Source organism: Budorcas taxicolor, chromosome 23 (assembly GCF_023091745.1).
Source record: "Budorcas taxicolor isolate Tak-1 chromosome 23, Takin1.1, whole genome shotgun sequence".
NCBI classification, from domain to species: domain Eukaryota; kingdom Metazoa; phylum Chordata; class Mammalia; order Artiodactyla; family Bovidae; genus Budorcas; species Budorcas taxicolor.
Genome location: NC_068932.1, coordinates 36144704 through 36268184, shown reverse-complemented (window position 1 = coordinate 36268184; position 123481 = coordinate 36144704). Strand labels below are relative to the sequence as shown.

General features: G+C 39.4%; 1 protein-coding gene across 1 annotated transcript; it reads right to left on the bottom strand.

Annotated features, from left to right (window-relative positions):
* Positions 1-26071: 26071 nt before the first annotated feature.
* PNLIPRP3 (pancreatic lipase related protein 3) lies at positions 26072-66556 on the bottom strand. Its single transcript, XM_052661129.1, has 12 exons — positions 66484-66556; positions 54209-54369; positions 49077-49196; positions 48297-48428; positions 46365-46473; positions 41121-41240; positions 40915-41037; positions 37466-37584; positions 34333-34465; positions 30261-30372; positions 26423-26590; positions 26072-26135 (listed from the first exon to the last, which is right to left on the bottom strand). Exons 1-12 carry the CDS (start codon positions 66554-66556, stop codon positions 26072-26074), a joined length of 1434 nt encoding a protein of 477 aa, XP_052517089.1.
* Positions 66557-123481: the final 56925 nt, after the last annotated feature.

Below are 123481 nucleotides of genomic sequence, written 5' to 3'. Positions count from 1 at the left end.
TCATGTTGTTGAATATATCAGTAGTCCTTTCTTTCTAAAAATTGTGTGTTATTTCATTGCATGAATATACCACAATTTATTTAGCTACCTTGTTATTGGCAGACAATGAGACGTCTCTGGTTTTTGGCTACTGCAGTATACTATGAGTTTTTGGGAACACATCTCTTTGGCAAGAATAAACTCTAACTACAGGTGAACATATATCAAAAGTAGAATTAGAGCATCATAAGTAAAAAAGGTTTATAAGTTTAACTTCATTTTGATTAGATAAAATACATAGGCATTAAAAGAAAAAAAAGTAGTCCTAAAGTTTGCTTTTGTTATCCTTAGAGGAGCAGATATTCATATCTTTCCCTGAGGAGGATTCCAAATGGCTGCTCATGGAAAATTACATGGAAAGCATTCCAAAATGAGCTTCAGGTTTATCTAAAACATTTAAGGACCTTCCTCTGTCAAATGGTACATGATGAGTCAAAATAAAATTTGTTTACACATCTCAGCTATTGTGAATAATTCTGCAGTGGACATGAGGATGCTAATACCTATTTGAGCTCTTGACTTCAATTCTTTCGGATAATTAACTAGAAATGGAATTGCTGGATTGCATGGTAGTCCTATTTTGAATTTTTTGAGGAACCTCCATATAGATTTCCACAGCAGCTGTACCATTTTGTATTCCCACCGACATTGAACAAGGGTTCCAAATTCTCCACATTCTCACTAAAGCTTGTTGTCTTCTGTTCTTTTGGTAATTGCCAATCTGACAGGTGAGGCTATACCTCATTGTCATTTTGATTTGCATTTCCTTGATGATTAGAGACACTGAGCACTTTTTTCATAAATTTTTAGAATTTTTATTTATTTTTCAGTTGAAAGATAATTGCTTTACAGAATTTTGTTGTTTTCTGTCAAACGTCAACATGAATCAGCCATAGGTGTTGGCCATTTTAATGTCTTCTTTGGAGAAAAGGATACTTAAGTCTTTCACTCATTTTAAAATTGGGCTATTAATTTTTATGATATTGAGGTGTGTCTATTGTCAAATGATTGGATAAAGACAAGGCACATGTGTGCAATGGCATGTTATTCAGCCTCTAAAAGGAAGGAAATTTTGTAATATGTGGCAACATGGATAAACCATGAGGACATGAACTAAATGAAATAAGGTTGCCTAAGGAAAAATACTGCATGATTCCAGTTATATGAGGTACTGAAAATAGTTAAGCTCACAGAAACAGAGTGAAATGGTGATTGCCAGTTGCTGGGAAAGGAAATGGGGAGTTACAAATCAAAAGGCATAAAATTTCAGTTAAGGGAAATGAATAAGCTCTAGAGATCTGCTGTACAATGCTGTACGTGCAGTCAATGATATTGTATTGTACACTGAAGAACTTGTTATCAGGGTAGATCTCACACTGTGTTCCTATGCACGTGCGTGTGCACACACACACACACACACACACACATTGTACAGGTATGTCGTTCCCCTCTCTCCTTTGTCCTAGCAACTTACATCCAAACATCCAAACAAATGTGTCAACAATTAACTGCCATATCATCAGCAAAAATGCTCTTTTCTAAGCAGAGAAGTATCTTATCCCTGACATTTCTCAGGTCACTCATACTCACTCAATGCTGGTGGCCAAGAGCATTAAGTCAGAGGGAGGAGAAATACTAGTTTTTTTAAATTTTTCTTGGTTTAGGCTTTAAACTCGAGCATAAGGATCCTATCTTGGTCAGAAGACTTCCCTTTTCATGCATGAACTTTTCTATCCCTGGCTTGAGCTGGAGGTATTCTGGATTCAAATGCACTTACAAATAAAACAATGTATGGCTTTCTTTCAAGATTCTAAGGCTATTTTATGAATATAGACTTTAAATAAAAAAATATGCAGCATAGCCAAACTTTTACCTGTTGAGTAATTTGAAAGTATAGGGTTTAGCCCTTTACAAAGGCTTTCATTGGACAATTCTTGAAACACAGTATTTGTGTTTCTCTGCCATTGCCCCCAACAGCAGCATTTACAAACAAGTGCAAAAAACTGTTGAATCTAGCTTTCAAAGACTGGAAAAATGACTGAAATAATATTTGATTTAAAAATTGTGGTAAAACACTAATAATAAAGTTTACCATCTTAACCATTCTGATGTATATAGTTCAGTGGCATTAAATACATTCACATTGCTGTGCTATCATCACCACCATCCCTCTCTTTCAGTTTTATTTCACCTAAACTGATTTTCTGTGCCATTAAAGAATAACTCTATACTTCCCTCTCCCCATGGTTCCTGGCAACCACCATTCTATTTTCTGTGCTATGAGCTTGAGTACTCTAGGTACCTCATGTAACCGGACTCACACAGTATTGTTCCTTTGGTAACTGATCTATTTCACTTAGAGCAATATCCTCAAGTATCATCCATGATGTTACTTGTGTATTCTTTCTTGCCTTTTTAGCACTGAGTAGTATTTGTATGTACCACATTTTGCTTATCCACTCATCCATGAATGGTCACTTCATTGCTTCTGCCTTTTGACTATTGTGAATATTGCTGCGATGAACATGGGTGTACAAATATCTGTTTGAAGCCTTGCTTTCAATTTCTTTGGGCCTATATTCAGAAATGGAATTCCTGGATCATATGGTGATTTTACTTAATAATTCAGTTTTTAAAAACTCAAACACATGAAATAATACTATATGATTCCTATTATGTGAAGGTCACAAACAGAAAACTATCTTCCGGTGACAAAGTCAGAGAAGTGGCTGCCTCTGAGTGGGGGAGGCTGAGAGCAGGGCCAGAAGGGAGCTCTCTCAGGTGATGGAAATGTTCCACATCTTGATCTGAGTAGAGGTGACACAGAGTACATAAGAGTGCATCAGGCCCTACATTCAAGTCGTATCGTATACTTTGCTTTATGTAAATTATACCTAAAAAACCCTCAAGGATATTTAACAGTGACATTTTTTAAGTGTATATGACTCCGAATACTCAAAGCCACGATATATTTAAATTTAACTTTAAAGTAGATAGGTATGAAGTATGTTTTATGTCTTTTAAGAAAAGCATTTGCAATATCTAATAGGACAAATTTTCCCCATTCACCAGGCAGTTTCAGGATGTTCCATATACTGTGCTAGAATAGAAATGTCCTTTTATGGGTAAATGTTTCCCTTTGCTTGTAATTCCAAAGAAAGAGAACACAAAATGTTTCCAATGTTAACCACTGAAAAACTTTATCATTAAACATTGAGGGAAAGTCATAAGTGCATACATTAAATTTATCTTTACATCTGAGTGTGTGTGTACTTAGTTGCTCAGTCATGTCTGCTCTTTGCGACCCCACGGACTGCAGCCTGCCAGGCTCCTCTGTCCATGGGGATCCTCCAGGCAAGAATACTGGAGTGGGTTGCCATGCCCTTCTCCTTACATCTGAGTAAGCAGATCAGCCCTGGGATATCTTTGGAAGGAATGATGCTAAAGCTGAAACTCCAGTACTTTGGCCACCTCATGCAAAGAGTTGACTCATTGGAAAAGACTCTGATGCTGGGAGGGATTGGGGGAAGGAGGAGAAGGGGACGACAGAGGATGAGATGGCTGGATGGCATCACTGACTCGATGGACATGAGTTTAAGTGAACTCCGGGAGTTGGTGATAGACAGGGAGGCCTGGTGTGCTGCGATTCATGGGGTCGCAGAGAGTCGGACACGACTGAGTGACTGAACTGAACTGAACTGAAGCAATGCTTAAATGAGTCACTATTTCAATGTGGTTCTTTTTAATTCCACAATTCTGGAATATGCTTGTGATTGAAAAGGACTTTGTTACCACGGAGCCTGTTAAGGAAGGCTGCCAAATAAACCCTAAAAATTACCTACCCATGTATTTTTTTCTGTGAACAGCTTGACTGCTGCTGCTGCTGCTGCTAAGTCACTTCAGTCGTGTCCGACTCTGTGTGACCCCATAGACGGCAGCCCAGCAGGCTCCCCTGTCCCTGGGATTCTCTAGGCAAGAACACTGGAGTGGGTTGCCATTTCCTTCTCCAATGCATGAAAGTGAAAAGTGAAAGTGAAGTCACTCAGTCCTGTCCAACTCTTAGCGACCCCATGGACTGCAGCCTACCCGGCTCTTCCGCCCATGGGATTTTCCAGGCAAGAGGACTAGAGTGGGGTGCCATTGCCGTCTCCTGAGCAGCTTGACAAAACCACAGTAAATTCACAAATAGGAGATTGAAGATAATTCTTCACTGCAAACTCAACCAAGTCATTCAGTCATTCTAGAAAAATGAGTGTATTTTAAGTTAGAATAAAGTATGCCCGACCAATTTACCTCTCAACAATAATGCAGAAGAAAAAGTGAGCTAAGTGAAGGAGTTGTGGTTAACGCATAATGGAAGAACAAGTTATAGACCATCGGATGAAACTATGAGGGAGAGAATAAGCTGAGATTCAACTTGGAAAATTCTGTCCAGAAAAAAAAAAAAAAAAACAAACAGAAAAGATATTCTCTTGAGGAGAGTTGGAGGTTTATGTGTACAGCATCTGTCTAATCTACCTGCTCAGATGTGCTCTGTGAGGCCAGGAGCCGAGCCTCATGATAAAGAGCCAGTGCCTTTGAATCCTGAATATGTGTCCCTAAAAATGATGACTCCGTGCCCAGATAAGAGAGCAGGTGCAGAAAAAAAGAAAACAAGAGGAATAAAAGGGCAGAGGCTTTTGTGTATAATGAATGATCAAGAAGTTTTGGTGAGTGACCTGCTTGTAGTGACACACACAGAGAAAAGAACCAGTTCTGATAAAGTCAGATTAGTTATGGATAGAGGAAGAGTGAATTATCTTGTTCAATGGGCATCATCACACCAGCTGTCTGTAAAATCTTGCGTGGGGATTTTAATGAGCTCTCGTTCTCTCAGAACTGGGTTAAAACACCAGAGGACAGAAACTTCTAAGAATCACAGTCCTAATTCTTCAAGGCATTTGGTCATGTGAATATCAAGCTAACCTTTCAGTCACAGCCAGAGACTAAGTCTGGGCTTGTTACAAAAGAGAGTCCTCCATAGCTTCTTCTGGCTGCTATTTAGAAAGTACACCTTCGAGTCCCTGATGACTATTGCTATTTATAGTTGTGTTTTAAGCTTATTTACTAATTAAACGTTTGAGTTGCATGTTCACCTGTCTCCTGCTTCATAAGTCCATGGGAATAAAGCAGAGAGAAGGAGAGGAGGAGAGGGAGAAAGATTTACTTTAGTTCTTAAATATGCTTAAAAATTCATATTGAATTGTCACAGAAGAATACTTGTAAAATATGTGTGCCAGTTAATTTGTTGTCTAAAACCACAATAGCATCATGTTTCCCTCAGAATAAAACCAAAATCTTCCCTGTGATGCACTTCTACCTGGCACCTTCCAATGTGTCTCCTACTCACCCTCCCTGCCCTCCCACACCCCTAACCTTCCCACCCTCCATTCCTCAGCTGGGCTCCAGAGCCACCTGACTTCTCCTTATTCCTGGAGGGCTGATTGCTCCCATAGCAGGCCTCTGACTTTTCTCTGCCTGCAGCTCTCCTCCCCACACAGCCACAGGGCTTGAGTCACGCTACCTTCAGGACTTCATCCAAATGCCACCTTACAGCAAGCCTTCCCTTGTCAGTTCAGTTCAGTCTCTCAGTTGTGTCCAACTCTTTGCAACCCCATGGACTGCAGCACGCCAGGCCTCCCTGTCCATCACCAACTCCCAGAGCTGACCCAAACTCATGTCTATTGAGTCAGTGATGCCATCCAACCAACTCATCCTCTGTTGTCCCCGTCTCCTCCCACCTTCAATCTTTCCCAGCATCAGGATCTTTTCAAATGAGTCAGCTGTTTGCATCAGGTGGCCAAAGTATTGGAGTTTCAGCTTCAACATCAGTCCTTCCAATGAATATTCAGGACTGATTTCCCTTAGGAGTGACTGGTTGGATCTGCTTGCAGTCCAAGGGTCTCTCAAGAGTCTTCTCCAACACCACAGTTCAAAAGGATCAATTCTTCGGTGCTCAGCTTTCTTTATAGTCCAACTCTCACATCCATACCTGACTACTGGAAAAATGCCATCTCCACAGCAAGCCTTCCCTGGCCACCCTACATAAAATTTCAACTCATCCGAGTCAACACTTCCTTCCTCATCTCTTTCTGTGCTTCATTTAAAAAATCTTTAGTTTTTATCACTAAATAACTCATATTATTATTAATCATATTTTTTTGTCTATTTCTAATCACCAGATGTGTGCATGCTCAGTCGTGTCCAACTCTTTGCGATCCCACAGACGATAGCCCGCCAGGCTCCTTTGTCCATGGGATTTTCCAGGCAAGAACACTGGAATGGGTTGCCATTTCCTTCTCCAGGGGATCTTCCTGATTCAGAGACTGAACCCAGGTCTCCTGCATCTCTTGCTTTGGCAGACGGGTTCTTTACCACTTTAGCGCCAGAAGTCAGCTCCAAAAAGCACGTCTGTCTTGTTCATGGTCGTCTCCCCTGATACACTGAGGGCTCTGGGTAAATATTTGGTGAGTGTGTATATGAGGAGACACCCCTGTATATGGCCCCCAACTGAAGGAACAGGACAAATCCTCTCCATGACCCTCCTCCATTCCATCCCTTTCTCCTCGATCAGCGGTGGCTGCGTATCTAACCTTGTTTTATCACCACCCTGCAGTTTTAAAAACTACTTTGTGTGTTTGAAATACAATATGTGTTTGCATGCTTAAAAACATATGGTTTCATTTTTCATGTATTTGACTTTCTATTAATGCAATCATACTGTATGTATGCATTCTTTTGCGATTTAGTTTTTCCAATAACATTACGTTTTTGAAGTTCATCCATGTTGTGAGTAGCTTTGGCTCAGTTTTTGCCAAAAACTGAATAAATAAAATTTTGTGACCACCACTAATTATCCATTTTTTCCTGCTTATTGATATTTGGATTGTATCTGGTTTTGGTGTTACAAAAACTCTCTGTGAACGTTCTTACACACTACCTGTGTGGCTGTGTTTTCAGATTACATATCTAGGACTGGACTTGATAGGCTGTAGGCTCTTTTGTTCTTGCTCTTTAGTGGTTGTGTCAAATTGCTGATATTTCTAAAGAGGTTGTTCCAATCTACATTTCCATCAGCACAGCACATCTATTCTGGTTGCTCCACACCCTTACAATAACTTGATGTTATCAGACTTTTACAGTTTAGCCAATCTGTTGGCAACAAAACCACCTCATGATTTCAGTGTTTCCTTGATTATTAATGACATTCAGCATCTTTTCTTTGGCTATTTAGGTTTCTTCCTCTATAAAGTGCCTCTTCACCATTTTTATTGGGTTATTTTTTTCTTTCATATTTGTAAGGACTCTCTACATAGTCTGGATATAAACAGCTTATCAGTTACATGTGTCACTATATCTTCTGATTGTGGGATCATGGACTTTTTACTTTATGTTTTCTTTTCATGAACAGAAGTTCTTAATTTTAGTGTAATTAAATATGTATTTCCTTTGTCAGTTATCCTTCTTAAAAAGTTTTAAAGATAGTTGATTTATAATATCTAATTGTTTTGCAGCTATTCCTTTAAAATGTAAGTCAATCCACCTGGAATAATTTTTTTTTTTAAACTACACAGTATGAGGTAGAGGTTCCAACTGCATATGTATAACAAATTTTTCAAGCGCTATTTGTTAAAAAATCCAACCTATTCCCACTGTTCTGCAGATTCCAGTTCAAAATTGTACCATTTCCATATTTTTGTGGGTCTTCATCTTTTGTTCCATTGATCTGTCTGCTTTTTACTCAACATTTATTATTTTAATTTAATTTTTATTTTATTGTGATAAGAACACTTTATTTGAGACCTACCCTCTAAACATATTTTAAGTGTACAGTACAGATATATAGGTACAATATCATACAACAGATCTCTCAAACTTATTCATCTTGTATAACTGAAACTTTTTGCCTTTTCACATGTTCATGGGGTTCTCAAGGCAACCATGCTGAAGTGGTTTGCCATTCCTTTCTCCAGTGGACCACATTTTGTCAGAACTCCTCACCATGACTCATCTGTCTTGGGTGGCCCTACATGGTAAGACCCTGATGCTGGGAAAGACTGAGGGCAGAAAGGGGTGACAGTGGATGAGGTGGTTGAATGGCATCACTGATATGAGTTTGAACAAACTGGGAGATAGTGAAGGACAGGGAAGCCTGGCGTGCTGCAGTCTATGGGCTCGCAAAGAGCTGGACACAACTGAGCAACAAAAGTAACTGAAACTTTACACCTGTTGATTAACAACATCGCATTTAAAAAACAATTTAGAGAGTAAGAATAGAAAGCTACTTCCTTAACATAACAATAATACCTCTCAGGAACAAATGCTTAATGATGAAAGACTAGAAAATTTTTCATTTACACCAGATGTTCATTATTTATCATAATTTAAGTTGCTGTGAAGGTGCCAAATAATGCAACATTTCAATAACAAGTAATATACCAGCTGGGAAGGAGGAGGTGATATTCTCTTATTTCCAGAAGCTATCACTATATTTATGAAAAAACTACCAAAAACAATAAGAGAATTCTGTAACATGGTCAGTTGTAAAAGTTATATGCAAAATTCAACAGATTCATTTCTATGGAAATAATTCATATCACAAAAGAAGAGATTCTGCTCACCAAAACAATGACAATAAATACGTAGGAATTCCAAGAGTAACTAATGTGTGCTAAGTCACTTCAGTCATGTGTGACTCTTTGCGACCCTATGGACTGTAGCCTGCCAGGCTCCTCTGTCCGTGGGATTCTCCAGGCAAGAACACTGGAGTGGGTTGCCATGCCCTCTTCCAGGGGATCTTCCCAACCCAGGGATCGAACCTGAGTCTCTTACATCTCCTGCACTGGCAGGCGGGTTTTTTGCCACTAACGCCCTTATGGAGGGTGAGGGATTTTTTACATTATCACTTAATCCTCAAAACAAACTATGATTATGCATTATTACTACTCATTTTGTAACTGAAAAAACTGAGCTGCAGAAGGGTTCAATAACTTGCCAAGGTCATGCATAGAACACAGTAGAGTTAAGATTTCAACCGAAGTTCATGATCACTAAGCAAGTCTTGACCATTTTCACTGGGTTATTTTTTTTTCTTTCATAGGTTTTTTTTTTTCTTTTTTCCCTCTACCTTTTACAAACTAAACCAAAGGACTCTACTAATAGATCATAGAAACACCCAATTCAGGGAAGATATGTTACAAAGAAGAGCTTCCCTCCTGGCTCAGACAGCAAAGAATCAGCCTGCAATGCAGGAGACCTGGGTTCAATCCCTGGGTCAGGAAGACCCCCTGGAGAAGGGAATGGCTATCAACTCCAGTATTCTTGCCTGGAGAATTCTATGGACAGAGGAGCCTGGTGGGCTATAGTCCATGGGGTTCTAGAGTTGCACATGACTGAGCAACCAACACTAACACATGTTGTGAAGAGGATGGCTGAATGTCATGAAAGATGTCAGTTCTTAACAGATTATATTTGAATTAATTTAAACCCAATAAAATCCTGACAGCATTTTTTAATATAAAATTGTATTGATTTACGATTATTCATATCAGGATTTTTTTCTTAATTTGTCAAATGATTCTAAGTTCTGGAAACCTAAATATGGAAATTCTGGGGGAAAAAAAGGTAACTTGCCTTGTGTTCTCAGTCACTCAGTTGTGTCTGACTCTCTGTGACCCCCCCGGACTGTAGTCCACCAAGCTCCTCTGTCCGTGGGATTTTCCAGGCAAGAATACTGGAGTAGGTTGCCATTTCCTACTCCATGGGATATTCCCAACCCAGGGATTGAACCTGTGTCTCCTGCGTCTTCTGCATCGGCAGGCGAATTCTTTACCGCTGCACCACCTGTACTATAAAGCCGCAGTTACTAGAAAAATGAGGTACTGGAGTAGAAACAGACCAGGGTTCTCAGACTGGTGCAGCTTTGCCCCTCGAAGATTGGGCAGTATCTGCAGGCATTTTTGATTGTACAGCTCAGGGATGGGGACTGCATTGGTATATAAAAGTCAGGGATGCTGCTAAAAATCTAACAGAACCCTCACTCCTACCCTTGGTAATAATTTGGTCCCAAATAAAGAATAATCTGGCCCACAAATGGCAATAGTGCAAGGCAGGGAAACTAAAATAGACAAATGAATAGAAGGGAGTAGAGAAAGGAGCATTAGCCCTAACTAACTATCAAAGTATAATCTAATAAAAGGTGTCATTAAACCAGCGGAACAGCATGAATTTTGGATAATTAATGGACCATTTGAAAAAAAATAAAGTCAATCCTAACCTCATTTCTTACACCAAACCTGACAGTTCATAAGAATAAAAAAAAAAAAAATCTCCACAGTATAAAAACAAAATACAGATCACAACCTGGGGGAAATAAGTGCAATATGTAGGTCAGACAAAAAATTAAACCTCTTCTATGCAAAGAGTTTTTAATAAACCAGTAAGGAAAAGACAAACCATTCAGATAAAACAGGCAAAGCACATAAAAAGGATATTCAGAAATTAAAAATGTGTGTAAATATAATAATGAAAAGTGAAAATTATATGTAAAAACAAAATATATAAAATGCAAAAATGAAGTATGCAAGAGAGATGCAAATTAAAATGAGATATCAGTTTGATGAGGTAAAAAACAAAGCCCATCATGACTAAAGACATAGACTTTTGAGTCAAATCACCTGGAACAAATCCTATAGAGTCCTCTCTTACTGGCAGTAATAAGCACTACTAGCAATGTAAGCCTTCTAGCCTCCAATCTCAGGAAAACTACAAAGGGCTCCCACTGAAAGTGTGGTTACATAATGAATAGTTTAAATTTATGTTGCCCCCATGCTGGATAAACAGCAGACTTTTATATAGACTGACCTTATTTGGTTGTATAAATCTGTGGGAATTCAATCTTCCTGGTGCAAATTTACTGGAGGCACTATCAGGAAATTTTATTAGCTGTAATGATTTATTCAGGCCTCTAGAGTGCCATTTATTTCCCAGTAGAAAAGTAGTTTAGAATATTTCAGTATTTCATTTTCCAATGATTTCCCCCTAAAGTCCATTAAAAGTTCAAGTGGGGGGAAAAAAAAAAACCCTCCTACAGGGCTGCAAACATCATTAATGGTTTGGGCCATACTTATCAGTATTTCTGAAGAAATGATATTTGCTTATAACCCTTGTATCTTAAAAGAAGCACATGAGAAAAAAGGTCCCTTTCCATTTGCTGTCGCTAAATTAAATCCATGATTTGTAGGCACTTGTTACAACTGTTGTTACCTATTATTCCTGTTGGAACTGTGATTCCCAGGCAGTCTGAGATCAAGCGACACCCAAATCCCAGGGCAGATTTACCCCATGCTGCCTGGGTCTTCAGACACCATTTCTGTGAGGCTGAATTGCCCAATGGACCAGTAACACAGAGAGCACTAAGATGCCAAAGGTGGGCTGCTTGGATTTGCCACCAAAACTTGTCCTCCAAACATACATCACATCTTGAGATAGCCCAGCCATGAGCAAGCACCCTTGCCCAGCTCAGGTCCACACCCATTATAGCTGCTGGAGGAGGGAACACAGTTCTCATGAATCTGCTCTCCTTTCTGAGCACAGCGAAGTCACTAAGGCTTGTGGGTTGGATGAAAGAATGACTTGGAAACAAAAGCATTTAAAAAAGAAAAGATGTTTACTTGCAGAGAAGTTGCAAGGAAGTCATTCTTCAGAAGAATCAAGTCATTAAATAAAACACCCAATAAGAAGTTAAGAATTAAAAAAAAGCACAAAAGATTATCAAATTTCCCAGACTGATTTAGTCTGTTAATGGGAAACGTCTTCACAAAAATTGGACACATCTTTAGCCAACAGCTCTGCAAAAGTTAATGGCAAAGTTATTTTATTAGGGGGTTAAATTTTAGAAAGCACAAAATCTTCCACTGGTCCCCCAACTTTCTTGGAATGAATTCCGAATTTCTCACCACATCTTGTAAGGCTGGTCACTCTGCTCCCTGATGTCATGCCCTCTCACGTTCTTCCTTGTGCTCTGGGCTCTGACCACCCTGAACCTTGTACTGTTCTTCAAACACAATAAGCAAGTTCTTACTTGAGGCAAACATTTGTTGAATAAGTAAGTGAATGTGAGTTTGAAAGTATAAGAAACAAAGACTTGCAGAAAAGCCAACAATTGTTCTTGTGTCTTCCCACATGGATTCTAGAAAGGGGACAGAGACTGGATTCTGAGAATGAGGCTCAGCAGAGGAGTGGGATTCCCCAAAGGCCCTGGGGATACAGGGCTGACACCTGTATCACCTCTGCCCTCTCTTTTCTCTCCTTCACTCTGCTCAAGCAAAAGCATTGCCTCCTGCCTCCACCGTACCTGGTAACACTGGGGAGCCTCCTCATCAATGTTTCATGCAGCTATGCTGACATTACATGGGTATCTGTAAAGTAATTCTCTCCTAGGCATGAAATCTTGCCCTTTGGTGTTGTGTTCCAGCCCAGCCTCGCTGTGATATTTTTTTTTCTCAACGTCTTTTAAGTATTCTATGTCTATTTAGCATGTTATTAAGGAGACAATAAGGAGATCAAACCAGTCAGTCCTAAAGGAAATCAACTCTGAATATTCATTGAAAGGACTGATGTTGAAACCAAAGCTCCAACACTTTGGCCACCTGATGCAAAGAGCTGACTCTGGAAGACTGACTCATTTCCTGATGCTGGGAAAGATTGAAGGCAGCAGGAGAAGGGAGAGACAGAGGATGAGATGGTTAGATGGCATCATCGACTCAATGGACATGAGTTTGAGCAAACTCTGAGAGATACTAAAGGACAGGGAAGCCTGGTTTGCTGTAGTCCATGGGGTCACAAAGAATCAGAGTCAGACAGACAGTGATGGAACAACAACATAAAAGGAGACTAGGCCTCTGCATATAGGACTTTTGAGGGACAGAGGGTAGGTGGAGGAAAATGGCCTTCTTTCACACTATCTGAAACTTCATCAGCAATTATATAAAGCTAGGTTACATCCTAGAGCCCCCAAAATGGTAATGAGAAGACTTGTCAAATGCCACACTCAGCAAAAGGGATCCCAAAAAGAAAGAGGTAGAACTCCTCAGAACCAGTGAAGATAGTCTGGTCGTTGTGAGCTGTGATTTGCAAAACAAAAAGGAGAAATAAAACCAAGCTAATAACTTGTACAGAAATTTTTCTTTTGTTCCCTACTTAAATTAGCCTTGTGATCAATCTTTGTTTCTGCACATTGAAATTATCTGAAGATCTTTTAAAAAAATGCTGATGCTTGAGACTCACCCCCAGAGATGCTGGTATCAACTGGCCTAGAGACTGATCCAGATGTTGGGATTTTTAAAGCTCCCCATGAGATTCTGGGGTGTACTTTTATAGTTAAAGTGAGGTGATGATTTACAAGGACAATGGCACCAAGTTTAATTAAACTGGGTCCCGATACCAACAAGTTACAATGGGCAAATATCTTTGAGATCATGCATGAGTATAGACACATAACTAAATCACTGTGCTATAGATACCGGTTGGTGTATATTGCAGAGGGAATGAAGAATAGCTGAGAATCCAGCATTCGAAACATCCTAAAGGAGGATGTTTAGGAGGTTTCTTCTTTATTCTCAAAAATATGCCTATTTTGCGGACAGGAATAGGGATTCTGGGGATGGAGGTGAAAATTAACAAGTGTTGGGAAATATTGAAATCTTGGAGATCAAGCAGTTTTCCGCCAGAGTTTGCTCTTTTTAGAAAATCTCAAGTTTTATCATCAACATTAAAACTTGTGTGTTAAGTTATCGAAGAAGTGAGAAGTTTAGGCTATTCAGGAAAATGAACACAATGCCAAGGTACCTCACTTAAAATCCAGGATCAGGTATCACTGGGGTATTGAAAACAGGTGTTGAAAGTGTTTTGGTCTCCTTCATGTGAACACACTTCCCCTTGGTATTAATCACAGTTCTCTGCACTCAGCACGCCAAACATAGCTTCCACGGCCATAATATGATCATATTAAAAATGTCACCACTTTTCTCAACACCAAGTCAGGATTAGAAGGCGTTTTGTCAACTGTTCCTTGTGAATCCAGCCACGCATCAGCTGGCCTTCTGGTGACTCTCAGTTGTGTAGTCACAGTATTTTTGCTGCCAACACAGCTGATGCTATTCATACTGTCCCTAGTATATTTTTTCCAGTTTATCTTACGGCTCACAAACCAGTCGTTTACTGTTCCCCAGCAGCAAGTGGGAGGAGGAGAAGTCATCAGACATCTTCCCTCACACAGCTTTACAGGTCTGGTTTTCTGCAGCTGTATGTGTTCAGTTCACATCAGTTCAGTTCAGTCGCTCAGTCATGTCTGACTCTTTGCGACCCCATGGACTGCAGCACACCAGGCCTCCCTGTCCATCACCAATGCCCAGAATTTACCCAAACTCATGTCCATTGAGTCAGTGATGCCATCCAACCATCTCATCCTCTGTCGTCCCCTTCTCCTCCCACCTTCAATCTTTCCCAGCATCAGGGTCTTTTCCAATGAGGCAGTTCTTCGCATCAGGTGGCCAAAGTATTGGAGTTTCAGCTTCATCATTAGTCCTTCCAATGAATACCCAGGACTGATCTCCTTTAGGATGGACTGGTTGGATCTCCTTGCAGTCCAAGGGACTCTCAAGAGTCTCCTCCAACATAAATGATAGCAATTCCATGGGTCGTGTGCTATGGGTACCAATGGGGTTTAGGACATACTACCCCAAAATATGACCCTTTGGCATATTGAATATTTTAAATTGAAGGAATTTGAGAAAGGGCAAGTACAGGAAGGATTTTCTGCCCTTCCCTCAAAGCAGGTCATAAAACCCTCATGTGAGAGGTCACTTTCTGTATTCAGAAGAAGGGACACAGAGAGGAATGTGAATGAACAAGCCTTGATAATTTCCCCCAGTTTACTACACTTGGCTCCTACTCTTTGCCTTATCACATCTTTCCATGACTTTCCACTCTAATCAAACCTCATCAAACAGCATAAAAGTGCCAAGTGTAACTGTTTTTTCAAGTCTTCATTTCCTTAGGAAGGTTCCTGTGTCACTTTAACCCTATATTCTGTGCTTTTCTCTTATTAATGTTTCTTATTACAGGGGTCCCAGTCAACAATGCAAAGAGAAGAGGAAAAAGGTATCATTTCCTCCCCTACAATGCTATGCAAGTCCAACAATTTCATCTGATAAAGGAATTTCACCAATAGCTCATTCTGTGCTCTCTTAAAAATGCCTGTCTCTGACCTTGACCCTGGATTCATAAGCTTTTCTATAATACTGTGACTTGAGCCTGTTTTTATTACAAGGAAGGTGAGCTCAAAAAATGCCTTTGGGTTCTTGACCTCATCCCCTATTAATAAACCTCATGCTGGAAGGTATGGTGCTTTGCTTGTTTTAAGAAATAATAGCTGAGAATCTTTTAGAACTGATGAAAACCGCAGAGTGGTATGAGATATCACTACACACTCACCAGAATGGCTAAATTAGAAGAACTGGCGGTGAAGATGTGAGGGCAAAAAACCCCCAAAACAAAAACGCTCTGGTGGTGCAGATGTGAGGGCAAAACAAACAAACAAACAAAACCTCTCAACAGTGCTGATAGGAGTATGAATGGCTACACTCACCTGGAGAGCTTCCTGGCAGTTCCTAGCAAAGCTGAGTGTGTGCACACTTCATGAATCTTCAAGTCCATCCCTAGGTTTATACTCAAAATAAGGCACCAAAAATATAAATATTCACAATACAAAAACAGTTACAGCAGCATTATTTGTAATAACTTCAAGTTAGAGACAATCTAAGTGTCCACCAACAGGCCACACTAAGAATGAATAGATGCTTATGACTGCATTTATGTCAAATTAGGAAAATCAAGCAAAACTAGCCTATGGTATTAGAAATCAGAAGAGGGGTTACCTTTGGGTGATTAATGATTGAGATATGCACAGAGGAGATTTCTGTAATGTCATTAGTGTGTGTGTGTGTGTGTGTGTTTAATGTACAAAGGTGTGTTTGTTTACCTTGTAAAAATACACAGAACTGCACATTCATGGTTTGTGTGCTTTCTTGTATGTTTGTTGTACTTCAATAAAAATGAAGTGAAATGAAATGAAGTAATGAAGTGAGGAAAATGGAAACAAATCACGCAAGTCCCTCTCCTGGTGGTGGCCTGGGTTATACTCACTTTACCAACATGTGCCTCACCCACCAAGGCCCCATTTTTCCTCCTTCTAGCACCCCACTGGGCTTCCCTGATAGCTCAATTGGTAAAGAGCTCCTTCAATGCAGGAGACTCCAGTTCAGTTCCTGGATTGGGAAGATTCGCTGGAGGAGGGATAGGCTACCCACTCCAATATTCTTGGGCTTCACTTGTAGCTCAGCTGGTAAAGAATCCACCTGCAATGCAGGAGACCTGGGTTTGATCCCTGGGTTGGGAAGATCCCCTGGAGAAGAGAAAGGCTACCCATTCAGCCCAGTCTATAGTCAACGGGGTGAAAAACAGAAGGATAGGATATAAAGGGTGAGGATTAAAGATGCAGAGAATCCCTGCAAACATAAGTTAATCTAATGACAAAAGCTACAAAGAGATGGCAAGGTTTTGCTCTGTTCAATGCAAAAAAAAAAAAAAAAATCAGAGCCTCAAAGATTCATTAATCATAAAATGTTTCCATAAAATAGAAATGTATCTTACTTTAAAATCAGTTGTCATAGAGCTACTTATTTTCTGTGTTTTTTCTGTGAGGAATAATCTAAATTTAATATGAAGAATTGTTACATAAACTTACGATGTCAAACGTCACCCTATGAAATACTATCCAAGGTGGCTATGTAACCCTGTGATATTCAAGTTACCATATCTCTTTACAGCTTTCTATTTTCTCCATAACACTCTATACATACAACAAATGTTATCTTTTTGGATGAACTAGTGAATTGATATATTATTAACAAAATTAAATCAATAGCTGGTGAAATTCTGTTTAAAAAATTAACTTGCTGCTTGACTAAAATGCTTTTGTTAGTTTTTATAAATAAAACTGACTGGTTAATTGTATTAGATTGGCTTGTGGTCAGAGCTTAAATGTTGTGTTTACACACTGCTGGGTGCTGTTCAACCAAGGAGAAAGTTCAGTCTCTGGAGAGAAGTATCTTTATTGATTACTACACCAACAACAATTACACTGAAACAGAGGCTAGTGACTATGACCTCTAAGTTCTTATATGACCTGAGGATAGATACCTGAACACCCCAAGGTGTGCTGTTTCTCCTCCCGTACGCTAGACATTCTGTGAAGCTGAAAGTGAAAATGAGAGTGTTAGTTGCTCAGTGGTGTCCAACTATTTGCAACCCTGTGGACTGTAACCCACCAGGCTCCTCTGTCCATGGGATTCTCTAGGCAAGAATACTGGAGTGGGTTGCCATGCCCTCCTCCAGGGGATCTTCCCGACCCAGGGATGAACCCAGGTCTCTCGAACCCAAAGAATCTCGCAGATTCTTTACCTTCTGAGCCACCAGGCTGGACCATCACTATTATAGTCAGTTCTCAGCTTCTCAGTTCCATGGGCACACTCCTTGTCTTACCTGATATGTGTGCTGGGAAAACAAACAACAAACCAGCAAAGAGTCTAGGACCACAAGCCTCTCCTTCTTTACTGACATAATTCATGCATTTGGTAAACAAAATGTCCTCCATGTTTTATATAATCCAGCGCACATTGTTCCTCCAAGAGCAACAATTCAATGATCAGGGTGGGGGCTAAAAATTATATTCTACCTTTAATATATGTTGTTATTCTTAAATTTCAGGATTGGTTCAAAATAAAATTTGGAGTGAACTTAACCAGAGTGATATATATATATATATATATATATATATATATTCAATTTTTATTAGAGTATAGTGCTTTACAATGTTGTGTTAGTTTCTGCTATAGCAAAGCGAATCAGCTGTATGTATACATATATCCCCCTTTGGGATTTTCTTCCTATTTAGGTCACCACAGAGCACTGAGTACAGCTCCCTATGCTATACAGCAGGTCTCACTAGTTATCTATAGTATACATAGCACTCTATATATCTCAATCACAATCTCCAATTCATCCGCCCACACTCCGGCCAGTACCCAGATGTCCATTCTCTATGTCTATGTCTCTATTTCTGCTTTGCAAATAAGGTTATCTGCATCATTTTTCTAGATTCCACATATAAGCAATATTATACGATACTTGCTTTTCTCTTTCTGACTACTTTACTCTGTATTCCAGGTCCATTGATGTCTCTGCAAATGGCAGAGCTCCATTCCTTTTTATAGGTGAGTAATATTCCACTGTATATATATATACCACAGCTTCTTTATCCATTCTGCTATTGACGGACATTTAGGTGGCTTCCATGTCCTGGCTATTGTAAATAGTGCTGCAATGAACTGGGGTGAATATATCTTTTTGAATTATGGTTTTCTCTGGGCATATGCCCAGGAGTGGGATTGTTGAGGCATATGCTAATTCTATTTTTAGTTTTAAGGAACCTCCATACCGTTCTCCATAGTGGCTGTACCAATTAACATCCCCACCAACAATGTAAGAATGTTCCCTTTTCTCCATACCCTGTCCAGAATTTATTTTTTGCATATTATTTCTTGATGATGGCCATTCTGACTGGTGTGAAGTGATACTTCATTATAGTTTGGATTTGCATTTCTCTAATAATAAAACACATCTTTTCATATGTTTATTGGCCATCTTATGTCTTCTTTGGAGAAATGTCTATTTAGGCCTTCCACCCATTTTTTGATTGGGTTGCTTCTTTGATATTGAGCTGCATGAACTATTTGTATTATTTTGGAGATCAATCCCTTGTCAGTTGCAAATATTTTCTGCCATTCTGAGGGCTGTCTATTCATCTTATTTATTGTTTCTGCTGTGCAAAAGCTTTTAAATTTAATTAGGTCCCATTCATTTACTTTGGTTTTTATTTTCATTACTCTAGAAGATGGGTCAAAAAAGATCTTGCTGCAATTTATGTAAAAAAGTGTTCTGCCTATGTTTTCCTCTCAGAGTATTATAGTGTCTGGTCTAACATTTAGGTCTTTAATCCATATTGAGATCTTGAGAACTAAAGATTTCACTGCATATAGCACAGAGGTTTGATTCATTAAAAATGCATCGTGTTGTTCAGTGGTTTGTTGACATTAAGCTATCACTGGACGACACCAAACGCTCATTCTTCCACTAGTGGGCAGCTTAATAAATAATATATTAAGTAAGCAAGGCTTTCTGTAATAGAAAGGTAAATCAAACTTTAAGAAAACATGAATCTATTAGGGACAATTAGTGTACATTATGAAAGCATATAGATACATAATGAGAGCATTATATGGTTGGGAAAAATTATGAATACTGAAGAAAATCTAAATTTTATTTTTAAATGATTGATTCACCCACCTGTCCACTCATTCATAAATACATGTGTGTGTTAGTCACTCAGTCATGTCCAACTCTTTGCAACCTGATGGACTATAGCCAACCAGGCTCCTCTATCCATGGAATTCTCCAGGCAAGAATACTGGAGTGAGTTGCCATTCCCTTCTGCAGGGGATCTTCCCAACCCAGGGATTGAACGTGGGTGTCCTGCATGGCAGGCAGATTCTTTACCATCTGAACCACAGGGAAGCCTTTGTGTATGTAAAGCCTCACCTAATTAGCCAAAGGATTTCAGAATGAAAAAGCAATCCCAGAAGTCATAAATATTCTTCATTTTAAAGGTGGACACACATGGGGGCTCAAAATGAAATTGTTTGCCTGAATTCTCTTTTGTTAATTGATTCTGGAATCAGGACCAGACCTCCAATTCACAATTCCATGCTCTGTATTCACTATATTAAATCTTAAGATATTTTGGAAGTTCAAAAAAAATAGCCTTCTGTTTCTGAGATTTCAGAAAACATCATCCACATTGTTGGTACAAACAGTATGTGTCCCGTATTCCATTTGTTTTCTGTAGTTTTCTTTCTCCAAATTGTGTGTTTGGAACTCCTTGGGCCCATCTCTCTTTTTGTAATAACCAACAGAACTACAATTTTTACCCTCGAAAATCCACGAGGCTTTGGAAGTGCTGGTAAAAGAAACCTTTGCAAATAATATAGGAAAAATGTTGTATTGTCTCCTGCAGCTTCAGAGAAAAAGCAAATCGCTTTGTGTATAATGAAAATGTTAGTAAAACACCTGGAATTTAGATGGTGATGTTATATCCTGTGAAAATAACCCTCGCCCTGAAAAAGGTCTAAATCTGACTGGTTGACTTAAAAACATTTGGCTGTGGAGAAAATTTAAATTCTGTTCTGCTTTCCAGAAGCTCTAAGTGTGCATATCTTTTCATTTTAAGCCAGAAGGGAATCACTAACACTTCCTTTTTTCTCACTCCTGCATGTTGTGTTATGATTGGAATAGAATTCTTATTTACACAAAGAGCTTGAGGGTCTTGCCTCATCTTATAAATGAACAAGGTTCAAAGGCATTACCTGCTGCCCACATGCTCTTTGAGGTAAAAGTCCAGAAAACATGGTGTTTCCTTTACTTTAAAGTAGCATTTGCGTCTCTCTGGTGGCTCAGATGGTAAAGAATCTGCCTTCAATGCAGGAGACCTGGGTTCAATCCCTGGATCAGGAAGATCCCCTGAAGAAGGGAATGGCTATCTACTCCAGTATTCTTGCCTGAAGAATTCCATGGACAGGGGAGCCTGGCAGGCTACAGTCTAAGGGGTTGCAAAGAGTTGGACATGACTGAGTGACTAACATAAACACCCATCTCTATACATTCATACATCTCTAGCCTTCAGTTATTTTAAATGTTAGGCTTGCTGTGCATGTGAAGTCGCTTCAGTCATGTCTGTCTCCTGTATCTCTATGGACCTTAGCCCGCCAGGCTCCTCTGTCCATGGAGTCTTCAGGCAAGAATACTGGGGTGGGTTGTCATTTCTTACTCTAGGGGATCTTCCCGACCCAGGGATCGAAACAGCATCTCTCATGTCTCCTGCACTGGCAAGCAGGTTCTTTACCATTAGCGCCATCTGAGAAGCCTAGGTTCGCTGTGGTTATTCCTAAATGATGGATTAAAGTTTGATAACTGTATCTGTGTTCATGTCTCATGGGCATTGTTCTGCAGTTGATTCCACTAAGACCACTGGATGGTGTCTTAGAGGAGCCTGAGATGAGAAGACGAGTCATGCTCTGGTTGGCATCATCCTAAATCTGCTGTGCATGACCTTTGCTCTCTCTTCCTGGGACCTTCAAGGAAATTATTGCTCTTCTGGCCACAGCTGACAGTCAGTGGATCTGTGATGGATAGATTCATGTGTAAGTGTTTGAGTGAAATTTCACTTCTGTTTCTCTAGGACCAAAGGACACTGGAAAAATAAAGTACAGTGAATTCCAAAATAGAATCACTTATAAAAATAGATATGATAACCACAGAATTCAGAAAAGAAAACCTACTGCTCTGTCTTTATCATTATTGCTTTTATAGGAGATCAGTGAGTGAAGGGTGAAGGTGTGAGATTAATCGAATAAGCTGGTTTTTTTCTATGCCACTATCACCTCTGTGTCTGCTTCTGTCACAGTTCTTATCATGATGTATTGTGATCAAAGATTTATTTTCCTATGTCTTCTGCAATGCTCTCTTGTATATTTCAAGTAACCTCATGACTTAGCCACAATGCTTGGCACATAAAAGGTAACTCAGTAAATGTTTTTTAAATGAATGAATTTTAAAAAGCCTATGAAAATAAAAGAAAGATATATGACTATATAAAGGTGAAATGTTTGCGAAACTCAAACTTTGGAAATAGGGATTCCCTTGGTGGTCCAGTGGTTAAGAATCTGCCTGCCAGTGCAAGGGGACAAGGGTTTGATCCCTGGTCTGGAGAGATTCCACATGCCTCTGAGCAACTAAGCCCATGTGCCACAACTCCTGAAGCCCACAGTCCTAGAACCCATGTTCCACAATAAGAGAAGCCACCACGATGAGAAGCCTGCTTAGCACAACTAGAGAATAGCTCCCACTCATCGCAACTAAAGAAAGACCACATGCAGTGATGAAGACCCAGCATAGCCAAAAAGAAATAAAAATAAATTTTAAAAATAGACTGTACAAGTGAGAAAATATTTACCAAAAATCTTTGCCCCAGTCTACATAGGCATTCAGACATTCTCTCATATTGGAGTGAAATCTAGTAGAAATATTCCACTCTCCTGAGTATAAATCACTTAGAGCAGGACTCTAGAGAACCACGTGTAAAATCAAGAAGCCCATCTGGTATTATAATATAAGTTTGTATTTGGGGGAAAAAATCACACAACATAACACAAAACACACCTATTATTTTTATTACACAATCTGAAGAAAGCAAAGATTTACCAAATCTTTTTAGCCAGAGGGTATATGAAAAAAAATTGATTTTCCCAAGTAGAAGAGTAAAGATCCCAGAAGGGACATGAGATTTTTATGTTTATCTAACATGAGCTTAGATTTTAAAAGGCTGGCAAACAGTAACTTGGCATAAATTATCCTTCTGTTCCTGAAATGCTCTGCTTGTTCTGAAGACTTGCAGAGTCAACAAAACTTGAGGGCTCTTTTACACAGGGTGATTTCTATCGTTCACTTTGTTCTGAGGAGCCTGGGGAAACAGACACACAACTTAAGCAGCTATGTGAATTTTCCTTAACTTCTGCAGAAACATTTATGATGCACCTCCTCCAGCCCTAGGCACAGTGCAGAGGTCAACGCCTCTTCCGTAACTGGATCTTTACACAATTTGCCCCTTTCTTCCAGTCCTCCCAGAGCACAAACCCTTGTAAACCTTCAAGTCACCTTTCTCCTCTTACCTTGCCATTTAGCAACTAAAGTCAAAGACATTCAATGTTTTATTTTACCTACAACTCTAACTGGTATAGCCCTTTCAAATCTATGAAGTGCTAGTACAGGCATAATCCTTTGAATGAATAAAAGATAACTAGCAGGGACTTCCCTGGTGGTCCAATAGTTGAGACCTCCCCTTTCAATGCAGGTGGTGCGTGTTTAATCTCTGGTGGGGGAGTTAAGATCCCACATGCCTTGCAGCCAAAAAACTAAAACATAAAACAGAAGAATACTGTAACAAATTCAACAAAGACTTTTTTTAAAAAAGAAACATCACCAGTTAACTTTAAAGCTGTAAGTAAGGTGCAGAAAGTGTCTATCCTGCAGATGAGCATGGAAGGGGTCAATGTCCCCCTGAATCCCAACAAGTATCCAGACCTAAGTAACTAGTTTATAGGAAATACACAGGAGAGAGGAATGTACTAAAAGATATCAAGGGGATCCCATCAGTTGAATGTGAGAAATTTTACAGGACAAGTAATTTGGTTTATTTAAAAACTGGTGTGGAAGAAGGGGGAGGGGAAAACCGCTAGAGACAGGGACATACTAATCATATGCAATTTTTGGATCTTGTATGGATATAAATTTAAACCAATCAATGGCCCAAAAGACCTTTTTCAGACAATCTGGGAAATGTAAAAACAACTGGAATGTAAGATAATATTAAGGAATTATTGTTAATTCTTTTAATTAATCTTAAATCCATTTAAAAATTACTGTCAGTTTTTATAAAATAGATATTATAGTTATGTTCAACAAATTTATTGTTTACAGATTCATACTGATGTGTAGGTGGGAGAGATGGTATTACATGTAAGATCTGAAGTTCACTCCATTGGCCTAAAGAGGAAGCAGATGTGGTCCAAGAAAAGTTAGAGGCGGTGTTTGTGGGTGATGTGACGACAAGTTTGGAGTGTGGCTCGATGGCGATTGGCACTGAAGGAAGTGATGACTAACGGGGTGGGAAGTCACTTTTCAGCACTAAGGGCAGTTCGCTCAAGAAGCAGAAGAATTTCCTAATGGTCTTCACCACAAATACCCTTCTACAGTAACACAGAGCACTCAGAGGGAAAAAGAATTTTTTAAAAAGAGCTTTCCTAGGTGGCAATATACAGAGAAAAGCTACAAAATCTCTTCTACCTCTCACTCTGAAGACCAAGAAACTCTTTGAAAATACTAATGTGCTCTCATTAGTTTTCATTATTAATCATTAGATGGACCAACCCAAAGGGTTACCATCTACTCTACATCATGAGCTATAGACATAATTTGTCTTAGCAAGATTTAACAACATAGCAAATATTCTTCAAACCGTTTTGAACAATGGCTATTCCACCTGGAAATGCTCTAAATGCACTTCAGTGTTGTCACCCTGAACTCTCAGATCTGCCTGGCCAGCTCCTGCGCTATTTTTCATACTCACAACATTTTTATAATGCACAAAAGGGGACAGATATAAGAACAATAGGACAGAAATTCTATAGTTAATTAAAGTAGGGATCCCAGAAATTAATTGACTCCAATTTGTCTTTTCAAGCTAAGAAAGAGCCAGCCCAGAGATCCCTTGAACAAGGAAGCAGGCCAGGACTCACAAAGTTTAATGCAGTATCCTGGCTCATAATTCTTCCTTCCAGCTGGCGAGACCCTCCTGAAAAGAAGAAAGGCTGAGCAGAGAGTAGTGCAGGCTTAGGGAGGCTCTCTCACGGGAAGTTTCTGGCCCCTGGAACCATGCAGCTGACTCCACTGACAGTTTGCTCGGGAGTACTGGGGCTGTGGCACAGTTAGTAGGGGTCAGGCCCTCCTGCTGGGGCTGCTCCTGGCCACCCTGTTCCTGGGCTGGCGTGGGCCTCGGGCTGATATGGCACCTGGGAGGCAGGATGCTCAGCTCGATCGTGCTAAAGACATCCTCATCTTTCCTCCTTCCACTACGCCTTGCTCTCCAGTCAACCTTCTATCTCCTCCTTGTTCAGTGGGAAAGTAAACCCACTCTGTTCTTTGCTTTCTATCACAATTCAAGCTCATGTACAGCCATAGGTCTCTTCTTAAGATTCAGTTGGCAGCCAGGCACCAAGGAGAATCAAGAAATACCCTGCAGAGTATCTGTCATTATTTCTTTCCAATAGTATTTATCGCCCAGTGCTAAACACTGAACCCCGTGACAGAAAACAGAACAAATAAAAATGCTCATCTTTTATTTTCACTGGGTGAGGACAACTGAATCAGATGAAATTGAAACAAAATAAAAGAGAAAACACAACACATTTGGAAATTACAATATTGTTATTATAAATGCAAAGCATTCATCAAGTGCTTTGGAAATGAAATGCTGCCTTAGAATAAACACAAATTTGTAACGGGACCTTCAAGGCCCAGAGGGATAAGTAATTCTGTGATAGGAGGCTTCTAGAAGAAGATGCTGAAGATCCTCAGGACCTATTACTTACTGATGCAAACATCACAGATAAGCTCCAAAATCTCTTCTACCTCTCACTCACTCTGAAGACCAAGGAACAATTTGAAAATACTAATATGCTCTCATTAGTTTTCATTATTAATCACTAGATGTACCAACCCAAGGGGTTACCATCTACTATACATCATGAGCTATAGACATAATTTGTCTTAGCAAAATTTAACAACATAGCAAATATTCTTCAAACCGTTTTGAATAATGGCTATTCCACCTGGAAATGCTCTGAATGTACTTCAAACACTCAATCAGACAGAGGCTCACTTTCACTGACAAGTCTATAGCACCATTCTTGGAGCACCTCTTCTTAATTCAAAGAAATTGCAACACAGCTCTATTTGGTCACTGAAAGCCAGAATCCTATAAGTCACAGTACTGTACTTCGTCCCAGGGCTCAGTCTGGTTTTAAGGTTCAGATAAAAGCTTTTCAATAAGAAAAATATCCTATATAGAAAAAAAGCAACTGTACCTTTCTATCTGATTTACAAGGGCCAAGTTTGGTCTGGATGCCAGCTAGAAGGAGATTAATTTTCCCACTGCTCCCATTAAGTAAATCCATCAAGATTATATCTGATATATCTGAGATTAGCATGGTTTCAGGATCTGGGCAATATTAGGTCCTACGATGTTTTGGCTACAGAAAGCAGATCTGAAAAATTTTAAGGGGAAAAAAGACAATGTTAATATGATTCCAGGGTAGGTGAGGTAGAAAATGTAGGTAGGTCTTCTAATTTAATGAGTAGTTATTATTTTATAGACACTTTCACAAATACAGTATTGATTTCTTCTAAATAATTTTTCTTCTCTTTAACTGCAAACTTTTGAGGGGCACACATTTTTATACTATTTGCAAATTTCAAATTATATATAGATTTTAAATGTCATTTACAAAGTTTAAACTGTGTTTGAAAATGCAAAGGAAAAAGTAAGACTTACTTATATCCATATTTTCCAGATATATCTATCACCATTTCTGCTCCCAGCTTACTCTGAGAACGTTCAAATGAATACTCCTTCCAAATGAACTCAATGCTTGTAATGTTTCCAACATTAATGTCTGCATCAATTAAATCTGTATAAGTCATGCCTGGCTTCAGTGTTCCACTGTCAACAGAAAAATAAAACTCATAAGCTTCCGCTGGGTATTCATAATATTGACGTGGAAGACAACACCTGTGTGTATCATGGAAGAGAAAGTTTCATTTCCCTGCATTTGATTATAGGAGATTTATTCTTGCCCTTCATCTTGGTCAGCATCTCAGAACAGCACAATTCTAAAGTCTGAAAAGAGAGGGAGGTAAATGAGAAGCCTGACTAGTTGATTTTTAGCGGCTAGTTCTCCACAGTGAAAGCTCTGGTCTTGGCTTTGTGATATCAGAAACTAGAGTTTATTGACACCCCCAAAATCATCAGACTATCAATGATAGACTAAATTCACACAAAAATTAAAGAAAAACTAGAAGCCTGTTGATCAGCTCACAGCGGTACAATGCTTCCTTTTCATTAACCAAAATGTACTCCTAGCCTTCCCCTGGTACCTTCTTCATCTGTACAAAAAGAATCGGGTAACCAAACTAATGATAAAGAAAGGTGTTTTGGTGAGTGCGGAAACAGAGAGAATAAATCATAAGAGACTTGAGACATAAGACATGTTTTATGCAAGCCAAAATTATTCTAGATGAGGTTTCTTTAGTCCTGCTATTTCCCTACTGCTTTGTTAATGTATGGTTTGCCTCCTCTAACTGGAGGAAGAGTTCCATGAGAGTAGAACCTGTGTCTGCTTCCCCAGCAGTTATAACAATTCTTGGTATACAATAGGCATTTTTTTTTCCTTTTCAAAAATTTTATTGGCATATAGTTGCCTTACAGTGTTGCATTAGAGCCAGGTGTACAGCAATTTGGTTACTCACACACATTTATTCCTTCTTTCTTAGACTCTTTCCTCATATAGGTTATCACAGGATGCTGAGTACAGTGCCCTATGCTATATACAGGAGTTCTTGTCGGTCATCTATGTTATATATATGTGTTAGTCACGTAGCCATGTTCGACTGTCTGTGACCCCATGGACTGCAGCCCACCAGGCTCCTCTGTCCATGGAATTCTCCAGGCAAGAATACTGGAGTGGGTTGCCATTTCCTTCCCCATACAATAGGCATTTAAATGTTTGCTGAATGCAAGAATGGATGCTGCTATTCCTAGGGCCTGTCTTGTTCCATTACATGTAGAATTAATTGATTTAATTACCAGAGAACAACTTTTTTCAGGTTATATTGGGCTTCCCTGGTGGTTCAGACGGTTAAGTGTCTGCTTGCAATGGGGGAGACCGGGGTTCGATACCTGGGTCAGGAAGACCCCTGGGGAAGGAAATGGCACCCCACTCCAGTACTCTTGCCTGGAAAATCCCATGGATGGAGGAGCCTGGTGGGCTACAGTCCATGGGGTCGCAAAGAGTCAGACACTGAGCGACTTCACTTCTCTTCACTTCAAAGGGTCATTTCCCTGTTGCTCCATGAACTGCCTTCACTCACTGCACACTCAGCACAGCTCCTCATGATGGTGTCACTGGAAACCCAAAGACTAAAATATAATGTACAGTGAGGGCTTCCCTGGTGCCTCCGTGGTAAATAATCTGCCTGTCAATTCAGGAGATGTGGGTTTGATCCCTGGGTTGGGAAGATCCTCTGGAGAAGGAAATGGCAACCCACTCCAGTATGTTTGCCTGGGAAATCCCATGGACAGAGGAGCCTGGCGGGCTGCAGTCCATGGGTTCACAAAAGAGTCAGACACAACTGAGTGCATTAGCATGCAAGCATGCAGTCTACGGTGAAGCCAGACTCTTAAAGCTTGGCTGAAAAGTGGGACTAGACTAGCACACAAATTCATTCAGCAGACTTCATTCCAAGGTGAAACATTTACTGCAAAAGTAGAGAGATGACAAAACATTCTCACAAGTTTTAGGAGGGGTGAGAACCATGCATTTCTCCCTGCCTGACCCAGGTCAGCTGCCTTTGTGCAGGACACAAATTCTACAGTCTCAGGCAATGAGTGCACTGTGAGCCTTAGAGCCACAGACACAAGATCATGTTGAACTATCCTCAGAGGAAGAGCTTAATGGAGATGTGAAGAACAAGTGGACATGAGATCTGCTAAGACAGAGAAGGGTATTTGGAACATGGAACAGCATGGATAAAAGTCAGGAAGGGAGGAAAGGGTGAGATCTATTTTAATGCTGGGTAGTGTAATCAGGGTAATGTGGCTAAGCTGAAGATGAACAAAGCCAAACAGTGGGAGGCACGGCTAGAAATCGTGGGTTGGAGCCTGTGTGTGAACCGGGATCCAGACAATCCCTGACTGAACTCACCTTTACAGGCAGCTGCACCAAGGCAAAATGATGAGCACAAAGGCTGCCAGAGTGATTAATGCGACATATCCCTCGACCGATAACCACAAAACCTCTGCTTTTTGTGCCTCTGCCTCGTATTTGAAGATGATGTAAATCACAGAGCCAAAACATCTAATTAATTCATCAGTTCACAAAATGGTAACATCTAATTAGTGTGTACAATGTTAATTCTGAAATGAGTTGCAGAATTAAGTGATGGAAGTGGAAGACGTAATTCAAAAATGCTAAGGCTGATCAAAGAAAAAATTAAGGAAAACTCAAGATAAAAGGAGACTGTAGCCTTTTATGAGAGTGCATGGTCAATGTTGCTACTGAATTATTCCTAACTTTGACTATCTTAACACATATCCTATACCTGTGAATACTACTTAGGGAGCTTATTAGAAATTCAGCCATTCATATAAATATTTCATATGGAATCTATAAAAATAAAGTGATATGCCCAAATTTGTATAACAATAATGGCATATATTGTTTTTGCAACCCCATAGACAGTACAGTCCATGGAATTCTGCAGGCCAGAATACTGGATTAGGTAGCCTTTCCCTTCTCCAGGGGATCTTGCCAACTGAGGGATAGAACCCAGGTCTCCTGCATTGCAGGTGGATTCTTTACCAGCTGAGCCACCAGGCAAGCCCAAGAATACTGGAGTGGGTAGCCTATCCCTTCTCCAGTGGATCTTCCTGACCCAGGAATCAAACCAGGGTCTCCTGCATTGTAGGTGGATTCTTTACCAACTGAGCTATTACTGTTAAGTCACTTCAGTCGTGTCCGACTCTGTGCAACCCCATAGACGGCAGCCCACCAGGCTCCCCTGTCCCTGGGATTCTCCAGGCAAGAACACTGGAGTGGGTTGCCATTTCCTTCTCCAGTGCATGAAAGTGAAAAGTGAAAGTGAAGTCACTCAGTCATGTCCGACTCTTAGCGACCCCATGGACCGCAGCCTACCAGGCTCCTCCATCCATGGGATTTTCCAGGCAAGAGTACTGGAGTGGGGTGCCATTGCCTTCTCCGAACTGAGCTATTAGGGAATCCCTGAAAATAAAGTGATATGCCCAAAATTTGTATAACAATAACAGACTGAATTAAAAGCATATCTTGTTTCCTGTCAGTTTTTTTTTTTCCACTTGCTTAATCTAGATCTGTATTTTCATCTTAACATTTCCTAAAATTTTCTGTCTGTAGCTGGAACTGTGGCTGAAATAGATACTATGATTTCTATTTTATATTGGGAAAAAAGAAAAGTTACTATCAGATGATAGCTGGTGGTACTGTAGGAAAAGAAAAGCCTGAGCCTTACTGAGCATGATGACTGAGTACAGCACTGTTACCTGCACTGTTACCGGCCAGGTTATCACCCTTGCCTACCTGACAAACTCAAACTCGCCTGTCTTCCCAGTCATTCCACCTACACGGAGAAATACACTTCCTTGAGTGACGCTGTTCCCATCAAGTTTGACAGACAGTTTGTGCCTCCAACCTGGAAACAGAGAAAATAGGAAAGAGAGAGAGAGAGAGAGAAGGATTTTAAACATGTGGAAAGCATGACATCTTTGTTACTGTTGGTCAGTTGCTAAGTTGTGTTGGACCCTTTGAGACTCCATGGACTGTAGCACAGCAGGCTTCCCTGTCCTTCACTATCTCCTGGTTACTTTAATGTAAATGTAGCTTTTAGGATTAAAGTGGAAGAGAGCTTTTCATGTTCATGAGAAAATATTAATACAACTTTATATAGCTTGAGTGAATTTGGTGAGGTTATAGTTTTAAAGACATATAAACTATCACATGTTGATTTTGCAAAGTAAATAGTTAATAATATTTTTAAAGAAAATTCTTTAATTTTCCATATATTTTTTGGACTTTAGAAAAACGTGTGTGTCTTCTTCCATCCATTACATTTGTATTCTGTGGTGTGTGTGCTTTCCGTCAGTTCAGTTCAGTTCAGTTCAGTTCAGTCGCTGAAACTCCAGTTTGGCCAAAGTACTGGAGTTTCAGGATATGTTTTGGAAAGACTTAGAGCAGACAAAGGGTGATTTCACACCCTTTGAAAATAAAAGAGAGTGTTCCTAATCTGCTAGCTAGGAATTTGTTAGGTACTCTTGATCTATCTTCTCCCAGTCTGGATATGTGGATACAGCCTGTAAAAATAAACCAAAGATTTATCTGTTCTGTCTTTCTACATCATTTTATGGCAGAAACTCGAGTATAAAAAGCAAAAGTAATTCTCTTAGTTAATTTTCTTGGTCATTCTCTTGATTTACCTAGAATTAATAGCAAGTAAGGCAACTCACTAGGCTTCCCAGGTGGAGCTAGGGTAAATAACCCATCTACCAATGTAGGAGACACAAGAGACATAGGTTTGATTCCTGGGTCAGGAAGATCCCCTGGAGGAGGGCATGGCAACCCACTCCAGTATTCTTGCATGGAGAATCCCATGGACAAAGGAGCCTGGCAGGCTATAATCCATCAGTTCAGTTCAGTTCAGTCCCTTAGTCGTGTCTGACTCTTTGCAAACCCATGAACCACAGCACGCCAGGCCTCCCTGTCCATCACTAACTCACAGAGTCCACCCAAACCCATGTCCATTGAGTCAGTGATTCAATCCGACCATCTCATCCTCTGTCGTCCCCTTCTCCTCCTGCCCTCAATCTTTCCCAGCATCAGGGTCTTTTCAAATGAGTCAGCTCTTTGCATCAGGTGGCCAAAGTATTATAGTTTCAGCTTCAACATCAGTCCTACCAATGAACATCCAATGTTCATCCAGTCCTACCAATGATCTCCTTTACAATGGACTGGTTGGATCTCCTTGCAGTCCAAGGGACTCCTTGCTTTCCATAGCCAAATTCTAATTTGCTATAGTTTGACAATTAATCCAGAAAAATATCTAGAAAACCTATTGAGCAAGAAAGTCTGTGTTTTTTTAATGACTCAGAGGCAGAATGAATTGTCCCTTCCTCTCCCACCAGGCTTTGTGCTAGGAGTTCCCAGTCAGTACAGGTCTGAGTCAACACAAAGCCTCCTAACAGGATAAATCCCTTGCAAACAGTCAAGTGTAACTTTTAAAGAACTCTAGAACTAAACAGATCTTTCATTCTGAATTCCAAAATTGTTGTATGCTTAATAACACAGAAAACATGCAGTTGTTCATAGAGTCGTTTGAAAAGCCTCTGAAAGGGGAAAAAATTTACCAAAGAGAATTTTCAGTTCACAAATTTATCATCATCAGAAAGCTCCGTTTCCCTCCTTGCCCGTTCCACTGAATTGCTGCCACTGTCACCTCTCCACTGAAAGCTAAACTCACCAGTGATGGGACTTAGCCCACAAACCCCTTTAGGCCCTGTCTCATTGGACCTATCTTTGGGGGCAGTGAATGCATTCTCCCTTTTCCATCATCTTTCTTTTCTTGACTCCCACATGGTTTTACCTTTTCTCTCTTTATTCATTCCTCAGTGTCCTTCACAGGGACCACTTTCTCTGCTCTCTTTCTTCTCATCTGATACATTCTTCTTGGGTAATTACGTCATCCACTTCATAGTTTAGGTTACTGTCTAAATATTCGAATCTTTGACTGTGGACCACAGCGATCTCCAGAGGCTGAGACCCAATCTAACCGCACATGCCCAAATCCTAACAGCATCTCAGACCTAATATGTTACAAAGTGAGCCCATCCACTTACTTCAAACCAGCCTCTCTGCCTGGTTACCAAGTTCAGCATATGGTATGTCATCATCCCAGTTGGAATCATCCTTGACTTCTCCACTTTCTGCATCCCTCAAACCCATTTACTGAGTTAGACAAGGCTGACTCTCACATACATACAAGACTACTGGAAAAACTAGATGAACCGTCTAGTCAAAGGTATGGTTTTTCCAGTAGTCATGTATGGATGTGAGAGTTGGACTATAAAGAAAGCTGAGCACCGAAGAATTGATGATTTTGAAGTGTGGTGTTGGAGAAGACTCTTGAGAGTCCCTTGGACTGCAAGGAGATCCAACCAGTCAATCCTAAAGGAAATCTTTCCTGAATATTCATTGGAAGGACTGATGCTGAAGCTGAAGCTCCAATAGTTTGGCCACCTGATGCGAAGAACTGACTCCATTGGAAAAGACACTGATGCTGGGAAAGATTGAAGGCGGGAAGAGAAGGGGATCACAGAGGATGAGATGGTTGGATGGCATCACTGACTTGATGGACATGAGTTTGAGTAAGCTCCAGGAGTTGGTGATGGACAGGGAAGCCTGGCATGCTACAGTCCATGGGGTCGCAAAGAGTTGGACACAACTGAGTGACTGAACTGACAAACCCATTCACCCAGTTCCTTTTGTTTTTAAATTAAAACTCTTTTTACTTGTTTTTATTTATTTGGCTATGCCAGGTCTTAGTGGAGAAGGAAATGGCAACCCACTCCAGTGTTCTTGCCTGGAGAATCATGGGGACAGGGGGAGCCTAGTGGGCTGCCGTCTATGGGGTCGCACAGAGTCAGACACGACTGAAGTGACTTAGCAGCAGCAGCAGCAGGTCTTAGTGGCAGCACTCAGGATCTTCCATCTTTAGTTACAGCATGTGGGCTCTAGTTCCCTGACCAGGGATTGAACCCACATTCTACGTATTGGGAGCATGGAGTCTTAGCCACTGGCCCATCAGGGAAACCCCTCACCCAGGTTCTTTTTGCTTCTACCTGGCCAAAGATAAAACCCAGACTTCCCAAATGGAGCATAATTTCATTATTTGACCCGATTTGCCTCTCTTATCTTACCCGCTTCATGTTGCCTTCCTCCTGGCCTCTACAATTTCAGTAGGGGGATCTTTTTTAGATTCCAGCTCTCCGTTTTCTCCAGGCATTTTCATATGCAGTTCCTTTTGCTTGCTGCTGCTGTTGCTGCTAAGTCACTTCAGTCGTGTCTGACTCTGTGCGACCCCGTAGACAGCAGCTCATTAGGTTCCTCTGTCCCTGGGATTCTCCAAGCAATAACACTGGAGTGGGTTGCCATTTCCTTCTCCAGTGCATGAAAGTGAAAAGTTAAAGTGAAGTCGCTCAGTCGTGCCCAACTCTTAGCGACCCCATCCATGGGATTTTCCAGGCAAGAGTACTGGAGTGGGGTGCCATTGCCTTCTCCTTTTGCTTGGAACACTCTATTTCCTTCCCTCTGTTATGCACTTTTCAAGAATCAGCATTGAAGGCATCTTTCCTTGGAAGCCTCCCTGATCTGAGCGCAAAAATTCCTTCCTTGCATCTCCCAACAGAAAGTTTATTACTCAGGGTTGAAACTGAGAATTTCCTTTTCCTTCCCCCAGCCTAAACTCACTGTGTTGTTCTTCACTGCATCCTCAGAGTCTGGCCCAATGCCCAGTGATTTAGTAGACACTCAGTAAAAACTGTTGAATATTTAAAGGTAAGTGCCTTAAGATATTACAATAAAAATCAGCTATGATACTTACGGGCAAATGGCGAAAGAGTCCCTGTGTTTAAAAAATAATATAATCTATTAGGCTTCATTTTTTTGAGGTGAAATCTATCAGCAAAATGACCCATTGTTGGGCAACCTCCCTTGGGACAATGAAAGCAATTTCCCTGGTGACAGAAAATAAGAGGTAATTAGAAATGTAATTAGACATGCTGACCTTCAATAAACTCAGAATGTATTATTAAACTATAATAAATCTTTCATATCTAAATAAAGTATATGCATTTAAGAATGACTAAGTTGCCTAATAGACTATCCTGCCTGTTTTCAAAAACAAAGCATAATAAAACAAAAACAACTGAGGGATAAGGAAAAAGGGCTGGCTGTTAGAAAAATGAGTAAATAACATGAATAGACAGACAGTCCATAGAAGAGGAAAGTCAATAGTCAATAGCTATGTAAAAAGATGCTCAATCTTACTAGCTGCCAGGAGTACAAATTAAAACAACATACAATTTCATACTCAGCAGATTTGCAAAAATTAAGGCAATTGGAAACACCAAGTATTGGTAAGATATGGAGTGGGGAATTCTCATTTGCTTCTTATGGGAATATAAATTAACAGGCATTGCAGACAGACATTTGGTAATGTCTAATAAAGATGGAAATGCACATATGCTTTGAAAATTTCACCTCTATTATATGTCATAAAGAAACTTCTACACAAGTACATAAGGAGATACGCAAAGGTGTTTATTGCAGAATTGCTTTTAATAATGAAAACTGCAAACAACCAAAATGCACGTTAGTAGGAGAATGAATCAGAGAAGGCAATGGCACCCCACTCCAGCACTCTTGCCTAGAAAATCCCATGGACAGAAGAGCCTCATGAACTGCAGTCCATGGGGTCATGACTGAGCGACTTCCCTTTCACTTTTCACGCATTGGGGAAGGAAATGGCAACCCACTCCAGTGTTCTTGCCTGGAGAATCCCAGGGACGGGGGAGCCTTGTGGGCTGCCATCTATGGGATCGCACAGAGGCAGACACGACTGAAGTGACTTAGCAGCAGCAGCAGCAGCAGCAGCAGCAGCAGCAGGGGAATGAATAAATAAAATGTGGCTGATTCCTACAGAATTCCTACTAAATACAATAGGTCTATATATGTCAATGTAGATCTTACAAAATTTAATTTAAAAACAAATTCAGAAAGACACGTATAGTAAGATACTACATATATAAATTTCCCTCAAAGTTTGCCTTAGGGAAGGGCATGAATGAAATATAAGGTACTTACATTTTATCTGTGTATTTTAAAATCTAAAGCAAAACTAACAATATTAACTTTAAAACACCTGGATAGCAATGTTGGAGTATTTGCTATTTTAGGTTTTTGAACTTTCGGACTTACAAACTACAGATATTTAGGCTAGGACTATAGAGCATGCATGCATGCTTAGTCGCTACAGTCATGTCTGACTCTTTGGGATCCAATGGACCACAGCCCTCCAGGCTCCTCTGTCCATGGGATTCTCCAACCAAGAATATTGGACTGGGTTGCCATTTCCTCCTCCAGAGAATCTCCCCAACCCAGGAATCAAATCTGCCTCTCCTGCACTGCAGGCAGATTCTTTACTGCTGAGCCACCGGGGAAGCCTAGGATTATAGTAAAACACCCCATTTAAAACACCATTTTTAATGAACAAAAATACTAACAAACTAATAAGGCCTCATATTGACTGAGTGAGTGCTTACCATGTGCAAGGCACTGTTTGATGCACTTTATGTGCATTTAGGTCAATTAATCCTCACAAAATATTATTATTATAATGTTTTTAGTCTCCTTACTTAGCAGATGAGGAAACTAAAGCCCAGAGAAGTAAGCAATTTGTCTGAGTTTGTTTGTCTATTAAGTGAAGGCACAAGAATGTGAATCAGATGGCCTAGCACTAAAATCCCTCTTATTTTTTTATTTTTTAAAATTCCATCTCATTTTTTATGACTGTTGGATAAAAGTACAATAAAATAAGTCAAGGAAATTGACTTAATGTTCTCTAGTTTATTGCCATAATTAGCATCTCTGTGGCATAGGAGCCTAGAGTTCTCCCGTTTTTAGCTGATTAAACCCCGCTAACTCTGAATATACTGTGACTCTGAGAACCTGCTTTCACCTGCCTTTGATGTAGTAAATGTCAGGATCCCTTTAGCTATTAAGAGCAGCATCTGGGGCTTGAGGAAGGATGAGTTCGGGGAGAAGGAGGTTTAGGGGAAATGTCAGTGCTTGTCTGGCAAGGGTTCTGAGAATAGCAGTTCACCAGCCACATTATGAACAAGGAAGACGTGCTCAGGACCTGAGAAGACAGCCCGAGGGCTCACTCACCTTCTTGATCTGTAACAGGAGGGAAATACTTACTCCTGTCCCAACACTGTTCTTATTCACAAAATGCCATTGCTTATAACACACTTTGGTTTGAAACCCCACATTTTCCTACCCTGATAAAACAGGGGATAGGTCTCTAAAGCAGAAGCAGGAAAATCTTTCCACTTTACGCTACAAAATAGATTTTCTTTTTACCTTTTCACAGTGATAAGCAAATGAAAAATATAGTCAGCTCAGATCTGGCACCACGTGCTTCATGACTCAAGTGAAATCAGATTTGGTATTTTGTAATGTATATTGATTTGTATGGAATTCCTGTTAGCTATGTATGCTTCAGTTCTGCTCTGTATGAATAATCAAATTTTAATAAAATAATTTTCATGTTCCAGGTAAATAGTAATATGTTTGATTGTAGCTATTAATTGGTTCAGTCTTCTCAGGGCATCTTAGAGGATAACATTTAAAATATATACACACAAAAATTTTTGTGCTGGACTTATGCCTGGTACACAAAATCTAATAACTGCATAACAAATGACCAAAAAAGCAAAATTGGATATAATTCAAACGAACTGAAACAACCAGAATACAAATAGTTGGTTTAGTTATTTAAGCCCTTCAGCAACCCCAGCTACTGTTCAGCACTCAGCACAGAAAGAATCTATTATTTACCCAAATGGCAGATACATTTCTTTTGCTACATACTTAATGTTCTAATTTTTAGTTGACTGATCATGCTTCAAAAAATGACTTGCTAATTAAATTACATGGCAAAATGCTTTACTTACTGCTTTAAAAGATTCGTAGGATGTACAGGGATAAGCAATAAATGCATCAGGATTGAGAATGCTTTCAGCATAAAAGCGATGACTTCGGGCATGGTTGCAATCAAAGAAGGAAAACACTTCTGTGAAAACAATTTTCAATTAACTGGTAGCAATGAACTGATAACTGATAGTATGAAACATTCCCTAGAAAAAGTAATGTTAAATGATAGTTTCTTGACTTGGATCTGGGTCACCAGACCTTGTGTGTAGTTTAAGATATTGTACATTTATTAATATTACATATCATCTTCTTGTACCAAATAATTCTTTGTGTGAGTCTAACGGGACATTTAATGTAGATGACCGTGTTCTGATACTACCATCCCCAACACTTCCCAGATATCTGACATGAGCACTTAGAGTTTTAAGTATCGCTGTGTACACAGTATCTCTGCCTTAGACCAATTAATTCTCCTGTCTCCCTGTTTCTGCAGGAATGACTGAACTCCCTCCTATTCAATCACAAAACAGCCAGCAAGGTTAACCAGTGCACACCTTCAGCTGAGTTTCAAGATGTGACAGGTGGAATGTATTGGAAAGAATGCTATAGACAAATTGGTTCTGTCATTGTCAGGCACAGCATTACTGCCACTAGTAGTTAGGATTACTGCAATAATTCATAAAAGTTCTAGGCACATTTGTGTATTCTGAAATACATTCCAGTCATTTATGTTCTCTTTTCCTTACATAACAACATTTTTACTACATGGCATGGGCTATTCTTCTCATGACCTACATGACTTGGCTCCCCTTTGAGTCACTAGATGTGGCAAGTCACTTATCTATAAATGTGGACTCCAAAGAGTCACTCCTTCCTAGGTCCTCACCCCTTTGCAATATTTTACTACTCTTTCCATCAAGAGGTGGAACTGATAATGACATGACAGTAAATTTTTGGATGATTCTAAATAAAGGTTTTTAAAAACCTTTCTGGGTTATAGGCTAGTCTTGTGATTTCTTTGACTAAGAGAATATAGAGGAACTGACACTGGGCAAGTATCATGACCTTGGTCTTCAGTGACCTTCCATCATCTGTTCTTGCTCTATTGGAACCCAATCTCCATGTTAAGAAATTCAGGTGAACTGGCTGGGGAGAGAGGCTCTGAAGGATAACAGACTACTTAGAGAGGAGAGCTAGTACCAAAGCACTACACATGGAAGGCTATCCTGGATCTTCCCACCCAGCTTGGCCCAGCCCAGCCCAGCTCCCAGTTGGATGCAATCACGTGCATTCACCCAATGGACTCATAGCAAAGCAGAGCTCTGCCTGAATCTTGAGCCTCATAATCATGGGCAATAAACTATTGTTCTCTTAAGCCACTATGGTTTGTTATACAATAGATAACTGAGATCATTTCAGAAATGCAACATAGCAGTGATAAAGAATTGACACCTTTTTTTGAGGAAGACTTCCCTTATATCAGGTTTCTTTACATACAAATTTGTATTCATAACTAATTGTAGTTTAGACAAGATGGTTCTTTAGAACATAGGGAACTATGAATTTTAAAAGTAAATGATTTCTTAGTAACAAATATAATGTAAAATAAAATATTTTGAAGCTAAAAAGTCATCTGAAGACATGAATGATAAATATGCTTGTAATCTAATAAAGTTATAGGAATTATAGTATCTCAAAATGATACCTTATGATAAATGTAGGCTTATTTTAATTATTTGACATAATTTCAAGTACTCAGTATATAACAATTAATATAGTTATGTAAATTAGTCTTTATCCTAATAGAAATGATTTCAAATCATAATATAACAAATAATGAGAAAGAAGTTTTATAATAGGTCTTTTTTGAAAGAATTTTGCTTACCAACATTAGATAGAACTGGCTTTAATTCTGAGTTTGAGTATTTATAGTTTTACCAGTTTTAAGTAGTCACTGCTCTAATTACATTTACTTTCAAAACAGGTAGTAAAACTTTGTAACTTAGTGCTAGTGAAGAGGAAATTCAAGCTACTCTCAATGCCATGATCTGTGTTTCTTTTCTCTATAACTGCCAGATGGAAGATAGAATAATTACATCATCTAGACATTCTGACCACATGGGATCAGGCAGTGGGATATTTAGAATCATCCAAAAATTTACTATCATGTCATCATACATTATATTACTGTGCTTTATCATATATTATGGATGATACATATCATTATTTACATGATAATGATATAGAGATAGGGAGGAATGGAACTCCCAAATAATAACTTTCTGGTGTCTTATAAAGTGCCTTATTATTACTATTGGAAACTTCTATAAAGGGCTAAATACTATTTGTTTAATTTGTGATTAAATTAACTTATGATCCACGGTGATTCTGTTAAAAAGCAAATCAAACCATGTACTTCTTCTGCTCAAAATCCTCCCATGGCTCCCATCCCCCTCAAGTAAAAGCTGAAGTCATTGCTACAGTCCATAAGACCCTACATTGTCTCCCTCTGCCCTGTTCCTCCTCTAACCTCAGGCCCTACTACTCTCCTCTCTGTTTCACTCTGGCCACAATAGGCTCCTTGCTGCCATGAACCTCACAGGCTCCTGCCCCAGGCCCTTTGCACTTGCCATTCCCACCCCTCAGCCTGGAATGCTTTTTGCCCAGGTACCTGCGTGGCTAACTCCTTCAGGTCATCTTTTCAGTAAGGACTTCCTGTCCACCCTACCAAAAATCTCCTTTCCCTAGGTCACCTGCACTGTCACCAACACATCAGATTCCCATTACATTCTTTGTTTGGTCTCCTTAGCACTTATTCTATTACTGTTTTTCTAGCAAAGTAGGGTATTGCTGCTGCTGCTGCTGCTAAGTCGCTTCCGTCGTGTCCCACTCTGTACGACCTCATAGACGCAGCCCACCAGGCTTCCCCGTCCCTGGGATTCTCCAGGCAAGAACACTGGAGTGGGTTGCCATTTCCTTCTCCAATCCATGAAAGTGAAAAGTGAAAGTGAAGTCGCTCGGTCGTGTCTGACCCTCAGTGACCCCATGGATTGCAGCCTTCCAGGCTCCTCCGTCCATCAGATTTTCCTGGCAAGAGTACTGGAGTGGGGTGCCATTGCCTTCTCCGAAAGTAGGGTATTAGCTCCTACTAATTTTTGTCTTTTGTATGCATTCCTACATCTGCTATTCCTAGAATAATGCCTGGCACATAGTAAGCACTCAATACATATCTATTGGATGACTACATCCTCCTTGCTCATACTAGTGAGACATTCTATTAGACCCTGGGGTTATAGACTTAACTAAAACATGGATCCTGGCCTCACAGACCTCATGGCTGCTGGGAACTTCATACATGCTACTGTGTTTTGGGCTAAAATATATTTTTACGTTATATTATATTCAAAAGCATATTCTATCCAAGAAGGGTGCTCATTGAGTTTATCACTGCAGTTTAGAAAGCATTTACCTTCCTTGTAAATATCGAGATCAAATTTAAATAAAGGTGTAATTAAATCTTCACATCCTGGCATGTGCTTCCCTCCATTTGGGTAAAAGTCAAGGTGACCACAAGCATTAATAGTTCCAGCACCTGAAATTTTAAAAAGCAAGATACATGCTTCTGAAATTCTCCTCCATCTGTCAGTGCACTTTCGATTTGTGTTAAAAACTTACCAAGCTCAAAGAAGAGGCGAACTGCATTTGTATGGATAACGTCAACAAAGCTGGCGTCTGAGGGATCCAACCTGACTTCATTTGGAGTGTCATGGAAACACGGCCCTGCTGGGTCCAACCCTAGGAAAAAGCATAATGTGTATTAAACTAAGACATATAAAAGTACACTGACAGTGTCGCTATTTTGGAAGGATAGATGGTGAAGGCAAAGTATTCTTTCTTATATGATTTATGTAGGTCAAACAGCACTCAGCCTGAAGGAGAGATACATAAACTGTAGGATGTGTTTATATTTATAAATGCAGGATCTGTATATACTGCAATGTCAGATTCCTACACACAAGCAAGGCTGTGTCTGGATAATACCAAACCAGCTAACAAAGTCAGAAGAGTCAGAGCAGCTTCTCTAGGGCCTGTACATGGAATACCATACAGACAACTAAGGTTATGGATTGCAGACCACCTTAAAGGCAACATTTATATGTAAAAGAAATAAATAAAAGCTAAGAACTCTTTAAAATGTAAAGATGAATCACAAAGCAACACAGTTAAAATAATAGAATCATAGTCCTCAGTTAAGGCTCACTTAGTTCCATTCATTGTATTACAAACAAAAGCCTGAAGCCCAGGAAAGTGAAGGGACTTGACAAGGTCGTCATATGTTAGATGCAAAACGGACCGTTACATATTAGATGGAAAATGGTGGTCAGACTTCAGTCCATTGTCTCCCATTCAAACGTCTACTAAAACAAAGATTAAGGTATTTAAGGTCTCTAAAATATTACAATCATTCACATAACTCCTCATTTATATACCTGACAATTATTTATCAAGCACTTATTATGTGCCAGGAACAGGGTTTTGAGCTGGATCCAAGGAATAAGGTCTAGTCTGTTCCCTCGGAGGGGAAGGCACTGCAATTCAATGTGCTCAGTGCTGAGACAGGTGAGCACAGGTGTTATGCAAGTACAGAGAAGAAACAGGCAACCCAGTCTTGGGAAACTGGGACATGCTTCTGCTAGAGATGAGAAATGCAAGCAGGGATCTGAGGGAGTAAGAGAGTCAGCCAGCGTGAAGATAAGGCAGGCAGCATCCTGGGAAGGGTACAGAGAGTATACGTGGCCATCAGGCCAGAGTTAACCACATTTGGGAAACTGCAGTTAGCTTTCAAGGGCCAGCACCAGTGCATAGGGTTTAGAATTTTGTGCAAGATGAAGACACCATTGCAGGCAGGAGCCAGATGTAATCACCTGAGCTACGATGAGTTTGGACATGACCTGGTTGTTGATGGGCAGCTCTTACAAGTTTCCCAAAGGGGAGGTTTACAGTCAGATTTGTATTTTAGCAAAGTCTGTTTGCTCTGAAGTGGAGACTGGGTCTCAGAGCAGAGGAGACTCAGAGCTGAGCTGTATCTGACCCCTGGGAAAATGCAGCAGGAGTGAGCAATGAATGTGCCACAGCTGTGGGGTGTGTATTACCTCGGCATGATAGACTGTTATAGGATTCCATTTTTGTTTTTATTTTTCTGAGTCATATAATCATGGAGAAAGAAATGATAGAATGAGAGGAGGCAAGGAGAGGAGAGAAGAGGGGGCCTAGATAGAACCTTGAAGAACACCAATATGTAAGGAAAGGTGAAAGAAAAGGAACCTGACAGGAAGCCTGGAAAGAAGCTGTCAGACAAGAACAAAGACAACCAAGGACAACCAATGCAAGAAGATGGGGAACCACAAGAACAAAGAGAGGGTGTTCCAGCAGCAAGGAGGGGTTAGCGAGTCAAATTCTGCAGGGGGGCCAAGGAAAGTAAAGATGGGAAAGGCCTGCAAGAGTCCCACTAAGAAGCCCTGGGTGGTCTTAGTGGTTTTGCTAGCAGGACTGGGGAAGAAACCAGACTGCAATGGGCTGAGGAGAGCACAGCCCTCAAGGACACATGGCCACTTCCTTTTAGAGGAGTTGGAATCTGAGTGAGGCAAGCTAGGGTATTGGTGAGAAGAGGCTGTGGTCTAAGCAGGAACCGGGACACGTCAGTTCTAATAGAGTTGGGGAAAAGAGCTTTACAAGATGGGAGGAAAGCAGACAAATGACAGTGAGGTCCCCAAAGCTGGCCAGGGACTCAGAGCACAGGTGAAAAGATAAAATTAGACAGAGGGGTCAATGAAGTAAACCAACAGGCATCTGTGCAAAATATCCAAGCTTAAAAGAAAGATGCACAGGTATTTGTCTCACGATTAATCTTCAACTCCAGGGAGAATTGTTTATGCTAATGTACAATTGCTAATTAGATACAATCTTCCGATAATGTCGGGAGTTCAGTGGAGATGGATCCAAATATAGCAGGTACACCTCAAATGATGTTGATATGAGGACAAGGCAACCAGATATGTTTTTTTTAAAAAATACAACTAGTATTTTCAAGAGGCAGGGAAGGGAGAACCTTGGATTTGTGGTTCTAAAGATCTCAGGAGGAAGATCAACTGGAGGGAGAACTAGAAGGTTCAGCCTCTTAATTGACCTGAGTTGCGGAGGCCTGACCCTTAGTGCATGGATGAGAGCTGCAGCCTTTGGGAGCTGAGTTTGTTAGTATGTATGTATTTGGATGCACGAGTGTATCAGCATAGAGAATAACCTCGTCTCTGATAGGAAAGCACTGACGCTGTTTATACATAAAAGGAAACAAAACCTTGACTGCGTAACCCCCATGCTATAGCCATTTATGATAACTGCCTACCAGTTACAGAGAATTACCAGAGACACAGAAACTTCAGTTCAGTCGCTCAGTCGTGTCCGACTCTTTGCAACCCCATGAATCGCACCACGCCAGGCCTCCCTGTTTATCAACATCTCCCGGAGTTCACTCAAACTCACGTCCATCAAGTCAGTGAAACTTATGCATGTCCTAAAATCTGCCATATTTTGTTTTTAACTGGTTTATATTATAAAGCCAACAATTTTTTTTTTTTTGAGATCTTGGTTCTTTTGTTATCCAAGGAACATGATTATTCAAAGTCTAAGCACTTAGAAGGAATATAGATTGCAACATCCAAATTATGTAGATTCTTCAGATGTTTAGAGAGCCTTTACAAACTTATTATTTTCTATTTATTCAATAGGATAATTCACTTGGCAGGAAACCCTGGAGTTAAAAATTATCTGGGTTGTGAAATAAGAATTCAGGAAAACAAAATTTCCATAAACTTATTGCAACCTAGTGTGAATTTTTGACACATTTATGGCAATGTTCTTCCTTTTAATTTACAGCTGAAATGCCCCCCTAGGCTGTTGGGGCCCATGAGATTCCATGTGTACAAGTTGGGCCCATTTCTTCCACACTCTAGCAAAGAAGATTTTTGCTACACAATAACTTCAGAGCCGACTCATTGGGAAAGACCCTGATGCTGGGAAATATTATTATTATGAGGGCAGGAGGAGGAAAAGGGGTGGCAGAAGATGAGATGGTTGGATGGCATCACCAACTCGATGGATATAAGTCTGAGGAAACTCTGGGAGATGGTGAAGGACAGGGAAGCCTGGTGTGTTGCAGTCCATGGGGTCACAACCAGTCAGACACAACTTAGGGACCAAATAAAGAACAACAACTTCAGAGTAAATATACAAATTTTAATATTCTATGTAGAAATGGTGGTGGTGGGCTAGGGTTGGAGTTGGAATCAGAGATCTGGGGAAAAGAGGAAACTTTCAGCAGGAAAAGCCCATTATACCAAGAGACTGCAGAGGCAATATATTAATACTTTAAACCCAATTTAGAATTTGAAAAAAATGTTTTAAATTTAAATCTGAAATTAAAGCACGTGTGTGTGTGTGTGTACACACCAGAACTGCAATGTATTCTTTCGATGAACACAAAGTGTGTACCTACTATGTGCCAGGCCTGGGAAGTCTTTCTAAGTACTTCAGAGTCTACTGAAATAACAGGCACGTGAATAATCAGTTCGACTTTGTGATACAACAGTTGTATCTTCATATATAATAAAGGCATATTTCAAAGAGTGTGGGAAGCAGAAAATTAACTCTGTCTTGAGGAAGAAATATCTGAGAAAATTCTCAAAAGAGGACCAGCGGGTGTTTAGGGTGAGGGGGAACAGGACTTGCAAAGGCACAGAATCATGAAAATATGTGATGAAACATGAAACATTCATGCAACAAGTTCAGATGCTTTAGACCATGGAAAGTTTCAAGCAGTGGAGTGGCACAGCCTGTGTTTGGAAAGATTAGGACACTGGCAATAGCTGTGTAAGACTGGAGTGCCAGCTTGTTCTGAGTAGTGTCCAGCTCTTTGCAACCTCATGGACTGTAATCCACCAGGCTCCTCTGTCCATGGGATTCTCCCAGGAAGAATACTGGAGTGGGTTGCCATTTCCTACTCCAGAAGATTCTCCTGAACCAGGAATCGAACCCACATTGCGTATGTTTCATTGGAAGGCAGAACCAGGCAGGGTACCAGCCATGAATGGCAAAAACCCAGGAGATGGAGAGGGCCTGAGCTGGGACAGTGACTGGGCCATGAAGAGGCGCAAAGCAGATGCAGGAGAAGACTGAAGGATGGAGGAGACGAGCAGCTTGATGACTGACTGTTGGTGGGGGATACAGAGAAGGGCGGGCCCAGCCCATTACCAATAATGGAGCTGATATTTTGATTTCTAGTCAACGGACTCAGGTAATTTGGAAGTCAAGAGTACTCGGAAGGGATGCAATTAAATCTCATTCCCAACACCTTGTTCATAGGACTTACTTTGCAACTTGTTTTCAGGCTTAACATTATACTCAGGGACAATATTCAACTTCAGGCTATGTGCTGCTGAAGCAGGTACACTCAGGGACAATAGTCAAAATTTTAGCAACTGGAATAGCATGGGCTTAAACAAAACAGTTCCGCAATCCAGCTACACTGGGTGAGCAGGACCAGCATGGAGCTTCCGTCTCAGTCTGTGTAGAAGCCATTATGGAATCGCAAAGCATGACATGTGTCCTCATTCAGTCGGCCGTCCCCAACAGGCGGATGACCACAGGGCCCACTCTGTCATCACAGATAATGCTATGGTGAACACTCTTGAAAACGGATTCACACACTCACCCTTTGGAAGCATTTCATGCTTTAGTTTAGGGAGGGTCACGTTTTCCCTTGTCTTCCATTTGCTTCTGGGACTTCCTTGTGTTCAGATATTTGATACTTTGTACACAAACAAATAGGAACAACTTCAAGGCCCATCTGCAGGGCAGGCTTACCAGTGATCCTTCCGAGGCCTGGCGTTCTTGACCCAGCTTCCCCAGCCAGATGAGCTCCCAAGCTGTGGCCAATCAAGTGTACTTTAGAAGCAGAATATCCAAATTTTTTCTGAGAGGATATTTGAAAAGGAAAACAGAACAAGCATTAAAAACAAAAAGCAGGTACAATGGCTGAAACTGGCTTAAAATGAAAAAGGAGCTGACATGTTTCTCCCTCTCCCACCCACGATGGGGAGACTGGTAAAATGACAAAGCAACCCCATGTCCACCTACATCCTTATCCAGCTGAGGGAGAGAGCATCAGGTGAGCTGGGGGAATGCCTTCTGTCAGAGCTTTCTCCCCGTGCTAAAAGGCCTTGCAGTTCTTGGGAACAGGAAGGAGACCAGCCCAGTGACCCTTCTGTGGCTTCCAATCCATGTTCATCCTTCCTGAGTCCCAAACCATCCTGCACACTCCCACACGGGCTAAAGGCAGCTTATGCCCAGAGGAGCAAACAATTCACTGAACATTTAAGTCAGCCAACACTTTCCCCTTCAGTTCAGCAAAATCTCCTCCTGCTCATTTCCTGAGCCTTTAGGAGCCCACAGTTCAGGCTCCAGGATCAGGGAAGAAATTCACGAAAGCTTAGTTAGACCTGGTTTTTCTCTAAGGAGGAGATAATCCGTTTCCATCCTCTGTGGACAAAGACACACTCGAAGTTCCTCCTTGTAGTCTAGCCTCCCCTGATGAGCGGGAAGAGAGAAGAGGGAGGGCAGCGGTGAGTATTTGGCTCCCTGACTCTTCTCCAGCCTGTGTCCTAACTGGGCTCAGTGTTGGGCCCGCTTTCCTGACTGACCCTCAAAGTGAGCTGCAGCGCCTGCCAGTCCCCTTCCTGTTGCCTTGTATTTTTCCACAGTCCTGTCCCCACACTCCGTTAGAGCAGAAACGCTGTCTCGCTCACCGTGTACCTCCAGTGCCTAGAATGGAGCCCGGCTCACAGCAAGTGTGGAGTGACATATTTGTTGACTGTAAGGAGTGAAATCTTAAGAATCTGAAAGGGTCATAAATCTTTAGATTTTTTACTTCACGGCAGTGCATGGTGGGAAACTACTTCCTATTATGCTGGAGCATTTGGAGATTTATAAATGTCTCAGAGTATGGCCCTCATAAATAGCAAAGCCTATTTTATTCTCTTTGAAAATGTGTAGGTTCAAGAGTTGTACCTGGACTGGCCTAGGGACCTAATTCACTGCCATAGAACCCAGTTTCTGTGGGGGAAAAGCACTTCACATTCTGCACAGATAGCGCTCATAACGCAGAAACGCTTTCTTCTCTATCGTTCAGGATAGGTTTACATTGTGCTGAAAAGGAACCGAGATGGTCCTCCAGGCTGACCAAGGCAGCGACCTGGAGGGGCGGTGGAGGGGCGGGGATAGATTTGGTGAGGAGCCGGTGAAGACACACTGCCACCAAGTGGCGAACTGTAGAACTACAGGCACTTCTTTCACCAAGAAGGAACCTGCTGCTGCTGCTGCTAAGTCGCTTCAGTCGTGTCCAACTCTGTGCGATCCCAGAGACGGCAGCCCACCAGGCTCCCCTGTCCCTGGGATTCTCCAGGCAAGAACACTGGAGTGGGTTGCCATTTCCTTCTCCAATGCATGAAAGTGAAAAGTGAAAGTGAAGTCGCTCAGTCGTGTCCGACTCCTAGCGACCCCATGGACTGCAGCCCACCAGGCTCCTCCGTCCAAGGGATTTTCCAGGCAAGAGTACTGGAGTGGGGTGCCCTTGCCTACTTTCCCTTTTTGGCTACCATACACCAACGCTTATTATTTCACATGTTCGGTACTTGTGTAAACTAATAAAAAAAAAGTACACAGAGTTGCCCCCCAAAGTCTTAGTGTTATGATACAAAGCTGGTTCAATGTAATTTTAAAGAAATCAACTGTTCTTACCACGAGAACATCAATAAAATAAGCCACCTCAGCACCAACAACGCGGAGATTGTTTACCGCGTGGATATATTGCAGTGAACCGTTAATCCAGTCTAAATTAATGCAGTTCACATCTTCTACTTTTAGCAGTACCTAAAAAGATTTATTGTAAGTATTAAAAAATAAGAATTAAAGGAAACCAGAGTGCCCAAACAACTGATTCTACCACAAGAAATAACATCTGCAAGTATTGAGGACCTACCATGTGCTTGGCCCTGTCCTAACACTTGTCCATATATTAACTTATTTAATATTCACTTAAAGATAAGCCAATCTAGGCAGACAGGTTAATTAACTTGCCCATGACCATCAGAGCTAGTCAATAGAACCATAATATTCCAGACAGCCTGACTCTACCACACCATATGGCTTGTAAATAATTAATTGCTTACTACGTTAGCAGTCTATTAATCTTGAGTAGAAGAGAGGAAAATTAATTTCCTGGAGTGAACTTGGAAATGTTTTCCTTAAATTAAATGAGAAATTTATCATACCATTCAATCTTTTGTCAAAGATGAGAATTTACTAAGAATAATTATAAAAATCTTCTATCACAATCTGTACAATTCATAAGTGAAAATAAATGGGAAATGAGTAATTCATCTGCGGTCTTGGAATATGGCCAATGTGAATAACTGAATGGAGAATTTCTACGAATACATGTTAGTACCTTGCAAAGTACATTCACATTAAATATAAAACTTTAATACTAGTATAAAGAAGAGATTATTCACATCATACATTGCACATGACTTGCTGCCATTTGCCATCTGATTTCCATCCAGGTATGTTGATACGTGTGATCTTGTCTGTTGCGAAGTGTGAGGCTTGGATAGTTAAATAATTAACTGCACTGACTTCCTGTTTCAGGTGAAAAGAAATTAAGGTAAAATAATTGAAAATTATTTAACATTTAGTAGAATTATTCTAAATTCACTCAATTTTCCTCTAAGTTTGACTTTAACAACCATCTTTAATACATTTTTATCAAAGAAATAGTTATGCTACATATTGCAAAAGTACCAAGGAATTATTAATGCATTACAGAATGCAACATACAAATTTAATCATAAGGAAAAGAAATCAAAATGTTTGGTTTTAAGGTAATGTTTGTAAGACAATGTTGGCTCAGTTTTAATTACAATGTCAGTAAGCCTTACTTTTGTACAGTATTTTTCAGTTGTCAATGTAACTCATGAGAACTACCTTATTCGAGGCTTAGATGCATATTCCAAAGGTGGCAAGACAGACTGTCCACCACACTTTATGAACGAGGAGTAGAGGTTAGATCCTTGTCACATGAAATACAACAGCATATTTAAGATATTTTATGTGATGGTGTTAAATATTGTTTTGTATTTCTTGTACTTTGTTAGATGGTTTTTATAACAATATTCTTGAAGACTTTAGAATACCATTAATTTAAGTGATTTTGTTATTAGAGAAAAATTAGAAGCCAAAAGTATAAGCAATTAACTAGAGAAAAAATGAAAGATCAAATCAGCAAATAGCAAGTTTGACAATGGTAATCTTTTTAAACTGAAAAGCAGCAAATTTAGATACTCATGAAACTGAAATGAATGACTGATTACTAGCTACCTGTGTTTAACAGTATATACAATTAATCATACGACTTACTAAAGTTTCTCCAAGACTGTGAGGAAACAAATTAAGAGAATCCCAAGCTGGCTTACAAATGGCAGTAATTATGATACAGATAAAACTCGCTTCTATCTAGATTATAGGTTCTCTGTGAAAAAGTGAAAGTGTTAGTCACTCAGTTGTTTCCCACTATGCAACCCCACGGACTTCTGAAGCTCACCAGGCTCCTCTGTCCATGGGATCCTCCAGGCAAGAATATTGGAGTGGAGAGCCATTCCCTTCTTCAGGGGATCTTCCTGACCCAGGGATCAAACCCAGGTCTCTTGCATTGCAGGCAGATTTTTTACCCTCTGAGCCACCAGGGAAGCCCTGTATGTACCCAGTAGAATAGCTCATTTGGCCCTCTCAATGCTGTGAGGTAGGTATGAACTTTATAGGTTAGGAAGGGGTGTAATTTGTACTTGTCCGAAAGTACTGCAGCTGATGAATCCTGGAGCAAGATTCAAACCCACACGGTCTCTCTCTAAAGCCGTGCATTTCACCACTGGGCTTTCAAGTTGTGATCTGATCATAGTGCTTTCTCCTGATGGGATGCATACCAGCTAAAGGATTTGTGATGTAGATAATAAAATCTATTGTATTGGGGTTTTTTAGGAAGGACTTCTCTGCTAAATAATCAAATCCAAGTGCAAAGATGTTTATCTATGTATTTAAAAGAACTCAATGCCCATTTCAACTCTGGCTGGAGCCACTTAAATACCTACTGTATTCCTGTTTCTACACCAAAAAAAAAAACTCTACTTAGGGAAGGTCATTTAGTAGAAAAAGTGCATATAGTTTTCCACTGTCATGAGAATAGTTTGAAAAAGTGGAACTTCGAACAAGCTCCAGAATGGGGATCTGACAAGTATTATGGGATCCAAGCATTTCCTGTTGTCAGAAAAGCCATTAAGGATTTATTAATGTAGGAAAAGGCAACAAAAAAACTTTGTTCACTGTGCATTCAATCTAGCACACCACTCTAAAATGACGCACTAACTTAGAAAATGGGAAACTCCCAAACAGCATCATGGAATCAAAAGAAGACAACTTGGATGCCACAAGGACAGAAACTAAAAAGGATGTCAGGACAGAACAGGTTATCTAGAGATGAGAGTAGAGTATTGATGTTTAGCTGGGTGCTGGGGTGTTTTCTCTTAAACATTCTTATCTGTGAGCAGTCATGGAGCCTAACCGACATGGAATCGACCCATCCTATAAGTGAGGCAAAAATAGTCACCGTTTAGGCATGTTCTAGCCTTGACAAAAGCTGCAGGCACAGGAACCACTGTAATTACGCAACTATGCATCACAACTGCCAATGGCAATGAGTCACTTAAGGTTAAGTAGTCATGGATACTATGCTTTCATAATTTAAAAAATAAAAAAAGAAAGAAAAAGAAGTCACAGATTCATGGGAAAAAGAAGTTGGTTTTATTCTTCCAGGAAAGTAGCTGAGACCTACGCCTCAGAAGACCATTTACATCAACAAATTGATCCTTGACAATTCACCAATTGCTAAGCCTTGAGTACTAATTCCTTATTTGGTAACTCCCCAATTGCTAAGCCTCAATTGCTAAGCTACTGCATGATTTCCCTCTTCCTCATAAACAAAGGTAATCAAATTTAAACGGTATAGCACATGGGTCAAACCTGTGATGATCCTTGCTTTTAGGTTCCACACCGTGACTCAGTCTCCAACCTGGCTGTTATTAAAAGCCACATTAACAGCAAACCCTCAGGGTTCTGTTGCAACATTCGGGTACAGATCTGTGTTGTCACACATGATTCTTTCCAAATGCGAGGGAGTGGGAAAGATGTGGGAAGCACTGTTTTTATGGCCCCTTTCTTGGGAAAGTATTCGGTTTTCTGATGTTCTCTTCACTGCCCTTTGGGCTCAGCCTTGCCTGAAGACTGGTCTTCGTCACCTTCTGTCTTACTGCCTGTGCTCTACAAAGTTCTAGTGCGTGTCTCTGTCCAGAAGCATAAAGCATCAGCAAGTCCTATGAGGGCTGAGGGTCAACATCAGGGGATACACTCGGTCCTGAGCAGAGAAATTCACCCTGAAAGTCCTAAATGGATAGAGGTGCCCCAAAACATTTGTATTACGTTTTTAAAAAATGTGGTAACATACACATAACAAAATCACTGTTTCATCCATCATTAAGAGTAAAATTCACTTGCACTATCATTCACATTGTTGTGCAAGCAACACCACCTTTACAGAACTTTTTCATCATCTCAGACTGAAACTAAACTCTGTACTCATTAGACAATAACTCCCATCACCCCCTCCCCCGACCCCAGTAACTGTTGATATTATTCTACTTTCCATCTCTGTGAATTTGACTATTCTTGGTATGTTATATAACTGGAATCATATAATATTTGTCCTTTTGTGTCTGGCATATTCAGTTTAGCAAAACGTTTGCAAGATATTGTATGATCTATTAGAATTTCATTTCCTTTCTACAGCTGGGTAATGCTTTTTGCTTTTTGACAGTTATATAAATCAAACTTTTGAAGACATTTTCTTTATAAGTTTCTCTGTACTCAAAGTAAGGTCTTCTCTTTTCTTCTTTGTTCTCCCTAGAGCCGTAATCTATACAGCAGATGGTATATTTCAGTAAAGAGCTATGTGTACATATGTATGTGTGAGTCTGGTAAGTAGATAGCTATGCTTGCAGGGTGTGAAGGCCTACAAGGAGGGTGTCTTGGCCGGTGAGACCTGCCCTGCATGTGACGGGTCTGGTGGAAAGCAAGCCTCAAGGTTATAGATGCAGGTAAAAACTGGAGATGATTTTTGCTCCTTCCCTGGCCCCTTTCCCACCTGCCCGTCATATAGATGCTCCACCTGGGTCTTGTATCATACTTTGTTCTCTCCCCTGAGATCTCATGCATGCTGAGTTTCAATGTTCACCTCTGGGTAAAAGATTTTGAATGTATTTCTGTAGCTCCAGACCGCCTGCCAAGTTGTACAGCTAACATCTCCAATAGTCTATACCAACTTCACTTGTCAAAAATTTAACTTTTTGTTTTGCCCTAAATTTTTCAGACAAGAGGGTCATTTTTCTTCCTATCATGCATATGTGAAATCTCAGGACAGCTGACGATGTTTAGCATGTCATTTTTCTGTTAACGTACTCACTCTCATTACTCTGGCTCAGGTTAGTTCTGTGTCTGATCCAAATTGCACTATAGCTTTTATTCAGTGCCGTCAATTAGAACTCTCAGTGATGATGGAAATGTCCTATATTTGTGCCATCCAACACAGTAGCCACTGGTCATGTGTGGCTCTTGAGCACTTGAAATGTGGTTGGCGCAGCTGAAGAACTGAATTTTTAACTTTATTTCAGGAGCCGCATGTGGCTAGTGACTAGACAGCACAGGGCTAAACGCTCTGGCAATGCCTCCCGCTCCCCACCCCCAACCCCTGCTCTCCCAGCTCCAGGCCAGAAAGTACACTGCACCTGGAATAAATGTCCTAAAGCCTCCTAAAAACTCACAATGGGAACTCATGGCTCCCAGGGTAATAGCCCATCTCCCCAGGAAGGAATTATACAAATTGTTTCTAAAACTGTGTTTCTAACTCTGCATTTGAAGACTTCCCCTCTGCTTTGTCTAATCCAACAGTGGTATCATTTATCAAACATCCCCTATTGTCTTTCTCCTCTGTGTGTGTGTGTTCACACCATTTCCCTGTCTTTGCTTTTGAAAACCCTGCCCTTCCTTCAGGACACAACTCAAACCCTCCTCAAAGTCTTTCCTGGCTCCCTTCCCCACTCCCAAGGGGAAGGTAATCTCTTCCTCTCTCTGTTCCCAAAGTCTTTCATGTGTTATCTTACATCACAGACCAAAATCATGCAGCAATAAAGCTATTTGGTTATATATCTCATTTCTACTAGTATAATAAACTTAAGACACTGTCTTGTTTATTCAATTTAGTACATAATAGGTATTGCTGCTTCTTCAGTCTTACAATGTGGAAGGCTCTCAATTAATACTTTGGATGAAATATCAAATTTATCCCATATGAAACATGTAATCAGAGCAATCTTTGTTTTTAAATACCAGGGCAAATAATGAGAGAAATATCTGGCTCACAACACTAAAAAGAAATGTTTTCCTTTAACTCAACAGTTTCTATCAGAATAGGTTATCTATGGCTTCTGTACTTGCAGAGGCATCTTCTATTTTAGAATAATGTGTGTGAAGGCAGCGAGTTAACTTACCTGATGGACTTTGGGATTCTGTCTAGTGTAGAGCAGAAAGCGAGTGTTTATCTTTTCTGGAGACCATGGTAACCCTGCAAACTGTCTTGAGAAGGTCCCAGTCCATGGCAGACCATCTTTAAAGCATCCCACCCTTTCATAGCAAACTTCTTCCCCTGCAGCTAAAAGATAGAGTGTTAGTATTACAGGAACCAGGCCCAGAGAATGGCTGTGTTTCACACTAAGAGGGTTTATTGAAATTAATCTTTAAACAAGTGTGACTCAGGGAGAGTCTTTTCAAAAAAATGCTCTCCGTTCCCCTTCCTCTCCTACCCCTTCTCCATATCACAGCCATAACCATGTGGACTTCAGTACCGCAGATCAGAGTGCAGATTTGACATGATACATCCCTGACTTTGGATAATTATTTTACCTTTTTTTGAGTCTCAGTTTCCTTCTTTGTAAAAGGGAGATAATTCCACTTACCTTACAGCCTGGTTATGAAGACTAAATGAACTATTGCACAGGATAGTCCTCATTAAAAGGGGCCAGAGGCGCAAGATTGGATACTGAGTCTTCCCTGAGGGTCTTCTTATTCTTATAAGACTTATAACTCCTGATGAAAGGTATCTTTGTGTCTCCAGAGCCTAGTACCATGCCTGGCACACAGCAGGAGTCTGAAAAATGTTTCAGAGTATATGCCTACGTGCTAAGTTGCTTCAGTTGTGTCTGACTGTTTGAGACTATATAGACTGTAGTTAGTCAGGCTCCTCTGTCCATGGGATTCTCCAGGCAAGAATACTGGAGTGGGATGCCATGCCCTCCTCCAGGCGATCTTCCCCACCCAGGAATCAAACCTGTGGCTCTTATCTGCATTGGCAGGTGGATTACTTACCACTAGCACCACTTAGGAATCCCTGTAGAGAGTATAAGTGAGAGCATAGTTTAATTCAGTTTTAACTGTTTCTTCTTTCTGGAGCTCACTTTATTCATCTTTAAAATGAGAGGTTTGGGGGAAACTAGGTCTTGATCATTTCTTTCATTCATTGACTCTAATTCATTTTTCACTATGACCTTATACTTTCATTTATAGATGAACACAAAAACTAAAAGCTGGTTCTTTGAAAAGATAAAATTGACCAGCCTTCAGCTAGACTCACCAAGAAAGAGAGGACTCAAAAACATAAATCAGAACTGAAAGAGAACCCAGTACTGACACTGTTGAAATACAGAGGATCATAAGAAACTACTATGAACAATTATATGCTAACAAATTGGACAACCTAGAAGAAATGGATACATTTCTAGGAACGCACAACCTACAAAGACTGAATCATGATAAAGTAGAATATCTGAACAGATCAGTTACTAAGGAGATTGAATTAGTGGTCAAAAAGTTCCCAGGAAACAAAAGGACAAGAGGACTCCACTGGTGAATTCTATCACACATTCCAAGAAGAAGTAACACCAGTCCTTCTCAAACTCATCCAAAAAATAGCAGAGAAGAGAACTCTTCCAATCCATTTTACAAGGCCAGTAATACCCTGAATACCAAAATCAGACAAGAATGCCACAAGAAAAGAAACTTGGGGGCTATTATTTCTGATTGACATCAATGCAAAAATTCTCAACAAAATTTTAGCAAACAGAATTCAATACTACATGAAAAAGATCATACATGTCCTGCGTCTCTTACATCTCCTGCTTTGGCAGGTGGGTTCTTTACCACTGGTGTCACCTGGAAAGCCCATACCTCAACACAATAAAGGCCATATATGGCAGGCCCACAGCTTAATCATCAGGGAAATACAAATCAAAACCTCAATGAAATATCACTTCAGATTGTTAGAATGGCTGTTATAAAAAAAAAAAAAACACCAGTGTTGGCATCATGTGGAGAAAAGGCAACCTTCACGCACTGTTGGCGGGAATATAAATGAGTATAGCCATTATACTACATATATACATTCACCAGGTTTCCCTGGTGGCTCAGCGGTAAAGAATCTGCCTGCAATTCAGGAGACACAGGTTTGATCCCTGGGTTGGGAAGATCCCCTGGAGAAGGAAATGGTAACCCACTCCAATATTCTTGCCTGGGAAATCTCATGGACAGAGGAGTCTGGTGGGCTACAGTCCATAGGGTCACAAGAGTCAGACACAACAAAGCGACTAAATCACCACCACAGCCATTATGGAAAGTAGTATGGAGACTCCTCAAATAAATAAATAAATAAAACTACCATATGATCCAGCAAGTCCACTTCTTGGTATTTATCTGAAGAAAATAAGAACATGAATCTCAGAAGACACATGCACACCCATGTTCATTTTAGTATTATTTATAACAGCAACAGGAGAGAAGCCATCTAAGTTTCCATCAGCTGATGAACAGAAATTGTAGAATATACATTTATACATTTGAACATTATTCAGCCATTAAAAATCGAAATCTTGGAATTTGCAACAACATGAATGGACCTCAAGGGTATTGTGCTAAATGAAACAAATCAGATAATGATGATATATCAAGCTCATAGATACAGAGAACAGACTGGGGGTTGCCAGAGGCAGAGGGCTGTGGGCCTGGGATAAATGGGTCAACTGTTTTTTTTGTTTTGTATAAATAAATGCTTTAAAAACTTTATTTCATACTGTTTTTCAGAGGGATAGTTTAACTTATTCAATTATTATCTTAATTCATAATTATGATTTATTCAATTACTGTTATTCAATTCACAAAATTGATAATTTATTCAGTTTATGATTATTTATTAATATTGGTTAGAGCTATTTGACAACTTGAATTTGAGGATTTTCTTTTATCCCTTACCATCAGAGGTTAAAGCGTCTGCCTCCAATGCGGGAGACCCAGGTTCGATCCCTGGGTTGGGAAGATCCTCTGGAGAAGGAAATGGCAATCCACTCCAGTATTCTTGCCTGGAGAATCCCATGGACAGAGAAGCCTAGTAGGTTACAGTCCACGGGGTCGCAAAGAGTCAGACACGACTGAGTGACTTCACCTAAAATATACTAAATAAGTCTCGATTTTCAAGTCCACTATTTTTTAACTTCATAGTTTTAGGAAATTTTGCTTTGCTTCATTCCCTAAGAATAAGATTCCATAGTAAATATAGATGAGATATATTTATTAATATATTTTATTATATATTATTAAATATATTTGTTTATTGTATGTTTATTAATTTATTTATATTTATATATTTATATATATATTTATATGTTAAATATAAATATAGATGAGAGGAAATTAAAACATATTTTTATTTGAAGAAGTGTGTGTACACTAAAAATATGTGCTGATCTTTCACCTGCCCACGCATACACCCAACCCTCTCCCCAGAGGCAACAACTTAAACATGTCTGCAGTTCTTATGCTTACCTCCATATCTCTAAATAATGTGCTTACACTACTGGGTTTTGATTTATCAACATCAATCACACATGCTCTAAATGAGGATTTAATTAATCTACCTATTTCCTGGATGATCCAGGGCAAGAAGCAGAAACCACTCTAGTTACTTTAACTGCAAGAGTTTAACACAATACATTGTTACTAATCAGGTTTCGGAGGCCTGAAGAGGAAAGGAGGAACTACAGGGAGTGACTCCTAGCAGAAGGGCTGGTAAGAGAAACAGAAGAGGTGGCGGGGTTGGCACTAGTATTCAGGCCTCTGAGGCGGGGGTGCTAGCTGGCTGAGGCTGGCGTCTTTGAGCAGGCAGCCTGTATCTGGCTCTGGGAGTATTAGGAAAATGTAAACTACTGCCCTGCTCCTGGATGGTTGCTTGTGCAGAGTGAATGTCCGAGAGCCGTGTCCAACTCTTTGTGACCCATGAACTGTACAGTCCATGGGATTCTCCAGGCCAAAATACTGGAGTGGGTAGCCCTTTGCCTTCTCCAGGGGATCTCCCCAACCCTGGGATCGAACCCAGGTCTCCTGCATTGCAGGTGGATTCTTTACCAGCTGAGCCACAAGGAAAGTCTTCAAACTACTGCTACTCATGGATGGTTGTTTGTGTGGAGTGAAAAGCTGATGCTGGGCAGACAGACCGGAACGGGGAGCAAACAGGAAGGAGCCCCCTGTCTCCTGGAGACTTAGAGTCACCCTAGAGTCCCTATTTCGGACTCTTTTGTTGACCATCATGGCTACTCCATTTCTTCTAAGGGATTCCTGCCCACAGTAGTAGATATAATGGTCATCTGAGTTAAATTCACCCATTCCAGTCCATTTTAGTTCGTTGATTCCTAGAAATGTCGACATTCACTCTTGCCATTTCCTGTTTGACCACTTCCAATTTGCCTTGATTCATGGAGCTGACATTCCAGGTTCCTATACAATACTGCTCTTCACAGCATCGGACCTTGCTTCTATCACTAGTCACATCCACAACTGTGTATTGTTTTTGCTTTGGCTCCATCCCTTCATTATTTCTGGAGTTATTTCTCCACTGATCTCCAGTAGCATATTGGGCACCTACCGACCCAGGGAGTTCCCCTTTCAGTAGTATGTGAACCGTGAACTTCCAGATGTTCAAGCTGGTTTTAGAAAAGGCAGAGGAACCAGAGATCAAATTGCCAACATCTGCTGGATCATGAAAAAAGCAAGAGAGTTCCAGAAAAACATCTACTCCTGCTTTATTGACTGCACCAAAGCCTTTGACTATGTGGATCACAATAAACTGTGGAAAATTCTGAGAGAGATGGGAATACCAGACCACCTGACCTGTCTCTTGAGAAACCTATATGCAGGTTAGGAAGCAACAGTTAGAACTGGACATGGAACAACAGACTGGTTCCAAATAGGAAAAGGAGTGCGTCAAGGCTGTATACTGTCACCCTGCTTATCTAACTTATATGCAGAGTACATCATGAGAAACACCAGGCTAGAAGAAGCACAAGCTGGAATCAAGATTGCCAGGAGAAATATCAATAACCTCAGATATGCAGATGACACCACCTTTATGGCAGAAAGTGAAGAGGAACTAAAAAGCCTCTTGATGAAAGTGAAAGAGGAGAGTGAAAAAGTTGGCTTAAAGCTCAACATTCGGAAAACGAAGATCATGGCATCTGGTCCCATCGCTTCATGGCAGATAGATGGAGAAACAGTGGAAACAGTGTCAGACTTTGTTTTTCTGGGCTCCAAAATCACTGGAGATGGTGATTGCAGCCATGAAATTAAAAGATGCTTACTCCTTGGAAGGAAATTATGACCAACCTAGATAGCATATTGAAAAGCAGAGATAATACTTTGCCAACAAAGGTCCATCTAGTCAAGGCTATGGTTTTTCCAGTAGTCATGTATGGATGTGAGAGTTGGACTGTGAAGAAAGCTGAGCGCCGAAGAATCAATGCTTTTGAACTGTGATGTTGGAGAAAACTCTTGAGAGTCCCTTGGACTTCAAGGAGATCCAACCAGTCCATTCTAAAGGAGATAAGTCCTGGGTGTTCATTGGAAGGACTGATGCTGAAACTGAAACTCCAATACTTTGGCCACCTCATGCGAAGAGTTGAGTGGTTGGAAAAGACCCTGATGCTGGGAGGGATTGGGGGCAGGAGGAGAAGAGAACGACAGAGGATGAGATGGCTGGATGGCATCACTGACTCGATGGACATGAGTTTGAGTGAACTCCGGGAGTTGGTGATGGACAGGGAGGCCTGGAGTGCTGTGATTCATCGGGTCGCGGAGAGTTGGACACGACTGAGCTACTGAACTGAACTGAACGGAGAGTCCCTGTTGACAGTGCCTCTCTGGAAGGGACTGAAGCAGTGGACCGTGTTTGCCATTTCTCAGTGCTGGCAAAGCAAGGGTGACTGGCAGCTGAGGAACAACAGCTCAGTAGCCTGCTCTCCACTTTGTCTCCACTCCTCCTCCAATATAGTCCCTAACACTGTTTTCAGCCCATTTCTTAACTTCCACGGTAAGCTTAGATAGTCATCTTCTAGGTCTTGATCCAGACCTCACATGCCTTATAACTTGACTCCATACCTTTGCAAGACGAAGTTTGAAGAGATACTGCCTCGGCATCGCTGCCTCTCTTCCATCTCTGATATCTGTCCGCTGCAATTTTACATTCATTACTGTCAAGACTGATAATATTCAGTCCTTGTTCTATGATGATAATTAAATCACCCCTGCCTTATCTGTACACTGACTCTCAAAAATTGAAAATCAATAAACCAAATTTATATTACTATGACTAGATAAATATTTCCTCCCTTCAGAGCCAGCTAGCATGCTATTTCCTTCTCTGCACTTCCACTCTTCACACACTCATTCCCTTCAAAGGAGAATATTCAAATGAACTCTTACTTCTCACAATACACGAATTACTCCAGGTCAGTGTCACTTTATCTGGCTCCACATTCAGATTATGCCTTTTGTGTGCCATTTCTGTTTTCCAGGATTCTCTGGCTGACTTTATTTCCTCTTGTCAGAAGTGTGAACATGTGCCTTCTTCAATATATCCCTAGAACAGTGCTGTGTCTCAATCAATATTTCTCCTGCCTGGAATCCATTCTGTTTTTCCTCTTAAAGCACGTATACATTCCGTTCCAATTTGAACCAATGATTTCATATTGGATAATAGCTTTCTAATACAACCATCTATTCCTAGAAAGTCCAGCTGCCTTAGTTTTTGCATTCCATGCCCCACGCCCCCACACGTGTCTACCACTGCAACACTCTAAGTTCTCAACTACGTTATTCAGTAAAGGAAAGAGAGTTTGGGTTTAAAAATGAAGATTGTAAATATTCCTTGTTTTCTATGTTTGTAACTTACCGGGGTACTGGTCATCACGCCCTTTTCCCATAGGGCAACAGAAAGCGCATAAAAGTTGAAGAAATTAGATGTGGTTAAGAAATTATATGTGATTTAACTGGCAACCACTCCAGTATTCTCGCCTGGAGAATTTCATGGACAGAGGAGCCTGGCGGGCTACAGTCCATGGGGTCACAAAGAGTCAGATATGACAGCGACTAACACACAATAACTTACCAACATCATAAGCTATTAAAACTATTTAGGAGAAAAATGGAAAGACTAATAGCTATTGAAAATATACATTTGGTATAAAATTAATAACTTGAAATTGGGCCAGTAATTTAAATAGCCTAAATAACAAAGGATATAGTTCTAAAATTATAGAATTATCTAGCCATTTAAATGTTTACAAAGAATTTGAAATGAAACTTTTTAAAGAAAGTGAGAATGATATAATGTTGGTGGGAAAAGACACATAAGTGAACTACTTGGAATATAGTTTCATTTAAAATGTATGAGGGAAAAGATAAAATTCAAAGGAACTCCACCAAAATATTAACAATGGTGTTAGCATGGTTTTTGTTTTTTCCCAACATATTATTCAGTTATGATCTCAAATTTTCAATAATGAATACAAATTACCTTTGTAATAAGAAAAAAGTCACAAAAGTAAAAAGAAGAGTACTTTTCCACCAAATTATGTCCACATTGGTTTCTCTCTTATATTAATAATAATTAAAACAGCAAAAACAGATTAAGCCCTATGTGCCATGTGTGATGAAAGGAAGACTTAGAAAAGGTGATCACCTTGTTCAATGTTTCATGAGCAAAAATGAACCATAATGCAGGTCAATCTATCACTAAACAGAACTGGGAAGTATGTCGCCAATTAGCTTTTTCTAGGTTACACTGTGGTGACAAATGATTTCCAAATCTCATTGACTTATAAAAATTAAGTTCATTTCTTGTTCATGTTGTATTCTGGCTGCAATGGTTTTAGGTTGGATGTGGCTCTGAGCTATCAGTCTCCTTTTTTACAGCATCGAAGCTTGAGGAACAGACCCTGTTCGGCACTCTTGGGGTGAGGAAATGGATTTAACAGCCGAACCAGGCAGATTTCCAGCAGGTCTTCAGATTTGGCACTATTCTCTGCCGTTCGATGTCCTGTGGACAAAGGTGGCTCTGTGGAACCCTTCGGGGCGGGGGAAGAATAAATAAGGGGGAACTAAAATCTACCGCGGAAGGGTGTGCACATTTAAATTGCCATATGCACCAACTTTTGCCATTTTAGTTTGCATTTCTTTAACTACCTATATGCTTGAACATCTTTTTTGTGTATTTCTGGCATTTGCAGATTGTCTAACGGGTGAGATTTTCATGTTCTATGCACATTTTTCTAAAAGGTTATTTTTCCTTATTTATGTTTAAAAACTCTTTGAACAGTTAAAAATATTTACACCCTTTCTCAGATATTTAGCAAAGACATTCTAGTTGTTATATATTTTTGTTTAATAGATTTTACTTTTTGTCATATAGAAGTTTGCATTTTATTCAACCACATAATCAATCTTTTCCTTTATGGCTTTGGAGTTTTTTCTTGTTTAGAAAAACCATCCTCACTCTAAGATCATTAATGATTTCACTGTTTTCACAATTTTTTTGTTTCACTCTTTTACTTTTAAATGTTCATTTATCTGGGATTTACTTTGATATAAAATATAGAGTTTCAGTTCTCTTAGCATAAATTTATACAAATGTAATCATTTAAATGTCTTTCACATCATGGTTATTTCCCTTTGTTTATTTAAAACTGCCATGCTTCCTATGCCATGGCTTCCTATTTTTTTCTCACTTTTATGAAGCAACCACCACATAAATTTATCAATTATATTGTTTTCTTCCTGTTTTTCTAATGCATTAACCTCTATTTTTATTAAATTTTTATTTCAAAGTTAATTGTTCTTTTATAGTTTCTTCTATTCTCGAGTCATATTTTGCTATATTTTTCAATTGAAATGTTTTCTTTCCTCTTTGACCTAAAAGTTCTTTTAAGGAGCACCTGAAATATAGCACATTATATGAAACTAGCTTTAACTGGTTAAGAAATCATAAATTGGCATGCACACTCAGTTGCTAAGTCATGTCTGACTCTTTGCAACCCCATGGACTGTAGTCCACCAGGCTCTTCTGTCCACGGGATTTCTGAGGTAAGAATACTGGAGTGGGTTGCCATTTCCTCCTCCAGGGGATCTTCCCCACCCAAGGGATGGAACTCCCGTCTCCTTTGTCTCCTGCATTATAGGCAGATTCTTTACCTGCTGAGCCGCCTCAGTTCAGTCAGTTCCGTTGCTCATTAGGACCCGACTCTTTGTGACCCCATGCACTGCACTACGCCAGGCTTCCCTGTCCATCACCAACTCCTGGAGCTTGCTCAAACTCATGTCCATGGAATCGGTGATGCCATCCAACCATCTCATCCTCTGTCAGCCTCTTCTCCTCCTGCCTTCAATCTTCCCTAGCATCAGGGTCTTTTCCAATGAGTCAGGTCTGCGCATGAGGTGGCCAAAGTATTGGAATTTCAGCTTCAGCATCAGTCCTTCCAATGAATATTCAGAACTGATTTCGTTTAGGATTGGCTGGTTTGGTCTCCTTGCAGTCCAAGGGACTCTCACGAGTCTTTTCCACCACCGTAGTTCAGCTTTCTTTATGGTCCAACTCTCACATCCATACATGACTACTGGAAAAACCATAACTTTGACTAGATGGACATTTGTCAGCAAAGCAATCTATATGCTTTTTAATATGCTGTCTAGGTTGGTCATAGCTTTCATTCCAAGGAGCAAGCGTCTTTTAATTTCATGGCTGCAGTCACCATCTGCAGTGATTTTGGAGCCCAAGAAAATAAAGTCTGTCACTGTTTTCATTGTTTCTGCATCTATTTGCCATGAAGAGATGAGACCAGATTCCCTAATTTTCAATTTCTAAATGAGTCTTTTCTTTATGGTATCGTGTAGAGCTTTTTTCAATGACATAAAAAAGCTGGAAAATAGGCTCGTTAATTTATTCAAGAAGTATTTATCTGAGTGCCTATTATGTGCCAGGGGTGGTTCTCAGCACTAAGGACTCAGCAATGGAAAAAGTAGTTCAGGCACCCATGGAGTATATAATCTAGTTGGGGGTGGGGGTTGGGGTAGAAGACAGGCAATGAATAAGAATAAATAAAATATGGTATATGTTTAAATGTGGCAAGTGCTGGGACAAACACAAAACATGACAGGGGTGAAGGTGCATGTGTGTTTATGTCAGGAGGGGTTACAATTGGAATAGAGTGGCCAGGGAAGACCTAGCTAAGAAAAGTGGCACTTGAATCCATACCTGGAGGGGGTGAACAGCAAACTTTGTGGATTTCCTGGGAGGCATTCCAGGCAGAGGGAAGCAGTACAAGCACACCTGGTGTGATGAAGAATTACGAGGGGGCTGCCCTGAACGGAACTGCAGAACCAGGGTGGGGGTGTGGGGAGAGGCAGGTCCACGACACCTTAGTCTGCAAGTTCAAAATCTAAAAGTCTTTGAGGAAAAAAGTGGGGTTTTTATTTTTTCCTTTGTTTTTAGTTTTCAGCAAACTCATTTGGCAGAAAAAAAAATGGGTCTAAAGCCACATATATATATATATATATATATATATTCTTTATTCCACTTAATGTGAATACATAGATTTTACTATAGAAATACATGCAGGTAACTGGGTTGAATGTGGTACTGGAAAATTATGGAGGGACTCTTCTTTTTATTTCTATTTTCTTTTTGAAATAGGAAACAAGCCTATCGGCCAAGAGTATTAGTGGGCAGGAAGGCACTGGAGGTTTGAGTAGAGGGGAGAAGAAAGGAGAAGAATGAAGTAACCCAGGAGCCTGGGAAAATGAAACAACCAGGGAAGCCGAATATGATGGCTTGGCAGATTCATGCTCCACTTTAGTTTAATAACCATGATTTCACAGTGAGACAGTCAGCATGGTATGTGTTTTTCTCCAGGCACATTCAGCTGTACAAGTGCAGTCACAACATTGCAAAGTGTCAGATTTAATCAGGGTCATGGTTGAACCAAGTGAATCAAGAGCAGCAGAGAAGTCCAGTGTGCACACCAAGGAATGAGCATGACTGATAGCATTTAAACTGGGTAAGGAGGGGACTGAGGAGACAGTTAGCTGCCAGATAAGATGCTTTTTTAAAAATAGTTATATAAAATTTATGTTATATATATTTCTAGTATACATACACATCTTAGCTGCCATAATTTAAAAACTGAGTCCATATCACATTTGTTTTGTAAACTATATCACATCTATTCAATTTTTAATAGAGTCTATTTGTATTCAGTCTTCTGGTACTTCCATTTTATACATTGTGCTTAATTCAGTGAGCTTCTAAACAGAAGTCACTCTCTATCGAAAAGCAAATATTTGAAAAACATATATTTCTGATGGATAGGGAACTTACCAATCACAACTGGGTCTCCAGAGCTTAACACAGTACTTGGCACATAGTAGGCAACTGTATTTGTTGATTTAAAAGAAAAATGTATTCGGATCCTTGTTCAGAGAGGATTTTGAGGGATGGGCTGGGAGTAAAGATAGCAAGAAGGCCTCTGAACTCTAGACGGAGGATATACCACTGAGAAGAGATGTGACAATACAAGAAAATGGACCAGGGCATACTTGACTCACTTCTTAATTCTGCTCTGGAACTCATTAATCTGCTTTCAGCATTCAACTGGAACTGTCCTGGGGTAGGAAAATCATGGAAAATAGAGCACAGTTCCTGGCATTTACTAAAACTAACAAGGGTTCCATCCCTTTATTTTTTATTCCATAAGGAGAGCTGGAGAGCAGGGACTAAAACACACTGAAATCCTTTGATTCTATTTTGGCTAAAATGCATCAACTAACTTTTATTGTGCTTACACATACAATGTTGAAGCAGGGTGGTAAGAACAAAAGAAACCAATAACTACTACATAGGTAATGTTAATACATAAGGAGTCTACAATATAAAGTTCAGAAGTCAATTAATATTGAGCTAATGTGTAAGATCATGACACAAAGGGAAAAAATCATTGTGGAGTTTCCAATCAGCATTAATCATTCATTCATTCATTCAAACATTTATTGAGCATCTACTGTGAATCAGGTACTGAAAATGGAAATATGTATGCTACATACTCATCTTAGAAGTGAAGAAACAGACTTCAATGGATAAATTATTTGTCCAAGGCCATAAAGCTACTAAGTGATGAAGCTGGAGGCCTAGTACAAGACTGTCCAGTGACTTTTATTTTATTGGAAATAGTTGCTTTTCATATGCTCATCAAATTAATTATTATGAAACTGGTGCATTTTCCTTTAGATAATTTTATGAAGAATAAAATTTAAACAGAGCCAAGATTTCAAAGTCCATGTCAATTACATTTAAGATGTCAGTATACTCTGTTTCAGAGAAATTATAAATTATGAGTCTTACCTGGTGATTTGCCAAAGAATAAAAGTGCAGCAATCCAAATTCCAAACATCTGAGTTGATTTTTTAAAAATCATATAAAATCTTGAAAATTTTTGCTTGCAAAGTCACTGCACTATAAAAATATCAAGCAGTCTTCCAATGGTATCAATTAGTATTTAAGTTCTAGGTCCAGAAGAGCATGGGACTCACACTACCTTTAATTCTTCTGCCTTGCAAAGTAAATGTGTCATAGTCTGGACTTCTAACTTCACTTTAAGAGATATAATTAGCAGGGTGTGCCTTGTGTTATGTGATGGGTAATTAAAACTTCTGAGGTGTTGCTGTTTCATCATTAGCAATATTTTGGTTAGGCATAAACTGAGTCACTCTTGAGAGTTATTTTAGTACTTTGGGATGGTCTTATAGCTAAGAAACATTAAAACAAGCAAAAATTTTCCAAAGTAGGATTATATATTATGTGTATTTTTCCCTAACACATTTCTTTATTTCAATTTTTGTTTAAATTTTTATTAATATTAAATTTTAATTGTTAATTTACAATGTTGTGTTAGTTTCTGCTGTACAGCAAGGTGAATTGGTTATACAAACAGTTACATTCACTCTTCTTTAGATTCTTTTCCCATATAGGTCATTACAGAGTATATAGACAAGTGGTCCCTATGTAATACAGTAGGTTCTCATTAGCTATATATTTTATATGTAGTACTGTGTTAATGTTAGTCTCAATCTTTCAATTTATCCCTCACCCCCTATTTTCCTCCTTGGCAACCATAAATTTGTTTTCTACATCTATGACTCTATTTTTGCTTAATAAATAAGTTAATTTGTCCCCATTTTTTTAGATTCCACAATAACCTCAGATATGCAGATGACACCACCCTTATGGCAGAAAGTGAAGAACTAAAGAGCCTCTTGATGAAAGTGAAAGAGAAGAGTGAAAAAGTTGGCTTAAAGCTCAACATTCAGAAAATGAAGATCATGGCATCTGGTCCCATCACTTCATGGCAAATAGATGGGGAAACAGTGGAAACAGTGGCTGACTTTATTTTTCTGGGCTCCGAAATCACTGCAGATGGTGATTGCCATGAAATTAAAAGATGCTTACTCCTTGGAAGGAAAGTTATGACCAACCTAGACAGCATATTAAAAAGCATAGACATTACTTTGTCAACAAAAGTCCATCTAGTCAAGGCTATGGTTCTTCCAGTAGTCATGTATGGATGTGAGAGTTGGACTATAAAGAAAGCTGAGCGCCAGAGAATTGATGCTTTTGAACTATGATGTTGGAGGAGACTCTTGAGAGTCCCTTGGACTGCAAGGAGATCCAACCAGTCCATTATAAAGGAGATCAGTCCTGGGTGTTCATTGGAAGGACTGATGCTGAAGCTGAAACTCCAGTACTTTGGCCACCTGATGCAAAGAGCTGACTCATTTGACAAGACCCTGTTGCTAGGAAAGATTGTGGGCAGGATGACAAAGTGACGACAGAGGATGGCATCACCGACTCGATGGACATGGGTTTGGGTAGGCCCCTGGGGGTTGGTGATGTACAGGGAGGCCTGGCATGCTGCAGTTCATGGGGTCACAAAGAATCGGACACGACTGAGCAACTGAACTGAACTGATAAGCAATTTCACATAATTTTTGTCTTTCTTTGTGTGACTTACTCAGGATGACAATCTCTAGGTCCATTCATGTTGCTGTAAATGGCATTATTTCATTCTCTTTTATGCCAGAGAAAAACATAATTTGAAAAGATACATGCACTCCAGTGTTCACTGCAGCACTATTTACAAAAGCCAGGACATGGAAGCAGCTTAAATGTCCACTGATGGATAAATAGATAAAGAAAGGGAACAATGGAATATTACCTAACATATTTCTGAGTGCAAACATCCACTTAATACAAATAGGCCCTACTAGAATATGCTATGAATTAAACAATGAACATGGCTTAATTGGCTGTCTTACCTGTGTGGCAATATAGCATAGAATTCACCTGGTGATTGGAGCCTGATCACCTGGGTTCAAATTCTGGCCATGCCACTTATTAGCAATGACCTTGGGCTAGTAAGCTCATTGTGCTTTCCTCTGCCTGTAAAAAACCAGAGATAATCCTGGTTCCTAATATAGTTATTTAGATGACTGAATTACTTACTATTTGAATAGTACCTAATATATAGTAAGTACTATATTGTGTAAATATTATTATTGACATTTTCAAGTATGTTACTAGTTATAAGAGGAAGTTTATGTTCATATATAGCTAAGTATACCCTTGTACACTTAGTATACATCATTGTACACAGGATTCATACAGTTGAATGTAATACAAATTTGTCTTTTTGGCTACTTCATTAAGTGATGAGCAATTCAACTCACAGATATCCCTTATCAGTTTCTCAATTTTTAAATGCTCATGGAAGATGGCTGAAAGTATTTCTTAGTGTTTCTTAATGTTTTACTCTCACCCTAATAGCATTAAAATTTTTAATGATTTATGAAGCATTCAGCCTTTTTTTAAAAAAAACTTGTAACACTGTGCAAGAATCAGACAAAGGAGAGGTTTTGAATAAGACGAGTTACAAATCTTGGGTGCGTTTTTGGTTGCAGTATTTCCTGGAACTCACAGTAGCCAGTCCACCCTGGCACGCAGACATGCAGTGATTAGAGCCTAAACCATGCAGCAGCACCAAGCTCAGTGCCTGGCACGCTGAGTCCAGTAACTACACTACAAAAATGGTGTGCTCTAAAAGTTTCACCAATTATAACTGGACATTTTTCCCAAGTGGCATTTCAAGATTCAATGTTTTCAGTCACACATGTGGGATCAGCATGAATAACATAATCAATACCTCTCAGAAGACTGCATCTTATTCATGTCTACATGAACATGTGATCAATATTGTTGTTCAGCCACTAAGTTGTGTCCAACTCTTTGTGACCCCGTGGACTGCAGCACATCAGGCTTCCCTGTCCTTCACTATCTCCCCAAGTTTGCTCAAACTCATGTCCGTTGAGTCAGTGATGCCATCCAACCATCTCATCCTCGATCAATCAGCTCCTTCTCTTCCTGCGCGCAATCTTTCCCAGCATCAGGGGCTTTTCCAATGTGTCAGCTCTTCATATTCAGTGGCCAAGAAAGTATTCGAGCTTCAGCTTTAGCATCAGTCCTTCCAATGAACATTCAGGGTTGATTTCCTTTAGGATTGACTAGTTTGATCTCCTTGCTGTCCAAGGGACTCTCAAGAGTCTTCTCCAGTACCACAGTGCTGAAGGTAGTTAATAAACGTTTAAATGAAAAAAAAAAATTCTCTCTTCGATGTTTTCACAGAACTTTTCAATGAAACTGCTATAGCACTTAGCATATCACAGACTAATTAGGCAATTACCTATTTGTCTCCTTCCCCAGACTAAATCATTCTGGGAGAAGGGCTGGTTTTTGTTCATCTTTGGGCTCCAGCATCTAGCAATAATTCTATCACAGTAGACATATGGTCAATCTTTGTTGAGAAAAAAGTGTAGTCTTCGATTTCATTGATCTCATATCATTCAAGGAAATTCTTCCTCTAGAGAGATTATCACGCTGAGAGTTAAAGACTCATTATACTTTAACAATTATGTTCAACGAGGTTCAGATACTGGTGAATCCTATTTGCTCACTGGAATTGTGGCAGTTCCGCCTGAAAAAATGTCACGTAGAGGGATTAACAATAGCTTTTAAAAGATGATCACAAAATCAGATGTGTGCTTATATATGAAAGCACACCAAAATCGAGGAAAAACAGCGCATCAGTTGAATTCTTGATTCGAGTAGAAAATAATTCAATTAATTCTGTCCCTGGCATGATAAATTATTTTTAAAATTTAGTAAGGCAGAGAACCTTTCAATGTGTCATGATGAATATTTCAATATTAATGTCAGAACCCTGAATAACATGGCTATAATTTTAAATAACTTTGTAGACTATTTCTTAATGCACAGCTCTTTGAATTATCCAAGATTTCAGGGAGGCCGGTATCATGGCTATTTTGGGGAAGCAAAGAAAGAGTGAAATATAAAGACATGTGCCTGAGTAATCTTAGCATTCATTCATTCATTCACCAAATATCTGAGTGGTTGCTATGTGCCAGGTACTCTTCTGGTTTCTAGTGACACACCAACGAACAAAGACCCTGCCCTTTTGAATATTATAGTGAGGAAAGTGAAAGTGCAAGCCACTCAGTCGTCCAACTCTTTGCGACTGCATGGACTATAGCCTGCCAGGCTCCTCTGTCCATGGAATTCTCCAGGCAAGAATACAAGAGTGGGTTGCCATGCCCTCCTACGGGGGATCTTCCTAACCCAGGAATCGAACCCAGGTTTCCCACACTGCAGGAGGATTTACCAACTGAGCTACCAGGGGCAGCCAATAAACACAGTAAACCAGTAAATTCTAGAGTATGTGAAAAGGTGGCTTAAACTATGGAGAAATAAATAAAGCAGAGTAACGGAGACTGGGGCCTTTGCGAGCTGATAGGCAGAGCAGATTGCTATTAATTTTGGTGTCTTCATTGAAAAGGTGAGCAAAAGAGAGTGATAAGTAACACTTACGGAAAAAGGAGAGGTAAGCCCAGGTCTAAAGGCAGGAATCTGCTCCATATTTGTAAGGAAAAGCAGAAAGGCCAGTATGTCAGGGGCAGAAGGAAAAGGAGGGGATAATAGAGGACAAGCTCAGAGAGGTGCCTGGAGGCCAGAGTGGGTAAGACCTTGCTGGCCATGGTAACAACTTCAGCTTTTCCTCTCAGAGAAAAGAAAGCCAGTTGTGGCCTCTAAATAGAGAAGGAGTCTGATTTGACTTTGGTTATAACAGGGTCTTTCTGGCTGCTCTGTTGGCAACAGACAGTAGGAGAGGGAAGGAAGATGAGCAGTTGGGAAGCTACTACAGTGATCCAGGTGAAGATGATGGTGGTTTGGACAGGAAGGTACCAGTGGAGGTGGTGAGAAGTGGATGGGCTCAGGATGTGGTTTGAAGATAGAGTCAACAAAATTTCCTTTGTTGTTGTCTCTGTTCTTTGATTTAGTGCTTAAGAGATGAAATGATCGAGGCGCAAAACCAGTGCATCTTGCAGAGGTAGAAAAACTTACTTTTTTTCTGATTTATTCTTGAATAATGTATTTTTCTCTCATAATTATTGCCAGGATATTTCTTACAATGCTTGATGGGACAAAAATATTTTAATGAATTGTTTACTTTGATTGGTTTAAGGGATGTATTTTTTTTCCTGCAAATTTTGGAAAATATGTTTCTAAAACAGATTATGTTTCTAAAGCTTTTTCTTTTTGTTAGTAAGGCTTTATTTGTATGCACATTTTGTAGTAATACACCACTTGTATGCAGACATAAAACAAGAACCTCATGGGGAAGTATAACTTTTGAGGAAATGTTGTAAACTATTACTTTGTGAACTATAGACTATAATTAGATAGTCATCACATAGTTGTTAAATTATATACAATAAAAATGCACATAACATCAACACAATTCATTATAATTACAAGTTACTCTAGAAGGCTACTTGAAGTTTCCAAGGAGCACACTTTTCATAATAGTAATTTGCCATACTAGAATGTGGCATATTAAAATTACACTTTGGAAAGTTAAATTCTTTCACATTCAGCAAAGTAAGAATAATATAATAAAGAAAAATGTCACCATCGAAGAAGCAATTGTAAAGAAAGGAGAGGTTGGGAGGATTTATACCTGCATTAAGAATTGGCAAATCATGTGTGGGATTTCAATATAGTTTGAAAAGGCTTCACTTCTAGAAGCAGGTTCTTCTGGAAGAAATGGTGATGTGGAGCCTGGACTTTAGAATTGGATCTGGGTTCAAGCCAGGCAGGACTTCTTTAGCAGCACTATCTTTGACAACTTAGTTAATTTTTCTGAGCCTCAGATTCCCTCTGTATGTTAAGTTGTAAGTATATGTCTCAATATCTTGCCTGCACTAATTTTATTTTGAATATTACTGTTTGCCTTTTATCCTTAATCCAACTATTCATTTTTCTTTTTCCTTTAGCTATATTCAGTATAAATGAAAAGTAAAATTATATAAATTTAAAGTATACAGTGTGATGATTTGATATACTTATAAATCATGAAATGATCACCAAGACTGAGTGATATGCAGTTATATACCATAGAGTATTACTATCAAGATAAAATGACATTATGCACATATAGGGCTTAGCTTAGCACAAGGCAAACAGTAAACACTCTATAATTAGGAGCTATAATAATTATTTTTAGGTCCAATCCAGGCTCCTGTTAATGTGTGGAGATATTCAGTGAATGTCATTGAGAAAGGCTAGGTACTTGTCCAAACAAACCTAGGACAAAGGCAGGCCATCAATGGGTAGGTGTTTTGAGAAAGTGAAATAACAATAAAGAAGTTTGGATGTAAATGGCTTATGCAATTATGAGGGAATGTGGACCCACAGGAAGTCACAGAAGGCTGGCTCAGGAGGAAGTATGATGAGGTAGGCAGATATAGGTGAGCAAAGGGTTAGTTGATGGGCAAGGATTTCAGGAAGAAGAACAAGAAAAGTAGGTCCAAGGACAAGAAGGTGACTTATAGGTAAGAAATGAGAGGGTGATGATTTGTTTCAGTGTGGATTAAACTTCTGTCCCACACACTTCTTGTTCCATGACCAACAGCATTTCTACCCTTCGCTAGTAGTTCTGTCACATTCTTCCACCCATCAAAAGGACAACAAGGAAAAAAAAAAAAAAAAAAAAGGACAACAAGAGCACAAGTAGAGTAAAGAAAATCCAGCCAAACACATTTTAAAATAATTCAAATGCTTGTCCAAAAAAAGGATTTCAAGGCTCTTCTTTAGTATCGGTGCTTTCAAGGCCCTGGAACAAGCCTTGGCAATGTTTTACTTGCTAAGATACTTTCACTGCAATCGTTTAAGACTTTTAAGCCTCTTTCCACTCTGGGTTTCCTTCCATCATACTTCCCCTTTTTAGGGGGGTGCTATAGTGGCAGTGAGTATTTCTCGGGTCCAGCTAAGGGAGATCTTGGGAAACACTTTGTAAGAAAGAAAGGCTTCCCTGGTGGCGTAGGTGGTAAAGAATATGCCTGCAATACAGGAGACCCAGGTTCAATCCCTGCATTTGGAAGATACTCTGGAGAAAGAAACGGCAACCCACTCCAGTATTCTTGTTTGGGAAATCCCATCGACAGAGGAGCCTGGTTGGCTACAGTCTATGGGGTCACAAAGAGTTGGACACGACTGGGCAATTAACACTCTCTTTCTTTGTAAGAGTCTGACTCCACTTTTTGATGTTTGACTGCTGGCAGCTTTTAAGAGTCACCATTACTTTTGTTCTTTCTGCCCCACAACTAGGCAAGTTAAGAAAGCCTGAATGGGCTAAGAAAGCCTCTTCTGGCATGAATAGAAAGTCCAAACCATGGAAGCCCCTGCATGTAGGAATGGAAACCCTTGTCCCAGCCTCACCTCCTCACCACCAAAAAGTCCCAAGTCATTATCCTTTCTCTCCCCTCTCCAGCCATTTTTAGACCAGCATGGGAGCCTACCCTGCTCTTCCCAGACTCATGATGTGAGTAATAAACCTTTACTAATCAGGTTCTGTATTATATGTTACATTTACTTAGCCCATTTTGTTCTCACAATTACCCTGATATGTTTCACTTTTTATTCAGATAAGGAAGTTGAAGTTACATATGTTAAAGAAATAAACCCCAAGATAATTACAAAAGCTGATGTGCACCCAGTACAAACCCTAAACACTACAATGTCCCTCAATAGCCTTTCAGATTGTTGATTCTCCCCAGTCTTTTGGCTGCACTTACTGTCCCTGGCACTGAACACACATCTTTAATTCAAGGTTCCTGAAATCATGCTTTCCCACCTACTTCTACAGCTTCTCCTGTTCCATGGCTGATGGCTTTTTCACTTTTCTTTTCTTATTTTCACACACAATTATTCCCCAAGAGTCATCTCTTTTCTCCATATTTTGTAGATGTGTAGATATTTCCATGTGTGGCAAGAGAACCCCCTCCTATGACTCACCTTTTGTCTAAGAATTTTCCCTCTTCTTTCCAAAGCTTCTCGCCCAGCAATACCAATTGTCTACTGGGCCTTTCTAACTGGGTGTCTTATTTGAATCATAAAGTTACCATATTCAAGTTCTGAGAAACTCTTTTCTGTCCAACGAGGTTCTCCTCACAGCCTTCCCCTTCCTGTTGTAGGAACTTCTACTCGCTGAGTCATTGGCAGGAAATGTGCACATGGTCTTTGATACCCTCAAGGTCCCTGGCTTCCAGACAGTCCTGTTGACTGTTGATGCTTCCCCTTTGGTGTCTCCCTCGTTCGCTTCCTACTATGAAACACACTGCAGAATCCCTGCTCGGGGTTTCATCTCTTGCCTGAAATGCTGCTGCTATCCTAGGCTTTGGTCTCTTCAATCACATATTCTAGACATTATTTACAGATCATCCATCTTAAATCACATCTCTAATCATATTTTCCTCAAAAGTTTTTAATGAATGAAACAAACTATTTGACTTGCATAAAGGACCTCCTGTCCTCTCCTCAGTCTAGCTTCTGCACCTGCAAGTCCACACCCCTTCACACCCACTGCATTTGCTGAGGTTTTGCTCATGCTGGTTCTTCAACCTTGCCAGTTCTTCCTCACCCTTCTCAATGTGCAAAATCATTCTCATAATTTGAGAACCAGTTCAAGTACAACAATACCTTTCATGAATATTTTTTCTGATTCCTCTTAGTCATATATGATCTCTGCAGTTTATGGATATCCACTGCACCTTGTATTATTTTTACCCTACTTATTACATTTTTTTATCATTTCATTTTTAATACTGGATAATTTCCAAAGAATTTTCTTGTTTTTTCCCCTTTTTATCTTTGACCCCCTTTGCCCTTTTCTCCCACCTCCTGCCCCCTTCCTCTGGCAACCACCAATCTGTTCTTTGTATCCATGAGTTTGGTTTGTTTTAGTTTGTCTTGTTTTAGATTCCACATAAAAAAGAAATCGTATGGTATTCATCTTTCTCTGTCTGACTTATTTCACTCAGCATGATGCCTTTGAGGTCCGTCTATGTTGTTGCAAATGGCAAGGTTTCTTTATATAACAATTTCTTTATCCATTCATCCATCAATGGACACAGGTTGTTTCTGGATCTTTGCTATTGTAAATAATGCATATAATTACATTTTATCTTTCCCATAACTGTAAAAAAATTCATGTTACTTTTTTCATCTCCATTAATAAACTGTAAACTTGAAAGCCAAGACTATGGAATTGTATGCTTGTTGTGATACCTGACTAGTACAGGTTTGTTTTTTTGTTCCCTAGCACACATATCTGATCATTCCATTCTCCTGCTTTGTCTATGAGACAAAGTTCAAACTCATCCACATGTAATGTATGGCCTTCCTGAAACTTCTCCCTTGTTCTTCTCCCACTGTTCCTCACTCTAAGTACACATCAAGTGGAATCACTTAGAGCCCTGCAAACACACTATCTATGTCTATGTCTCTGTGCCTTCATCTTTGCTATTTCTACACCATTTTCTCTCCCACACCTCTACTGAGTAAACCTTTAATTCTTCATCCAGATTCACCTCGAGTATTATCTACTATGTGAAATCACCCCTAACCCCAAAATTAGAAATTATCACTCATTCTAGGATCCTCCACACTTATCCAGAGATATCTCCAACTCTGATGCTATTATTACATTATAGTCAGTCACACATTGGACTGTGCCAACTGATTGCCATCTTGAGGTTAAGGAAATCAATGTCTCATAGCCATTTTTGTGTTGCCTGGTATCAGGTAAGGGGCTTGTCATTTGGTGGACATCCAGTACTTCTTAACAGACCTTTTATAAATAAATGAGCAAATGAAAAACTGAACAAAGAAAGGAAACTATCTCAATAAACATTAAATGAACTCAGATTGACTTGGTTTAAATATATCAAAAAGTAAAATGCTTGTCTATGGTCCATATTCTTATAATTGTAATTTTCAACAACTTATACAGAAGGAACCAATCCTACAAGCTTATTCATTCCATTCTTCACATATTCTAGTATAGGTAGGCACTTAAAAAAATCAACTTCAGGTCTGGTTACTAGTCTCTGAAATCCAAGGATCACTATTATGTATTGTTCTCACTGAGATAATAAAAGTGATATATGTATCCTAATATAATAAATTTGCATGTTCCTACAACAAATAATACCATGAATTCAACTTTGTTATTGATGAACATTTATTTCTAATTAGGGTAAATATTGGATTATCCATTAACTAGTCACCCTGCTTATTTAACTTATATGCAGAGTACATCATGAGAAACACTGGACTGGAAGAAACACAAGCTGGAATCAAGATTGCTGGGAGAAATATCAATAACCTCAGATATGCAGATGACACCACCCTTATGGCAGAAAGTGAAGAGGAACTCAAAAGCCTCTTGATGAAAGTGAAAGAGGAGAGTGAAAAAGTTGGCCTAAAGCTCAACATTCAGAAAACGAAGATCATGGCATCTGGTCCCATCACTTCATGGGAAATAGATGGGGAAACAGTGGAAACAGTGTCAAACTTTATTTTTCTGGGCTCCAAAATTGCTGCAGATGGTGACTGCAGCCATGAAATTGAAAGACGCTTACTCCTTGGAAGGAAAGTTATGAGCAACCTAGACAGCATATTCAAAAGTAGAGACATTACTTTGCCAACTAAGGTCCGTCTAGTCAAGGCTATGGTTTTTCCAGTAGTCATGTACGGATGTGAGAGTTGGACTGTGAAGAAGGCTGAGCACCGAAGAATTGATGCTTTTGAACTGTGGTTTTGGAGAAGACTCTTGAGAGTCCCTTGGACTGCAAGGAGATCCAACCAGTCCATTCTAAAGGAGATCAGCCCTGGGATTTCTTTGGAAGGAATGATGCTAAAGCTGAAATCCAGTACTTTGGCCACCTCATGCGAAGAGTTGACTCATTGGAGAAGACTTTGATGCTGGGAGGGATTGAGGGCAGGAGGAGAAGGGGACGACTGAGGATGAGATGGTTGGATGGCATCACTGACTCGATGGATGTGACTCTGAGGGAACTCCGGGAGTTGGTGATGGACAGGGAGGCCTGGCGTGCTGTGATTCATGGGGTTGCAAAGAGTCGGACATGACTGAGCGACTGAACTGAACTGAACTGAAGTTCAATTTTATTAATTTGTGCTTCCATATTTCCAAAATCTCTAGTTGCTACCTTAATGAATTTAAGTTTTCTGAGAAAAAGATGACTTAGGGGTAATTTGAAGACAATTGGGTTTTCTTTTATCACAAGAAAGCCAGTATTTGGGCTGCTATAGACAGAATGACATACTACTATTTGAAGTTTATTGAATACATATCCTTAAGCTCCTTAATTAATAAATCACAAAACACATTTTAATCAAAGAACTTATTTCCCTCTGGCAGATTTTATATTTAAATTTTATGTGACAATACACGATACAGAAAACACCAAATTTGACAACTAAAGAAAGTTGTATGAGAAAGCACTCTGGACACAGAAATAACATAAATAAAGGGTTCTGGTCTCTGCTTCTCATACCACCAATATTAGCTAACCAAGGAAAATACATTCTGAGTGTGACCCCCTGGTCTATAAAATGAGGAAGTTGAACTCTGCCATACAATGCCCTTTGTGGTTCTAAAACAGTCTATACTTTGAATTTTAAGGGTCATATTCATAGATATTTGAGTAAGCTCTTCTCCTGAGGGGAAAGAGGAACTCTCTCACAATAATTCTGGTGCTATAACCATAAAACCATCTGAAGTATCATTATTTCTTGCCATCTATACTGACTCAGTGTTTATCATAGCCAGGTGGTGACTCTTGGCACCACCCAGAAAGGAGCTCTTCTCCTGGGGCAGGATATCATCAAGTACCAGGGTCCAGCCCCGGTTGGATCCAGGGTATCCGAAGCGTGGACGGCAAGGAGAGAAAAATATATAGATATAGAGAGAGATAAGGAAGGAATTAGTAGTGAAGAAAAATAGAGGAGAGAAAGAGATTGATATTCCTTTGTTGACACAGAAAGTCAATAAAGCCCCAAGACAAGGGACTTGCACTGTTCACGTAGGCCGCAGGCGCCCTCCCGGTCTCCCGAGAGAGTGAAGACGCAAAGCGCCTTCCCGTTCAGGTCTTAGAAGTCCAGGCAGATAAGTGAACACAGCGGGCCCCTGTGCTCCAAGGGATCAGCCTGAAAAAGAGAGTAAGAGAGAAAGAAAGAATTGACACGGGGGAACCAGGCTTTCGTGGAACTGGTCCTGGTCTGTCTCTTTATTTTTCAGGGAAGCTTTTATACTTTAAGTTGTACATAGAGATAAATGTAAGAAGCAGAGTCACGCAGGGTCAGCTGCTCTGACCGTTATCTAAAGACAGAGTGTTCTTTGCATACCTTTGTTCTTACAAGGGTCTTACATTTGTTTACAATATCTTCTGGTCTGAAGACCGATTAACATTTTATGGCCCCGTCTTTCTTTCTATTGATTAAGGTTAGTCAATCAGAAAACTTGTTTTCCCTTAAGATCTGCTTAGTCTTAAGATAGTGATAAAGTTACATTCTTACATAGCAAGGATACGACGATTTATAACAAAAAAGAGGAGTGCAGTGATTTATAACAAAGAGAAAATTCATTAACTCAAAAGTCTAGTACTGCTAACATTAAAACTACTATATTTTCTTTTTCTACATTCCAATTACATTGATTAACATACTCCCAGGTGCCTAAGGGTATGGAGGCCTGGTGGCAATCATTAATTCAGCAATGAAACCCTTCACCAACATGATTTTTATCTTTAGAAAAGCCCTATGCTAACTAAGACTTTCAAAATACTCCGAACTCTCTGTGCTGTTTATGGTTGAGAGGTTGTGAACAATCATGTGCATAATAGCAAGAGTGTGGATAAACCTGACCACAAGCTAGTCTGCCAGCAGAGACGTTTGACCTGAGACACTCCTTTAATATGCAGGAGGCTATTAACTGGAGCTCTAAGTTAATTTTCCAGAGAAAGATGGTCAAGGATAGCCCCTGTTAATGTCAGAGGAGTGTAGTATAACAGACAGATTTTGGTTTTGGGGGTCGATGCTCGAGCAGATCCAGGGGACCCCTTGAGTCCTGATCTGCCTTGTCCGTGAGGCCTCTTCCACATGACCTTGTCATGGGTGGGGTCGGGGAGTCCCTCGAGTCCTGATCCACCTTTGCCCGTCAGGTCTCTTCCTCATGACCTTTGCCACGGGTGGGACCTTCCATGCTGGCTCCCGGCAATGAAGTAATTTTAAGAATGGAAAACAACTAGGATTGCAATTGAAAAAAAAAAAGAAACCCAAAGAACCAGTGTTCTTTGGTGAGTAAAGGGGTTGATTTAGGTTCAGTCAAATCCAAGTCAAACTGCAGCAAATAGAAGGGGGAAAAGTGGAAAGAGAGACAGATTTTGTTTTCTTGGGCTCCAAAAATCACTGCAAAATGGGGACTGCAGCCATGATATTAAAGGATGCTTGCTCTTTGAAAGGAAAGCTATGGCAAATCTAGAAAGCATATCAAAAAGAAAAGACATCATTTTGCCAACAACAGTCCATATAGTCAAAGCTATGGTATTCCAGTAGTCATGTATAGATGTGAGAGCTGAACCATAAGGAAGGTTGCGTGCCGAAGAATTGATGCTTTCAAATTGTGGTGCTGGAGAAGACTCTTGAGAGTCCCTTGGACAGCAAGAAGATCAAACCAGGCGGTCCTAAGATGGCGGAGGAATAGGACGGGAAGACCACTTTCCTCCCTCACAAATTCCTCAAAAGAACATTTCAACGCTGAGCAAACTCCACAAAACAACTTCTGTAGGCTGGCAGAGGACATCAGGCAACCAGAAAAGCAGACCATTGTCTTCAAAATCAGGTAGGAAAAAATACAAAAGACAAAAAAGGAGACAAAGGAGGTGGGGAGGGAGCTCCGTCCCGGGAAGGGAAGCCCGTCCCGGGAAGGGAATTTTAAGAAGAGAGGTTTCCAAACACCAGGAAACACTCTCCCTGCTGAGTCTGCGGCGAGCCTTGGAAACACAGAGGGCAACAGAACAGGAAGGAAAAATAAATAAATAATTAAAACCAGCAGATTACAAGCCCAACAGTAACTCCCCCAGTGGAAAAGCAGCACAGATGCCTGCATCCGCCACTAGGAAGTGGGGGCAGGGCAGGGAAGCGCGGGATGCGCGGGCTGCAGTGCTTTGTAAGAATTGGGCAGGAACGCCCCACGTGCAACCAGAACGATCTAACTTGGGCTAGCAAACCAGACTGTGGGATAGCTACCACGCAAAAAGCTCGAACATAAGACACCGCCAGGACCGAGCACAGAACAAAGGACGGAACTGAAAAAGCCGGCTACAGACCATCCCCCGCCGGGGACAGGCAGCCAGAGCTGTAAGGACTGGAAAGGGGCAACTGCAGACCCGGAGAGACTTCACTTACCTAACTGCAAGCAGGCTTCTTTGCTAAGACTTCTGGGGGTACTGGACAGTCACCATCTGCCTCACAAGGGGTGCCAGCGGTCCACCCAGAAAACTGAGCAGCAGAGGCAGAAAAGGCGACAAGTTGCAGCGATCGCGCTAGCCAAACTCCTGAGCTACTCGGACCCAGAAAAGGCACAAAACGCAGTCCCAACCGAATCTGTGCCTCTGAGGGCTACCTGAGCGCCGAACCTGAGCGCTTAGACCGGGGAAGTGCATGCAGCCTAGAGCCGGCCTCAGAAGGTTCCCGGCTGAGCATCGTAGAGCCGGAGCGGTTTGTACGCCGCGAGAAGGGACAGGTCCAGCGGGGCTGAGACACTGTGTGCACACGACAGCGCTATTTGTTTGCAGCATCCCCCCTCCCCACAGCGCGACTGAACTAGTGAGCCTAAAAAACCAGCATAAAGAAGAAGTTAAACAGAGGGAACCACCTTGGAAGTGACCCCACACTGCCCACAACATCAGAGAAGGGCCAGATATATTTTTACTATTTTTAAAATCATTCCTTTTTTTTTCTAACTTTTTTTTTTAATAGTTAAGTCTTCTATTTCTCCTCTAATTTTTATTTCTATAACCTATTATTACTATTCAAAAAAAAAAAAAAAACGACTCTTCTTCTCTTTTTTTTTTTTTTTTAAGGCAAACACCATATATAGTCTTTGGGTGGTTATTAGTGTTTGTTTGTTTTTTTTTAATAATAATTCTTGTGGCTTTTTTTTTCTTTCTTTTCTTTTTTTTTCTTTTTTCCTTTTTCCTTCTGCTTCTTTTCTTTAATATTGTATTTTTGAAAATCCAACCTCTACTCTAGATTTTTAATCTTTGCTCTTTGGTTTTTGTTGTCAATTTTGTACATTTAAAAACCCAAACTTCACTACCCAATTTTACCTGAGAGCGAGATTACTGGCTTGACCACTCCGTCCTCCTTTGGACTCTCCTTTTTCTCCACCAGGTGGCCTCTGTCTCTTTTCACCCCCATCTCTTCTCTATCCAACTCTGTGAATCTCTGTGTGTTCCAGATGGTGGAGAACACCTAAGGAACTGGTTACTGGCAGGATTTGTCTCTCTCCTTCTCATTCCTCTCTCTTATCCTCCTGGCCACCTCTGTCTACTTCCTCCCTCTCCTCTTCCCTGTATAACTCCGTAAATACCTCTGAGCGGTCCAGACTATGGAACACACATAAGGAAGTGACTACTGGCTAGCTTGCTCTCTCCTCTTTTGATCTCATCGCATCTCATTCCAGTCACCTCTAACTACCCCCTCCCTCTTCTCTTCTCCTTGTAACTCAGTGAACCTCTCTGAGTGTCCCTCAATGTGGAGAAACTTTTCATCTTTAACCTAGATGTTTTATCATTGGTGCTGTATAGATGGAGAAGTCTAGAGGCTACTGTAAAAATAAAACTGAAAACCAGAAGCAGGAGGCTTAAGTCCAAAGCCTGAAAACATCAGAGAATTCCTGAATTCAGGGAACATTAAGCAATAGGAGCTCATCAAATGCCTCCATACCTACACTGAAACCAAGCTCCACCCAAGGACCAACAAGTTCCAGAACAAGACATACCATGCAAATTCTCCAGCAACACAGGAACACACCCCTGAGCTTCAATATACAGGCAGCTCAAAGTTACTCCAAAACCTTTGACGTCTCATAACCCATTACTGATCACTCCACTGCACTCCAGAAAGAAGAAACCCAGCTCCACCCACCAGAACTCCAACACAAGCCTCCCTAACCAGGAAACCTAGACAAGCCACTGATACAACCCCACCCACAGTGAGGAAGCTCCATAATAAAAAGAACTCCACAAATTACCAGAATATAAAAAGGCCACCCCAAACGCAGCAATATAATCAAGATGAAGAGACAGAGAAATACTCAGCAGGTAAAGGAACAGGAGAGCTGCCCACCAAACCAAACAAAAGAGGAAGAGGTAGGGAATCTACCTGAGAAAGAATTATGAATATTGATAGTGAAAATGATCCAAAATCTTGAAATCAAAATGGAATCACAGATAAATAGCCTAGAGACAAGGATTGAGAAGATGCAAGAAAGGTTTAACAAGGACCTAGAAGAAATCAAAAAGAGTCAATATATAATGAATAACACAATAAATGAGATCAGAAACACTCTGGAGGCAACAAATAGCAGAATAACGGAGGCAGAATATAGGATTAGTGAAATAGAAGATAGAATGGTAGAAATAAATGAATCAGAGAGGAAACAAGGAAAACGAATTAAAAGAAATGAGGACAATCTCAGAAACCTCCAGGACAATATGAAACGCTCCAACATTCGAATTATAGGAGTCCCAGAAGAAGAAGACAAAAAGAAAGACCTTGAGAAAATCCTTGAGCATATAATAGTTGAAAACTTCCCTAAAATGGGGAAGGAAATAATCACCCAAGTCCAAGAAACACAGAGAGTTCCAAATAGGATAAACCCACGGCGAAACACCCCAAGACACATATTAATCAAATTAACAAAGATCAAACACAAAGAACAAATATTAAAAGCAGCAAGGGAAAAACAACAAATAACACACAAGGGGATTCCCATAAGGATAACAGCTGATCTTTCAATAGAAACTCTTCAGGCCAGGAGGGAATGGCAAGACATACTTAAAGTGATGAAAGAAAATAACCTACAGCCCAGATTACTGTACCCAGCAAGGATCTCATTCAAATACGAAGGAGAAATCAAAAGCTTTACAGACAAGCAAAAGCTGAGAGAATTCAGCACCACCAAACCAGCTCTCCAACAAATTCTAAAGGATATTCTCTAGACAGGAAACACAAAAAGAGTGTATAAACCCGAACCCAAAACAATAAAGTAAATGGTAACGGGATCATACTTATCAATAATTACCTTAAACGTAAATGGGTTGAATGCCCCAACCAAAAGACAAAGACTGGCTGAATGGATACAAAAACAAGACCCCTCTATATGCTGCTTACAAGAGACCCACCTCAAAACAAGGGACACATACAGACTGAAAGTGAAGGGCTGGAAAAAGATATACCATGCAAATAGAGACCAAAAGAAAGCAGGAGTGGCAATACTCATATCCGATAAAATAGACTTTAAAACAAAGGCTGTGAAAAGAGGCAAAGAAGGCCACTACATAATGATCAAAGGATCAATCCAAGAAGAAGATATAACAATTATAACTATATATGCACCCAATATAGGAGCACCGCAGTATGTAAGACAAATGCTAACAAGTATGAAAGGGGAAATCAACAATAACACAATAATAGTGGGAGACTTTAATACCCCACTCACACCTATGGACAGATCAACTAAACAGAAAATCAACAAAGAAATGCAAACTTTAAATGATACAATAGACCAGTTAGACCTAATTGATATCTATAGGACATTTCACCCCAAAACAATGAATTTCACCTTTTTCTCAAGTGCTCATGGAACATTCTCCAGGATAGATCACATCCTGGGCCATAAATCTAAACTTGATAAATTCAAAAAAATCGAAATCATTCCAAGCATCTTTTCTGACCATAATGCATTAAGATTAGATCTCAATTACAGGAGAAAAACTATTAAAAATTCCAACATATGGAGGTTGAACAACACACTTCTGAATAACCAACAAATCACAGAAGAAATCAAAGAAGAAATCAAAATATGCATAGAAACTAATGAAAATGAAAACACAACAACCCAAAACCTGTGGGACACTATAAAAGCAGTGCTAAGAGGAAAGTTCATAGCAATACAGGCATATCTCAAGAAACAAGAAAAAAGTCAAATAAATAACCTAACTCTACACCTAAAGCAACTAGAACAGGAAGAACTGGAGAACCCCAGAGTTAGTAGAAGGAAAGAAATCTTAAAAATTAGGGCAGAAATAAATGCAAAAGAAACAAAAGAGACCATAGCAAAAATCAACAAAGCCAAAAGCTGGTTCTTTGAAAGGATAAATAAAATTGACAAACCATTAGCCAGACTCATCAAGAAGCAAAGAGAGAAAAATCAAATCAATAAAATTAGAAATGAAAATGGAGAGATCACAACAGACAACACAGAAATACAAAGGATCATAAGAGACTACTATCAGCAGTTATATGCCAATAAAATGGACAACGTGGAAGAAATGGACAAATTCTTAGAAAAGTACAATTATCCAAAACTGAACCAGGAAGAAACAGAAAATCTTAACAGACCCATCACAAGCACGGAAATTGAAACTGTAATCAGAAATCTTCCAGCAAACAAAAGCCCAGGTCCAGACGGCTTCACAGCTGAATTCTACCAAAAATTTCGAGGAGAGCTAACACCTATCCTACTCAAACTCTTCCAGAAAATTGCAGAGGAAGGTAAACTTCCAAACTCATTCTGTGAGGCCACCATCACCCTAATACCAAAACCTGACAGATACTACAAAAAAAAGAAAACTACAGGCCAATATCACTGATGAACATAGATGCAAAAATCCTCAACAAAATTCTAGCAATCAGAATCCAACAACACATTAAAAAGATCATACACCATGACCAAGTGGGCTTTATCCCAGGGATGCAAGGATTCTTCAATATCCACAAATCAATCAATGTAATACACCACATTAACAAATTGAAAAATAAAAACCATATGATTATCTCAATAGATGCAGAGAAGGCCTTTGACAAAATTCAACATCCATTTATGATAAAAACTCTCCAGAAAGCAGGAATAGAAGGAACATACCTCAACATAATAAAAGCTATATATGACAAACCCACAGCCAACATTATCCTCAAAGGTGAAAAACTGAAAGCATTTCCCCTAAAGTCAGGAACAAGACAAGGGTGCCCACTCTCACCACTACTATTCAACATAGTTTTGGAAGTTTTGGCCACAGCAATCAGAGCAGAAAAAGAAATAAAAGGAATTCCAAATTGGAAAGGAAGAAGTAAAACTCTCACTCTTTGCAGATGACATGATCCTCTACATAGAAAACCCTAAAGACTCCACCAGAAAATTACTAGAGCTAATCAATGAATATAGTAAAGTTGCAGGATATAAAATCAACACAAAGAAATCCCTTGCATTCCTATACACTAATAATGAGAAAGTAGAAAAAGAAATTAAGGAAACAATTCCTTTCACCATTGCAACGAAAAGAATAAAATACTTAGGAATATATCTACCTAAAGAAACTAAAGACCTATATATAGAAAACTATAAAACACTGATGAAAGAAATCAAAGAGGACACTAATAGATAGAGAAATATACCATGTTCATGGATTGGAAGAATCAATATAGTGAAAATGAGTATACTACCCAAAGCAATTTACAAATTCAATGCAATCCCTATTAAGCTACCAGCCATATTTTTCACAGAACTAGAACAAATAATTTCAAGATTTGTATGGAAATACAAAAAACCTCGAATAGCCAAAGCAATCTTGAGAAAGAAGAATGGAACTGGAGGAATCAACTTGCCTGACTTCAGGCTCTACTACAAATCCACAGTCATCAAGACAGTATGGTACTGGCACAAAGACAGAAATATAGATCAATGGAACAAAATAGAAAGCCCAGAGATAAATCCACACACATATGGTCACCTTATCTTTGACAAAGGAGGCAAGAATATACAATGGAGTAAAGACAATCTCTTTAACAAGTGGTGCTGGGAAAACTGGTCAACCACTTGTAAAAGAATGAAACTAGATCACTTTCTAACACCGCACACAAAAATAAACTCAAAATGGATTCAAGATCTAAATGTAAGACCAGAAACTATAAAACTCCTAGAGGAGAATATAGGCAAAACACTCTCTGACATAAATCACAGCAGGATCCTCTATGATCCACCTCCCAGAATACTGGAAATAAAAGCAAAAATAAACAAATGGGATCTAATTAAAATTAAAAGCTTCTGCACAACAAAGGAAAATATAAGCAAGATGAAAAGACAGCCTTCTGAATGGGAGAAAATAATAGCAAATGAAGCAACTGATAAACAACTAATCTCAAAAATATACAAGCAACTTATGCAGCTCAATTCCAGAAAAATAAACGACCCAATCAAAAAATGGGCCAAAGAACTAAATAGACATTTCTCCAAAGAAGACATACGGATGGCTAACAAACACATGAAAAGATGCTCAACATCACTCATTATTAGAGAAATGCAAATCAAAACCACAATGAGGTACCACTTCACACCACTCAGAATGTCTGCAATCCAAAAATCTGCAAGCAATAAATGCTGGAGAGGGTGTGGAGAAAAGGGAACCCTCCTACACTGTTGGTGGGAATGCAAACTAGTACAGCCACTTTGGAGAACAGTGTGGCGAGTCCTTAAAAAATTGCAAATAGAACTACCTTATGACCCAGCAATCCCACTGCTGGGCATACACACCGAGGAAACCAGAATTGAAAGAGACACATGTACCCCAATGTTCATCGCAGCACTGTTTATAATAGCCAGGACATGGAAACAACCTAGATGTCCATCAGCAGATGAATGGATAAGAAAGCTTTGGTACATATACACAATGGAGTATTACTCAGCCATTAAAAAGAATTCATTTGAATCAGTTTTGATGAGATGGATGAAACTGGAGCCGATTATACAGAGTGAAGTAAGCCAGAAAGAAAAACACCAATACAGTATACTAACACATATATATGGAATTTAGAAAGATGGCAATGACGACCCTGTATGCAAGACAGCAAAAAAGGCACAGATATGTATAACGGACTTTTGGACTCAGAGGGAGAGGGAGAGGGTGGGATGATTTGGGAGAATGGCATTGAAACATGTATACTATCATGTAAGAATCGAATCGCCAGTCTATGTCCGACGCAGGATACAGCATGCTTGGGGCTGGTGCACGGTGATGACCCAGAGAGATGTTATGGGGAGGGAGGTGGGAGGGGGGTTCATGTTTGGGAACACATTTACACCCGTGGTGGATTCATGTCAATGTATGGCAAAACCAATACAGTATTGTAAAGTAAAATAAAGTAAAAATAAAATTTTTTAAAAAAAAAAAAATAAAATAAAAAGAAGAAGAAGAAGATCAAACCAATCAATACTAAAGGAAATCAACCCTCAATAATCATTGGAAGGACCAATGATGAAGCTGAAACTCCAGTACCACCTGATGCAAAGAGCCAACTCATTGGAAAAGACCCTGATGCTGGGAAACATTGAAGGCAGGAAGAGAAGGGAGGAACAGAGAAAGAGATGGGAAGAAGGCATCATCGACTCAACAGACATGAACTTGAGCAAACTCCAGGAGACAGTGGAGGACACAGGAGCCTGGAGTACTGCAGTCCATGGGGTTGCAAAGAGTCGGACATAAATGAGCAACTGAACAACAACAAAAATCTGAGACCTTGCAGTGAGACCTCGAGGAAAATGAGTATCACTTTTATTTTAAAGAAACCCATAAACTGGGACCAGCTTCTTTCCCCCACTGTGGAAGGGAGTAACAAGGAAGCAATGATAAGGAGCTGCTTTACATCAAAGATGAAGCCCCAACCTTGGGCTAGGAGGCTCTTCAGAAAGGATAGGACCAGTTGATAGAAGTTGAACAGTTCAACTTAAGGAGTAATTTTCTAATAAGTTCAGTTCAGTTCAGTTGCTCAGTCATGTCCTACTCTTTGAGACCCCATGGACCACAGCATGCCAGGCCTCCCTGTATAACAACAACTCCTGGAGCTTGCTCAAACTCATGTTCATTGAATCACTGATGCCATCCAACCTCTGTTGTCCCCTTCTCTTCCTGTCTCCAATCCTTCCCAGCATCAAGGTCTTTTTCAATGAGTCAGTTCTTTGCAACAGGTGGCCGAAGCATTGGAGTTTCAGCTTCAGCATCAGTCCTTCCAATGAATATTCAGGACTGATTTCTTTTAGGATGGACTGATTGGATTGCCCAGAGAAGGCAATGGCACCCCACTCCAGTATTCTTGCTTGGAAAATCCCATGGATGGAGGAGCCTGGTGGGCTACAGTCCATGGGATCATGAAGTTGGACACGACTGAGCAACTTCACTTTCACTTTTCACTCTCATGCACTGGAGAAGGAAATGGCAACCCACTCCGGTGTTCTTGCCTGGAGAATCCCAGGGACAGAAGAGCCTGGTAGGCTGCCATATCTGGGGTCGCACAGAGTCTGACATGACTGAAGCAACTTAGCAGCAGTAGCAGCAGCAGGTTGGATTGCCTCACTGTCCGAGGGACTCTCAAGAGTCTTCTCCAGCACCACAGTTCAAAAGCATCAATTTTTCAGTTCTCAGCTTTCTTTATCGTCCAACTCTCACATCCATACATGACTACTGGAAAAACCACAGCTTTGACTAGACAGACCTTTGTTGGCAAAGTAATGTCTCTGTTTTTTTAATATGTTGTCTAAGTTGGTCATAGCTTTTCTTCCAAGGAGCAAGGGTCTTTCAATTTCATGGCTGCGGTCACCATCTTCATGTCCTCAAATTGGAATCTATTAATTACTTCAATAACACATTTGAGAACATTGTTATAAGGAAAACTCTTACTGTAAACAGGATATTAAGTTCAGTTCAGTTGCTCAGTCATGTCTGTTCAGTTCAGTTGCTCAGTCGTGTCTGACTTGTTGTGACCCCATGAATCGCAGCATGCCAGGCCTCCCTGTCCCATCACCAACTCCCGGAGTTCACTCAAACTCACGTCCATCAAGTCAGTGATGCCATCCAGCCATCTCATCCTCTGTCGTCCCCTTCTCCTCCTGCCCCCAATCCCTCCCAGCATCAGAGTCTTTTCCAGTGAGTCAACTCTTTGCATGAGGTGGTCAAAGTACTGGAGTTTCAGCTTCAGCATCATTCCCTCCAAAGAAATCCCAGGGCTGATCTCCTTCAGAATGGACTGGTTGGATCTCCTTGCAGTCCAAGGGACTGCAAGAGTCTTCAACACCACAGTTCAAAAGCATCAATTCTTCGGCGCTCAGCTTTCTTCACAGTCCAACTCTCACATCCATACATAACCACTGGAAAAACCATAGCCTTGACTAGACGGACCTTTGTTGGCAAAGTAATGTCTCTGCTTTTCAATATGCTATCTAGGTTGGTCATAACTTTTCTTCCAAGGAGTAAGCGTCTTTTAATTTCATGGCTGCAGTCACTATCTGCAGTGATTTTGGAGCCCAAAAAGATAAAGTCTGACACTGTTTCCACTGTTTCCCCATCTATTTCCCATGAAGTGATGGGACCAGATGCCATGATCTTCGTTTTCTGAATGTTAGGGATTTAAATATTGAATCTGCCCTCAAAGGGAGTACAGTCTGGTTGAAGTCATACAACATATACATAAAGAACTCTAAAACCAAACAGAAGGTAAAATTTATGAACAGAGCAGAAAGGTAATAAATCCAGTGGTGGTGGCACTGTTCAAGGAGAGGCTGCCTGACTATTTGGGGGTGACGTAAGAGAGATTTATACATCTGGTAGGAAGTTAACTACATGACCTTCAAGGTCCTTTCCAACAAATGCTTTATGGTTTTATTAAAACTATCACTACAACAAGGAATTTTAAAAAAACAGGATTGTCTGATTTTCTGTCTCAGTCACAGCTAGTTAGATATTTTCTTCTTGCATAAATGTAAGAAATCATTTTTCCAACACAAGCTCTTAAAACAAATGTTCTTAACTAATTTACTTAAAACATGTCTGAGAATTCAATCAGTTTTAAAAAATCGATAGAGCATATTTAAAACTATTTCTAAAAAGGCAGGTACCAACATACTTTCCAATATAATCATGATGGATTTTTTAACAGAAAACTTAATTATTTTATATAATACAAACCAGAGAAATGAGACTAATATAATATACTTACATACATCTATAATTTCCATTCACTCTTCATACTATTTTAGCTTTAAGATTAATTGTTCAGAATCTTATTTCACAGTCACTCAACTTTGACTGACTCCAGTATTGACAGTCTTGGTACAAGTTATAAAATCTTATGTGTGTGATTATATAATTAAAATACTTTGTCTCATATTAATTAATGGGTGCATGTCAGAGAACGCTGATTCTCTCTGAGAAGAACATAAACCCATATTAATTAATTTATTTAGGAAAAGCCTACCAGGGCCATTACCCACGTGGCCTGTGCCTTATTTAGTGAAGTTCTGGCAGCTGCAGGCTGTGGTTGGAAGCCCTGCCGGCTCAGCCTACAATCTTCTTTAATGTGACTTCCGTGTAACAGTAAATCCATAGGTACATTTTTCAAAATGTAAAGTCACTGGATTAGATTAAAATAAAGCAAAAAAAAAAAAAAAGGCATTAATGTAAGTATCTTTTCCTGGAACTTCCCACTAGCAACTTTGATTAGCATTTTAATCAGTTCCCAAATTTCTCCAAAAGTTTTCACCAATGCCTAAGCTCATCTATTTTACATGGGTTTTTGAAGATTACTTTTATTTCTAAATTATTGTGGTAGGGGAGCCTTCACTGTTGTTCCTAACTAGTCATACATATTATGAATTCAGTTGAATGGTAGTGGGCATTTTTAGAACACTCGGTTATAAATAAGTAGCAGGTCCATTGTTCATAAGGGTATTAAGGCTCTAGAAACTGATTTAACCACCCAAACTGTCAAGAGGCTACTATGTAAACTAAAAAGAAAATTTATTAATGTGGAAGAGAAAAAATTAATTTTAAGGAGAAAAGATATCCTGGTGTCTGATAATTATGGTCTCTCCCTTAGGCCAGATCAATAATGTTCCTGTTGCTTGATGAGCATAGCATCTGATCAAGGATAGCTAGTTGGATGACATTTATGGCCACTGTTATCCACCTAGGAAAAGACTGGTGCATCTATCTCCACAGTAACAATATCCTTGAGGCCACTGGTCATGTATATTTTTCCCCTAGACAGTGCTGGAGACACTCTGACAAATTCTTGCTTTCTGAATCTCTGTTTATAGACATCATACAGGTCGTTTTTTAAAATACAGTCTTTCATCAAAGGATGATTACACACCATATAGAGGCTTAGGTCAAGGCAGGGCTTAGTCATTCAAATGCCTACAAGGGCCAGTCAGTTATAGAAATAAGTGAAGCAGATGAGAGGTGAGAAAAGTCAAGTGTCAGAAAAACAACCAAATTTCCTTTATACTGCCTGAATTCAGTATAAATGGGTATGTATGGGATTTTTAGAAACATATAATATTTTAAAATAAAATTGAAAAAATAAAAGTATTTCATTACTTACATCTTTTTGCACAATTTATTGTTTCTTCAATTGTTGTTGAACCTAGTATGTCACCATCAGACAACGTAAACTTAAACCACAAATCCTTCAACTGGGTGCAGTAGTGTAATTTACTCAATTTCATATGCAAAGTGGAATTTACAGACATCAGTGCTACTATGTACAGACTCTATATGAAGGTTACTTTTGGTCTAATCACTACTTAATTTTCAGTCACTTATCGTTTTGCAAGTGAACAACTTCAATTTGTAGTTCTCTTTTCATATCAATAAAAAATTATAAAGGTAGACTTTCTAATGTTTCAATGTTAATTTATTTTCATAAACTTTAAAATCAGATTCTTTTTGGAGTTTCAAGTCTATAGCTTTTGTAATGTGGCTTAAGACACGACTTTCATTTCAGGAAAATGATTTCAGTGTAGGGTAATAGGTGAGGTTATTCCCTGCCAAATTAGTTTCTTAAAGGTATAATTTCATTTCAAGAGAGATAACTGAATTGTACATTTGTGTAGTGTTTGTGAAAGCCTTTGCAGAGAAATATTCAAAGTTGATAGGTTCTAACAACAACTCAAAGACCAAGACTGAAGTCCAATTTTTACTGTTAAATATTGAGTAAGGATTTTTCTCTTCAATAACATAACAGTGTCTAAAAATATCTTTCAATACTCAGTCACATAAATCCATGTGCTACAACAAGCCATCACAGCATACATCTGATTCATAAACAGAAGGCCTAGAGTACCTGGATTTCATGCTGTGGGATTTTATCCAGTTTACACTGTTAAATTACTTGTACATTCAGGTATATTGCATTTAAAATTTTTTAGCACAAAGCCATTCCTGGAAAATGATATCATCAGGAGACTTAAATTTTATGTCTTTCGGAAAATGTTACCTTCTCAAGTTTAAGTTTTCACAGTAACCATGTCCATTTCAGAAGTTGAATCACATTTACTCATCTTGAACAATTATATTACATTTTTCAAATTTTTTTACAGATAAAGAGAAGTCATTTGCTAAATTCTAGTCAGAGCCTCCTTATCTTCTGGCACAAAAAATTTTTGTCAATATCACCAACTTAATATAGCTGACTATGTGATGTCATTTATATCTGTGCTCTCATCACCCATTATATTTTTATGGAATAGAATATGCTACAGCCAATTTAATATATTTCAAAAAAACTTTTCTAGAAGTGCTAAGACATGACTTCAGTTTGTTGGTTAATAGTATTTCCAGTAAGACTTCAATTTACAAATGCTTGCCTCCATGTAGAACACATAATATATATTATTTTATAAAATTGTCCATTTCATCAGAAAAAGATCTTATCTTCCATTGTGCCTGAATCAAGCATCCTTATCCTACTTTCAGTGGAGATAGGGTACTGTTGTTATTGTTCAGTTGCTGAGTCATGTCAGACTCTGCAACCCCATGGACTGTAGCATGCCAGGCTCCTCTGTCCTTCACTATTTCCCGGGAGATAGGGTATAGAGAAACTCTTTTCTTTCACAGGAGAAACAAGTGCAAGTGGAAACTAAAATCAGCTCCAGTGTTAGAGATACAATAAGGAATCATAGTGATTGTGGCTAAGGAAAGAGCAAATGTTCCATCTAAGGGAATAAATGCTGCTGCTCTATATAAAAAGACGTGGCTGATAATTTTCATGCAGAAATGCAAGTCTAGTATTGCCAAAACCAACTTGTGAAAACAGAACCTGAAAATGACTGGCTCAATTAAACAACAACAAAAACAACAAAGCACTCCAAGTCAACAGGCTGGACAAAATAGTTCTGCAGCCGAAACAGTCCAGTATGCAACCTCTGTATTAAACTGTTAGATATTTTCATAAATTTTACTTTTTTGAGACTACATTGACTACCATGATTGGAGGGCTATATATTCTCCAACATTTCAAACATTTGCAAAAAATTTTATAGATGTGAGTTTATAGTGTGAATCTCTTATTTTTGTTATCTCAATTCTACTGGTGGGAATGTCCCTACGAGGTGGATATACTGCATCTACCATCATACAGAAGATGTTATGTGCTGCAGGCCAGCCATAGTTCTGAGATTTATGGATGGGCATGTGACCCATGTGGCAAGAATACACAGAAGAACTGTACAAAAAAGATCTTCATGACCCAGAAAAACACAATGGCATGATCACTCACCTAGAGCCAGACATCCTGGAATGGGAAGTCAAGTGGGCCTTAGGAAACATCACTACAAACAAAGTTAGTGGAGGTGATGGAATTCCAGCGGAGCTATTTCAAATCCTAAAAGATGATTCTGTAAAAGTGCTGCACTCAATATGGCAGCAAATTTGGAAAACTCAGCAGTGGCCACAGGACTGGAAATGGTCAGTTTTCATTCCAATCTCAAAGAAAGGCAATGCCAAAGAATGACCGGTGTAGCTCAGTTGGTAAAGAATCTGCCTGCAACACAGGAGACCCAGGTTCGATCCCTGGGTTGGGAAGATCCCCTGGAGAAGAAAATGGCAACCCACTCCAGTATTCTCGCCTGGAGAATCCCATGGACAGAGGAGCCTGGCAGACTACAGTCCATGAGGTCACAAGAGCTGGACACGACTTAGCAACTAAACCACCACCACCCAAAATATTCAAACTACTGCACAATTGCACTCATCTCACATGCTAGCAAAGTAATGCTCAAGATTCTCTAAGCCAGGCTTCAACAGTATGTGAACCGTGAACTTCCAGATGTTCAAGCTAGATTTAGAAAAGGCAGAGGAACCAGACATCAAATCGCCAACATCTGTTGTATCATTGAAAAAGCAATAGAGTACAAGAAAAACATCTACTTCTACTTTATTGACTATGCCAAAGCCTTTGACTGTGTGGATCACAAGAAACAGTGGAAAATTCTGAAAGAGATGGAATACCAGACCACCTGACCTGCCTCCTTAGAAATCTGTATGCAGGTCAAGAAGCAAAGTGCTTATTTAACTTATATGCAGAATACATCATGTGAAATGCTGGGCTGGATGAAGCACAAGCTGGAATCAAGATTGCCGGGAGAAATATCAATAACCTCAGATATGCAGATGATACCACCCTTATGGCAGAAAGCCAAGAACTAAAAAGCCTCTTGATGAAAGTGAAAGAGGAGAGTGAAAAGTTGGCTTAAAACTCAACATTCAAAAAATGAAGATCATAGCATCCGATCCCATCACTTCACGGCAAATAGATGATGAAACAAAGGAAACAATGACAGACTTAATTTGGGGGCCTCCAAAATCACTGCAGATGGTGACTGCAGCCATGAAATTAAGAGATTTGCTACTTGTAAGGAAAGCTATGACCAACCTAGACAGCATATTAAAACACAGAGACATTAACTTCACCAACAAAGGTCCATCTAGTCAAAGCTATGGTTTTTCTAGTAGTCATGTATGGATGTGAGAGTTGAAGTATATATAAAGAAAGCTGAGTGCCAAAGAATTGATGCTTTTGAACTATGGTGTTGGAGAAGACTCTTGAGAGTCTGTTGGACTGCAAGGAGATCCAACCAGTCAACCCTAAAGGAAATCAGTCCTGAATATTCATTAGAAGGATTGATGCTGAAACTGAAACTCCAATACTCTGGCCACCTGATTCGAAGAACTGACTCATTGGAAAAGACCCTGATGCTGGGAAAGATTGAAGGCAGAGGAGAAGGGGATGACAGAGGATGAGATGCCTGGATGGCATCACTGACTTGACGGACATGAGTTTGAGTGTGCTCTGGGAATTGGTAATGCACAGGGAAGTCTGGCGTGCTGCAGTCCATGGGGTCGCGGAGAGTCAGACACAATTGAGTGACTGAATTGAACTGATGTGATCCAAGCCAGCCCAGTCATAATGCATCTCAGGTTTTTGTTTAGACAATTGAGATACTCTCTTTCCTCAGGGCTCACTACCTGAAAGTACAATGAAGTCTAGAATTGTGGTCATTTTTGTCACCTTGTTTGAAAGAGTCTACTTCAAGTCATGCCAACATGGAGGAAGATATCAAAGCCAAGAAAAAAAAATACTGGAAGAAAAGAGACAAATTGGATAATATCATTTGAATTGCTGAGTCCAGCCATTTGTGAAGCCAGGATTTTCCCTGGTCTTTCTGGTTACATAAGCCAATCTATTCTCTTTTTGCCTTAGGCTGGTTTAGGATGGGTTTCTATGACAAGCAGAGTCTTGACTTTTTTTCTGACTAGTACAGATAACTCATATCACCAATTATGTCTGAGTTGTTTGACAAGCTATATGAGGCATATAACCCTGAACTCTCTTACTGTAATTTACTATGCATAATCATAATCTCTTATTTAGCATCTACTATATGTTAGATTTGGAAAAGTGAAAGCGAAAGTCGCTCAGTTGTGTCTGACTCTTTGCAACCCCAGGGAATTCTCCAGGCCAGAATACTGGAGCGGGTAGCCTTTCTCTTCTCCAGGGGATCTTCCTGACCTAGGGAATCAAACCGGAGTCTCCTGCATCACAGGCACACTCTTTACCAACTGAGCTACGAGGGAAGCCCAGATTTGGAAAATGTTTCTGTAAAGGGCCAGATAGTAAACATTTTAGACATTTGGGGCCAGATGGGCTGTCACAACTAACTCATTTCTGCACTTTAGTATGAAATCAGTGATAGATAATACATAAGCAATGAGTGTGACCATGTTACAATAATGGCACTGGAATTTGAATTTCACATAATTTTCACGTGCCATAAAATATTATTCTTCTTTTGATTCTTTTTCAACCACTTAAGAATCATTTTTAGTGTGTAAGCCACATTTGGCCTGCAGGCTATAGATTGCTGACTTGGAAGCAGATGATAATTTTCACAAGGGTGAGCAGTGAGTCTGATTTTCAATGTGTCCATAGCACCAGAAGCAGGGCTTGCCAATAGTGGTTTATCACTAATTATTGAAAGGATAGGTGAATGCTCAAGGAAAATCAACATTGTAGAAAGTTTGGTTTTCCAAATCATACAGTCATATCAAGTATTTTAGAAAATCAGTAAAACTATCAAAGATTTAAGGAAACTTAGGAATGTCACGTTTCTACCTAGTTATCTAGACTCTTCTTTGTTTCTCTCTAATGTCTTTACAACAATTGCTCCTGATCAGGCCCAGGAACCTCCAAGTTTTTCTCCTTCTGTTAGGCAGATTAATTTTTTCTCTTTACAACTTCATCCTCAAACTTTCATATCAAAATCAGTCAAGGTATTCAGATGAACACAGGGATCTACCCCATAAGAGATTGAGCAGCCTTCCCAGTTCCAATAGTGACATTCTCAGTAGGTCCTTGGTCTCAGGAAACACATTTAAATGCTCATTTTATTCACACATAAAATGGAGAGAATCACTTGTTGAACCAACCTCATATGTTCTCTTTAAAGCTTCACATGAATTACTGAATATATAGAATACATTCATTCATATATATATAGTGGAATATACATAAGCTTTTAAAATTCATCCAAAAATTTAATACATTACTAATAAAAAATTTAGCCATGTTCACAATGATTAATATGTACAAAGAATGCGATCCAGTCTGATTAGATCAAGTTTAATTTTTTAAAAAGTAGTCATTTTAATGAAATTTCTCATCTTAAAAACAAACTAGTTCAAAGGCTTTCTCAGAAAAAAAAACCAACTATGACTGGGACAATTTTCATACTATATTTTTCTAATTCTAATGAAATCTTTTTCTTTTTCATTAATCTGGAGGATAAACATATTTTAGGTTAAAGTAAGTGAAGAATGAATAATACAATGTATTATCAATACATAACACAGAAATCTTTAGCAATAGTATTATAAAATTTTTTAGTCTTTCAAACAACAATGAACAGGTCTCTTTTCCTCAAAATCATCTTAAATGTGTTGCTTAGCTACTGTTGCTAAGATTTTTTCTTTTTCTTTTTTGAAAAAAAATTACGTGTCATACCACCTATGGGCTCTTCTTTTTCTGTCTTGACATCTGCTATTATATCTACATAAAACTTAAAGTCTACAGAGATATATCTTTGTTTTAAATAAAGAATCACACATAAAACTGGTTATAATTTGTTTTAAATATTTGCATTATGTTTCAAACTGTAAATTCTCACAAACGAAAAGTTTGGATTTATAGACCATGTCATCCAGTTAATCTGTCTGTTTTCACATTTATGTCTGTTTATAAAATATGCACGCTTGCCAGGTGGCGCTAGTGGTAAAGAATCCACCTGCCAATGTAGGAGACAAGAGACGCAGGTGCGATTCCTGGGTCGGGAAGATCCCGTGGAGGAGGGCATGGCAACCCACTTGGTATTCTTGCCTGGAGAATCCCATGGACAGAGGGGCCTGGCAGGCTACAGTCCCTGGGGTTGCACAGAGTCAGACATGACTGAAGTGACTTGGCACACACATGAAATACACAAGTATGAAATATTTAATGCTAAGCAAAGGTGATTCCATCATTTAAGAGACACAGGATGAAAACACTTGATTACTCTAATTCTAAATAATATTAATAGCTCTCACTGGTTATCTCTCCCTGGCTCTACAAATTCAAGTGTGGACCTAAAGGGGAATATTTTTCTCCTATTCTATTACTCTAGAATGTAGTATCATTCTCCATAGCTGACTATGAGCAAGTTTTACCAAAGAAGAGTTCACTCTCGCTTTTTTTTTTTTTTAATTCAGGGCATGGTGTGGGTAGAAGGCAACGGGGGAATGCAGGAAATTAAAGCATGTCCAGTCAATTTCCAAAAAAAGAGAAAAGATAATGCATTCTTGCCACCTCTCAGTTGTAACCTCCTAATTGGCAGGAACTAAAGTTGTGCACAAGTCTAACTACCACATTACATTCAGTTATTCAAGGGCAGGGCCCTGTTTTAGTCATCATTTTGCCTTCAACACCTAGCACAGTGGAAGAGAATTGGCAAAAGTTTAGTATGAATGTTGAAGGAATTCATAAATGTGTGAAAGACCAATAGTTGAGATTCTATTTGTAGTCATGGCCATAATTCATTTTAGAAGATAAATGACAACATCTCATTAACTAGGACTTTAGGGCAAACCCCAAAGAATTAGAGTAATCACTCTTATTGATTTTAAATACTGAAAATAACTAGTGAAAATCACTCAAAAATTTGCATTCATCTCTTGAGATCTAAAAGTTTGGATTGGTTTCTGATTGACTACAGGCTATGGATGAAAGAAATATCACTGGATTAGAAATTAAACAAACATTTTGCATGTCAAAGACCATTGATCAACTGTTAGAATTTTTGTTCCTTTTGAATTCCTGTGTTGCATATGGCAGTATTTTAGAACAATGCTAATAAGATTAGAAGTGCTTTCTACCCAATAAAAAGTTACTTGGAAGAACTGGTTTATCTTTTTTATGGAGACATAGAAGAAAACTGTTGAAAAGAAAACTGGACATAGACAGGTATAATCAACTCAATTCTCATCATTCCTGATCTCCAACCTGGTACTCAAGTAGATCCTTTGTTTTAAAATGAGCACATTGGGACACACCGATGAGTTTGATGTTGATCAGTGTATGTCCCAGGATTTCTTTGATGGTTATCCTTTGCACACAAAAAACCCCCCAGATGTCTCTGAGCAGTTTATGGGATCTGCCCACATATTTTGATAAGGTTTCCCATCACTACTGCTTCTCTTATAGTAGAAGAGTTTTACTCATAAGATTCATAAGATCTCTTATGATCATCAGAGCCTAACATCAGGCATTTCTCAAAAGCTGTTCTGTTAGTTACTCAGTTGAGTCTGATTCTGTGACCCTGTGGACTGCAGCCCACCCGGCTTCTCTGTCCATGGAATTTCCCAGGCAAGAATACTGGAGTGGACTGCCATTTCCTTCTCCATGGGATCGTCTCGACCCAGCAGATTCTTTACTGTCTGAGACACCAGGGTTACCCCTTTACAAATGGAACCAAGAACTAAGTTGCTTAGGTTAAAGATCCATACATCTTTTTCAAAATTTCAGGTGTTTTTTTTTTTTTTTTTTTTGCATTTCTTAGATATCTAACAAAGGACAAAAATCTAACATGAAGTTAACAATAAAATCCACTCCAAATACTTTCTGACTGAACTCCCCAACCGGTGAGACCATATAACCAAGCATCACAAACACTAAAGAAACATATCCTAATACTAATGCTGTCCGTATTACACAAGGAGAAAGCTGCTGACCACAGAGTCAGCAGAACACATGAAGCACATGCATCAGAATACCAGGAGACAAGCCCAGCATGGCTTTTGACTCTGTGGTATCTAAAACTTAACTTATAAATTCAAGGATACAGTATGTATGTTTTCTCAGGAAGTGCCACTTTCAGTGAACCTGCCATTAGGATGAAGACTTTAGCAATAGTATAATAAATTTCATGACTGGATATGAATATTCATATAATCTCAACTGTAAAAGGCTTTTACTCAGGGCCTCTACACTAGGGCATAGACCTTAAGGCAGGGAAACATTAGTAATCGCCCTTGAAATCGCCATGACTTGGCAATGTCGACTGCAGGTCTTGGAAGTCAATCAACAGTGACAACTTCTCCACATGGTCTGTTGCACAGATAAGCGCAGTGTTTGGTGGAGCTAAAAAGAGTGCAAAGAAGGGCAACAGCAACTCAGGCAGGGGGACAGCTTACTAAAGTGTCTGGCAAAGAAGGGATTCACAAATTCCTAAAACATAATCCAGGGAACTGGGAGCTTATAAAAAGAAAACTGTATAATCCATCTGGATTCAGATATTACACCAGTTTATTTGAAAACTAAAATATGTATCTCTTGTTCTAAAGGCATAAAAGCTGAACATCACTTAAGTTAATGAAAAAAGAGGGCCTCAGACTAGTGGGACCCCACCAGTAGACTACACCAAGTCCTTCAGAAAGGTCCCAAACACAGAACTACAGGAACATGTTGACAGGCCACCAGTGATCCATCAAATAAGAACTTAAGCACCTATATTTAGTGCTTTCAAGCTACTCAGTTTTTTACTCTATTTTTGTTCAATAAATGTGAACTACTGCTGAATTGTTTTATAGCCCACTAGAAAAATGTTGTTCCATGATATTAAATTCACCAGCACAGAGATGCTTTCTGGAATATCAAGCAGGTGCTAAGTCTTGAATTTGTGCCAGAACATTACAAACACAAGCTACAATCACTCTGCTTCACATTAGGAAATCAGACGGTGCTGAGGGAGCAAATACTCTTCTTAAAGGACAATGTCATCTTCAAAATGGAACCAAATAAAGGAAGCCCTTGATCCAACTTCAGAGCTAAGAAGTTCTAGAATTATGTCTAATTATGCCTATATAATTTATGTTGATCACAAGTTGCTTTCTGAGCTACAAGGATGCAGCATATGTTTTGAACTAGTGGACAGAGAGAAGCCATTCTAAGGGTCTTAGTGTAAACAGTTAAGCCAAGTGGGAGCAGGAAATGGGTAGTTGGATAAACTGGACCTGAACTTTCTGACAGGAAGAGCAAGGCGAATGCCAGTCTTCCTCACACGCAGTCGGGTGTCAGAGTCTGGGCAGAGATGAGGTCCAGGTTTGGGAATAAGTCCCCTAATAGCCAGGACAGTGTCCAGTGATTTTATTCTCCAAACAGAAAGGAGGCCAGGAAGAAGCAAGAGAACCAAGCATTGCAGACTTACGGGCGGAGGGGGCGGGGAGGGGGGCGGGGGAACCACAACAACACAAAAACAACTGAGAGACAGAGATACATAGATAAATCAGTATAATCCACTCTTCCCCAATTTCTACAATACCTTTCATAGGAGTGCAACTCAAAGGTAGCAAAAACAAGGTAATTATCTTTGGCTCTTAGCCACCAACCACAAAATAGACATTTGTGACACAATCATAGTTGTATTGCTACTTGCAACTGACAGATCACTAGGTCAGATGGTTTCTGATTCAGAGTCAGAATAAGTGAATCAGTTTGTCTATGCTGATATTGGGAAGTCTGTGAACTAAGGGATTATTTGAACTGTCCTCATGTTTGCCACTGGATGGAGGAGCCTGGCAGGCTGCAGTCCATGGCGTCACTAACAGTCGGACACGACTGAGAGACTTCACTTTCACTTTTCGCTTTCGTGCATTGGAGAAGGAAATGGCAACCCACTCTAATGTTCTTGCCTGGATAATCCCAGGGACAGGGGAGCCTGCTGGGCTGCCGTCTATGGGGTTGCACAGAGTCAGACATGACTGAAGCAACTTAACAGCAGCAGCATATCTGCCACTAGCAATTTAGTCAAGCAGATTGGATGATGGAGATAACAAGGATTATCATTTTGAAGAAAATTACCATTAAGACTCACTGGGTTTCTCATCACTCCAATATCACTTGTCCTATATTAAAAATCAAAGTCTGTCCAATGAAGACACAAAGATGGTGTCTTGCTCAGTGTCAGGTGTCTCTAAACAAACTGAGAATTCACAGGTAATCATTAAGGCTGCTCCACCTTTTTCGCTTTTTTCTTAACAAGAAGATCTTTGCAAAAAAACTGTGGAATTACCAGGGTTGTCTCCTGCCATAGGTGCTGAGGAATCCAACTCTGAAATGGCCCACTGGAATATGTTTCCCCCAGAGAACCAAATAATACCAGAATCATTAAAGCATTTCTCAGACTTAACTGAATATTCAGTGTAGTTGAGTTACTCAGGGAGCATTAAAGCCTTGGCACTGGTTTTCATTTGCTCTATTTATTCAGTATTTTCTCCTTTTTAAAAATATTTTAAATTGAGGTATAGTTAGTATCCCATAAAATATATATACCTTAAGTGTTCATTTCAATGAGTTTTTTACAAAACTGTGATGAATTATAGGTAACATAAATCTATCACTTTAATCATTTTATTATTTTTTAAATTTAAATTTATTTTAATTGGAGGCTAATTACTTTATAATATTGTATTGGTTCTGCCACACATCAGCATGAATCCACCACAGGCATACACGTGTTCCCCATCCTGAATCCCCCTCCCACCTCCCTCCTCGTACCATCCCTCTGGGTCATCCCAGTACACCAGCCCCAAGCATCCTGTATTGAACCTGGACTGGTGATTCGTTTCTTATATGATATTATGCAAGCTTCAGTGTCATTCCCCCAAATCATCCCACCCTCTCCCTCTCCCACAGAGTCCAAAAGACTGTTCTATACATCTGTGTCTCTTCTGCTGTCTCACATACAGGGTCATCGTTACCATCTTTCTAAATTCCATATATATGTGTTAGTATACTGTATTGGTCTTTTTCTTTCTGGCTTGCTTCACTCTGTATAATAGGCTCCGGTTTCATCCACCTCATTAGAACTGATTCAAACGTATTCTTTTTAACGGCTGAGTAATACTCCACTGTGTATATGCACTACAGCTTTCTTATCCATTCATCTGCTGATGGACATCTATTTTAAAGTACAGTTCAATGGCATTAAGTACACTCACATTGTGGTGCAGCCATGACTACCATCCATCTCCAACTTCAGAACCCAGACTGAAACTGTATCCACTAAACATTAACTCCCCTACAAAGTGGAGCATCGTTCTTATGTTCACTTGCTATCTGAGTATCTTCTTTGGAGGTGTCTGTTAAGTTCATTTTTGGTTCATTTTTAATCGGGTTGTTTGCTTCCATGTTGCTGAGTTTTTTGTTATTTTCTTACTCCCACTCCTGCCTATGCCTCAGGTTACCATTGTTTTGATTATTATTTTTTTTTTTTACTGTGGATTAGTTTCACCTGGACTTGAACTTTATATAAATCAGTTATACAGTATGTATTCATTTGAATCTGGCTTCATACAATGCCTATGAAACTCATCTGTATTGTGGAATGTAACAGCAGCACATTCATTTAGGGTACAAAATAGTTCATTGAACCAATGTCATTCCAGACATTAGTAATTTGTGTTTCCTCTCTTTCTTGATCAGGCTTGTTGAGGTATATCAAGTTTATTAATCTTTCAAAGGATCAACTTTTGAATTTTTTATTTTTTCTTATTTATAGTATCAACAGACATGTAAGTTCCTCATTACAGGTTTTAAAATGTTATTGTACTGTATCTTCTAAATTGCTTTTTTTTTTTTACTTAGCAATATATCATGGATATCTTCCAAAATAGATAATACAGATATGCCTCAATTTTTAAAGTTGCTTAGTATTCCTTTGATCCCATATTTAGGCCAGTTCCAAATTTTTTTAAACTACAGATGCTGCTTTATTCTTGTTCACAAACATTCACACAACGCATATTGGTCCCCTGTAGTACCTGCTAAATCATAAATTATAAAATTAAAAGGATGATAAAGATTTTCCAAAAATATTCATGCCCTCTTCCTCTAATTTCACCAATACTGGCATAATCTTTTTGTTTAATTTTTTCCAGTTTACAGGAAATATTTTATCTTTTTATTTGCTTTTAATTATAAATGAGCATACGTTCATATAAATATTAACCTTTGTATCTTTTTCTGTTACTGATATCCCTTGACCATTTTTCTAATGCTACATTTTTAGAACTTTTTGAAGTTCCCTCTATATTATTCATGTTAACCCTTCACTTATCACTTGTTGCAAATATGTTTTCCAAGTTTTGGGTGTGCATATGTGTTTGTGTGTTGGATGTTTTTTGTTAAGTCATTATTTGAGACATAATTCACATACAACAAAATGCACAGATATTTAAGGGAGCAGTTTGATGACTTTTTACAAAGGTAAACACCCATGTAACCGTCACCCAAACCAAGGAATAAAATAATTCCATCACTTCAGGAGGTTTATCATATCTCCTTGCAGTCATTTCTTTCTCTATTATTGATACTTTGAACTATTAGTTAGATAAATGTTTATAAAGATTCTGGCATAATATCCAGTGTATAATAAGCATTCAATGTATGAAACTGTTATTATTAATTCTATCCTGGCAATGGCTAACACAATGGGTCTGTACTACTCTCAAGTCCTTTAGAAAGCTAACGCTTCATTGTCTATACACTTCTAATTTCGGTGAGACTCCTCTCCCCCACCAATCATGGAGAATACTGCTTTCTTATTGCCACATTCTGTTAACAAACCAGCTAAATTTAAATTCAATAACAAATTCAGCTAAATTTAAATCTCCAGGAAACTGAATTTTAATTAATTCAATCCAACTCACACTAAGACATTTATACCATCTTTCATGACAAGCATCAGAAAATAATTCAAATTCTTATGACTCATCCTTGAGAACAAAATGTCCTTAGACAACAGAACACAGGTGTAATGTATGTTGGTTGGCCTTGCAGTCGCTGTCTCATGTTCCTGGGATGAGAATAATGTAGCCCAGACAAGAAATGCGGAGAAGGCAATGGCACCCCACTCCAGTACTCTTGCCTGGAAAATCCCATGGGCGGAGGAGCCTGGTGGACTGCAGTCCATGGGGTCGCTAAGAGTCGGACACGACTGAGCGACTTCACTTTGACTTTTCACTTTCATGCATTGGAGCAGGAAATGGCAACCCACTCCAGTGTTCTTGCCCGGAGAATCCCAGGGACAGGGGAGCCTGGTGGGCTGCCATCTCTGGGGTCGCACAGAGTCGGACATGACTGAAGTGACTTAGCAGCAGCAGCAGCAGACAAGAAATGAAGACTCTTGATGGTATTCACTGTATTTGTTGTGCACCTTCTGCCACAGGAAAAGAAGCTGGTTAACTATCTTACTTGGTTTGATGCAATGATACAAAGCATTCTGCAGGTGCTATTAGATAAGATAGGAAATTTTTTTAGAAAAAAAATTTTTTTAGAAAGAATCTATGTGAACCTAGATGAAAAAGTGGTAGAGCTCCCATGAGGAATTAAGAGAGTGTGAGATCTGACAGTTGACTACACCTGCAAACAGATCTTTTAAGAGAGAGACACTAACTGCTCCTGTATACTCTCCCAGTAAGTCTTCTGTCTACCAATGACACCTTTCTTTGGCCCAGATTAATTAAGCCCAAAACAGATTTCTGTCACTGAAACTGTTCAGCCACTGGGAGAGGCAGAAAGTTGGGTGAATATTAGTCATAAAATGATGTGTATCTTTACAGGTTTTATCCTATCTTCAAGCAGCCTTATCTGAATTTTTAAGAAAAACAGCTCAATTATTCATTTATTCAACAAGTATCTATTAGCCACTTCCTAAAAGTTTTTACCAATCCTAAAGAAAATCAACCCTGAATATTCATTGGAAGGACTGATGCTGAAACTGAAGCTCCAATCCTTTGGCCACCTGATGGGAAGAGCTGACTCACTGGAGAAGACCCTAATGCTGGGAAAGATTGAGGACAAGAGGGAAAGGGAGTGGCAGAGGATGAGATGGTCAGATGGCAACATCGACTCAATGGACAGGAGTTTGAGCAAACTCCAGGAGATAGTGAAGGACAGGGAAGCTTGGTGTGTTACAGTCCATGGGATCACAGAATCGGACACAACTGAGTGACTGAACAACAACAAGTTTTTACTAGTCTTGTTTTTTTCATACCTAGCACTGAGCCTGACACAACTGTTGATCTTTAATAAATATTTGACAGATGAATGAAAGAATGATAAAATTTAGGTGATGGATGGTATGGACAAGTTCTAATTCTTACTTTTCTTGACAGAAGTTGAAATAGTTGCCCCTTTCTTTCTTCTTGAAAGCTCTGTTCTTGAAAGTCTTCCTCAATGTTTGCCCCTCAAACTCCCCTGTTTTTCGCTCCTATCTCTTAGGGCAGTTCCTATTGTTCTTTGCTGACTCCTCCTCCTCTTTCTGACTCTTAAATTTTGGTAGTTCTTCCAGAGACTATCATAGGCCTTCTAAGTCTGCTCACTCTCCCCAGGCCATTTTATCCATCTCCTCAGACAACACATTCCTGTTTTGGTTTTTTAAGCTAGTTTGAGTGGAATATCTGGTCTTTTGTAAGCAAAGTGTCCCAGCTTATTCAGTGCTCAATAAATACTTATTAAAAAGTATACCAGGTTATTGGGCAGAAAACTTGAGACAAGACTGTAGGTCAAAGAAATAGACAGCATAAGCAAAAAAGGAAGTTAAGTTTTGGACGTCTTACATTTCTTTTCTCAGCACCCCACAGATGCAAGATTTTTGATGTCTCTTAAAGCACCTGTCTTAAGGTTCCTTCTTCATCCCTCCAACTGTCATACATAAGAATCATGGTATACTACAAAGAAATGATTTGTTCGGTTTTGTTCAAAGAAGGCTATGCATTTTGCTCATGCTCTGAACAGAAAGATTCAAGGCAAGGTTACAGAACTTATTCATTATATCTATATTAAGCTATCAGAATCAACCCTTACACCAACCATTATGATGTCACTTCTTCTTGACAAGCACCAGGGAACAATTCCTATTCTTAATTTATAACCAAAAGATTTGCATAACTTGTGTCATATTCAAACAACATGCATTATAATTAGAGCACTGCCAATTCATGAGGGCATGATTTCACTATTTCTTCTGCATTATCAAATTACACATGTATTGAAAATATATCTTCTGAGCTCATCCTGTGTAATTTCGATGTTGCAACTTTTCCATACACACAAAACCTTCATTTCTCTTTCTTAACATAATTCAAACAGAGTCTATCTTTGACAATCTTATTTATAGCACACCCATCTCTTTTTTAAAATTAGAAATCCAAAATTTATATACTAAAGAATTTATATAACAAATATATGAAAAGGGGCATCAATTGGCTTTTTTAACTCTTAAACCCTGATTCTAAATTAACTTTCAGTTCAGTTTCTCAGTAGTGTCCAACTCTTTGTGACCCCATGGACTGCAGTACACCAGGCTTCCCTGTCCATCATCAACTCCCAGAGCTTGCTCAAACTTAGGAATTATTAACTTTAGCAGCTGCTAAAATGCACTGACAGAGGTTCACAGACTTAATCAATACCAGTGCTCAAATTTTAGTTATACCTGAAGATCACACTAAATTTAAACAATATGCTTGTAAAAGGTATCTAAATGTAAAATTTTAAAAATAGGTATGTCTCACTTCAACCGTAGCCTTGCCTAAATTTTCCATAGTCATAGTACCCACCGCCCTAAAATATCCCATATTGGATATAAATGCTCCAACACAGTGAATAACAAATGAAAACTGAAGTTTTCACTTATAAAGTAGCTTGATAAGTGAGACCTTATGGACTTCTAGTTAAAATAGTTAATAAGGCCCAATGCAGATTAAAACAAAGCCTTCAAGGATAAAAATGTATTATATGACTAACAAAGGGGTGACCATTCTCACGACTTCTACATTTAATAGACCAAATTCACTTGGCATTAAACCTTGAAAAAATAAAGGGCAGTGCAAGGTGGATTACTATAATACTTGACGTGCATGTGCAGGTTAAGTCACTTTAGTCGTGTCTGACTCTTTGCAACCCTATGAACTATAGCCTGCCAGTCTCCTCTGTCTGTGGAATTCTCCAGGCAAGAATACTGGGGTGCACTGCCATGCCCTCCTCCAGGGGATTGTCTCAACCCAAGGATCGAACCTGTGCCTCTTGTCTCCTGCATTGGCAGGTTGGTTCTTTACCACTACCACCATCTCGGAGTGAATCCGAGGTGGTGTTAGTTAATATTTAATCAGTGTCAAATTATTTAACCAGTGTTAATATTTAACACTGGTGTCCTATCCATTATGGCCCCATATCAATACTCAATATTATTAAACTTACTGACTTTGGTCAACAGCTATAAGTATTTTGCTTTTATAAATGTGGCTAACATGTTCTATTCAGTGCCTACTTCTACAGAGTCTCAGCTGTGGTTTGCCTTTACCTCCAAAGGGACACCGTGACTTTTCCAGGCTACCTGTGGGGTACCTCTGTAGTTTTGCCACAGCACAAGGTCTTAACCACATCCACCTTCCTCCAGGAGCACAGGTATGAAATTACACTGGTGGCATCCTCCTCCAAGAAGATTCATTTGACATAGTCACCGTTCTTTGATAAGAGACAAATTTTGAGGTGTTGCTACAGAGGCCAAATACAAACAAGAATTTCAGCTGGCAACTGCTGAACAAAAACTTAAAGAAAAACCTTCCATCTTCATTCTTGTTCTAACAAGTAAATGATCCTTAAACTAGCTCCCTCACCACTTATCATCAGTTACACCTAGCCTCCAGCTATACTAACCACCCCCCTTATCTTCATTTATCCCGTGGAGTGGGGGAGAGGAGATCAAAGGACAAATATATTGTGCTTTAGTATTTCTCAAGGTTTTTAGCATAGCTGCATATTTAGTCCCTGAGTGATCTGTACATTATTCACTTATGTAATTGGCACTGACAGTTGACAGTGCTGGGTTCAGTGCTCCGCCTTGGAATATGAACAATGGAAACAATGGATAAGGGACCATCTCTCTCACTAGGAGTTGAGAAGCTCTAGAAGATTCTTCTCAAAAGAGGGAATGAAAAGTCAGTTGGTTTGCTCAGTTTTTAGTTTTATCCAAGTTATAACTTAAGTCAAATTCCTCTATACATCTTTGCTTCTAGTCATGACAGAATTATTGTTACTGTCAGTCATTAACTCATGTTCAGCTCTTTGGAACCCTATGGACTGCAGCATGCCAGTCTCCTCTGTCCTTCACTGTCTCCCAGAGTTTGCTCAAATTTATGTCCATTGAGTCAGTGATGCTATCTAACCATCTCATCCTCTGGCGTCCCCTTCTCCTTTTGCCTTCAATCTTTCCCAGCATCAGGGTATTTTCTAGTGAGTTGGCTCTTTGCATCATGTGGCCAAACTATTGGAGCTTCAGCAACAGTCCTTCCAATGAATATTCAGTGTTGATTTCCTTTAGGACTGACTGGTTTGATCTCTTTGCAGTCCAAGGGACTCTCCCTGGACTTGCAATCCCACTGAAAACAAGGAGAAAATGGGACAAAATATATGAGACAACTTTTTCAGGCACTGAGAACAGGGAGATCAGAATCACAGCCTTTGGGATAGGAATGACAAGTAGTGGTAAACCTGGGGCAATTTTGCTTCTGTTGCACAGAAAGGTAAGCCTAGCAAGACAGGTGAGATAGGCACTCACTCTTCCTGAGTGAGAAGGCACAGACCCACCCAAGTTCCAGGCAGCTGAAGCAGCCTCTAATTTGGGGGGCAGGCTACTAAAAAGGAGGCTGTTACCGAACAAAGCGGGAGTAAAGAGGCCTGAGTAGGGGGTGCAGGGTAAGAAGTAGGGGTGGGGTTGAGACTTCAGGAAAGCCACACAGTATAGAGGGCACACCCTAGAGCAAGGGCCCCACCCTAAAACTAAGATCATAATGAAAACAGAGCTGCCCAAACACTAAAAACAAGACTAACAGGATCCAAAGATTTTCCGAGCAATCTAATAAATGCTGGGATAAAAATGAAACACTCTTTAAAGGAGGATGTCATAATCAAAATTCATCACAGTGTTTATCACCCACAGTATCCAGCACAAAATCATAAACACTGAGGTGTATACATATAATGAAATACTTGGTAAACTGAATGATTGAAATGTTGGTTTATGCAACAACACAGGTGAATCTAATAGACACTGTATGAAGCTAGATTTAAGTGCATGCTGCTGCTGCTAAGTCACTTCAGTCATGTCCGACTCTGTGTGACCCCACATATGGCAGCCCACCAGGCTCCCGCATCCCTGGGACTCTCCAGGCAAGAACACTGGAGTGGGTTGCCATTTCCTTCTCCAATACATGAAAGCTAAAAGTGAAAGTGAAGTCACTCAGTCGTGTCCGACTTAGTGACCCCATGGGTTGCTGCCTACCAGGCTCCTCCATCCATGGGATTTTCCAGGCAAGAGTACTGGAGTGGGTTGCCATTACACTGTATAATTCATTATATAAAGTTCAAGTACAGGAAAACTAATCTATAGTAAAAAAAATAATAATAGTAATCGAAACAGTGGTTACAGGGACTTCTTGGTGGTCCAGTGGCTACGACTCCACACTCCCAATGCAGGAGGCCTGGGTTCAATCCCTAGTTAGGGAACTAGATCTACACGCCACAACTAAGACCCACTGCAGCCAAATAAATAAATATTTTTAAAAAACACAAAAAACAGTGGTTACCTGAGGGGTGGGAATAAGAATTGACTGCAAGGAGACATGGGAAACTCTCAGGAGTGATGAAATTGTTTTATCCCTCAGTTTTGGTGGTGGTTACACAGGGTAACCACCTTTGATGAGTCAAAACTCATCAAACTGTCCACTTAAAATCTGTGCATTTTATTGTATGTGAATTACATTTCAGGTTGATTCCCTGGTGGCTCAGATGGTAAAGCGTCTGCCCGCAATGCCGGAGACCCTGGTTCAATCCCTGGGTCGGGAAGATCCCCTGGAGAAGGAAATGGCAACCCACTCCAGTACGCTTGCCTAGAAAATTCCATGGACTGAGGAGCCTGGTGGGCTACAGTCCATGGGGTTGCTAAGAGTTGGACACAACTGAGCGACTTCACTTACTTTACTTTACTTTTACATTTCAAAAATTGACTAAAATTTAAAGGAAAAAAAAGCGAAGAAAAATATAGAATGATGTTTTGCATGGCAACACAGCTTTTTATGCATGTCAGAGAGGATTTTCTTACTCAGAAAACACATGTACATTTATTGAAGTCTTTGTAAGTTGATTTACACTGCCTTGCAAGAGCTGATTGCTAAAATTTTAAGAACTTTGCAAGCCAGCTGTTAAAACTATTGTTAGCTCAAAATCACCCATGGCAGAAGTCTTTACAACACATTAGAAGTCAGATCTCCCCCAAACCAGCTCCCACCCAAGGGCTAGTTTATCAGCACACAACTAAATTTATGATTTATTTATATTTAAATAAAGATCTGCATCACATGTCATGTCTAGATTTGTGGTCAATAAACTTTCCAAGATATAGTTCTACACAGATTATTTGTATTAATGGAGACTATCAATACCTCCTTCCCTGCTCCCCTTTTAATCCTATTACCACTTCTTGCAAACAATGAATTCAGATCTTTTGTCTGTTGAATTTTGGATGTGCCTTCATGTCACTCATGACATGCTCATGCTGCTACTTATTTTTTCGGTTTTGACATTATTGACTGTTTCCCACTATGGAAGATATGAATTCAGTCTTCTTTCCCACAGAACACCTGCCACCATCAAAACCACATTTCACACCACTCCTATCCTTCCAACATTGTGTTACACTTTTAGTTAGATCAATATTCAGTGTTTACACTAATATGGTTATGAAAATATTCACAGCTGAGCTGTCTAGTATTATGATTAGTATTATTTTTCCTTCCTCGCACAACTTTTTGTTTTCTCTGGAGCTACTGGTATTTCTATGCCTTTTTAATTTGCCTTGTTTTCTACGTACTTATCACTGATTTATACCAAAAATTCTATCCCAATTATCTAAAATTTCTCTCAATAGTGCCAACATATCAGGTATTTCAGCAATTTACTCTTCTGGGAAACATGTCTCTGGAGGCTGCTGTCATCTGGATTGACTGCTCCAGGGTGGTGCACAGTTATGATTCTGGAATTTACCTTCCCCCTATCTGTGAGACTCTCATCACCTCCCTTGCGAATTGTTAAATCAATTGTTGGACTGTTCTTTAAGTATTGCTGTTGAGAAGTCCAAAGCATTCTGACTCTTGATCCCTAAGAGATGACTCATTTTTCACTTTATATTCTGAAATTTTGTAATGATGTCACTTGGAGCAGGTTTTGCATTGATTCCACTGGGCCTTTAAGAGTCTTTCAATCTAAAAACGCATATCCTTTAATTCTTGAAAACGTTCTCTTCTGTTTTTTCTGCCCCTTCTAAACTTCTGTTATTCAGATGTCGAGCAAAATGAACTTCTCTAATATTTCCCATTTTTTCTTGTCTTTTTGCAGTACTTTCTGAAAGATTTCCTAAACTTTCTTTAGGTCTTTTAACTCTTTCATTACTTTTTGAAAACATCTGCTAACATATTTTAAATTTCATTTATTTATATCCTGTAATGGCAGATATTTTCTCATCTCTCTGAGAATATCAATGCAATTTACTTTCTTCTCTAATTGTTTGGACAGGTCCTCTTTATGTGAAAGGCATGTTGTGTGAATATGGACTGTCTCTATTCAAGAATGAAACTGTAAAAGCTTAATTGAAGCTCTAGATGCATAGGTGGTACTTGTCAACCGTGAGTTTAAATCTGGGATTATCTGGCTGAACTGCTTCATTGAAAATTTTCTTTCCTTTTGAGCTCGTAAAATTCCGCAGATCAAAATATTTCAATCTTTTACTTAGAGCAGTATGGTTCTAATGTGAGTGTGCATCAGAATCAGCTAGTGCTTGTGTGTGCTCAGTCACATCCAACTCTTTGTGATCCCAGGGACTACAGCCCGCCAGGCTCCTCTGTCCGGGGATTATTCAGGCAAGAATACTGGAGTGGGTTGCCATGCCTTCCACCAGGGGATCTTCCCAACCCAGGGATCGAACCCAGATCTCCTGCAATGCAGGTGGATTCTTTATTATCTGAGCCACCGGGGAAACCCAATGGTTAAGAATCCACCTGCCAATGCAGGAGACTCGGGAGATGCAGGTTTGATCCCTGGGATGGGAAGATCTCCTGGAGGAGGAAATGGCAACCCACTCCAATATTCTTGCCTGGAGAATCCCCATGGACAGAGGAGCCTGGAGGGTTGCAGTCCACGTGGTCACAAAGAGTCGGACACAACTGACCGACTAAGCACAGAATAGCACATCCTTTACCACTGTGCCACCTAGGAAGCCCAGAATCAGCTGTGAGGATTTGTTAAAACACTGGGCTCTGCCTATAGAGATTCTGATTCATAGGTCTGGGATAGGGACCTAGAATTCGCATTTCTAACAAGTTCCTAGATAATACTAATGCTGCAGGTCCTAGGAACATACTTTGAGAATACTGGCTGGCCTGGATTGCCCAAAACAAGACCTCAGTTAAAATACTGGGATTACAATCTTCAGAATGTAAGGTTTAAAAATCCCTCTGTTTCCAATAACTATACTGTCCTCAACAGCGCCTACAGCGCTCTGTCCAGAGATCCTCTGTTTTATGGTCTCCAGAAAATAAGGCTTAAATATTCTGCCAGAGTAAGGGATGTTCCCTAATTGGAATGGGAAATAGGACTGAGCTTCTCAGTGTCTCTTAGGCATATATTCAATCAATCCCTTTGTTTTCAGTCCCACTTTCACTTACATTTCCAGAAGTACATAGCACTGCCAATTTTCAAGTGTTCTGAGGATTCTTTTGGGGCAAGTCAAGGTGGTTTTCATCTTTTTGCCACTTTGGGCTCTTCTTGATCAAATTTTATGAGTCATTTCCCATTCATCCATCTATTTCCCAACTTCCAAAATCATATTGCTATCAACTCTCTACATCATCTTCTCTTTATCCATTAGGACTTTGAAAGAAAATCATTTTACTATCTTATCAGTGGAGTTTGGGAGAGAAACAGAGGTAAAGGTTTGTGTTCAGTCTGCTAACTACATTTGGAATTTAGAAGAGTGAACATGGGAACCATGTTCCCAGACTCTGATTGTATCTCGGAATATAAAACAAACAGGACGTACTCAAAGCAAATTGAACCATCCTCAAAAGTTACACTAGGCTGGTCAGTTTTATTCGTTTCAGACTTGGCAAAAGAAATCAACTATGTTTATATAGGGAAAAATCTGTTTCACAGCTTTAGACTGCAACTCTCCCAAAGCCAGTGTGCCACAGGTCTGTAATACAAGCTACATATATGAAATACTGGTGACTCAAAGCAAGAAACCAAAGAATGTGAACAAGATAGTTTATCTTTGCATATAAAGAGCAACAATAAAATCATTAATACCATGCTAAGATATTCTTATCTTTTTCATACTATCTTCTGCCCAACAACAATTAAAATTATAATTCACTGAACAAATATCCAATGTCAGAATTATGGTGGTTCCATTATGTACTCTGTCTCATTTACACAGTCTGCTAAGATGGGCATTATGTATTTTAATCTTTTAATACCAATTAGGAAACTGATATCTAGAAGAGGTAAGAAACCAGTTGAAGGCCATACAGGAAGGGCAGAGCAGAATAGAACTGTAGGCTTATCTTATTCTAAAGCCCCAACATAACCATTTTGATACAACATGAGTTAAAAGCAAATAAAAACATTTATTTTGAACATAAAATAAATTTTGTTTTTGTAATAAACCAAGCTGATTTTGTAATGTAACACAGCACATTTGAATTCAAGTTTTTTACAGATTTGGACCACATCTTATTTTGTGTAGGTGTGGGACCCATACAGCACCCAACAGAGCAAAATATCATTAAATTGAAGACTTATAATTTAATAGCTCTATAAGTAATATATAAGAACCAGTTCATTTATGATTATTATAAATATAAATGGTATGTTATGAGATGGATTTCTGCCAAAAGACTCAACAGGACAGAAAAGCCTTCAGAGAGACACAGAGCTTGTTAACATTACTTTGCACTATCTTCTGTTTTTGTTTTTTGTGTTTTTTTTTTTAAATAAAAACAGAGTCTAAGCATTTGAACCAACAAGGTGGTTTTCCCAAAGGATATTCTCAGGGTGGATATTCTTGCTTTAGTTTATATAGGTCATTCTGAAGTTTTATGTTCTCTAGGGAGACTTCTAAATGAAGAATTTAATCAGAAAGGGAGATTCAGCTAGAGAGTAATCAAGTTTTAAAATCTAAAAAATTAAGGAACACAGCTTCACTTACTACCCTAGAGCGGAAGCAATCCAGTAGACAGATAAAGGAGTGTGGGCAACAGGAGGAGAGGTGAAAAATAAAAGAAAAAAATATTTTTTAAGCTTGTTTGGGAGAAGCTCTAAAAGGAAATGCAGAGATGTTAACAATTAGGAGGAGGAGGAGATGGAAAGGATAAAAATGTGCTTACAACTGCCCATGAAATAAATGTCTTTGTTACAAGACCACAGGATTCTGTTTCCTGGGAAGGTGAAAAAAATAACTCAGCTACATTTTATGTTATGTCAGGCCAAGAGATATGTCATACAGTCATACAAAGTAAAATGTTATTAACTAAAATACTGAGTTGTTCACTCCATTTAAAAGGACTTGTTAGGAAAACTAACACAAAATGTGTTGCTCAATTTAGAAGACAGCTTAACCCATCTGGAAAAGACAAATATTTTATTGGGCTGTACATTAATGCCCCCTCCAAAGATGTCCACACCGAAACCTATGAATATGTTCAGTTACAGGGCAAAGAGGAACTCAGGTTGCAAAAGGAATTAAGTCTGCTGATCAGCTGAGCTTCCTGCCAAAGCGCAGCCCTGACAACCCTTTTCATTTAGTCCAAAGACTCACATTTAATCTGTAGAACTGTAAGATTTAACAGTTGCTGTCTTAAGCCACTAAACCTGTGGTAACGTGTATAGGGTCAACAGGAAACTAATAGGATTGACCAGTCAATATATGTAAACTCATTGTCTTACTCTCTGAAGCAAGCTAACAGAATCTCATTTAACTGAGCGTGCAAAGTAAAAATAAAATCATCACTTTTTTGTTAACAAAAACTGACTCTATTTCTATTTTAAATAATTACATTTCCATACTGTAATGTAAATAATTTACATTTAAATAATTACATACTCCATACTGGAGTGGGTAGCCTATCCCTTCTCCAGGGGATCTCCCTGACCCAGGAAGTCTCTTGCATTGCAGGCAGATTCTTTACCAACTGAGCTCTCAAGGAAGCCCAATTATATTTCCAGTTAAACCTAATTAATGAAGTTTTCAGAGAAGGCAATGGCAATCCACTCCAGTACTCGTGCCTGGAAAATCCCATGGACGGAGAAGCCTGGTAGGCTTCAGTCCATGGGGTTGCTAGGAGTTGGACATGACTGACTGACTTCACTTTCACTATTCACCTTCATGCATGGAGAAAGAAATGGCAACCCACTCCAGTGTTCTTGCCTGGAGAATCCCAGGGATGGGGGAGCCTGGTGGGCTGCCATCTATGGGGTCACAGAGTCAGACACGACTGAAGCGACTTAGCAGCAGCAGCAGCAATGAAGTTTTATAAAAACAGAAAATAGAACTGAATTAAACAATTACATGTAGCCTGTTTAACACAACATCGTCACTGCATAATACTCATTCAGTTCGGCCAAGTCTGCTTCTTTCCACACTTGCAGGATGCTGCTGCTGCTGCTAAGTCGCTTCAGTCACGTCTGACTCTGTGTGACCCCACAGATGGCAGCCTACCAGGCTCCTCCATCCCTGGGATTCTCCAGGCAAGAACACTGGAGTGGGTTGCCACTGCCTTCTCCAATGCAGGATGGAGTTAACCAAAACATCCTTTCCTGAGAAGAACTTCCACTGGTCTGTACGTACACTTTAGATTTTTAACTACATCAGTCTGTCATCAGATGTTCTTTCAAGATGCTTCCTCCATTCCTTTAAAAATGCTCCCCTACCAGGGACTATTCCTATTTCCATTTAAACACTATCAAGGTGCTACCGTGAATGACAGATAGGAATTGGTTGTACTGAGTGTGTGTGAATAATAAGGAGGTTATACTTATTTGGACATCTTAATTGAAAAAAGCACCAAGAATATGTCCTTACTAATATACTTTTTAAAAATACTTTGAGAAAGAAGAAAATAAAGCAAATCCATTTGTATACAAAATAAGGTATATGAGTACATACTATGTGTCAGATACTGCTTAATGCACTGGGGAGACAGCAGCAAACAAGAAACAAAAATCGCCTACATACTAGTCTAAATGACAGGCAGTGAATATGACAGAGTTCATAAAAAAGTAAAATATATCAGATAAGTGTTAAGAGACAAAGCAGAAAAGACAGGAAGTACCAGGGAGCCTGCACCACAGCAGTGGTCCTGGTATGGAGAGGAGAAGTTCCAGACTCTGTCTCTGTTTTGAAGGTACAAACAGAATTTACTGATGGATTTGACACATGAAGTATTGTCAAATATTCAACTATTGAGATATTGTTGGAGTCAATAGACATTTCGACCAATTTCCTTCATCAACAACACCGCACTAGGAGATACTCAATCACTTAACTCATGAAACAACAAAAATTCTGATATCATGAATTCCCTATATGTTAAATGACAAGGAGATAGGAATTTGAAAGTAAGGCTTTAAAGGAAACACATCTCTGGTGATAAAGCTGATTGACAAGTCAATTACCAAAGATCCTAAATAGAATGCCTTCACTTTATTTGATGGACCAATAATTCATGATGAATCTTTGAAGACTAAAGAAAAATACTACATAATCAAGATTAAACACACAGGGAAGTTATTTCAATAATCAACAACTTAACATTAACTTTTCATGTGCTCTCAGGGTGAAAGGCTTTTACTTATATTTTTAAATTCAAAAATAAAATGTACTGATTAAACCAATAAGGCTCTTTTCAGCTTAGCAAAAGTAAAAACAGTACGGTAATGCTACTGAAATTTCACTTTTATGTTTCTTAAACTTTATAGTTTCTCAAGGGTACATGTGAAACTAATTTGAAAATAAGTATCAAATACATAGTACTGAAAATTATATATAGAACAACTGGAAAATGTATATATAGAGAAATTTTAAATTTATATCTACATAAATGGAGATGGAAGGAAGAAAGAAGACAAGGAAAGAAGGGAGGGAGGGAAGGAAGAAGCATCACTCTTTTGCAAGCATTTGCTATTTCCAAACTTCCTCCAGTTTCATGACATGATTTTATTCAAGGCTGTACCAGAGAAATCCAGCAGGTGGCACTCATACATTTTTCTAAATGGGATGCTGAATTAAAAACAGAATTGTTTAAATTTTGTATTTCAGGCCAGAAAGAACAAATAAATCATAGCTGGAAGCAAACACATTTGAAAATTTTCTATTACCGTGGAGAAATAATGCTTTTAAGCTGCTTTAACGCACATTCGTAGCTTGCAAGCAACTTACAATTTTCACTTTCCTATTCTAGCAGCTGATAGAAAGTAAGCATTCGTAATCATTACCTGCCAATCAACAGCTTGATAATAGAAGGCTGTAAGTGACCACGGAGAGACTCACAAACATTTCTCATGATGGCATATGGGATCATTACTTTCTTCCACTTTCTCTTCCATGCTTTTATTGGTTGTTCTATATAGATGGGTTCTGAAATTAGGAAACATTATTACTACCATTTCAACTAAGTAAACAGAGGCTCAGAAACAGTAAGAAAATTAGAAAGAAAGAAAGAAAGTGAAGTCACCCAGTCGTGTCCAACTTTTTGCGACCCCACGGACTGTAGCTCACCAGGCTCCTCCATCCATGGAATTTTCTGGGCAAGAGTACTGGAGTGGGTTGCCATTTTGGATATGGTAATTCAACTAAGGAAGAAAATAAACAATAAATGAACCCAGTTTAAGAACTGGATAACCAAGAAATACTCAATTAATAAATATGGGTTTAATGAACAAGTTTATTCAAGCCATACTTCAACACACCTTTATTGAACACTTCCCATATGCTGACACTGCTCTAGGCTCTGAGAAAAAAGTGGTGCATAAGACACATAATACCCCTGCTCATGGAACTTGTGGTTTTATAAGCAAAAACAGACAAGAACGATTTCAGAAATCTCAATAGTATGAAGAGAATTAAACTAGATGGTGTGATGTGATCGTATGACTACTTTAGACTGACTATTTAAAGGAAGGTTTCTCCCAGGAGGTGACATTTCAGCTGACATCTGGACTACAGAACAGATGGCCATACAAAGACCAGGAGGAGGAGCATCCCGGGCAGAGGGAACACAGCTTCGAAATGAACCCAAGGCCAGAGTGAGTCAGGCCTCTTTGGGGTGCAGAAAGAACAGAAAGAACAGGCAGTGTGGCTGGAGAGGAATGTGCAAGGAGGAGAGGGTATGACCTGAGTTCTAAGAGGTAGCTGGGAGCCAGGACGAATGGATGAAAGAATGGACAGAAGAACAACAGAAAGGGAAAAAGAAAGAAATATGAAGAGCGCTAATTTTAGGTTAAACAGAGATTCTTTTACATGCTGATCTTTCTGGAAGTTCTCCATTAGTCCATATTCTTGCCTTAGCAGGTACTGAAGAAAGGAATACAACTCGTTATGTATGAGTTTAAGAAGATGCCATCCCTCAGGTTATCACCTTAAATTATCAATAACTACAGGGTAGCACTGAAAAAAGTCTGCAGAAAATGTAAAAAAGTGGGATGAATAGGTATTAATTTCAAGAGATACCCAGAAGGTGAATTTTCAATAATACTTGATTTGAGTCTGTTTTGTACTTCTCACGGAGTCTAAAGGATATTCTTGGTTAATTAAAGATTCACACTAACTGATTCTGATTAGTCAATGTTTTCTGGAAGCAAAAGGGTGATTTAAATGATCCTCAAATTTCTGTTATCTTCTAATATTTACCTGTTGTGTTAAGATTTTATTATAAGCACATTTTCAAAAACAATGTATTTTTAAGACTGTTGAAGTCTAAGCAATTAAACAGTAAATAAAGAGACCCATTGCCTTCTCCAATCTCACATGAATCAGACATCAATCAAAATCTCAGCTTTTCCTGCAAAAACTGCAATATATGTTAGACTTCCAACTAGAATCTCAATAAAAAGCTTTGCTTTTACTGGATAAAAATATCTTTATAAATATAACCTTTATTTTACAGATTTTAATTGGCACCATATTTTAGAGCTGACATTACACTGATTGCTATGATTGCATTCATGTCACCCATTTCCAACCAGGAGTTTCTTTGTCTAAATGCGACAAAAGCCATCAACATCATGTACTTTGGTGGTTTGAATTTACAAACACTTTCAGCAATCACAAAGCCCTACCCAGAAATATTCATTAGTAATTGTATTTGCGTCTATTAAATGTAGATTAAGAGGATTTTATTTTAACAAGATTTTATTTACCAACTAATTAGAATGACAATTTATTACCAGTATGACAACAATTAACTTAGAATTACAGAACAGTACAGCTTTTCTGGTTGCAAGAGAAAAGGAAAATCATTTTTCTCCCACTCTATGGGCCTCATTTCCCACAACTACTAATATCAGTCACTGTTATTAATTTCACATTTTTACTTACTCTTTATTTTCCCAGACATTTGAATTCTGCTGCTGTCAATTTCACAAAGGTCTTTTTAAGATGAATTTGCTATATATCAAAAGCAGCTGTTTAAATAAGCATTTGGTACTGTAAGCTTTGCTCTTGATACTTTCCATAGAAGCAGCTAGGACAGTGTTTTACCATCAGTCATGGATTTCCTCATTATACTTTCTTTCTTTCCAATCAAAGTAAATATGCTTTTACAACCAGCATTACCCTGCAAAATTTTCCTGATGTTTAATGAATGTGACCCTTAGTTCATTCTAACAATGAACCAATGATATCCGAATTTTCCCTCAGAGACAGAGTTATTGTATTATTTCATTCATATATTAGTTGATGCTGTCTCAGTATCATTCCTTTGTCAAATGTCAGTAAAGTTAGTAAGAAAATGTTAGGTAGGTAGAATAGGGAAAAGGAGTCCAAAATGGTGGTGGCTAAAAGACAAAGAAGGGAAAAGCCCACGAAAATAGAACAAAAGGAGACCTCAGGTAAAACAAACAACACTCCTGGCTGGCCCAATTTACATAGGACAGGCCTAGGTAGAGATAAACATATAAAAAGAGGAGCCAAAGCTAGCTCTCTCTCTCCCCACCACGTGCTGGGGCGCTCTCCTCCTGGCGTCTTTAGATCCTCGTGCCCTCACACCTCGAAGATGGGTTTTCCTGCTATATTCTAAATAAAATAGAGCTGTAACACTGAGCTGTTACACTGATTTGTCTAAGAGCTATAACATGGTCCATTCGAGACCTGAGAGCTATAACACGGTCTGTCCAAGACCCGAGAGCTGTGACACGCGAGGGGGCTTTAATGTCCATCACTCCAAATCTTTGTTGTGACCAGACAAAGAACCGAGGAACATACACTTGTGTGACAAACATAAAGGTTCTTCTCTGGTAGGATGATTTAATCATTACCAGACCAAGCAAAAGTTTAGTTAAATTTGAAACACAATGTTTAGAAAGCATGTGAAACTGAAAGTCGCTCAGTTGTGTCCGACTCTTTGGGACCCCATGGACTGTATAGTTCATGGAATTCTCCAGGCCAGAATCCTGGAGTGGGTAGCCTTTCCCTTCTCCAGGGGATCTTCCCAACCTAGGGATCAAACCCAGGTCTCCCACACTGCAGGCAGATTCTTTACCAGCTAAGCCACAAGTGAAGCCCTTTAGAAAGCATAATTGCATAAATGCAACTTTATGCATAAATGCAACTTTAGAAGGCATTCCTACCTCCAACGTTTTCAAAGATAACTTCATTCTTCCCGTTCTTTCATTAAAAACAAAAAAAAGTCTGGTGTCTTAAGATAAAAGGGCCACAAAACTCCAAGACCTAATCCCTGCTTTAGGCTAATGACAGAAAATATTTTTCATTTTTAGTTCATGTCTTGGAAAAAATTCCCTTGGCAGAAAATGCTCTGAACAAGACTCTGAAAGGCAAGTATATTTGCTTCATCTAAGTTTTTCAGGATGACAAAGGAGAGAAGTCAGGAAGAAACATAAAAGTTGAATTAAAATATATCTGCTTCAGATACATTAAAATATTTTTTAGTATACTTAACAACTTTAAGTAGCAAATTTTATACTATAAATAAATATTTGAATGACAGAACACCTTAGCCTTCTACAGCCAGGATTTAAAAGCATATCAAATTTATTTCTAATCATGTCACTGAACTGCTACTGTTTTCTGGACTGCAAATAAATGACTTATTCATAATAATGTGACACAGTTATGTATGATTGATTGGTACAAAATAGAAAGGGACTTTGTCCTCATCAGAGATTAGAATAGGGCCTGTCCAGTGCATGCTGTCTGTCCAGCTGCAGTTAGCCAGTTGAATTACTGACTGCCCTTCTGGTAAAAGACTCAATAGACTTTTCTCAGCATAATATCTACTCTATAATAAATTATCAAATCTCAATTGACTCTGTTTTAGAGTCATTTCTAGATTCCAATTCACTATGATACAATGACTTCACCCTTATC

What these genes read in the sequence shown, in the direction of transcription:
- PNLIPRP3 (XM_052661129.1), bottom strand. Translation starts at nt 66,556, where the DNA reads ATGATTTTTAAAAAATCAACTCAGATGTTTGGAATTTGGATTGCTGCA. An exon ending in ATTCTTTGGCAAATCACCAG is followed by an intron (nt 54,370 to 66,483) that starts GTAAGACTCATA and finishes TCTATCTTTTAG; the next exon opens with CTGCAGGGGAAGAAGTTTGC. An exon ending in ATTTTATTGATGTTCTCGTG is followed by an intron (nt 46,474 to 48,296) that starts GTAAGAACAGTT and finishes ATATCCTCTCAG; the next exon opens with AAAAAATTTGGATATTCTGC.